Here is a 121,896-nt window from a genome sequence, read left to right on the forward strand (position 1 = left end):
GATACTGCATTTATTACCTGGTATGTGGACAGAGGGGCAGTTGTAGAAATATTCAGAAAAGAGGTTGGCATTAAGTGTGGCACTCATGAGAATAATCTTCAAGTCTGGTCTCTGCACAATCAGGTCTTTGAGCACCAACAGAAGGAAGTCACTGAAAAACACAGAAACAGACCAGAAGAGCATGAATGCACACTCTCTGCACTGTACTGTATATGAGTGATCTGCCTCGCCTCACCTCTCCTCCGTGCGCTCGTGCACCTCATCCACAATGACGTGTGTGACGCCTTTCAGGTCTGCCTCACCCTCAAGTCTCCTCAGTAACACACCTGTGGTGCAGTACAGCAGTCTGGTGGCAGACGTCTGAGAGAAAAGAGAGGTCAAGAGAATTAAATTTGTATTTGAATTCCAGCCATTTGGAACCTATGACTAAAAGCTGGCAGATTAAAATCTATATACTACATGTATGTATTGAATGTGCCCATACCCTGACACTCTCCAGGCGGATCTGGTAACCCACAGAGTTTCCCAGACACTCTGCACGCTCCTGAGCCACTCTCTGAGCCACAGAGATGGCAGAAATGCGGCGTGGTTGGGTACAGATGATGTTGGCCACCTGCCCTGCTGGACCACTTAATGAGGCGTCCAGAATGAACTGAGGGATCTGAGTGGTCTTTCCACACCTGCAGAGGAAAAAAATAAATAGAATCATACAGGTAGTGAGAAGCAGGCACGTTTTGTATTTCCCCTGTTTGAGTCTTTATGAATGCCAATACTTGGTGTTTCTCTGCGTGACCCACCCTGTCATCCCGCTGATCACCAGCACCTGACACCGCTCCAACAAGTCTAGGATGTTCTCTTTTTCTTGCCAAGCCGGCAGGTTCTTCCTCTGCTCCAGCATGGACCTGAAGCGCCTGGATGACTGGGTGAAGAGACGGATGAGAGAACAGCAATTCATCACAATACATACATGAAAGGAGGAAAGGAGGTAGAGGTGGAGAAGACATTATTTCTCTTGGTCACTTCTCTTTTACCTTTTTCCTCATGAACTCGCGGCACAGCTTGCCGTTCTCTTGCAGCAGGTTGTCTATCTTCAGGTTGTGCTTATTCACCATCTTCTTCCTCAGATTGACGTAGCTCTCGCTCTCAACTGGAACAGCCTCATCTTCTTCATCTTCGTCCCTCTCATCCAGTTCCTCTGCCTCACACGTGTCTTTCACTTTAAAGACAGGGGTGACTGATTCAATACAGAGCCTCATAAATAAAATTCTATGCCGTATTTAATGAAAACAGGCGATAAATAAGTCGTACAGTAAATAATCTTTTTGACTTACAATCTATGGGTCTCTGGTTACTGGGTGGAGCAGGTCTTCTGCTGTTAGTGTGATTACTACTGCTAGCACTACTACTCCTGCTTTCCTCTAAGACACTGCTCCTCACACTCTTACTCTTTGCTATGGCAAGAGAGGGTGGAGGTGCCACCACAACAGAGGGCGGTGTGCTGTATTTGTGATGACTGACAGCCAGCAGTTCCTTCATGGTAGCTTCATCCTCACACAAGGTGATCAGGGTGTAAACAACAGGTTCGCTGCTCTTTGCTGCTGCGAGCGCCTCTCCAAATAATCTCTCAGTCACGCTGAGCCTTCCTGCAGCTGTGACAGACTCATCGTTGGTGCTGAAGGCGACTAATGGTGCCTGAAATGGGTAACGGTTTCCCTTGGGGAAACGGACCTCTAGTTCATACTCGGGAGGAGAATAGCTGCTGAATCCTGGCTGGCTTGGGCCCTTCAGGTCTGGAGAAGCAGCCCCAGACCTCCCTTTGGTGGGAAGCTGGTGTTTAAACTTGCATTTGTCCCCAAAGCGGCAGCCTTGGCCTTTCATGTAGAATCTGCAGATGTCACGGGCATTAACCGATCCCCCACCACTTCGACTCCCAGCTTGCCCACCATTCTTTCCATTGTTGTCTGCGAGGAATGGGAGGTCCAGGGTTACTGTCCAGACTGCATTAGCAATGCGCTCACTGAAGCGGTCACCATAGATAGCAGCTAGAGCCAGAGCTTCCTCCTGCCTCTGGCTCAGACACTCATCCATGGGCACTCCCTCAAGGCCTTCAGGGGAAACTGCTTTCTGGCCGTAGTGCTCGCTGAAAACCTGGTGGAGGAGCTGTTCCAAAGTGGACCCGAATTCCCCTCCACCAGACTCCAGTGCTAGCTTACTGCGCTCCCTGTCAAACCCATACCTACAGAGAGGGGGGGGGGAGAAGATAAATGTACAGGTTCTGGACAGCAGTTAAAAAAAAAAACTTGACACTTTTCAAACAAAAGCAGGATGACGGTCGATACCTCCAACATTTAAAAATCTGAAATAAATCTGGACATCACCTGCAGAGTTTTCCTATGGCAAATAAGGAGATGACAGGTTCAGGGGGAGGTCGTTCATCGTCAGACTCTGGCTCATACGATGGGCTGTCTGCACTCTCCACTGGCTCATCATTAGTGGCCCAAAACTGGCCTTCCTCACGGTGATCCAACTCATCATATTCCTCCTCCTCTCCCCCTGTGTAATCTGAACCAGATTCACTGAGGAAGAGAGGGTATCATAAGTTCATGGGGACACACAGTGGGGAAAAAAACGCATCACTTTATGAGAAAAAATAACCATTTCTAGTCTTCAGATTAGCCCCTCTCAATAGATAAAGGCATGTAGCCTATACCAAGTATATTTACAAAAACACGCTTACTCATAGGGCTCGTCACAGTCCTGGTTCTGCAGCTCCCGCAGCAGCTCCTTAAGTTGTTCTTGGTTCTCATTAGTCATGAAGATCCTTTGCAGGGGCATGGAGCTCGCCTCCGGCCTGATGCCATCACCAGACTTTGTACATGTTCTGATCCTCCCCAGGGAGCTTGGGAGAGCTCTGCCACTGCTTTTCCCATCGCTCCTGCTATCCCTGTCTCGATCCCGACCTCCCCTGCCTCCCCTCCCTCTACCTCCATCCCTGCCACCGGCGCGGCCACCGCCGCCTCGTCCTTTGCCAGGTCTGGAGACAGACGGGAAACACAGACGGGAACAAGACAGATGAGGATGAAATTGAGGACATGGCGATCAGCTTTAATTAATTCATTTGCTATGACTTTATACCTGGAACGAGAGGGTCCAAAATCAAGGCTGAAATCATCACCGTCGTCCCATCGTCCAGCTCCCCCTTTCCTACTTCCACCTCCACCTCCACCTCCGCCGCCACCTCCACCTCCACCTCCTCTTGGCTTGTTAAATTTCCCCCCTCCTCTGTTGGGCTTCCCACCTCTTCTCCTTGCATTCATGTCTCTATGAAAACATTCATGAGCAGTTTGATCATACATAATATATATATATTATATGTATATGTATATATATATATATATATATATACATAAAAGGAGCCCAGCTTCAAAGTATCACCTCCAACACGCTACAGATTCACGGCTGTCACACCAAAGTGTACTCACCTTCAATCAGTGTCCTCTCATAGCAGCCAACAATCTGTGAAGAGAGGGATAAGATGTTTTGGTTATGTAAATCTTCTCAGCCCTGGCAGGGAACAATAGTCCTGGATATACCAGAGAGAGCTGCTGGTTGCGGACCCGGGCAGAGCAGACTACTGTACATCCACTGCAGTCGCACATAGCTGTGGGGTGGCTCGTCGTGGCACTTCAGTTCAAGTGCGAGCAATGAGGTGGTGGCTGACACGCAGCGCTGGTGGCTACAATTATGCAATCACACTGAGCACGCAGACCAACAACCCAACAAGAGCGATGACCATTTAACTTCACGCCCGGCTGGCTGACAGTGCCTTTTATTAGCAAGTTACAAAAGAGCTGGATTAAGCTCCTATTAGAAATAACGTGGTGTTGTTGTGCCGCTACTGATACGACTGTCAGTTACAAGTATCAAGCTTGAGCTAGCTAACAAGCTAGCAGGCTCACTCCTCACTTTTGATTTAACAAGCTAGCGTTAGCTCAGCTAAGAGGGGCTTCCTCACAAGTCAGGTCGAGAGGTTAAATGCTAAGAACGCCATAAAAATACATTGCGCTAAATTATAACCGATAAAAAATAAAAAGTTATTGCAAAACTTTACTTTCATAACAAGTAGAAACAAACCTGAGGCAGCTGTGTAAACCACCGGTAGCCCGCATCTCTTTCATTGGTCGAAACTCAGGGTTCAAAGTTTCTTTTCCGGTGTCCGGTAACGTTTGAGCGAGGAAACGAACAACACTTTGTACGTGTATTATTTAAAAAGCAATTTTTGGAAGTTGTAGGGTTAAATTAAATGTGACACATGTTGAGTGAAACTACGTTTTTTTAAATTAAAAAAGTAAATGTAAAAAAAAAAAAAGTACCTTTTGAAGCTAGGGCTGCAAATCCGTAACCATGGTAACGTCAGTTTACGTCGAGCCGTTAGTACAACGCAGACGGCGGAGAGCTTATTTTAGAGCAGTCAGGACTGGTTATATTTAGGGCAAATGAGTGAACAAAATAGAGTACATGTCGTTTGTGTCATTTTCACAACTTTTAAATTAGTTGTCTGACTTTTCACATTGCAGAAATTGGCCGGTGAACAGCGTTTGTTGTCGGTTCTCACAGCCATCTGCCAGCTGGGGGAAGCTGTCACGGATGATGTCTGGTGGGGTGTGATTGTGAAGATTTGATCTCTAACACTCCAGCACACACAGACACACACACACACACACACATCTCCTCCTGTTTTTCCTTACAGCTATATGATAATGTCATTTTCACTGTCAGACAAGGTAAATATGTCTGTGTCTTTGCAGGGGAAGGACCCATCAAGGTGTCCTACGTTTTCCCAAATGGAGACAGATATGGTGAGTGGTAACTAGTGATGATACAGGTATACATTTACATTACACAGGCCTGTGTCAGCTTCTCTTCCATCCACAGAGGGGGAGTGCAGCAAGTCTGCATCTGGAGCAATGGTGAGGAGCGGCACTGGGAAACACACCTCAGCAAATGGGATCATATACACTGGAGAGTGGCACGAGGACATGGTATATTCCACTTTTCTGACGTTTGTGACTGTCACCAGGATGGTGGTATCTTTTCTGTGGTTAGTCACGCTTGTTCTGTGTCTCCTTCCGTCCTTCTCCCAGATGCAGGGCAGGGGGACCCTGCAGCATCCCTCTGGAGCAGTATATGAAGGAGAATTCAAAGACAACATGTACCACGGCACAGGAACATACACCTTCCCAGATGGCTCTACTTACAAAGGCCATTTTCACAAGAACAGGTAAAAAGCAGTGCAGTTTTGGCCACTTACTGTGTTCTTCCTTTAATGGTTAAGCCTAAAAGGAGTTTTCACATGATTAAACTGTAGTTTAGGACTATTTTATCACCAGACTTTCAGAGTTTCAGGGTTTGGAGCTGTTAGTCAGACATGGAATAGGCATTTTTCACAATTTTTAATCACTTATTGAGAAACTAATTTTGCTGGTATTGCTCCCAGTTTTATTTACCCAGAATATTCAAATCTTTCTTGTTGCACATTTACATCAAATGTAAGATTTTATACCTCTTAACTGATGCGTGTTCCTAGGATGGAAGGAGAAGGGGCATTCACTAACACACAAGGACTGGTTTGGACGGGAGAGTTTCATGGCAAAGCAGCACTGGGCCTGAGAATGCAGCACAACATTTAGGCAGTGTATAAAACACATTAAACTAAGGATGAGGATTTCCCCCCTCAGGGCACTGTATTCTCCAGAATTCCTTATTTACACGTGATAAATTTACCGCTCAGATAAACCTGTGTTTCTGCTCAAAACCTCTGAGATCAGTCATCCATGTGTTTCTGTGTATCGGTGGTTAAATATCCATGAAATCAGTGAGTCATGTCTCCTGCTCTGAGTCACTCTCTCAGCTCTGTCTCCTGCTTTACTGGTCGTGGTGCTCCGACACAGCAAGTGTCTCTTTATGTGAGCTTCATTTCACTCTAAGAATTATTTATGACTCAAATAAAATTTAAAAAACACCCGAATAAAACTCCCTGGTTAGACTTTATCTCGACTCTAAGTGGGTGAAGGACGAGCACAAAGCAGTTTTACATCATTACACCGCCAGCCAATCACAGAGGGGCATGTGGTCACATCCCCATCCACAACAGCTGTAGCCAAATGGTTGGAACATTGGCCTGAGGAGGTGTGTGATGTGATGTGAGTGTGTGGTCAGTTTGACCTTCAGTGTTAAAGTGTGTGTGTGTGTGTGTGTGTGTGTGTGTGTGTGTGTGTGTGTGTGTGTGTGTGTGTGTTTGTGTGTGTGTGTGAACCAGCTCTCCACCCGCTGTAAGCCTGCACAGCCCCGTCATCAGCTAATGAACAAACACCTCACAAACAATCGCAACTGTTCAACATAGTTTAATAAGCAACTCTGATATTGTAATTTGTCATTCTGTTTAATAATGCCTCTATGGATCTGTAATTGCACATACCCCTGAACAAATTCAGTATTGAGTATTTATCTATACTATACAAATATGGAAATGTGTGTAACAAAAACACATATATACTGTAATAACATCCATACAATGCTGAACACTCCTGGTAATATACTGTACCGGATACAAGAAAACGGCAATTTTCATTGATTGTACAATTTTCAGGTAGAAAATAACATTTCTGTATTGCAAACCTTTAGTGGTGATTTGAATGAAAAACCTTAAACGTCATCATGGAGGCAACAACAGTGAAATAACGATAGAAAATGGCACTCAAATTTGGCACAAGATACAAAAAATACATCTGAACTTGAAATGCAACCGACATAAATACTAAACTCACGATGAGTTATTGTGACAGTGTACAGCCTATGCAGTAAATGTCTAGTGCTTCAGGTGTTATTTTAGTAGAAGAATGTGATGATAAGTGTGTATTCATCACTACAGGTAATGAGCTAGATGATGGGAAGGAAGCTTTTAAAACTGTTGCAATATATTATCTCCATAAACCTGAGAATCTATAAAGTATATAATAATATTTTTTAAAGATTTCACCTTCCTGAAGAAGAAAAAATAAATAAAATCCCTTGCAATGAAGAACACTGTGACTTTAAGATTAAAAAAGTACACTTCTAATTGTGCATTATTAGACAAAAAAGCCATTCCAAATACCATATTAAAGTGTGAACAGGTACTCAAAACAAAACAGTGGCCATGCACATTTCCACAGAGAAGCACAAGACTGAGTGTTCTATACAAAGATAATACAGGACGGCTCTGGACCCCTCTGAGGTGATCGATTACATCTGAACAGTGATATGATAAAAAAAAAACGGGACCATGCTTAGTCTTCTGTGCTTGTCTGTGTGCTTCAGTAGTAGAGACATTTCCAGGAAAACACCTCCGAGCTCTCAGCTCTGGTGGTAGGTAGTCGCAGGTGGAGGAACGATAAAGGTACGAACTAGAAAAGACAGCACCATTTTTTGTGAGCGTTCTTCGGCGCGAGCTCAGCGGTTTACGTACAGTGTTGTGCTGCTGTCGGGCAGATGGAGAGCGAGTCAGCGGGTTGTGGACATGAATAAATCCTAGATGGCATCAGTGATTACAGATCTGACTGTGTGAGGTCAAAGACACTGACACTTTCTGGAATAACAAGGATTCTGTTAGAAGATTAATTTTGTTTTAAAAGAGAACAAATGAGTAACTACTAGCTTTTTTGTGCTCTAAAAACCATCTTCTATACTTTTTTCTTTCTGCACATACATACTCATAACATCATGAACAAACCATACACTTACAGCTGGTATATTTCTTTTTTTTTTTGGAGGAAACAGCTCCAAACTTCTACATTTGCACTATCAAAATGACCCTGTGGTTTGCTTCCAAAAGGCCTTTTTTTCTAAAAAATACATAAGAAAAACTTTCAAATCCGTCACCGACAAACTACAACCCATCAGGCTCTGAGACAAAATAATAAAAAAGGCATAAACTGATTAGAAATCATTTAAATTTACATCCTCTTTCAAAAAAATCATGTATCATAAAATGTTTAAGCACGCACATTGATATAAATAAACATCACTAAGGAGTCGAAAAAGCACCAACATCTTATAAAGGGGGATTTATGTTGTTGTGTAACATGGGGGGGGCAGTATAACTGGCCAAAACAGTCTCCTGCTACAGTGATACCAGATGTTTCTTATGAACTGCTACCTCTGTTCTTGCCTGTCACATCCACAGTAGTTCACAGTAGTCATAGGCACATGTTAGTGCGTGCATGTGTGTGTGTGTGTGTGTGTGTGTGTGTGTGTGTGGCGAGCTCACAGTCAGCTTTGCTCCATCTCCTCCCATCGCTGCATGGCCCTGGAGGTGACCTCTCTTTCCTCCCTTCTCTCTGCACCTTAAAACCGCTGCCGCAGGCTCGTATGTGACCTCTACACTCCCCTCCTCCTCCTCCTCCTCCTCCACCCCTCTCCCTTCCACTCCATCACGGATTCTGTAGCAGCCCCTCCCACTGGATCGGCTGGGAGAACACCTCCCTCTCCAGCCACATCTCGTAGCTGTAGTGGAAGTCCTCGGGCAGCTCCACGCGCTGGCCCAGCACGCTCTGCAGGCAGTTATCCACGGGCGTGAAGTCCCCGTTCTTGTTCTTGTCGTAGCGGCGGCTGTTAAACTTCTCGATGCTCTCGCGCAGGGCGCACTCCTCCGCCTGGAAGTCCCAGGGCCGCGCATCGATATCTGGGACGAGAGGAAAAGAGCATCTGTTCAATCTGCGCTTCACTCATATGTTGGTTAGTTCCATGATATTTAATCTTTCTTTCTTCCTCCATCCACTCCCTCTAACGCTCATGGTGACAGATCACTTGCTCTCCCCCGAGGGACCGTGACCCTGAAAAGCCCCCCCCCCCCGCCATATCTGTTGCTATGGCAACACTGTTGGAGCACTGTATTTCACACAATCACACAATAACCGTACATACAGACACATAAATACACACCCAACATTAATTTTACGATCAGCCTTTATGAACCTGACATGTTCACACAGCTTTGGGTGGATGTACTCTTTATAGCCTTTGTTGTATTAATCAGCTGTGTGAGAGGCTCGGAGCAGGACTGCTGGGACTAATTATCACCATGACCACTTCATTTATGGATATCCCAGAGGCTAAATTGAGCTACGGCTCCAGGAGACTGACAAATAAAGGCCAGAATGTGTCTGAGCACTGCAGATGATCCCTAAATATATCGTGAGATATAATGTTCCTGCCAACTATAAAAGTCTTTGACACTATTTTTTCTTGAAGCTGCATTTGATTCAATCACCATATAAGCATTTAATTTGTAAGACACAGTGGCAGCCTGGTGCTGATCTGACTCATGTTGGATGTGAGCCATCGGTTCTTTAGCAGCTCAACTTAACTCAAAGCGATCAGTTTAAACAGATCCTGAATCTGGTTCGGCAGACTGCCCTTTACCGTTTCCATAGGCCCAGTCGTCATTAAGCCTGTGGCGGACTTTCTGGTAGATGGCCGACATGGTCTTCATGTTGCTCTTCCTCCACTGGCGGCCCAGGTACTTGGTCTGGATCTTAAGCAGCTTGAGGACGTAGAGCTGCATCATGGCCTGTTTGACCTTCAGAGCTCTCTTCAGGATGGGAGCGGACTTGAACACCACCAGCATCTGGTCAGGGAATAAAGAGGGGAGCGTGTCCGGTTTATCAGAGGCAGCCATGGCCCGAACAAGTGCTTTGCAGCCCTAACTCTTCACACTGACCTTGGCCTGGATCTGAGTAAAAATAACCTACTAGTGGTTAGTCAGAGGCTTTTGTGCCAGGTCACAGTGTAACCATTTATGTCCTGCCGGGTCCCAGATGCTGAGGGTCGACCTGGTCACGTGTTTAATGCTCACCATGGTCCTCGAGTGTTTCCACTTGGTCAGCTTGTTCAGGATTCTCAGCAGGTTGATACAAGAGAACAGGTTCCTCCAGCAGAACTGGTTGTTGTCTCCTGCTTCCTGAAAACACACACACACACATAAAGTGAGGTCACGACGACATTTGGAGGACCACACTCACACAGTAAGGATCAACCAGGTGTTTTTGACTCACCAAGCTCTCAGCTGTGAGCTCAGGCATCTCGTGGACCACGCAGTGGGGAAAGTCCAGCACACAGATACTGCAATGAAAACACACAAGAAGCTACACTTTTATACAGCCCAGTAGATTTGTCAGTCTGAACAGACCGGCTCGATCCGGTCACCTGCAGAGCAGATCTCCTGTCACCTAATTTGTAGCTTAATGTTTAGTTTTTTTCCCTCACACCTGAGTTTCCTGTGACTGCATTGCTGCTGTGAAGCCATCTGTGCCACCTCCTGAAAGTCCGCTGATGTACATCCGTGAAATATAAGAGTCACAGCCGTAATACAGAATACTTGGTCACCTGTTTTGTCCTGTTACACCAGAAGGAGTTTCTGACTTTTGCTATGAGGATTTTTAAACTACTTTGCTTCAGTTTGATATTTTGTGCAGAGCGTTATCAGCGTGAACCGGAGTACTGGTTTTAGTGCGAGAGGAAAGGATCCTACCTGTTTTTGGCACTGATATAGGACATGATGTTCTGGTTGAAGAACTTGAGGATGAGTGGGATACAGTTGGCAAACACCAGGTGCTGGGAGACAATCTCGAAACTGCAGAGGATAGAAGAGGCGGCAGCGTGGAAGAGTTAGAGAGTTTCACAGTCTGGAAAAAGAGCAACAACTAAAAAACTATAACTCTTCATTTGATTTGTTAAAAGCCTGATTTTATCCTTCGGCCTTATATTTAAAAACTTATTTCATAGTAATAAAGCATGTTTTCCATGTTGTAAAAGATACAGTAAAGGGCTGACAGATGATAATGTCAATGAGACAAACCCTGGAATAGAAAATCCATATCTCTAGAGAGAACAGAAGAGAAAAAATAATCCTTTAGCCAATAATCCTGTATCATTGATGAGTTTCCTGTGTGGGGAAAAGGTCAAGAACCAGGGGATTTTTATCCTCATGTGGCCGCTATATAAATCCTTCACCTCATCCAAGAAGCTTTACAAAGATTAAAAACAGGAATGATTCTGCTGCTGAAACAATCATGAGCTCATATTTCAGTATTTTATTGACGGCATTTGTTTAAAATATATTTCACCTTGTTTTCTTCATGTAATGATTCCTCATTAACTAATTCACCCTTCAAATCAGCTGTTATAATGCAGTGTTTGTGTGGTGGTTGGTTGCATTCTGGTAACATTTTCTAAGTGTAATCTCCTTATTTGGCAGCAGAGGGCGCTACCGCTTTAATGAAGAGCAGCTGATTGAATCAGTGGAGTAATGTCCCCTCCTAGCAACATAAAATATCCCCATACCTCTGAACCAAAGTGCTACTGATAGCAGAAATAAAACAAGATATTGAGTCAGACCAAACTCCCTTCAAAAAACAGCAGATTTTAGACCAGATTTTCTCTTTAAATCTTTCTGTTTTCTGTCTTTGTTGAGATAACCAGAGCTCCAACCGCGAGTCTATCAGGCTGATGCAGGTTGTGAGGTGTGAGGGTGAGGGGGTGGAGGTCCAACAGTAGGGGGGAGGGGGAGGAGGATGAAAGGAGGAAAGTAATGGCACGCTTGACCGGATAATCGAATGGAGGGTGGCGCAGGTAGCACTGGGGGAGGTGCAGGGATATTAGTGTATGTGTGCGCTGAGGGGGGAGGAGAGATGGATAAAGAGAAGAAAAACGAAAGAAGAGAGAAATATGGTAATGTGAGAACTGAAGGAGTACAATGTGTGTGTGAGTGTGTGTGTGTGTGACCTGATAGATATGGTTGAGCTTGAAGTGCTTGAGGAGCAGCAGCAGCAGAGCAGAGATGGCCTTGACGATGATTTCCTTGTGGCGGTTCACGTCAATTCCCAGCTTCATGCTTTGAAGGACTGTAATACTGGAGGACACACACACACACACACACACACACACACACACACACACACACACACACTAACTGTAAGACCTTCACATCTGCGATAATACAGCTTTGTCTCAACAGGAGAAAAACATAAGCATTAAGAGACAGACTGTTCACTCCCCTTTGAAAACAAGCAGATATTCTGATTATTGTGTTCATGTTATATCTGAGGTTTTTCCAGCTGGTGTGCAATGTCAAACCAAGCTGAAAAAACTAGGAGTTTCAGCCATGAAAATGTCAGACAGGGTTGTGTTTTTTTTATTCTTTTGCGAAACAGGAAAACTGTCTTTCAGTTCGCTGGCTGAGCGTCAGCCGGTCTAAAACTGGGCTCTCCTGCAGACTACAAACAACCCACTGTGAGTGTATTTCTGATATTATTCCACCAGCCAAGAAAAATGCTATAAAAAGCAGACTTTTCTTGCCCATGTTTTTATACAAATATAGAGAAGAAAAGTGGATTTCTGGAGTTGTGTAGCTCTATATGTCTGCAGTTGCATGAAGAAATTATATTAGCATCAGTATTTCCACAACACTTACGGCATCTCCTCAGGCAGCACATCAGCCAGGATGTTGATAGAGTCGGTTTTGGCTTTGGAGGTGGGAGCAGCGGCCAGCAGCAGCTTCAGGAGGGCGATCTGACACAGAGCACAAGGAGAAACATTACACTCAGACACAGTCTGAAACATAACATATAGCAGAACATGATGTTTCATGAGCTACTCACCACATACTGGGAAAGGTTAGGAAGCATGCCCAGGTACAGCATCTCTGCAGGTGTCTCCTCCACCTCCTCCTCACCCTGCTCAGCAAAGGAGTCAGCATTTAAATATATATATATCACATTTATCTAATTGTTGAAGTTAAGTTGAAGTGTGACAATAAAAAACATTTCAGACCAGAGTCAGTGGACACTGCTGCAGCTCCTCTTCCCTCTTGATCTGGACTTCAGCAATAGACACATATTTGTGCTGGAGGAGAGAGACAGCACAAATGTCTGTTAATTATCATGGCTAACTGATAACCAGAGGGATGTTCCTCTGTGTCTCGACACCTCTCAGTCTGTTTACACAGCAGCTATGGATTTTTAAGCAGGATGCCAATGTCATGGGATCCAGCAGCGAGGGAGTATTGATTAGGAGACAATAATGAGCCAAAGAGGAAAAAGAGGAAGGAGAAGGACACTTGGAAATGGGAATCTGTGTGTTAGTCCTCCTCCACTCACCTGTTTAAGAGTCTTGACGCTCTCGTGGATGGGTCTGGGCAAGCCCACCAAGGTCTCTGTGTCACTGTAAAGCAAAGAGCAGTTACAGCAGACTGAGAGAAGAATAAGATTAAAAAACAATATCTTATGGTGTCTGATGAAATACCCACTTTCCCAGAGTGAAGCCGATGAACTTGTTTCTACTGGTTTCCAGGAAGTGCTCGATGTCTTTCTCCCTGTGAATGCAGAGACAGTCAGATTTTAGATTCATCCTGAGCACCCTGTATCCCAACGGGCGCCTAAACAGCTGTTTTTAAAGGGAGCACTTGTGTGTGTGTGTGTGTGTGTGTGTGTGTGGTGTGTGTGTGTGTGTGTGCACAGACCTGCACAAACGCACACATTAGCTTTCTAAAATCTCATCAGTCACACTGTGCTGCCGCTCTCTGTTCGTAGGGTTCAGAACCTCCCACTGATCGGCACTTAATCAGCCCTGCGTGTTGCAGCACTCTGATCCAGAGACAGAGTAATGAACACACTTAATGATAAGGTTCGCTCAAGGAGAGACCTAATATAGGTTTGTGTCGTCTCTCAGATGCATAATTCATGTCCCCAAAGCAGCAGAGGCGCCCTGGAGACACCCAGGCTACTGTCTGGAAAACACAGATGGAGAGCATATTGCTGGATGATAGCGAGGAGAGAAAACTGAGATTTAATATTTAGTTTAAACTCCTCAAATGGTGGCACAGAATCAGGGTGGGAAGCTGACACCAGCTGCCAGCCAAATGGTGTGAAGTCCTGACTGTGGGTGGGAAGTTTTCTCTACTATAGGAGTCAAAATGGCGGACGGGCAACCATCATTTGGAGGATTTATTCTGTGTAAAAGCACAGGTGCTGATAAGCTGATAAAACGTGTGCTGGGGATCATTTTAAACAGCTAAAGTAATGAACACTTGTATTATTTTCATAGAAAGGTCTCACATAAGCTGCTTATAACACTTCTTTTCTGACTTTAAGGATTTGTATGGATATCATTAGTGAAATTTATCCTGATTTATGCGTGATAATAAAACTGTAAGATGGCACTTTAAAGCATCTTTTCAAACACTGGAAGCAGACATACAGCTGCAGCTTCTAATTGTTAAAAAAGCCCAAATATATTTTAGCAGTATTTTATAGTTAACAGGTGTTTATTTCAGTCTAAAAACGAATCAAAAGCTGATCCATTAACCTGACTTTAGGGGCCCAGGGGAGGCCCTTGGGGAAGTTGACCCTCTCAGTTGGAGGTCTCAGAGGAGGCGGTGGAGGCGGAGGCTGGATGATGACATCACGGTCCAGGGGATCCACCTCGCCCTCGATGCCGCTGTCCGTGTCCTCGGGGTCCTCCTCCTCGTCGCGGGCGTCGTCGTTCTTGAAGGGGTCCCGCTCGTTGTACGTGTCCAGGCTGTCCTGTTTGACCAGGGGCTGGGACAGAGACAGAGAGAGGGACAGGTGGTTAGAATCAGACTGAGTGACTAACCCATCCTATATTATTACGTTTTCATAAAAATAAGCAGCAAAGTTGTAAAAATTGTCTAGACCCAAATCCACCCCACACCCTTTAGTCTTTAACAAGCTAACTCATGCTGTTAGCTTACAATAAATAAACTGATTAAGAGCTTAAACGTACTTCTGGACAAAAGAGCAAGGAAAGCAGTATGTTAAGAGTTAAAGTCACGGAAGTTTAAATGTCACTATACTGATGCTCAGAAAATGCTATGTCCTAATTTTGGCAAACTAAAGGAGTGAACTGATTTTATTTTATTTACTGGTGTCTACATCTAGTTCTCTGTTGAGTTTTTCATTGCATTATTTAAACATTATAGGATGTGAAGACGGTAGCAGGAATAATGTAAAGCAGACACAGATGTAAAAAGCTACAGTTAAAGTGCAGGTAGACTCTAAGTATTCCAGGTGACACTGATGTTTCTTTAATCACAATGTGTAAAAGGAAAAAAACACACACTTAATCTGGCAGTTTCAACTGAGACTTGTACCAGTTGGATCCATACAATAGCAAATTTACACTTAATGCACAACCCAGGAGAGTTTCTTGCAGACAAAGCATTACAGAAAGCTGCTGACAGGGCTATTTCTGTTGTATCACATATTGGCCACAGTGGAAACATACTGTGTACAGCCTAAGAAATCATAAAAGCAGTAAGGTTTGTGGTGTGAAGGAATCCCAAAAGACTGGCACAAAAAAAAAGGAAACACTGGCCTCATTTTTTAAATGATGATTTGACTTTTCGGGGAAACTTTTTGGAAGAAAGTAAGATGAGAGGAAAAGATTTCACTCATATCTGTCAGTTACAGGCTTTGCATGCTCATGTTTTTAGTGATCATGTCGGACTAGATTTTGCAAAACAAAGATCAGTCAGGTGCAGATTGTACTCGACCGGCCAGTGGACAGTTAAGCATAAAAACTGGAAAAAGGCTAGCTGTTTTCTTCCTCTTTTAGGTCTTAATGCTAAACTAAACTAATTGTCCCCTTGTCAGAGCCTCATACAGCTTCATATTATCAACCAACCGGCACCTCTAAAGCATATAGAGGTGCTGGTTGGTGGATTTTTTAAGCTAAGCTAAGCTAAGCTAACTAGCTGCAGGCTCCACGCAGACATGAGTAGTATCAATCCTCTCATCTTGTCAAAGTCCCGTCATGGTACCAAAGTACCATACTGTCAAAATATAATGTCACATTTTCCTAAAATAAGATGGAAAGACGACTTTCCACAGCAACTGCAAGCAACATTTCTGATTCAACTTACCACACGTTTGCACTTCAAAAGATACAGGCAGAAAATGCAAGCAAGACCCAGTAAGACTTAAAACTTTATACTGAGATCTTATCGACAAACAATCTGTTTTCAGTTCAAGCTCGTAACACACTTTCAAACACATACACACACAGTATCTGAGTTCAAACAAGTCTCTAATGAATGACTGTGGCAATAGTGCAAGCATCAGGCATGAGTCAGCGTTCTGGACATTAGTTGAGCTGGTGCAGTCGATGTATGGTGCGCCATTGGTAGTACTAATGCTGGACTATGTGAGGAGTACAGTGGGTGTATGGTGGAGAGGAGGGAGGGAGAGGAGGAGGAGGAGGAGGAGGAGGAGGAGAAACCGTGTCGTGAGCCATTCTCTATGGAGAAGCCATTCTCTGCTATGTGGGAGGTAAAGCTAGTGTGTATCTATCAGGGTTAGGGGGCAACTGCTTTCAATGACATCCATTTACGAGAGAGGTCAAGTGAAACCTAAATTACAGAAGTCAAATTATGTTCACAGTGATCTCAGTTCACCTCCTCAATGAATGCATTTTAATGAAATTGACCCCTAGTCCAGAGTCTACGGTGCAAGGTGATTTTTGAGGCCAAACCCAGGAGCAATGTGATGAAAACTACGGGGGAGATGCTGCTACTGTGGATGCCTGAAGTGACTGTCGTTATGGGGCAAGTGGAAAGTGACCGCTCCAGCGTCAATGACAACAGCCAGCAAGTCAGCCCTGTCTCTCAAACCCCACCCCTGAACTGAGCAGGCCACAGTGGAGGAGGAGGAGGAGGAGGAGAGAGGAGGAAGAAAGAGGGCAGGGAGAGGATGTGGTGTTAGTGGATGAAGCACAGAAAGGAAGATGGAAAGTGGGAGGAAGAGGACGAAATAGAGAAATAGAGGAAGAGAACGTGGAAGAGCAGAGGAGGACATGAGGGTAAAAATAAGATTTGTAAAAAGTGGTATGAAAAAGGAAGATAAAGCAAAGAGAAAGATGGGAGAGACAGAAAGGAAAGTGGAGGAGAAAATGGAGAACAAATATGCAGGTGGAGTGTTAGGCTGAACCAAAACCACTCAACAGCATTAAACATTGAGTTTCAGATCCATTCATTTCTAGACGCTGATCAGATTTAAATCAGCATGTGAAAAGGGAAAAATATCTGACGTGTTAAATAGTTCTGGTGCATCCCAACCCCAGGTTTGGACGAGGTGAGGGAAGAAAAGGAGAGGAGAGAGAGAAGAGGAAGGAGGAGGAGGAGGAGGAGGAGGAGGAGGAGGAGAGGCAGGGATGTGGGAGAGGAAAGTGCAAAAAAGTCCAGCTCAATGCAGAGAGAAAATGCAGAAGGAAAAGTGGGAATTTGTGGGTAAAGACCTGCTTCTTGGGAAAGGGACTGTCTCCTTCCAAGCTATCAACAAAGGCACTCTGTGGGGACACAAGGAAGAGGGGCAATGAGAAACCACAGGGCAATTAGAGAGAGAGACAGAGAGAGACAGAGAGAGACAGAGAGAGAGAGCCTGTCCAGTCAGAGCTCTACGACAAACAAAAGGGGGGCTGGGATTCCCGAGTCCGTCCCAGCACCGAGATCATCTGTGGTCTCTGATGATGTTGGCACTGAAGCATGTTGGAAAACCCGACCCAGCAAAGAGTTAGAGGATGAGTTACAGAGGGAATTCTTTAGATCCACTTTACTAGAAACAGATGAAGCTGTTCAACAATAAAAATGAGTCTGAGTTAGCATTTATGATGCCATGCTAGTAACACAGGTCAGTTATACTGTAGAGTTAAAAGGTTTTGCCCTCTGTGTTACATGTGTTTTAATGAATGCATATTAAAATGTTGCATTTGTGTCTCTTTGTCTGAATATGTTGAAATTAAATGAGAGAGATATATTTTATCCGCATCACCCTCAGCGTGTGGTTGTGTTTGCGTGTGAAAGACGGCGGGAGGCGGGGGCTGTACCCTGCGGCTGCGACGGCCCCTCTTCTGCTGCTGCTGCTGCTCGATGAGCTCCATGGCGGAGGCCGGGGGCGAGGCCGCCCTCATGGCCCGGACCACCTTGATGCTGTCCTCCGGCAGCGGAGGCAGGTTGAGGCGCTCCCGGCCCCGCACCTTCATCTCCTGGAGCTCCTCGAAACCCCCCAGGGTGAACTGGACAGGGGCAGAAACAGCACAGTGGATACAGGCGTATGGAGAGGGAGTCAGAAATGGACAGTAAATAAAAGTCAATATATCGTGTAGAATAAACAGTGTGTTAAAACCAGGCACGACAGCAAATCCTGACGACGTCCCATATGTTGTAAAATAAATACATAAAAAGAATAATGATGGAAAACAAGCAGAAGCTGCTGCAGAAACGCTCTGGTTGTGATGCACTGACCAGTATCGTCTTCCAGAGCAGCAGGAGCACTTTCTTCATGGGGAAGTGTGGAGCGTTCATGCTGCAGAACTTGGTTACCATGGTGAAGAGGAGGAGGGCGAAGGGCTCTCCGTTGTACAGAGGTGAACCTGAGGGGACAAAGGTCACAGCCGGTGTTTCTGGAATGAAGATATATGAGTAGAACGTAAACGTGAATGAAGGAGACACACACCTAACTCATTCTTGAAGGCCTCTCTGGCTGCTGTCCACTCAGGCCGGTCATCCTCTGTTTGAACTCTAATGGTCTCCACCATTAGGTACATGATGCTCAGTAACACTCTGAAAGGACGAGAGGAACACACACACAACTCTTTTAACGCGTTTAACTGGTGCCCTATTCTACAATCATGGACATACACAAGGAACACTAGTTTAATGGAAGAGATAGTGAGCAACAATGAATGATAATTGGAAGTAGCACTTGTTTTATGCAGTCAGGTTGTGCCTATAAAAACAGGGGGAAATGATTCCTGGGCTCTGCCAGATAATGCCTCATAATGCACCATCCGTTCACAATCACCTGATGGACGTCAGGTGGTGTTTTGTGCATTAAAGGCTTTGTTCACTCGACAAAGCTTTTCACTTTGCTCAAAATAACTCTAATGGTTTTCAATTTTTTTCTGGCAGCAATTAGGTGCAAAGCTACTCCTCTAGCCTGTAATTATTCGTAAGTGTTCATCTGGGGAATGCACAGACGGAGCGTTTGTGTACGCACGACAAAAACGAGTGTGTGTAAGGGAGCCTGTTTTGTTCAAAAATCAATTCCATTTAGCAGAAGCAGAGACTGAGAATGAATGTGAGGGAGAGGGACAAAGGAGCTCATTAAAATTTGAAGGTTAGGTGTGTGTGTGTGTGTGTGTGTGTGTGTGTGTGTGTGTGTGTGTGTGTGTGGTCAGATGACAGGAGGCTACTTACAGGCTTCCTTCCTATGTGAAGCAGAGAAGTTCCTCACCTGAGCTCTGTGCTGTCTGCAAGAGAGATGGCAGGCTTCCTCACTGCACTGCTGCACGCCTGGCTGTTACTGCACACACACACACACACACACACACACACACACACACACACACACACAGTGTAGTAAACAATGACATTTTTTAGTGGTTTATTTAAAAATGTGACACCGAGCAGGTGAAGAAAACAAACACAACCAGACTCTCATTTTCAGCGTGATGCCTTTTTCATGCTTTGTGTAAAACCAGCGATGACCCGCAAAACACCGTGTGTGTGTGTGTGTGTGTGTGTATTTGCCTGATTGGCTTGGCTTACACTGCTTTGCTGCACAGCCTGGTGATAGGACAGACTGTGCCCATGATGCCTCAGAGCGGCTTATGTAACAACAAAGAAGTGCCGGATCCCAACTGAGGCAGCAACACCAGCAGCAACAAAGCTGACTGGAAGGAGGCGCTGCGGCACCGCGTCCTCCACCGATCGGGTTTGAAGTGAGGATCACAGGCGGCGTCTTTCTTGTATCCCTGCATTTCACTTTCTCTCTCTTTGTGTATGTTTCTAACATCACAAACCTCCTCTCCTCTCATTTGCCTGAGCCCCGTCTTGCTCTAAAAAGGAGGTGGAGGATTTGGGAGGGAAGAAGGTATCAGAGAGAATTTTGATCGTGTAACAAGAATTGCTCTTTTGGGGCTTGAACCTGTGACCTCTCTGTGACATGAAACCCCCTGCCTTTTGAATGAAAGACGTCCAGACAGGAAGGAAAATTAATTTCTCAAAGAGTCATAACAGCGTTTACTGCAGGCCCTCACCCAACGAGGAAACACATTTAAAAAAAGATGAAATCCAAGGTGAACGTGACACTGAAGCACTGTTGATGGTGTTGAGTAAAGAAAAGCTTTTACTGACTCATACAGAACCCACTCACTCTATCTCCATGCTGAGCAGCTCCAGCAGTGCTGTGAAGATGCCCATGTCGTAGAGCAGAAAGACGTTGTGCCTGGACCAGTGGAGCACATCCACCTCTGTGTCACACTCATCAAACACTCCTGGGGAAAAGGTGTGTGTTGGGATAGGACAAAAAGAGTGTGTTTTTAGGTGGTTGATATTTGTCATGTTTCAAAATTGTTCCAGTAAAAAGTGTGTAATGATAAATTCCATGTAGTTGTGGTATTGTGCACGCTGACTCACAGCGCTGTAAAGTGTTGGATCTACGTACCCTGAGCCAGGTAGAGGATGGCTCGGGCCACCTTCAGCCGCTTGTCTCTGTCCGTCACCTCCAGCGAGTCCAGCAGCCTCATCACATACGCCCTCTGCTCGTCCACCGCCAGCTCGATCCACCTCCTGCCCCGAGCTGCAGAGACCACACAGCGTTCAGCTTCTTCTCTGACCTTACTGTAGTTATTATCACTTTGTATTTGTTACCATCTGGTTTTAATACATTATTAAAGGCACGGACTGTAATGTAAAACGTAAAACTGATAACTGTAAATCAGTTTTAGTCGAACTGTTTCACCTGGTGTAATTAAAAACACCAGGTGTAAACACAGAGGCATGATCATTGATTATCTGGATACTGATCACATTTTAATACCAGGTGTAATAGAGGTGTCACAGTAATCATGTGTGTGTAAATAGATTCAGTTGTGTCATGAAGAGACACAAACATTATATACACAAAAAAGGAAGATTATTAGCACTAGCACAAACTTGCTCTCAGGTAAAGTAGATCTCAAACTACTACAGAAAAGAACTAAATGAAATGCAGGACTTCTCTGAAGAGGATTCAAGCCTATTTTTTAAGTCTGCTATTCTTAGACTCTTCATTTGATTAAGTGGACAGTAATGGGCGTTAAGCAGTGTAACATCATCATGATCAGTGGAGCACTGATCTTCTACTTAAGATACTTTCACTGTCGACTTGAGTCAGGAAATAAAAATGCTTTCTAATTTCAGCACCGTCCCGAAATGTTCTTTTCTACAGAAATCTTAAATTAGAAATGTTGTGATAATCACTGTAATTTCTGTGAGTGAGTGAGTGAGTGGGGATTTATGAGCAGCGGTGACGAGCAAACTGTCAGTTGCCGTGAAATACACACACACTCAGACAAAGAGTACAAGTCAAACAGGAAAACCACCCTTTGAACGAACATCGAGCGCTTGCTGAACGTAAACTCAGACGCTCTAATGAAAAGCCTGTGATGAGAGGCAGCTCTGCGCTCTATCTCTGTAAAACAGCAGCCAGAGACGCTCTCATCTAATCCTGCTATTCATTACCACTCAGCTTGGAGAGGACGTGTCAGATAAAGGAGGACGGAGCTCATCTCACGCTTTCGCTCGTCCAAATGGAAAGATGCTCTTTTGTCTTCGATGTGTGCCACAGAAACTTGAGGCCTTTGTGGCTTTTTGCTTATTCTCAGAGCGGACTGTGTTTTTCTAGACACAATGATTTGTCCTTTGTTCCCCCAAAAGATTGACCTTGTGCTAAATGACTAAATATTCATTATGTTCACAAGAAAAAAAGATTTGACACAATAATAAACATGATCATTCCTGCATCAGATATTTTGTTGTAGCATATCAAGTAAAGAAAGACTGAATTAAACTGACAATAACACCAAGGTCCACGATGGAAGAACCGCTTTGTTCTTAGTAACCGAACATTAAACGCATCGTTGGGACGGGGCCCTCCCATCTGTATCTGTGGGGACATTCATTCTTTGAACGGCTTCAAAGAGCAGAGCTTTGATGTGCCTGGTCACCCTCGCCTCACACCGGTCGGCTTAAAAAAAAAAAAACACCAAAGAGCAACTCTGGCTTGTGTTGTACGTCTGAGGTGAGAAAACTGAGCTGAACGCAGCTTCTACAGTGAAGTTTCACTGTAAAAATATAAGAGGGAGTTAAGATAAGACGAGATAAGATAATGTGTGCACCATGTTGAGAGAGCAAAGCATTACTGAGTGGGAACATTTAACCTTCAACATTTCACTTAAGGACGCCGTTATCAAGCAGGGAACTGGACCCAGTAGCAACACAAATGGACTCAGTCTCGTTATGTCAGTCAACAGGAGTCACACGGTCTCTGTGATAAACGACGGCACCAGTCTGCTGTGGCAGAGAGTGTGTTATTTGTGAACCTGTTCTGTGTTTACTCTCTTCTCCTGTGACACAGCTGGGACCCAACAGGTAATCTGAACACATTATGGGATGTGCAGAGACCATAAACACACACACTCACTCACACACACACACACACTCCATACCATGGCTCCTGAAGTCCTCCTCAAAGTAGTCTCTGTTCAGGGCAAACTCCGGCTCCTCTGTGTAACTGTAGAGCTCTGTGAACAGAATAAAATAAAAGCCACGTTGACTAGTTAATTGACAAACTGAATGAGAAACTATTTGATTTAATCGTTTAAAGTCATTTATCAAAGCGAAAACTTTTCTTAGGATTTTTATGTTTTATGGATCAGCACATCGACGGACAGATAAATCGATGCTGAACAGAACAGAACAGAAATGAGAGAGGAGACATACAGACTCTTGCAGATAAAGTGTGCTACTCTTCAAAAAACAAACAAAAACAAACTCTGAGCTCCTGTCTCCTCAGCGTGGGTCTGATCTGTCTCTTGCACAGCCGGAGAATTCGTCACGCTATCGTTCATCTCCTCCTGTTCCGAGAGCGGTCGTCTTTCCTCGACCCCGCGGAGCTGTTGCTAGAAAAGCTGCTGTGACTGTCTGTCTGCTTGTGTGTGTGTGTTTGCAAATGTGACTAACACTCTTGGCAAAATGAACTGCCGCTTGCCATCTACCAGGAGGACAATCATTCCGACTTTAAATCACTGCTGTTCCTCATCTGCAGGCTACAGTGCTGGAGATGAATCTGAATTATACACTTGATATAAACTGTTGTACTAAAGCACAATCAGAAACAACCTTTATATTCATTATGCACATTTTGACATTCATAAACCAATCTGCAAGTCGCATATCAGGTGTTCCCAGATTAACAGATGCATGTATAATCACAGTGTTTGTGATTACTCACAACATCAGTCATGCAGTGTGTCCTATGTTGAACATGTCAGGACCAGAACATGTTGTTCTGCTCCTTTCAGAGTGTGTCAGCTGACTGTCGTGTTTTTGGTGAATAACACTGTAACGTGAACCAGCTGAGGAAAACCTGAGGAATGCAGATGCAGAATTATTTTTCCAATCAATAGCACATTGTAATCTGTGCGCCGAGTAGAAACCAGAGAATTCTGTGGGTGAAATCTTGTGTCACGCATAACAGCCGTTCAGAATTTTTAGCTGCAAGTCAGACTCAGTTTGTTTCTAAGTGTGTTCAGAAGTGGAGCTGTGCAGAAAAATACATGCAAATAAAAAGATTTATAACATTTTTCTTGTGCGTTTGGAAGGTGGTCAGTCTCACCTGAGAGCTCAGCAGTGAGCGTGTCCGTGTCTCCATACTCAAACTCCAGGTTGGGAGACTCCATGGAGCTCTGTGAATGAGAAACACATACATGAGCGTACATTATAGTATGACACTGAACTCAGCCACCCACATGTAAACAGACACTCAAACATACTGTAGGCTATTCACGCTTTGCGACACCTACCACTACTCTGTGCTCCATTTGCAGCCACACACTTCAGCTCCACACATCACCCACGCACACACACTCCTCAGGCTCGTTCACAGTTTTGCCTCGTCGTGTGTGTTTTCCAGTTATGATTGGCTGTTGGATCTCCAGGCAGCGCTCATTAGGCATTTACATTTTTTCCTATCCAGAGCTCCTCTCAGTTACAGGTGCTCTCTATGGATGCCGCTTCAATCATGGTGATCAAACTCCATAACAAAGTACTCCATCCAGCTGCACCAGTGGAGCAATAAACTGAAGCACCATGGGAGGACATAAGGAAAGAGAGGGGCTCAGGAGTCAACATGGCCCCTGCTCCGGAGCAGATTAGCCGCTGTATCCAGGCAAGGGTCTCTCTTGGCTCCGACTTTAGCCTAACCTTGTGATTAGCACGTGCCCACGAGACAGACTGCACACATTACAGTCCCCGTGAACACGCTCACTACTGCATGCTGTTGTGCAAATTTGTATATTCAAAATATCAACTTTTAAGGAATGGAAAAAAGCTAGCGCAGTCATGCTAGCAACGTGGCTATGTTAGCTACCTGTCACTGTGGGCAGGTTAGCAGTACTCTGCCTGAGTACACCCTCACAGCCTTTTATTAGCTTAATGAACAAGTGCACACACTCAGTCACACACACATCTTTCACTGACATTCCCCAGCCCTTCACCCTAACTCTAACTCTAACCCTAAACCCGAGTCTTAAACTCAAGGGGTCCAGCGTTTTAGTCCCCTCAAGTCCCCCCCGCAAGTGTGGTGGGTTTGGACCTGATGAATGCAGTAAAACAAGCACACCCACACAAACACACACATACACACACACACACACACACTTCGGTGAGACGTGCTTGCAGACAAGCTCACACTGAAGTTCCCATTCTCAGAGCTGTGAAAGAAACACTTCCCTCAGATGTAGGGGAACAGAGAGTTCACTTATAATCACATTTCACAATTACAATAAAGCTATACAATAGTTAGCTTAAGGCCTTGATCAGTACCTGGGACAGTAGTAAGAAGATCAGCCTGGTGACTGGAATATTCTTGGTTTTTATCTCTTCATCTTTTGGGTGTGAGGTGTGAACTGGTGAAATGATTAAAGATTCATCTCGTGTTAATGAGAATTAAAGAACACCGCTGGCAGCACTGGCGAGCTCCAAGCCTCAGAGTGTTAGATGTGTTTAACCCTGTGAAAACTGCCCCGAGGGAAACAGCCCAGAACTGTAAATAAGGATGTGCTCTGAGTCAGCTATCCTGGTTAAATAACTGCCGTGTGCTGTCATGTTACTGTCTCCTATAAATACCTGCTGCAACCAAGTCAGCATGAACCGAAATACACAGGACGTCAGCCGGCGGTTTGTTTATGACGCCGAGCCAAAGTAATGTGATTTGATGTCATTACTGCACTTGTAATCCAGGAAATGAAAACCACTTGGGAGCGCAGATGAGTCAACAAAATTACCCACAACTCTGCGTGCGGGAGGAGAAAGCCCGTGGGACCAGGTGCTGCACTTTCTTAGTGGAGTTGTAAACATGTAAACACGTCACTGCTCGACATTAATCAAGCTGCAAGGGGCCAATTAATCCATGTTCATTATAATTAAAAATAAACTCACTGCAAAATGTAAAATCCAACTTTTTTGATTCTGTGCAACCAATGCCAATAAAACATCAGTACTGTAATTGAACAATAAGCTCTATCAAAGGGCTGCTTTTATCAAGTGAACTCTGCTGCTGTGTTTTCCCATGATAAACAACCTCAGACAGCAGCTATTACAGACTTGTCGGCTGATATCATCACTGCTGCAGGCAGCTATTCCAACACAAACATTCATCCACTGCTGCCACTGCACAGTCCCGCCCCATTCATCCTGCAGCCTGCTGGTTCATTCAGTGTGTAGGAAAGTAGGGCTAAAGAACGACAGTGTTTTTCATTCATAACTAATGTGTTCAGTATTTGTTTGGAATAACAAATTGGTGACAAAATGGATTATAAAAGATCCCCTTTTACAGTTTCTCCAAGTCCAAGAGAACGTCTTCAAGACCACTGAAATTAAATAGGTCAGATCTCTTATCTCCTGGAGCATCTTTTCTAATTCACTCTCAACCTCATTTTTCAAAACTTATTTATTTTCTATCTTTTAACACTTATGGACGACCCTGACTCATTTCCAATCACTTGTTTTCAGACGGAGTTTTCTACAGTCTGAGGAAATAACCCTGGCATGCTAACCAGTTAGCCCCATCCTATCTCATGATACCACTTTCTGATAGTGAGTCACTGTAGCGTCCAGTCTGCGCTCAGTCCAACATGAGAGGATGAAGAAGTAGCACTGCTCAGAGGGCATATTAACAGCTGCTAATGCTAATGCCATCCATCCATTATTTTGAACCATTCACAAATCAGAAAAACTGCCCATCACAATTTATTGGAGCCCAGGTTCACATCTTCAAACAACAATCAATCTGCAGCAATAAAAGACCTGTCGTTTGAGAAGCTGGAACCAACACATTTTCTGTTTTTATGCAACAACCTAAAGGATTCACTGAGTATCAAAACATTTTCTGTCATTCAACTCATCAGGTAATCAATTAATCGTTTCTGCACTAATGACACAGAACATTTGAGAAGCTGGAAGCAGGGAATGTTTGACAGTTTTGCTTGATAAACAATTTAACCAATTAACCAATTATGTGTCATTCAGTCACTGATTAATTGAATAAGTTGCTTTAACCATCAGGGGTTTAACAGAGAGCCCACTGTCGCCGGGGGACACTGAAGTGACCGTTCTTACCAAACCCAACTGAGACGTCTCTTAAATCCCCGGGAGCATCAACACAGACAGCCCTGTCTCTCCCTCTGTCTCCTCCCAATCCGACTCACCTTCTCTCCCTCCCTCCAGTCTCCCTCTCTGCCCGCCAGCTGATAACGAAAGCCGTCCTCGCTCCAAACTGGCACGGCCTCTGTGCCCGCACACTCTGCACCACATCAGTGTGCAAACACTGGGCACAATGTCAGTGCGGATCACCCCCACTCCAACCGACATATGGCACACAGACAGCAGATGACCGCTCTGCCCGAGCACAAATGACGGACAATTTACATACACCACTGAACCAGATTTGAGGTTAACTTCACCCAACGGACTGAGTGACAGAGTGCAGCGAGGCCAGGAAGCATCAACACCAACACATGGCTTTAACATTAAGTGCTTCATTCAGCCAATCACAAACACCAACCCCCCCTCTCCAGAATGCTGTGAGATGAATATGCTCCAGTTCCCTCAAAAACATTCAACATGCTCATACAAAAGGTGGAGGGTGTTCATGGGCTGGATTTTATCCCTGAATGCCAGCTTTGTCTGGTGGATCTGGTCTGAGAAACCAAGGAATGGAAACCCATCTTTTTGTAATGTTTTCAATGTTTTTCTTACAGGTCCATGTTTCCTAAGGCGACTCCAAACACTCCAGTAACATTTGTAAACTTGATCTGTGGCTTTTGGCCAATAACATGTCAGAAGATCTGTGGTTCTGTCTGTTCAACAGCAGCTCACAAGCAGAAAACCCTCACATTTAAAAAGCTGAGAAATAATTTCTGCTCAATAAACGACTCAGATGATATACTGAACTGTTTCCAGTTCGTTTTCTTTCAGTCAGCTGATCCAGTCAGCTGACGTATTGTCAGTCAGATGTTTTAAAAAGGCCATAAATCAGAATCTAAATATGATTATTAGCGGCAATATTTAAGTTTGGATTGTTGGTCAGATAAAACAAGCTGCTGGAATAAGTTGTTAGGCTCTGAAGTTCAGTACTTTCTCTTTTTTCACTTTAGTTACAGCTGATCAATATCACTTTATATTCATTCTTTAAGAATCACTTTACTCTGTATGCTGTTTAAAATGATGACAAATGTCCATCATGTTCCCACTTCCTGATTTAATTTGACCAGCAAACTCATTTCTAATGATAGGAAATGATCCATCTTTACCTTCAAGTCTTAACCAGGAAATGTTTCTCATTATTAGGCTACTTTATCATTTATTAGATCATCAGCGTTGAAACTGATCTGATTTTAATCAACTAATCGAATAAATAAAGGACACAATCCAATGTCAGCGATGAGGAGAAACCATAGGAGAAGAATGCATGAATATTAAATGAATATGATATTCAGATTTTGTAGTGGTGGTGTGGTCCTGACAGCAGCAGTCACATTTCACCACCTGCAGTCTCCACGCTGAGCACCAGCACCAGGATTACTGCTGGGTTATTTATAGGAGCCGGTTGCCAAAATAACACCTCGGTGTCTGCCTGCCTGCCCGCCCGCATGTGAGCATGCTTTGGAGCCAAGACAGCGACTCACCGCATGGAAAGGACATTCATCTGGAATGAAAGCTCCCCAGCAACAACAACACACACACCAACACACACATCTCCAGCGCGCTCCTGTACCATGTAAGCTGTCGTAACGGACTGTGCACAAACGCCTCGCGCATTTACCTCCGACTCCTTCTGCTGATCCTTGAACACATCTTTCCCTCTCGGCCTCTGTCTGTCGCCGTTATCGTTAAGGTTATTAATGATAGGTACCTCCATGTCCTCCGCCTGCATCTTTCACGGTTTGGCGGTGGCTCACTTCCTCCTCCGCGGGTAGTGCATACCGGTCCGGTGGAGAGCTGAGACTGCACCGCACCAGGAGGAGCACCGACTCCGGGAGCCCAAGTTGAGGATCTCCTCCACCCCCAACCCCGTTAGTCTGTTTGATTCGCTATCCCCGTGCGCCCCGAGAGGGCGGGGTTAGAGAGAGTCCTCATGACAGCGGAGAGGAGCATCAGCTGACCAAACCAGAGTAAAACGTGGTGGTGTAGCGGGGTCAGTGTGTTCATGTAGAGGGCTGAAGATGCACTTCATAACAAAATAAGGAAGTTTCATGTGAAGCCCTCCCATTAATTAAATGGCGGACTCCGCCACTCACAGTGAAAACTACAGACAGCTAATTACAGAATGTAAATACACTGAATGTCTGCTGCTGGAAAAACAGTCTTTTACTCCTTTATCCTGAAAATCTTAAGGATTATAAAGCATCACAACAACATTAGATAAGATATGTGTCGTCTATGAAGCCTCTTCAGACGACCATCTTTGATTAAAATGCTTGCAAAATGTTTTTGAAGAATAAAAACATCACAGAGTACTCCTGAGTTTGCACCAACCTCACTGCCCCCACATTAACACATAAACAAACCTCCAGTATTCATGTACCTGCATCATAACTTGCCCGACTCCTCCTGTTTAAATGTTACATGGAGGTGGAGGTGCCCCCTCCCTCCTGCAGCCACTTCACCTCCTGTCACCCTCCCCTTCACTGGGGTGAAGTGAATTATTGATATGTGGAGGTGGGGGCTCGTGTGTTGGCTGCCACACACACAAAAACCCCCTGACTGTGAAAACCACTTAAGATGACATGATTGGATTGTACAGCTGAATGTGGGCGTGAGCTTCTGGTGGAACGTGACCACATGGCAGGACAGCAGGGAAGGTGTGAGGGGTGGGGCAAGTTCATGATTAAATAATTATTCACTGGTTGATTCGAGTCTGACAAAGCTGTAAATCAATAAAGCATAACTGATATTCAGTGGATGAACTGCAGCAGTTCTCCAGGAGATGACTAGTGATTCTACTTATTTTGTACACTACAAAATAATAATAAAGGGGTTTGGAAGAAAAGAGTTTTAAAGGAGTATTCCAATAAAATAGAATTAAAAAAAACACCTAAAAAGTTGAGGAAGAAATCCAGACACGAAGTCCCAGGAGAGGTCAAGCTTCAAAATCACTGGATCTAACAATTCTCATAATACCACTTATTTTTCCTCTTGTTAGATTATTTCTCATGTAAAATTAGTTAAATAATCCTGGTGTCATCATCAGGGTCACAGTCTTCTCCTTAGGATGGTTTGTTCAGATCTAAAAATCTAAAAATGATCTTGAACTAAAGCCTGCAGAAATTCTTTTGGCAACTTTTTTTTTGGTGAAAATGTTCCTTTAAATTTAGTGTTTAAAAGCTACAGTCAGGTGCACTTAACCTTGATTTACAGGAACATAAACCTCTATGTTTCAGTGTCAGTCGTCGTAAACAACAGGACATCTTTAACTGCTCGTCGTCTCCTGTGATGCAGATCTGTGTGTCAGGGATAAATAAAGGCTCGGAGCCAGCTGAACTCTGTTGATGTCAGAGACGTCCCTGTCTGACGGCTCAGATGAGCTCAGTGCAGCTCTGACAGACCTCAGCAGCTGCACACATGGGCTCCCCTTCCCCCATCACACACGAACACGACGACACAAATCGGTCCACTACGACAACAGACGCACACCAAACATTTCTATAGAGAGAGAGCAGATGATTAATCGTTGAAAAGGAAAATCAAGGCCAAGCACACGAACTGGTTACAATTTTTACATCTTTATTCATTAAGGTTACAGAATTTTTTAATTATTGCTCATCATCTACCATTATCACTTGCAATATTTAAACATAGGGTTTTTTTTCTTTATTAGACAACTTAAACATGTTTGAGTTCATTTTGCCAGTTTGCACTGTATGAGGATTTACAACAATAAATAAAGGAGTCGATTCTTCTTTTACCGTCCTATACTTTTAAAGGTTGTCATATCTGTATATAGTATGTATATACATATATGATGCTGGTGTCTTCCCCCGCCCACCCTCGTGTTGGTCAGCTTACGACTGAAAACAAAACAAAACAAAAAGTTTCTCTCCCTAACGCACAGGCTAGGATCCTGAGGCAGCTGTTATCGAAGCGACCATGGCCTACGAGAAAGGATGTGTACAAACACATGAAGACATTTAGACACACACACACACACACACACACTCATACATCAGCTACAATCACCTCAGCTCTCTCTCACGAGGTCATATACTCTTTAACACACATTCACGTGTACAAAAAGAGGGAAAAAATAAGACTTGAGACAACAGGCTTAAGAGCTACACTGACAACAGCTCACACTACTTTAAGAGGGGGGATTCTCAACAGCACAAGGACACAGAGAAACGCACCAACATTGGCAGGGGACAGCGTGACATTGAGGTCATATGGGCTGTGACACAGTATCAGATCTTGTTATTTCATGGCGGCAAACAGGTGTGCAGGAGATTTATCTGAGAGGCTCCCTCACAACTTAAAAATGTCAATTTCTTTAGACTTTAATTAGTTTTTTTTTTAAAGGAATAGTTTGAGATTTTGGGAGCTTAGCATTGTCAGCTGATTGACAGATACAGGCTAGCTGTTTCCCTTGATTTCCAGTCTTTATGCTAAGCTAAGAGTGGTATCAATGCTCTCAACTCACAACAACCTTAAAATGTCAGAAACGTCTATTCCTTTAGCTGTGGTTGTTAATGATTATTTACAGTGATGATTTTACTCATGAAATGTGTTGGTATATTTGTACTTGAATGCAAAGTTTTGATTTGACTGGTAAACAAAGCTTTTTGTGCTATTTCCACCTGTTCAAAAGATGTGAAGTGATTAAATGTGTACCCATTGTACAGTACAGTAAATTCAGACCTGGATATTAAGCTACCGTGTGTGTGTGTTTAAGTATTTCTGTGAGAATAGAGCCGGGCAGAGTTCTCCCAGCAGGCTGTGGCAGAGACTCTGATTGGTTCAGGTGCAGTCGGGAGCCGGTGGCGGCGGGGGTGGACTCGGCTGTCAGGTGAAATGACTGTCAGGATTTTCTGATTTCTACCGTCAGGGTCAGCTGGGGACGACGGTGCAGCTCGTTACAGCGAAATGATCCGAGCCTTTCGGGTGCGGGGAAGAAGAAACTAAAATACATCAGGGAGAGCGAGCCAAGTTTGGAGATCTTTTTAAAAAATCCCTTTACAGGCAAATGCACCATGAGTCTGCAGAGAAACTAAATGGAAAGAAAATAAATCAAGGTGGAGCTCAGATCCTGGATTTGATTTTTAAGCTGAACCCCTTGACTGTATCTGTGAGTACCAAAGACTTGTGTTGTGTATGGTTAAGTACAGTAAATCTAAACAGCACCATACTTTTCAAAGAAGACCTGATTGAAGAAATCTGCTGAAGTACCGGACTGGCAACAACTTGCTGCACATTTGGTATCTATGAAAGATTTTCTGTCACAGTATTAAAAATGAGGGTTTAAGTACATTTATTACACTTATCATTTGAACATTTAATTTTATCTTTATGACATATGTTGATTTGTGTCCAAAAGTTATGATATTAGACGGCGCGGGAGAGAAAAAGATAGAAAAATCGTAGTTTCTATATAAATATCTAAATATACAGTATACCCCTTGTAATGATCTGACAACCTGCCATGCTTCTAATACAGTATAGTCATTCTTGGTAAAGGAAAAGTCAGCTCTCACTAGCTTGAAATACTTTTCATTACTTCAACACTGGCGTCGTGCGAGCAGCTGGAAGCTGAGAGAGAAGCAGCCAATGAGATGGTTTCACTGTGGGTTTGAGTGACAGGTGGGAAGAACCGGCCACCGTCCAGTCATACTCAGAAAGACAAAAAAAAAAAGTTACGACAAACTACAGGCTGATCCGAAGGGACAGAACGCGCAATAAAAAATGTTTAAAAACAAATAACAACACTGAATCTCAATCAAACAATCAAATAAAAGACATGATATGATTGGACCCTGAGATCCCACCTAACTCCTTCCCATTAGTTCTAACCCCGCCCTCGCAAATATTACACAAGAGAAAACAAAAAATAATCACGAGTAGAAAAGAAAAGACGACGACAACAACAACAAAAAAAAGGACAGGAAAAAATGTCCGTCACTAAATCTTCAAAGGTCATCTTCATTCACACAGATTTTTTTTAATCAAGTTTTTTTTATATAGTATATATCTTTTTAGCGTCAATAATTTCATCTTTAATAGTTAAACAATAAAAGATCTGGCAATGGAGAAGAGAGGATGGAGGGTTTACATACAACTCGACACACGAATGAGCGTCTAAAGAGAACGAGATAACGATGGTGTGATGACGAGCGGAAGGGGAAGTAAAACATCTCCCGCGAGAAGACGTCAGGGAGCTAGCTAGTGGCGAATGGCAGGAGCAGCTCCACAGAGTTAATGTTATTATTATTATTATTATTGTTGTTGAAGCGTGAATAAATAAACCGACTGCCATACGCGTGTTGGAAACCCACACCCCTCCTCCCCCCTCCTCCTTCAGGCTCGGTCAGAGCTCCACCCCCTCCCTCATGAATATAAAGCAGGTGTGTTGACTTTTCTCTCCTCCTCCTCCTCCTCCTCTGTAAGTGTGTGTGATTCATGGAGTATTGGTATTTCCACAGTCCAACCCCAACACTGGTTTAATACCTTTAAGACAAAGAGAGACAAGTTTCAGTTTCAGCTTGTGATCATTTGGGCTGAAAAACAAGTTTCTACATGGATGAATCTGGCTCCTTATCTCCTCTGAAACCTGCTGTGTTTCTGCCTTTTCAAACTACAAGAGCTGATCACAGAATCAAATGTTTAAGACTGAACTAGAGGGAAGAAGACGTCACCTCAGGCTGGCATGAGGCACTCAAAAATGATCTCTTTAACCACTTCAAATACAATCCAAACTAAGTTTTCATACCTATAGTAGTTTGGCTTAAAGGGTCCGTTCTTGTTCAGGCCCAGGTACTTGGCCTGCTCGTCAGTCAGCTCTGTGAGATGTGCGTCGAATGTAGGCAGATGTAGGCTGGCCACATACTCATCTGCAGGACAGGAGAGAGGAACGACATGTTAACATTCACCAGGCGTCTGCAGCTGGTTCATCATTCCAAATGAGAAGAGGAAGCAGAGTCGCAGCGAGATTTACCACCCCTCCATCTCTTCCCTCCTCTGCGATGACTACTGTCCTCCATCTTCATCTTTTCCTCATCTCAGCCTCTCTCTGCATGCCTTCGTTCTCTCTCTCTATCATCTCTCTGTCACTGTGTGTGTGTGCAGCAGTCACTGGCAGGGTGACCTACATTTGGCTGCCTGTTTTTTTTTTTTCTTTACAGTGTTGTGTGTGCTGCTCTCACACACTGAAGGAAAAGCTAAGAATTGTGACGGGCAGAGCTGCAGACACTCTGTGGGCTGTACACACACATATGCACACAGGACTCACTCTGCTGTGAATGATTTGCTTTCCAGGGAGACGACTCTGGACTGAACAGATGAGACTGACTGTGTTGTCGATGGAGATAAATGCAATATGCCTGCAGGCTCTCTGCTGGGGGCAAAAACAACCTCCCTGTAATCACTTCCTTGCTTGGTGGCTACTTAAGAACCAAACAAGGTTATTGTTCATCTCCGTGGCCTGACAGCTTTCTGTGTTTGTGTTATCTCAGAGGGATTCATACACTCTTTTGTGTGTTTTTGTATTCTGATAGTAGGAGTCTTCAAGTTTTCTCCCAGTTAACACATTTTAACTCAAGTAAATCTTACCCATCTTCTTGGGCAGCAGGTAAACATCCTGTTTGTAGCGTCCCTCTGGGGCATTGTACAGCTCTATCAGAGCCAGAGCCTGGGCAGAAACACATCCAAGTGTTACTCACACACAACTTTAACAACTTTAACTTGGACAAAAACAAAACCAGCCGTGTACGGGATTGTAAAGGAGACAGAAACTGGTTTACCTGGGTCGTGGCGGTGATGGAGAGCACAAAAGTGGGCACAGTGGAACAGCTGAGGTTCAGCAGACGACCCTGGAGGGGGAAGAAAAAGCAGCAACACCCACAGGTTTTTAACTTGACACAAATATAAGGTAAAGGAGATGCTGTCTGCTGGGGATGAATCCAACATCTGACTTTGATCAGTTTATTTTCCCTCCATCTTTGTGACTGTGGTGCATCGTCTTAAACTAACAGACATGATGTTAAAAATATATTTGTTTTTCTCCTCAGTGTTTAACAGGCTGCTGTCTGACATGCTGCATTGCAGAGTGAATGTGGTAGATCCCAAATGTTGCAGAGGAGGAGGAACAGGAGGAGGAGGAGGAGGAGGAGGAGCAGGTCGTATTGTTGCTGTTGTAAGATGAAAACCTTTACTGTGTCCCATCACTCCCATTGAAGCTGTAGTTTCTTTAGTGTCTTTGTTGTGCTGTGTTGACCCCGTGCTGCACACAAAGAGCCTCTACAGCTCAGACTGTCTCATCTGTCAAAACCTGTCTCTCTTTCTCTCTTAGGTTTAACAATGGAGCCAAGTACAGCTCACAAATTTGTATAAATAAATGCATGAGTGTATGATATTACATTATGAAAAAAGGTTATGAAACAAAGATCTACTATTTAAAAATGAAATAAACTTTAAAGAAATTCTGTCTCAGATATATGAATGATGATAAGTCTTTTAAATAAGTGACATTTTTGGAACAAAACTCTGTTTTGGATCAGGACTGTGTGGAGCACAGTGTGATCCGGAGGGAGGTGAGGTGAGGTGAGGATGGAGGAGCAGATCTACTGATGTGGCTGAGACCTGCCGCAGATCAAACAGCAGCACAGACGCAGGCAGGCAGGTTGTCTGTCTGGCCCTGTCAGGCTGATCTCATTCTGTCACGGCTTGTAACACACACACACACACACACACACACGCCTGGACATCTATAATGTGTTGAAGGAGGAGGTGTGCATGCATACGCCCCCAAAATGTTTCTACACCCCGGTTTGTTGAGGAATTTTAATGGAGTTCAGTGAGATGTTTATTAAATGTGACGGGGTGTGACTCTGGTGTCTCAATTTTGTGTGTGTTTGAGTGTGTGTACCTCGGCCAGCAGCACTATCCTCTTGCCGTCAGGCCAGATGACGTGGTCCACCTGAGAGCGCACCCTCTCCCAGGTCAGCTCAGGAGTCCGCAGGCTCGCCTGCAGGGTGAGGACAACAATCATCAACAATTCATCCCCTCTTCCACTTCTCATATCTGTCACAGACTGTCACTGATCTTTTATTGTGGGCCAAAAGTTGACTAATGCTCGGTCTTCTCCAGAGCTGAAGAACGTTGAGAGTTGAGTCTGAACAACGTCCTTCATCCACCACTCTCTGATTTCCTCTGGTGTTTCTTCTATTTGGAGCACTTCTCATCTGCTGCACTCACTGTATAAGGGCAGGAGTTAAAACCCTAAAACATCACTCCCTGTTTAGAAGGGCTCATATAACAATGACATCAAGCAGTGGCATCATAATCAATATCTAAAACTCATTTGTCAGCCACAGAGCCCAGAGGTTCAAAAAGCTCGTCTAGCTCTGACCACTGTAGCTGTAGTAGTTATGGATCGAGCCTTTTCGCTACAGCCCCCACTAACTCAGGCTAAGCTGTCAGTTACCATGACAACGTGGAACAATCACTGGACAAGGTCAGGCTTCGGCGACAGGAGCGCGTTCAACATGTTGATGGGAGCTGCAGCGTCGTAGCTTCTTCCATCACGTCTGTCGGTTTGTTCTGTTACCTCTGACCTCAAATGGCAGAACTTGCTCTAAAACGACTTTGAACTAACGTGTGACCTTTATACTTTTGAATAAAAAGGCGCGTTAAGGATTTACTGGTAACTGACCACATCGATCTCGGTGTTGGAGTGTCCCATGTTGCAGACAATGCAGCCGTTCTTCATGCGGTCGAGGTACTCTCTCACCACCACATTCTTGTTGCCTGATGGAGGGAGAGAGACGGTAACATTTTTGTTAAGGTTAAGCTATATTTGTGAATGCCAGCAGGACAGTGAAGCCCAGTTAGGTTCAGAAAGGCTCAGCAGGAGATCTGTGGGCTGACTCTGTATCCATTCCATTAACTGCTCCCATTTGTTTTTCACCTTCATCACTGTGTCTGTGATTTATGTGAAGTGGCTGCTGTAACACTGTAACTTCCCTGTGGGATTAAAAACTCTCTCACATCTGACTTAATTATTTCTTATCTCTGTACTTAGGCACAGTTAATTAAGTCTGAAAATGTAATCTAGTTTGAGTGCTCCACCTGTCTGTGTAATGCCTTTTTACAGATCTGTACACGTCTGTAAAACAACTTTTTATCTGACATTTGATCAACAGCTCTTCATTTATTTTTATATGTATCACACGTTACACTATTGACACTGGAAACATGCCAATCTGGCTGTTGCTAATGTTATTTATATGTGGAATTTCATCCTGATATTTATGATTATCACTGTTTTTAATATCAACTGATAACTCATTTTTTGCTGCGTCTATTGAAGGCCATTTCTGCCAGTCTTTTCTTGGAATATTTCATGAAAGCTTCTCTCTGTTTTGAGATACTAAGTCATTACTTTGAGGAATCATCGTCTATAATGACTAACAGATCTTTTTTTAATCAAATTAGTGATCTCACTGCAGCACCATTATTAATTTACCAGGGATCCAAGAAGCTTTCTGAATTTTGTTGCAAGGGCTGTAACGAGTTGACCTTAATGACGTGACCTTATTAGAGCGAATGCTTGTCCTGTTTTGTTTATTTCACAGCACTTTGTAACTCCATTAGCAGAAACCTGACTCAAATGCCATGAGTCTATCCTTATTATTCTCTTATTATCTTCCCTGTTCGGTTCCGTTTCTCGTGGTAAAAGCCCGTCTGCTGCTTCAGGCCTGCCAGCAGCGTTAGGTAATGAAGCAGAGAGACGAGTAATTCTCTGCTCCAAATAAGTGTTCAGGACGAGTCCCTGGCTGCTGAGCTGAGACCATGATTAGTTCACTGCTGCAGACTGATGACAATGACTGAATATCTGTCCAGTCCTCCTGAATGAGCAGCGACAGAATAGTAGGACTCACTGTTTTCTGCACATAATGTAAGCTGGTATTCTCCCTGTGTTTATTTATGCACTGTTAGTTGTGGATTATGTCCCAACACAAAAGCCAACAGGACAAATCCCTGTACAGCTGCTGTGAGGCGATTAGTCAGCAATCCAGAGACTATGATGCAGAATTACTGAATTTTAACCAAGAGACAGAGACAGAGGTTGAACCAGACCTGTGCAGGTGATGACGATGTCCACTTGTCTGATGACCTCGTTCAGCTTCACCAGCCTGAAGCCGTCCATGCTGCGATTGGGAGACAGACAAAAAGGAGCGTTAAACTAACGCAATGTCAACACCAGCAGTGAGGCAGGAGAAACCGAACGAGTGGAGTCTTACCAGGCCTGCAAGGCACAGATGGGGTCGATCTCTGTGACGTAGACGATGGAGCCCATTGCTTTCAGGGCAGCGCAGCAGCCTTTTCCAACCTGAGGAAGATAAGGATGGGATATTAACATACAACAACAGGAGACAACGTGACGTCATGTCACATGCTGAAGCTGTCAGCGCTCGTGTTGTGTCTAAAATCTGCGAGTGCATGTGGGGATCAGGTGGATTTAAATTTACCTCTGGTAAAACAAGTGACACTGCCACTGTTTGGGCTTTGATTTAAGCTGGAGTAAGCCATCCTTATATCCTCACAACAATTAAACTACAAGTGCTTCACATGCTTATTCATCTGAACACTCAGAGGACAGCAAACTGTGTTCCCTGGTAGTGCATAACATAATCTAAAGCTTGATTTATCGAGTAGTTGATCAACAAAAACTTAATGGGCAACTATTTCAATCATCAGTCAATCTAAGTTATCTCCAGCTACAGTCACGAGGATGTTCTATGTGCACAAATGTCTCTAGTGGCCTGTTCTGTATTAATGAAGTTCAAGACCACCTCCTGAATACTAAATTGTGTGACATTTGCTAAATATCCTCAGGGAACAAGAGAATCTTTCTCGACTTTAAACCTACATCTGAATCTCTCCATTTTTAACAAGTGGATTTATTATAGTTTTAATGTGATTTCACATTAGAGAGGACACAAATCTAACATTTTAGTCCTTCGGAAAACAAGCACTGTGTGTGAGGCTGTGTGAGTGTGTCGGCCTCACCTCTCCGTATCCACACACCACCACCTGTTTCCCCCCGAACATGACATCGGTGGTTCTCTTCAGGCTAAGGACAGAAACACGATTATTCAGACTGTGTGGAGCAGAGAGGAGGTGGGTGTAATTGCCCTGCAACAATAAATGTACAAATAACAAACATGTTTCTTTTCTTTTTTTTAAACTGAGGTTAAACAGGAAACTGTTTCATACCCGTCTAAGATGGACTCCCTGCAGCAGTAGAGGTTGTCAAACTTCTGCTTGGTCACGGAGTCGTTGACGTTCATGGCTGGGACACACAGCTTCCCTGCCTTTGACAGTTGGTACAACCTACACGTTAAACACAAACAAAAGAGATTTGTTTATTATTTATCACTTATGTATTTGTATTCATTTGCTATTAACCAACATTACATATGCTTTACACTAAGTTTCATCTCCGAACAGAATCATGCTGCAGTTGTGTAATCACAGCTGATGGAGATCATGTTCACCACTAGATGGTGATGTTACCACATCAGAAACTGAGTGTGTGTAAGTGTGTATGTGTTAGTGTGCCATTTAAAATAATGAGAAGTGGTTTTATCCATTAAGTCCTGTAAAATTTTAGGCTTTTACGAGAACCACAAGGTCGAGGACGGAGGTTTGCTGCGAGTCCTACCTGTGCACGCCGGTGACGCTCTCCTCTACGATGCCCTTGATCTTCTTGAACATGTTGGGGTATTTTTTATAAATCCAGTGAGTCAGGTCTCCACCGTCATCCAAGATCTGACAGAGACACAGACGAGCAGAGGGGAAGAGAGAGAAAAACTGAGAGAGCAAATAAAAGACAGACCAAACCCTCATCCTTCCTGTACCTCAACCGACAGCAGTGAGTAACCAACGGTCTGGTAAAAACAGTGGATGTATTGGGACTGAAGGATTGAAACAAGATAGAAGATTATGTTCTGATGGTTTAGTAGGCTTTATTTAGAATGTAGGTGTGCTACCATGTTGGGTTGCCATCCTTCCACGTTGACACAGCGATCGATGCACCACCAGAAGTCGTCCTCTGACTCACCCTTCCATGCAAATACACTGAAACCTACAAAGAGACGGGAAACATTTTATATAGAGAGTGTGAAACTGAAAAATCAGGCAGAGGTGGGGAACAAGTGAAAGAGAGTTTGAATATTTAAAGGGTGAAAGAGAAGGAGAGAAGAAAAGGGAACAGGTGTGCACACACAGCAACTCCCAAGAGTCTCACCTCCCTCTGCCAGGGCAGCTGCCACTTCATTCTGGGTGGAGTAGATGTTGCAGGCTGCCCATCTGCACTGAGCCCCCAAAGCTGACAGAGTCTCCATCAGCACCTGAGGACGGAGAGGAGAGGACGGGGTCAAGTTTGGCTTTTTGTTGCAGCTGCTGAAGTTAACTGTGTTGAGTCTTTTGCGTTTCCTACTCACAGCAGTCTGGGCAGTGATGTGGGTGCAGCCCACCACCTTGGCACCGGCGAGGGGTTTCTCCCCCTGGGCTCGCTTCCTCAGGGCCATCAGAGCTGGCATCTCTGAAACAGGAGAATGAAACACACACACACACACACACACACACACACACACACAGGCATAAGTGGATACAGGAATCAGCTGCATGGGAAGGAATTCCCATCATTTAATCCTGCTAATGCTTCATCACTAATCCATCGACTCATCCAGCTGAAGGAGTTACTGATGCTCAGAATGTATTGTGTGTGTGTGTGTGTGTGTGTGTGTGTGTGTGTGTGTGGCCTGCAGGGTTCAGCTGAGGCTCTCTGTATGTTCTGTGAAGTAATTAGGGAATGATGTGAAAATAATGTGTTGGGTTTTAAATGGTGTTCTCACTTGTGGCAGGGGACATATGGCTTCCCTGCAGTGTGGAAAGCAGCAGCACACACACACATGGACACACACACACACACACACACACACACACACACACACACAGTAAAGGCACCTTTTGGTACAGGCCCTTTGCTTTACCTTGCTCAGCGATCTCGATCTCTCTGCGTCCGAAGTCGGCCTGTTTGATGTTCTTGATGCAGAAGTCTCCGTTGCCCTTGGAGTTCTTCTGCTGTTTGTCCCGAGGAGACGTCTCATCGTCAGAACTGTCTGTGTACGACGCCGCTGTAAGAAAAACACACACACACACACACACACAAAGGTATCGTCAGTATGTCACACACACATAAAAGTCCTGCTACAATAAGGCTGCAACTAATCATTATTGACATTATTAATTCATCATTTTGTCAACAAAAATAGTGAAAAACACCTGCTAAAATTTCCCACAACCCAAGACGACGTCCTCAAATGTCTTTTTATTTTCAACCAGCAGTCCAGAACCAAAAGATATTCAGTTTAGAAGAATGCATCAAATCCTCATATTTTAGAAGCTGGAACCAGCAAATATTGCATTTGCATAAAAAGATTTTGGAGAATTGTTGTCATCTTCTGTCCACTGACGAATCCATTAATCAAGCTCTAAGGTTTGTATAAACATAATTTTACGTTCTTTTATCCAGAGCTCCTAGGTTTCAAAGTGCTGAACAAACTCAATGTGCCTTTGGTTTTGAATACTGCCTGTGCTTTTCCCAACCCTTCAATTTGACTTTGGTCGGCCACGGTTTCTGCACAGCACCGAGTTTAATTGATTATGAAGCTGTCTGAAAAACCATTTCCTCCAACAGAGAAACTCCAGCCTCTTTCCAGTGTGGGAGCGCAGTAGAAAATAAACACAGCACAAATGTGTTTTAACACTTACACTGTCACATGTCATAGAGAGGTATCAGTGCAGCTCTGGGATATAAACAGTAGTTAGTGTCCACAGCAAACAGCAGCACGCTCACTGAGGACAGGACTCTGTGTCTGTGCACTTACTACTCAGGTGTGGCTCTTCCTGTGCACAGCCGGTACACAATGCCAGTGTCACTCCTACCACCTTTTCAAAATGCATGCAGACCAGTACCAGATAAGACTGGATACCGCTGGCTGTACAGATACGAAATGACATGACTGATGTGTCTAACTACATAAAACCGTTTCTTACATTAAGGAGAGATTATTATTAAAACTTAAACAAAATCTATACCTAAGTAGACTTGGGGAAAATACTACTGGTGTGTTCTCTGTACTGTGGGAACCATCGGAGAAATAAGACACACTCTGCTGAGGGAATTATGGGGGAAGACAAGGAATCAGCAGCGAGGGATCAGGGAAAAAAGTAAGAGCATAAAACAGAGAGTTCAAAAGGAGATTGACAGCCCTCAGATTATAATGGCTGCTGTTAATAGTTCAACATAAGAAGCCAACAGCACAGTGAAAAAATGAGCTTGTCAAATCACTGAGTGAAATAAATGCAGACTAAGTGCTCTCATCACTGTGGTAATATCTCAGGGAAAAAAAGCCCAGATCATTATTTTAGTAATGATCTGACAGCCTCAGGCTAGAGACAGAGGGAGGTTCTTGGGAAGTAGAGTGATTTAGTCCTGTGCCGGCTGCAGGAGGGAGGTGAATAAGCGCTGAGGTGAAAGGCAAAAAAGCACAGGGAAGTGGAGAGAATGAGGAAAAGAGAGCACAAGATTTAGTGACGGGAAACTGGAACATTTCCGACTCTCGCCTTAGAAAGGGACTCTACATCAACACAGTGTGCCAGTTTTGATCTTAGGGCTGCAAACCAAATATTGTTCCCATTTTGGCTGCTTTTTCCTCCTGAAAGAAAAAAAAACAGAAGGTCCTTCTCTCAGCTGACCCTGATTGGTGTCGCTTGCCGACAAAAACACGCGGCAGCCTGCAAATGTGCCGGTGGGGAGTCACAGGACCCAAATGTTTCAGCTTTTCTCCGTAACTGCACCGAATACTGAGTAGAGTTTTTTAGCACCCTTGACCTGAGGGACCTATTATGACTGTCCACTAATACTGACTGAATTTGTCCATCTGTCTGTCCGCCATAATAGCAACGCTGCCCAAGTAGTATCACACACACACACACACAGATTAATTCATCATGTTAATGGTGTCATTCGAAGACCTGTGGCCTGTGAATGACCCTGACACACAGCAGGAAGTCAAACAGCCTCTAAACATGAAGCAGCTTAAGTAGTATGTAAACATTTAGGGAAGCTCTGCTGCTTTTAGACAAGTGATGGAGAGAAGGGAGGGCCAGAGGTTAGAGGAGAGAGCAGAGAGGGGGCAGAAAAGGAGAGCAGGATTATTGCATCTTGATGCTGCTCCACTTCTCAGTGCTAAAACCAGAACTTTTCTCAGGTCTTTTCCTCGTTTTAAACGAACAGATGATGTTTGGCTTATATTAGCCGCAGATAAACTTGTGAATATATTCTGGCACAAAACTGAAGACTGTCTATTTTGTCTTCCACCATCAACAATGAAAAACCTGTTCTAATGATCATATAGTTACCAAACTGCTGTTTAAAGACGGGCTAGAAAATTAGTTTTTGTTCCTTTAAGCAAAGAAACAGTCTAGCAGTTTCATCCATTCATCAGGCTTTATGCTAAGCTAAGCTAAGCTAAGCTAAGTTTAACTGTTGAACTGCTCCTTTAAGGCCGTGCTGTGGGTTCCCTTGAGCTGCTTCAGTGGCCAGGGGATGTACCGGGTAAAGAAGGCTGTATGGTTGCTATGGAAACACATTTTTGAGCAGTTTCTCCTAAAGACACTTTTATCATTTTTCTGTGTGAGCATCTGACGTCTCTACAGAACCACTTGGCAGGTGAATCTATTTTTTTTTTTTTTTGGCGTTAGATAACGTAACCACAACCACACCCAATACCTCCCAGCCCCCCCCTCCACCCCCTCCTCCAGTGACCCACCAGCAGTTAATCCTCTAACACAGAGCCCACAGTTTCACATGAACTGCAGCGTCAGGAGTGTGAGAACAAGAGCCGGGGAGAGGCAGAGGTGGTCAGACAGGAGACAGAAGTGGAACACTTCCTATATCTATGGTGTGCAGTGGAAACATGTCACATCCACTGGTATGTCTGATAAGCAGCAGGGGATTGGATGATAGGAGGAGTGTGTGTGTGTTTACCTGAGCTGTAGCTGTCTGTGGAGGACTGGGAGATGGAGCGGGACAGAGAGCGCCGGCCGATCTTGGAGGGACGCTTGTTGAACTCCTGTTTCTGGTCGGCAAACTGGATCTGCTTGTGAAGAGAGAGAGAGAGCGGGGGGGGGGCAGAGATCAGAGATCAGAACTCCATCGGGATTTTTCAAGCCACCACTTCCTCTGTGGAAACGACCACCGATCAGTTTCTTCAGCACGCACACACTGTGGTAACCCATCAACTAAGGTTAAGATGACACTTGAAATTCAATGGCCAACTATTAAAATCAAACTCTCACTTTATCTTTAATCTCTCCTGGTCAGGTCATGCTTGTGTAAGGACATAGTATTTATAAAAAATGTTTTAGAGATAAGAAAGAACAGATTAAAAAGGCAGAACAAGTATACTTCAGTCTCCAGGGAAGGGGACCAGCGTTGAATTCACTCAGATAAAAAGAAGACAATGAGGTTATTATCAACCAGCGACAAGGCCACACAAGGTACAACAGTTCATCGGGTGGGAGGTGTTTGGCCACACACTGCAGTCAGGCCACTAAACTGACCGTGATTCTATCGCTTTGTTAATCTTTCCACTATTACACCAGAGTCGATAGCCTGGAGCATCATAATTCATGTGCTGATAATAATACAGAGTGTGAATGGCTGACTTATTCCTGCAATAAAACCTCACGACAAGGAGCGAAACATGCTTGGTGGGGGTGTGCGCGCTTTGAGGCATGAAAACAACATGAACCTCTCTGTTCATTTCATCTGCCTGGAGAGGAGAAAAGTTGTTGAATAACGCCCACCAATCAGCAAATCATTCTGTCAAGATGGAAAGCGAGAGATTCTGCCAATGCGGCAGCCTTCTGATGGAGGTGGTGAAAAGCTTTAAAGATTTGATTAGGGAAAAAAAAAAGGAGGCGAACATGTGTCACGCCTCGTCCTTGGGTACAAGGTTTTTTATCAAAGAGACATTACAAAACAATCCTGACATTCAGACTCATCCTCCGTGTGGTTGTGTGTGTGTGTGTGTGTGTGGGTGTCTTCATTCACGAATTCATTCTCAAAATGTGCGAGGCGCAGGGTAAATGACACTGGGCAGAGCTGCTGTCCAATCAGAAAGAAGATAAAGACGACATTATAACCAGACACACGACATCAACATTATACGCCTTTTTCTCATTTCTGTATCTTGCATCTTAGCCATTTCTTAAACAGTGCCTGTTAGTAAATAGACATGCAGTGATCCGTAATGACTTAGTACAACAATCAAAAATATTACAAAGAAACCAGCAAAGGTACATTTTCCTGATACTGAAATTGTTCAAATCGAATGCAAACACATTTGCTGTTTGCTTTGTTTCACTTCTAATATCAGGTGACTGTTGAGTTCTCGACCTGCTGATACTGATGTCAGAGCATCACCTCCCCACAAAACCAGACCAACCCGCCCTGTCCTCTCTCCTTACCTTTTTCACACAGGGCTGACTGCCTTCCCCATCCTTTTTCTTCTTCAGCATTGCCACATGTGGGTGTGGTGTATGCACGTGTGTGTGTGTGTGTGATTCAAGACCTTGTGTGCACCGATGGGGACCTCGTCCTTCAAGGTCTGATCATTTCATAGGCTACACCTCCTCTCCCCTCTGCCTCTGTTTGGCCTCCGCTTTTTCTTGCAATCCAGCCCAAACTGGTCCGACCATGCGCCGGGACAAACACAATGCAATGAATTGTTTCCCCCGTCCTTTCTTTTTTTCTCTCTCTCTCCCCTCCACCTCCCCCTCTCTCTCCTACCTCTGTATTCTTGTTTAATTGTTGATTGTTTGAGAGATTGGGGTTCCTGAATCGTTGGTATCAAAACCAAAGCTTTACCCCAGCTGACCCGAGATGGTTACAAAGTGTAGCGTTCGGACCGGTCGTGGAAAAAGTGATGGAAAACTACTGAGAGGAATCAATCGTTTTACAACCGCGTGCCTTTAATAAGGAGAAGCTATGAAGGAAGGATCAGTACTGACGTTTTAAAAAATAAGACGATCTGCAGCTCTTCAGAGGATCCACGGGGGTCCTGAAGATGTCTAAATATGTTGCTCAAAAACTAGGGTGGGACTCTATGGAGTTAATCAAATGCACCCCAAACTGGAGCACAAAAGAACAACTTGTTATCTGAATGACTTTCTATCCAAAATCAGCAAAGAAAGTAAAAATACTGGAAGATAAAACAGGCCCTCAAATGTATGATTTTCGTGCAAGAGCAAACTACAGAGAAGCTGTTCACCACTTAGGAGGGCATCTGATGTTGCTAATAACCCTGACCCCCATAACAGGCTTTAATAGGTCTATTGGATGGAGGCTAGATGACGGGCTTTAGGAGCTCAGAGTTGCACTAAAGGATTGAGGGTCATTTTGGGAGCTCAGGAGGAGGGGATCGAGGGGCTTTACGAGATGTTTTTTGGGACAAGATTACTGCAGGTTAGCTCAGGCCTGGGAACAGGGGCTGCTGCCACAGAGAACGACACAGTGGTTCGCTTATTTCTGCAAGAGCGAGCGAGCGGAGGGCAGAAAGGTAGCCCATTCTGCTCTGCTTTCTCAAAGTTCAGTTCCGTATACATAACGTACTAATCACACAAGCTCTCATGTCAGCGAGCGTTTTGATTCTTATTCTGTAGCTGGTCCAAGCCAAAGAAAAAACAGACTCTCCAGGATTATCATCGTTGTATATTTTCCACTGTATATGAGCAACAGAACAGATGCAGTGTCAGTACCTCTGGCAAATGAAAACAGCCACATTTTCTGTCATAAATCTGTATTTCAACTTGCTGTAATGAGACTTCACGATTAAATTTAAGGCAGTGAATGAGCTGATGCTCTTATCCACAGCCGGTTACAATACCCCGCCAGCCAAATGCTGGTCAGCTGTTCCTGCAGCTTACTACCCTGCACTGTGGCTGTATTTATGAATGAAGTCTGTGGCATTATCAGCTCTCACATTCTGATATGATTTTAAAAAAGGTAATTATTAGACATGCATTCATCAAAACCTGGATGGCCTGAGGTAAAACAATGAGCATGACTTACAGTAACCTGACGTGACAGAGGCTCAGAGAAGCATATGACTGTAGAGCTTATGTAAGACAGGCACTAATAGAGACAACAACACTCTGCTCATGTACCAGTGCATTAGAGTGCTACCTAGGAATAAGTCTACATGACTCAGCAACACATAAAAAGGTCATTTTCCAAAACACTGGCAGGAAGCTATTTTGGAAAAAATCATTATGTGGCGTTTGTTCGTTCGTTCTGTTTAAAATTTAGAGAGCGTGGTTTTGATCATGATGTCAACCAAGAGCCTCTTGATATTTACAGCATAACATTATCTCTTATTTTAAGTAGAAAACACAGAGACAAGTAGCGTGAGAGACAAAAACCGCACTGGGATAAACACATGAATCATCATCATCATATCAACTGTTCACTTATCTGTCGATCAAACTTTTCTCACCTCTGTGACATTTACAGTTTTCCACCTTGTCTCCTTCTGTCTAACCTTGCGCTGCATTATGGATGGTGACTGATTGGGAGGCTAATGACATGTGAATAATGAATGTTAACTCAATACTGGGACACATGGGAGCTCACCCGGGACTGCCACCTTCCACTCACCTGTGTCCATGTGTGTGTGTCTGTGTGTGTGTAAACAGGGTTGCAGGGAACCAAGAGAAGGAGTCAGTACTGAAATAAAAAAAAACAGATATAGTAGTGACCAGGATCCACCAGTAACACCACAGAACAGAGGGTATGTGGGATACTGGGAGTGAAGCCAGGTGTAGGCAGTCCCCCTGAGGTGCACTGTGCCGGTTAGCGAGGATGACTTGGACAGAATGTTCACACTTGTTTTTACGCTAGTGGCCCCAGTACAGCTGCAAGTACACAACGCTCCTCATGTTGCTAAGCAACTATTGCATATCTGTCTCCGGCATGGTGGTCTTTAGTGTGCTCCCACAAACACAGACCAGACAACTGACAAATTTATATTTAGGTGAAACTGCTAAAAGGAAACCGTTCAACAAGTGACATGTTTATATAAAATCAGAAGCGTAATAAATTCACACCCTCAGTGTGTGGCATGACGTGGTCTTTCAATAAGGAGGTCTAGTCTTCAGTAATATCAGTGGGATATTTCATCTACATGAGGATCATGATGCTGCCAAGCTATTTTTATGCTAGCTAGAAGACAAAAATAAAAGAGAGGTGAAGGTGGAGGTCTGAGCTTAACCCATGATAATTTCTGGTTGGTTTGCTCTAACTCTGTGGTAAGACACTGTGTTTCAGGACAGGGCAGGGGACCTCTAGGCTGAGCACAATCAACAACTTAGCTGTACGCCATGGGATCTGCAGCGCAGAGCGGGGAGAACGTCTGAGCCGGCCCGGTGAACAAACAGAAGCCCCTCTGGGCGAGAGAAAAGGAAAACAAACAAGCACAGATGTACTGTAGCAGCGAATGGGATGAGATAGGATACTGTACGGTTTACTCTCATTTATTGCAGAGGCAGCTCATTCTGCTGACCTGATGACTTCCTCTGCTAACCTCATCACACATTGATTACCTTTGACTAAATGAAACCGTAGAGACTTTCATGGGGAAACGAGGACAGAGGTGCTGATTAACACAACAAGGGCCAAACCTCTGTGTGTGTGTGTGTATGTGTGTCCATTGTTTAGACATCGTCTAATGAGGTAATTACAGAAGATGAGATATCGGTCCTGATCTTTTAAAGCCTCATCTCAGCAGATGACACTGACCGGTCACTCGGCTGTAATTTATCAAAGATGCGTATCACAATGTCAGAAAATACGCTCACCACAAACACAAATACCCAGCATTACCTTGGTGTGCTTAGATTCTCTGCTCCTCTTCATCATCCTCAGACCCACCAGGGTACACACTCTCCTCATGATGCTTCCTTTTAAGCCTAATTCAATCAGGACATCCAATTTCAAATTCTCAAGGACATAAATGCTTCAGAGCCTGCAACCAAATGTTCGGAAAATCTAAAACATGAAAAATGTCTGCCTGCCTGTACAGACTGTCCCCTCACTCAGAAGAAGGCAGGACAAAATATTAACTACAGACGCTGTAGCAAAAACAATGCAAGGAGGGTGGATTTTGTTACAGGTAGGCTTGTGTTTGTGTATGAAACTTGAATCTCGTATGACAAAGAGGTGGCGGGGCAGCCTTTACGTCAGACCTACCTGAAAAAACAGCAGTGTGGAGTGGTAAATAAAATGTTTCATGGTCAAAACAGGTGGTAAAAGGTAAAATAGCAGTCCCTTTTTTATTCCACAAAGTGGATGGGTAAAATAATCCTTTATTTTTTCCCCCAATTGAATAAATTCTCAACAAATATCTGCACAGACCAATGGATATATTAAGTGCAAAATACCAAGCTCCCTCTGCCTGTCAGCTGCACTCAATAAGCCTCTGGCCTGACTCCAAAAGAGATTCCATCCCCTAAAAATTAATGTTTAGCTAAAATGTTTCCAACTCCTGAAATAGTCAGAGTACTCTGCTATCCCGACTTTCAAGATAATGGGACCACGACTGCAGCAGAGCTCAAGTTTGACGTCCTTGGTGACGTCGCTCACGGGTGAACCAGCAGGAAACCTCACTAACAAAACACATCTATAACTACGTTCACGTAGGACTGACATCAGCCGCATTTCTCTGGCTTGTGTTTAACCAGGGACAGTTGTATGAACAATCCTGCTCTTTTCTCAGCAAAATCTACCACATACCCACATAGTTATACAAACAACACCTGATAACTGACCAGTCATTTAACACTGAGCAATAGGCAGTCTTGTCTGGGAGTAAGGTTTAGTGGACGTGTATTGAGGGCAAAATTGTTGATAATTTCTGGATTCAAATGAGTAAATAGTAATAGCATTTTGTTTTGATTTAAAGCTGAGATTCATGGATGCTGGATGCTTTTTTCCTATCGCTGCACAGCCAACATTAGCATTAAATGTTAGCCAAATATTTCAGAAATAAAAAGATGCTTCATCAAGATGCTGCAGTTCGATGCGACACTGTGTATTTATTATGTGTGTATTCAGCTGCAGCTATAAAGATAAAAGCTGGTGTTGGTGTCACAGCTGTGTTGTCTACCGGGTTTCCACGTGTCCCATTTGAAAATTCCCTCCTTAAAGGTTTTCCTCTAATGACATGAACATTTTAGTTAATCAAAATTAAGTGTTATAAAACTGCACCAAGTATGTATCCCTGCACAAAAGCTTTTCATGTGCTTACACAGCTTGCCTTTTTGAAGTCGTTCCAGAGCAGAAGAGATTCATCTTCTGTATGTTTCCAGACCTGTGTAGGAAGGAACTCGATCCTAATCAAACACAATGGGGTCATGGGATGGAGCAGAGACCCCTGCAGCAACACAACACTGGGCCTCCTGAGCTGTCAGCTGGGTCTGAGGTCCTCTCTTTATGTGAGCCTCACTGTTAACATCTGTCAACACTCTCACTACATTTTATTGCAATAAATGTAAAATCTGAATTCAAACTATGATGAAAACCTGTTTGAAAGCTTCCATAAAAAAGAAACTGTGGGAAAAGATGGCATCATGTATGTTTTTTGTTCATTGGCCACAGGGGTTCAATTCTGCCACCTGCTGCGTCACTAACCTACATGAATGCTGCACAGGCCTGAAGCCTCAGGGCGTATAGTAACTGGTTCACAGACTGCCATGTTTACTGAGCTGAGAAACCTTAAGGGAAAAACAGAGAGCAGTGGGGTTACAGAATCACTCAGCCAAGATTGCTGCTGACAGGCTGTAATGTTCAATAAAGAAAATTGAAATTTGATGATGTTCATCAAGGCAAAATAGCCAGCTCACTTCAGCTTCATCGCACTGCTCTGTTCAGCTCAGCTCCCTGCAATTCACCCTCACCCTGAACTGGTCAACAAGTTAGAATTTTTTATTATTTTTTTGCTCGATCTACATGTTTCTGATTCATTTCTTTGTTTACGTTGCGCTCCATGCTAAATGACCGTACAAGCAGGGGGCTGAAAAGACTGAAAGAGTGATTCCTCCTGTCTCTCAGGGGACAGGATATGCAAGCTCTCCCATCTGGTGCCAAATAACATTACATAAAAACCCCTCAAATTGCACTCATGTGCAGATATTTGCATGCAGTGTCGTGTTCAACGGCAGTTTGTGTTTTTGAGCCTTTACTCCCCAGCACAACAGGAACCGGGGGGGGGGGGTTGTCTCTGGTGAACTGAGGACAACAGAGATGAGTAAGAAAGGAACAGAAGCATCAATACAACCCTGTCTCTCATCATTAAATCAGATTTAAAAACACTCAGTTGTATAACGTCTTTAATTACAGCCCTGTAGAGACAAATTACTGACCAAATAACCAAAGACAGTTGCCTATGATTTTTAGATCTCTAAATCAGGGAGCTGAGACAAATGAACGTGGGCCAGGTCATCCAACCCCTCCTCCATCACACACCAAAGAGCCATTGTCCACAGGGAGAAAACTGAATGTGGATGTTTTGTGTTTGTGTCAGAGACACTGAGCCCCCATGTGCAGTGAAATGGAGTCTCGTCTGAATGACATCCGATTGTGTGTGTGTTCCCCTGAATGAGGAGACGCTGCCAACAGCTGTGATTTTCTGATGCATTTCATAATGTCAGTATAAAGCCTTTTTTTCTGTTGAACTCAATCTGAACACGGACGGCTGCCAGGACAGGAAAAATACAGCACATTGTTGTTTTTCTTCTGTGCAAAGTTTCTCCAAGGTCATGAGATGATGCCATGTCATGTAGAGCTGCTGGGGTGCTGATATTCACAGCACAAATACAAATACTCATCTAACACTGAGTAGGATTTACAGGAACTACGGGGGCTATGACTTCACTGCTTTTGGGACAGGATGATGGGAGACTAGTTACAGTCTGGAAATCTACCTGACTCAGAGGAAGAAAGATGCAACAGAGGCAAACCAGGCTGCGCAGGCGGAGACCTGACGCAATGTTCTCTGTGAGGAAACCCACAGGGAGGATAAGGGAGGAAGTCTTCTCCATCAGGGCCAGTGGGAAGCTGCTCTCCTCTGGGACGATGGGATCCGACCTTCGTGGCTGGAAACACAACCTGAGCTCCAGCCAAGGAACACACACTGAACTTATGTATGCACCAGGACTGGAACTATTTTGTGGATTAATAATTATCATGACAGATCATCCTTATGTTACAGCCTTTCGACCACAGGGCAGACAGCAGCAGAGAATGTGCTAATGTGCTTAGAGGTCCTCCGTGCTCTTTTGAGTGATCATCACTGGGAATTTGGGGGAATGACAGTCAAAACTTTTCACATATTCAGCGATTAAAGTGCAGATTTCATGTAAAATAGGCAGAGACTGAAAAAAAAGCAGACAGTGTCTGTAGCCACAGTTTGCAAGATTAGCATTTGGTTCTTTAGCGGTCTGTTTACCTTTAAAATAGCCTACGTTCTACAGCTCACGTTTTCATGCAGCTGTCGGAGTCACGGTGTCACACACCCCTCCCCTCGTTTCTTTCCTCCCCCTTCAGATCTACACTGATCTCACACGTGGTCTCTCTGGGATCCAATGATGGAAATCATGGTGGAAAAAAGAAAAATGTCCTGAAAAGATACACAAGTGCTTTTTCCAAGAATGAACCAGACCATAAACAGTCAGCTGCACTGGACCAAAACTAAACACAAAGTACTGGTGACCCATTTCAGTGTTAACTGAAAACAAAAGTTGCTACTACAGTATTTTAAGTGTTGTATCAACACCTGCTCTGTTCTGGGAAGCTAGTGCTGGCCAGAAAATCTCACATTACCAGAGACACAGAGTCTGTACCGGTGATGGATGGATGATAGTGTTGGCAAAGCAGCTCGAGTCGGTCAGACTTGAGATAGGCTTTCCATCCAGACATTTGGACAGCTAAGTTCCTGATAGAAAAACTCTGCAACCACTGCCAGCTTTCGCCAGTATATGGCCAGTGGTTGGCTTTAATGCTCCAGCTTTCTTTCCCCCATAGTGCCTGGCTGTGGTATCAGGCCAAGTTTCCATGCGTTGATAGCAGTATAATAGCTGATGATGACTAAACAAAGTTAAAAGGAGAACACACACACAGAGAAGATCAGACAGAGCTAAGTGCAAGGATGAGTACTTTCAAATCAAAGTGCCAATGGGCTTTTAATAGCTTTATGTTTGGATGTCGTCTGCCAAAAGGCCTGGAAAAGTGAGTGATGGCATAAAAAAAGACTCAGTGCAGGGAGAGGAAAAGAGGAGCATGTCCTGCTAACAGCTTAACGCTACAAACAAATGTCTGGAAATATCCTCAAAGCTAAATCCTGAAAGTGCTTCTACCAGACTGTCCCCAATCTGGGAGTAATTTAGGAAGAAAAAAAAAATCAGGCCTATAACTCCACAGAGTCCTCTGACAGAGAGGTAAAAAGAATAAGAAGCATGTCTGACTGCCAGAAACTGTCAAAGTAAAATGATCATGCACATAAAATACTCTGACCTTTACCAATTTTTGGTCTGAATTCACTGTGTTAAATAGATGAGGTGTTTGATTCACTCAGTGCTAACAGTATAATTCTATATGATTATACTGTGTTGCTGAGACAGCTCAGAGCAAATGTCTTGTTTATGTTCACTTAATCACTTAACACTTGTCATTAATTTACAATGCATTCATTTGCATCTGAAAATTGCACTACAGGGGGACTTTAATCAGATTTAATTTTGTTCTTTTGGCTCAATTATTTTCAGAATGATCAATATATCATTTTGGAATAAATCTCCTCCTGATCACACACACCAGTCAGAACACACACAGGCTTGTTGGCAGTCACAACAAAGTGTCTCCGTCCAATTCAGTCCATCAAATATTCCCCCAGAGCACAAATAAATATTAGCAAGGCGTCACTCACAATCACAAGGTTAGCACAAAGCACTGGCAGCAAAGAGCAGTTCAGACACCTTGATGGGAACAGCATAATGCTGTGACATCTTGTTACCTGTTCATTTGGCCTTGGCTCTTACAGCACCGGAAGCCCTTTTGTTCAGCAGTCTTTTAGGCCTTACGTGAGAGGCTGCTGGACAAAGCAACGGATGTCTTGTTTTTCAGATCTCCCACGCTCTGCACTCTGTGAAGGACGTGCACTTATTCATGCTTTCTTTTCTCTGCATTTTAGTTTTTCCCCTTCTCCCTTCCTTCTTTCCAACAGCCGCCATCTCTCTTCCTTATACAACATGCAGACTGGAGAGTAGACCACAGTTTGTTATGTGCATGTTTTTAAGAAGCTCTTGGACGGCACATCAAAGAGCTGTGGACATGTTTCTCAGTGTTTTCAACTGCTATTCCTGGATTACTATTGTGTTTGTGAAGAAGAAAACTCAAAATAGATGTAGCAGACAGAGAGGTGCCTATATTTTTCTCCTTCTGTCTCTCTCCCTGTGGCTTTCTACCACTACTCCGCACCGTCGCACCCTTTTCACAGCTTCCCTGCATCTGTAATTGAAGCTAGATCAAAAACACAAGCTAGGCCTGGGATACGGTGCCCTCTGATTCAACTCACACGGCGTCAACGTCTGTGCTGTATACTCCCTCAGACTGGTAACAAGAGAAACAGATATTTACTATGACAGTGGTGACAGGTTTCTCTGCAGCCGATTGACACACTGGCTGACAATCAAGCCTGTTTCCGTTATTGTCGAGTGTAGGGCAGTCTGTCACGCCCCGGGCCACGCTCGCCCCCAGATGACTACTGGCTTCAGTTAGCAGCAGATTGTGGTTTCTGTTCTGTGTGACACTTTTAGAACTTGAGAACACTTAGAAAGATACACAACCGGTGGTCTCAACCTCTATGACGTTATATTAATGAAACAAGTCCTATAAGAGCATCTCCATAAATCCAGAATCAACCTATCAAAAATGTATGCTTTTAGTGTTTCTCTGTTCACTTTAGATATCGACTTATTCTCCTGTTCATTTCTGTGTTAGCGAGAAGTGAGCACTGGTCTCTAATGTGAGTAGAAACGCTATTAAAACAACTATCAGGTGATGTGAGCTGCAGAAAAATGCCTAGATTTAATCTCTAGCTTGTTACTCTAATACATAAGTCTGTATTCTACTCAGACTTTCACAATAATTTCAGTTTAAGCGTACCAATTTATCAGTTTACAGTCTGTTGAGCTTTAACTGGCTGCCAGTGTCATCATCACCCCTGTGTTCACCTTATGGCAGACTACTGCCCAGTTTTGCACGTCACTGGCACTCTCTGAGTCAAGAGTCAAGTTACAGTCTGACGCATTACACACACATGCAAGAAGCAGAGTCACTTTTGCTTTCTAGATGAGAAACTGCTTTGTCAGAGAGAATTTAGAGGCAAAAGGGAGCTCCTGCACAGCATAAAGACAAAGTGCAGCAGTCTGTTGAGACTCTGATGTTTCTGAGCTCATAAATATGCAGCTCAGATTCAAAACACCACGCAACAGTAGCCATTTTGAAACAAATCTGGCGTATAGCTATCAGGGCGGCAACAACAGCTTCTGGAGAGACCAAGACCTGAAGTCAAAGCACAGGAAGGACCAGGCACTCAAAACCAGGCTCTGGCAGAGAGGCCTGGCTTTTAGTGAAACAGCTCTGTGGTTGTTCAGCTCTGGCGCAGCACACAGAGGCTGAGGTGGACTCACAGAGAGGAGCACATAAAAGAAGGAAAGACAACAACACACATGTGCATCTTCACAAGAGTATGAAAAGATTACTGATGTATGGCTGCATGTGACGCTCAGGAGGAGAGCTGGGACATATGTGTGACCTTGACATGCCATTTCCATAGTGTCAATATGGTGCCATGTCGCTCCAAGGGATATGAGCTACAACAGGCTGCTAGCATGTCTGTGCTGAAAGAGAGAAACAGGAGACAGACAGAAAATAAGGTAGCGTGCGAGTATAAGAACAGCTACAATACATAATCCTGAAAGGGATTGTTGTGGCTCAATTGCCCACCTCTCATCCAATAGCAGAGGATTGCTGACCGCTCTGACCAATGGAAGGATGAGAGGGAAGGAGCGTGAGGTGGTGAGCGTGAGTGCGTGAGTGCATGTGTGGGTACCAGAGCGCAGCGTGCTGCCCTGAGGGTGGCTGTGATGTAAGAATGGCTCCTGCTGATTTATATACACGGACAAGTGCTCTGACTGTAAATAATGGCACACATACACAGTCACGAGTCAAGTGTGCTCACACTCACCCATTACCAGGCATACACTTGGCAGTTACTGAGCCCACATGCAATTACCAGTGACCCAACACGTGTCCCACACATTTTTACTACAAACAAAGAATGTCAACTTCACCGTAGCAGAGCAGGAAAAGTCAGGGCATCACCAGAGAAACTGCACACAAATGTAAGGACAATCCATCAAGTAGTTCATCCTCAGAGCTATAAGAAAGGTGTGTTTTTACTGGGATTATCCATTAATATTGCTACTTGACTGCAAGACGCTGCAGCCCTGGATGACTGCAGTGCAGCTATAAAACTATGGAAACTATGCAGGGCCATCCAATGTGAACAGTGCCCACTAGAACAATCCCTGTCCTGCTGATATGGTCTGATAATCATTGTAAAAGCCAGGGACACTGTTACTTAGAAGGAGAACAGGCAATGAATGATGGGGCTTAGTGACAGATTATAACCCTAGCTGCTCCTTAACAGAGACAGGGAGGGGAGGGGAGGAGAACAGCCGCCGCACTCAGGACTTTCCCTCATGTTTTCTTCTCTTTCACATACCTTTTCCTTCTTATCTGCCTCTGAATGGAGGAAGAGTGCCAACACTGCAGGCTTCACATGTTGTTCAAGGACAAGTCAAAGCTTTCACTGGGCTTTTCTTATTTTAATTAACTGAAATGTTCAATTTGGACAGCGTCCATGAAATCTTGTTGATAAATTGTAGGCTATTTGAATATTTGAATTTCCAGATTTATTTCATAATTTCACACAGCCAAGTTGGTGAGAGGTATATGTTTTTCCTCTACAAGGCAAATTAAAATTCTTTCTAATTATTATATTATCCTCAGCTAGTCTAATTACAGTGTTTATCTCCCTCTCTCTATCTCACACACACACACACACACACACTTAGTTGTGTAACAGGGTCTTGCTTCCCATGTAGACCAAAATAGGGCACGGTTTAGAGCCCCAAGGCTTAGTGATCCCATCCAACGACAGCGGTCAAATAACCTGCATTCACAGCAAACTGATCAGCGTTACTATTGATCAGATCGTTTAAAAATCTATTGTTTGCTACTCAGAGGAAACAAATTATGGCATAAAGCAGATGACATCTGACCCAGTGATGGATCAACAATACCACAGCTTTTACACAAATTAAACAGCAAGCTCTATCTGCTGTATGTATCCATGTCCATCCACTCATCTGTTTACCCAATGCAATCATCCATCTCCATCAGGACGTGCTTCTCAGCGTATCAGTCACTTTTTCTACCACTCCAGCTCTGGAGAGGCAATAAATCCTTTCACTGGATTAAAAAAAACTAATGGATTGTTAATGTCTGTCATTAAGTTAAATGAACCCATGAATAGTCCATAAGCATAAAAGCAAAACCAAAACAAATCTAAACAACAAAAGTCTCAAAAATTAAGTGGTCCATCTCTGGAATTGTATGTTTGGGTTTTTTTTCTTCCCTCCTCTTGAATTGCCAAAAATAGCCGTCACTCCTTGTGGGGAAGGTATAATTACATCAAAGGCACACAGACGGGGGTGGCGCTGGTCTATTTTTGAATAAACCCATTATGAGGTCAATGATCTATGTTTAATTAGGAGTGTGAAGCAATTCTTCATTAGTTATTAGGTTGGATTTTGATTTTTTTTAATCCTCAACAAAAGCTTTACATCACTGATGCAACAACAAAAGGAAATTCATGATGCTGCTCTAAATATTATCTTTATATTAATGATGGATTAAATAACTCAGAGTGATGGGACAGGTTTCACTTGTAGTGATGGGCACAACTGTGCAGTAATCCTCAGTGTTTTAGTGACTTTCAGCTCCTTGTTTTGGTTTTACAGCCCACAAATTTCTGGTTCTGGTTTACTTTAAATGCTCTTTTTTTGCATCATTTCCAGCAGCAGTTTCCAGCAAAAAAACACTCTGATAAACCCACTGTGTGATTATTCCCACAACCAGCAGGTGAACATAAAGGGGCATTTAGCAGCTTAAGAGCTAGATATTTCACTTGGTTAGATGAGGCCAAGCCAGAGGTAAAGGAGACCGAGTACTGGACTTGTATTGAGACTGTATAGATGGCAGTGTTTCAGGCCAAGTTTCTCATGTGTCGCTTCTTTGCTGACACAGATATTTGTGTTTAAGGTAAACTGCACATCACCGATCTGTTTTGGAATATGGATGTTTTTGTCCATGTCACAGCACTGAGGAGTTTCAGCCTCAGCTGCTATCGTCTCTGTCTGCCAGGGGTTGGTGGTTTGGCCTGACTAATAGGAAGCAGGGCAGACAGATGGGTGTGTGGGGGTTCATTTCAGGTTTTGTGAGGGCCCTTTTGTGAGGCAGCACTTTTTGAGCACAATGTTGGCCCTTTGTTCGCATGCAGTGCTCGAGTATGGAGCTGCATTCCTCGTCATGCTGCATAGCAAGTTCGGTGTTAATGTCCAGTGCTGTCCACTGATCCTCAGGCTAGTGGGCACATGCACACACACACACATCAACTGGGGTTGGTGCTCACTCACTTGTTCAGTTGTAACTAAACCAAGGAGAGGTTTAAAATGTCACACTATACTGGTTTCTTATGAGCACACAGGTTCCAGGAAGAGTGAGTGCTCTCCCTTTCCCTTCATTCACTGTTCCAAGAACCTGAGGCTTGTAAAACAGCTCTTGATGGAAGGATGTGTAACTCAATGAGCTGTACACGCTCAGTTATAGCAAGCTGCAATGACGAGGCAGGAAATGAGTTTCAACTGGGGAGCCGCAGATGTAGATATGTGTGGGTGGTACGCTCAGGAGCAGAGGAGCACAGACACGGATACCAGCCAATACCAGCCTAAAAACAGAGCAACCACATCAGAGATCAAACACCAGAACCCAAGAGACACATACCAGAAACCAGGGCTGAGCTTACTTCATTGTCTGTCTTGGGATAAGTGTTATGGCTCCAGTATACTGAGTGTGAAAATTGAATTTGGCGTGTTTAGTGCACTCAGTATTCACTGGCACTGACTGGAAAGTCGGGTAAGACAGCTGACGTCCTACAGTTGTCAGCTTAATTTGGAAACAATATATAGGTGAGGGAAACATGCAGTTTAACAGCAGAAGCTGACAGAAATCATGAACAGAGGCTGGCAGGTTGAGTACAGGTGTTCTGCATGTTTTCAGTGCCACAGAGGACAGCCACACAAAAACACCTAACGTCACTGTAACCCTGATCAGCTATTGTTTGGAAATGTCATTAAAGGTCCGCCATGATCATCACAAGAGCTACTGGCCAACAGACAAATGTCACTGACATTTATGAAATTGCATTAACATTTGAACGGTTTGATTTCAATAGAATTAACTACAGCTAATATAATAGTTTCGATTGATATTGACTCGACTTTTTACATTTCAGCCAGGCAGGGCACAGCTAAACACACTCACACACATTAGTCATGTGTGTGAGTGTATAGCTGTAATAAAATAGTTACACAAAGGCAGCCATATAAAATTCAATAGAACAACCGTGCATCAATTATGCAGCTGATCATATTCAGTCTTTGTTGATACCGTGTTAGAAAGGTGGTCCCTTATTCAGCCGACAGAAGTGACTGCAACAAATACGGTGTTAAACAAGAGAAAATTGCTATTTTCACTCAATCAGCTCAGTCACACACAGCCCTGAGGCAACGTAGCTGCTAGAACATCCCGTCTGGACAGTGATGAAGAGATCACTATCTGGCAACCTGCGGGTGACAGAAACTCAAACTGGTGTAAAGTACCAACAGTCCGTTTCCTGAGTCGGCCGCGGTGCCACGGATGAAGATGGTTAGGGAGGTGTGATCTCACACATGCCTTTGCTGTGTGGTGTTGAGATTTATGCTGCGAGAGGGCAGACGGCGATCACACCGCACAGGAACACAATGAGACTGAGAGAAAGCTACGCACGGGCACAACAAAATAATAAAAACAACAGAGGAAGTGGTGTCCTGCAGTGGCTGTAGTTTGTCACTCAGACAGGAGCGAGTGCTGAGTTTTGGTTTATTTTAAGTCGTCTGTTGATCTACTTTATGAAGGGTACACAGTATTGTCGACTAGGCTGACATTAGCCAACAAAAAGGAGATGAAGCAAAAATGTTGTTGTGTTGTGGTGTGGTAATTCGAGGAAGAGCAGGGTGAGAGAACCAAAGAAAGATCAGATAAATCAGGGTTTTTGGTTTTTTTTTTTTTAAAGCAGTAAACCCTCTTTCATGGGTGGCAGAGGCAGCTAAGACGTGCCACATTACACAACAGCACCACTGGGTTCCTATAAGCATTTATTTTGAGACTCATTCCTTCTTCTGCCGCCTGCTCTGCAGCAAAACTAAAGCATCACAGCAGCAGAAGTAACTACAATAACAGATGCATGGGACAGATAATTAACCTTAAAAAACAGCAGTTATAGCCTGTAATCCAGTATCTTCGGTGTTTAACGTGTGTAATAGGGATGTCAATTTTCAGCTTCTTCTTAAATCCGTCATAAGACACAGTAAGTTTTATACGATGCATGACTGCTCACAGGTCAGCACAGCGCAGGTATCCACCGGTATTCACTAAATGCTGCCCTGCTAACTTTGAGCATTACTCTTTCCCTGTATTCTTGATCGATCAAGCTTTTACCTGTGACTAACTGATAATCATTTAATCATTAACATCCAAGGTATGTGTTCAAGCAAACATGTAAAAACCTCCATCTACTCGCTGCCCCTGTTTCTCATTATAGCCCTAACCAAGCGTGCAAGTGCGTCACACGCAGGCCTGGCTGAGGTTCTCCTCAAAGCCTCATGATTGGGTTTTCTCTGTCTCTGTGCTCAGGCCTGACACTCTGCCACCTGTTTATTAAGACTGGCCTTCTGCCTCTTTTCCCACATCTTGTTCTTCTCACTCCCCGAGCCGTGGTCTGTCCATCATCTTCCCCGCTTCCCCAGTGACCTCTGGCAATGGTCAAACTTACTTTGTGTCCTCCGTGATGACTCAATAACCAATGAAAGCTCTTGTCAGCGCAAGAATCAGCACAGCAATGTTTAATCTGATACAGTGCTGCAGAGAGCTAAGAGAGAGAGCAGTGGCTTTAAGGCGAACTCCTGTCACTGTGTTTCCAAAACAATATGAATGTTACTCTTAAAAAGAGAAGCCCTCCTCAAGCCGAGCGTGTTTAAAGATATAAACTGTTCACTGCTGTGAACGACTCGTTAAAAAAGGGCACATTTCATCTACACAAGTGTGGTTAGATATTTCTTTTAGCTTTTAAAAGAGGTTGAAGACTGAGTGACTACTGGGTTTGTAACCAAAGCTCCCTTTCTTTTCCTCTCTCCTTTTCACGGCATTTCTCAAAATTCACACCACGGTGCCACATCCCCCCCCCCCGTCAACACACACACAGCAAAAGCGATGCATGAACGCGTGTTTGTATGTCTTAAAAGACACTCTCTATTTCGTCTAATGTGTTAAAGACAGGCGATAAACTCGACATGAAAATTACATTTGGTGTGTTTTTATGCTGCTGCTGAATCCAGCGCGGCTCACTGTGAGTCCAGATGTGTTTGTTTAATGCTTTATGTTTCTACTGACCCTCCATCCACATTCAGATTGCATTTTGTCGACCGGCTCAATCACGGAGCTGACTCACAAATGAGAGGGTGTAGAGGAAGGAAAAAGACGTGTCCTCCATTGTAGCCAAGGACAGCCACAGACTGATAAAGATGTTCAATGACCCTGCATGAAGATGACAATGCTGACAGGCCACAGTGCAGAGACGTCTGTTAGTTATTCATTAACCAACCACTTTTAGGTCCAGTGGGTTCATCTATTAGCCTGCCACACTGACACCACTAGAACAGGTCATCTCAATATGAGAGATCTATCGGTGTTGACTTTTACAGAGCAAAAAGGCACAATTAAAAGTAGTGAACATGCAGGATTCGATTTTCACATACAGAACCTCGTCTTCCACAGGGTTCGCTTCCCAAGCAGAGCGGCAGCTACAGGTCACTGTAAGCCTGTTAACCAGTGAGCACTACCAGGAACACCAGCTTAGTGGGTGATATAACATTACATCACTGAGGGATGAGCTTGCTAACACACTGTTCTCTGGAGTCATTCAAAAATATCACTGTCCAGTCATTGCCAAACGTCAACAGTCAGTGGAGAATTGTTTAAGTTAGCGCTGTGGTGGCTTACGAGGCAGCTAACAGGTTAATCACCTGCGTCGAGTAAGGCGTCAGTGTAGGCAATTACTTGTCACAGCTTTGGCCAATAGCCACAAACAGCGGTCATGCTAGCAGCTACGCCTGGTGTTTGCAGGGGTCTTTGCTCGCTCCCTTCCCTCCCAACTGGAGGTATAACCCTGGACTTCTCAAGAAACTGGAGATACGCGTTGAAACTCGTCGCTGATTCAAAACACTCACATCTGGGGCCACCTACAACAGAGCTGGCCTTTTAATCCCTTCGTGTGGTGACATGATAAAGGCACGGATTAAAAGCTAGCCAGTCATCCAGTCAGTCAGTCAGTCATCATCAGCCCCAGTGCTTCGCTTTACCCTTTTACTGCACTGGTGCAAGCAGAATTCAGCAGATGCTCAAGGCCAGGCTGTGGTCGTATATCTATAATGCAGCGTGCTGTGGGACCCACTATGCCTCGTGATCTATAAATAGGCTGCAGGCAACCTTCTGTCCCAGTGGATTTACACTAAAGTGGTTGATCAGACAAATGCAGTGACAACAGAGTATTTACATTATTATAATGAAATGGATGGATCTCTACCCCAATGTATTTAGTGTCTATTATATATTTCTCAGGCTTACTGGTTGAAAAATTATATACATGTTGACCCTTAAAACCCAGCGATGACCCCTCTTTGGTTAAACTGCAGCTTCTCTTTACATAACTGTGATCTCTTTAAATTAAAATGGATAAAAAATTAAAAACACACGATAAAAGCATCATAAAATGATCACTGTTTGGATCAGATAATGGAGATATATTATGGAGCCTACAGCCTCCACAAACTACAACCACAATATTATGTATTTGTAAAAGACAGCTAGCCTTCAAGAGTCATGAAATGTACAGATTGAAAAACTTTGATGCTACATAAAGGAACATTTTGTCTGACTACCAAGAGACTACTTTTATTCCACTAAATGATAAATGTCTGATTGTGATAAATGAAACAAATTAACTCTGTACCATGGTCCTGTATGCAAACTTGGTCTCTTCAATAATCCAGATGTGGCTGTTGTTGTCCGGGGGATCCGGCTTTGGGCCGGCGGCACCGTGTAGCTCACCCTGTGGACCCAGTGCCTCCAGCTGCTGCTTCACTTCCGTAAGCCTGCTCGCTGTGACAGTCTGAGGTACGCAAAGCCATCTGCTCTGTGCTGCTGTCCGTGCGCTGTCCATTCTCGTACTGTACTACAGCTAATGCCCTTTGGGTCTTCTAGTGGGGTTCGTTAGGGGTTGTCTAACAGGATAGGATCATTATCTGGGCGTAGTGGGTGTTGAGTGTACCCTGTCCAACTTGTTCTGTCTCCACAGATTTCACCCTTTTCTGAAGCTGACAACCCCCCCACCATCTCAATGGTTTGCAGTGAAAACACATTAAACTAGTATCCATGCAATGACGCCAAAGGCGGAGCACAACCTGTCCAGCACGCAACTTAACCCATCTTAATATCGAAACTTTCATCATTGAGTTTGTTCAGAGCATGTGCCCAGAGGAAGCCGATGAATCAGAGCAAGTTTCACCATACACAAATCTAAAATCAATCCCTGAATCTGACCACCACTGATAAAGTGCACAGCAGTGACCACAAGCTATAAATCAATGTCAACTGTTAATAATAACTGGGATCAGAAGAACAGAGCTGGCAGCCTCCTCAAAGGCCTCCTTATCAAAAAACTGCTCGTTCCTTGAACATTGCCCCTAATATCCACTTCTGTTCCTAATCAAGACTTTGCCAGACTCGGAAAGAGGGAGATAAGATGCATTTAGGGCACAACCACAGCGAGGCAGTTTTGGGCTCCTGTGCTCGCCAAGGAAAAAAAAACACTGCCAAGTCAGTCTGACCTCTGAATTAAGCCACAAGGGCAGGAACTCCCTTCGCTGAAGTATCAATCCTAGGGTGCTCTGGAGGCTAAATCAGGCTTGAGAAAACTAGGTGATTGGAGCGCCCGGGGTCACGGATTATTGACTCGTGTTATGTCTGAGTTAGATCACACCTCACACTGCATCAGTCAGACTTAACTTACAGAGGCATGTACTTTAAGCTGTGGACTGGTATATCCTCAGTGTTCTACCCTGAGGTCAAGCAAGAAGTAAAGATCATATGACCTGTCAAGCAAATGCAATAAGGGAAAAGAGGCTGTCAACTACACACCAGCTATAATAACATGTTTTCAGGATTAACATAGTGTATATCGGTCAAGTAGCTACGCTTTAAGCTCTTTCTGAAAACCAACACACATAAATCATTTGCTGCAATAAACCACCACGTGTCCCCAAACTGGAAGTCACTGAATTGTCTATTTTCTGCTGTTGACCGAGCAAAAACATTAAGGCAAGACCGCTAGCAGTTAAGACAGCAACTCGTGCTTTTGTGACTTAATTTAACAGCATTTATGTTCGGTACTTTGTGTAGGGTGTGTCATTAGTTTTGTTGCGTAATGTCATTATAAATCAAACATCCAGAAAACCAACAAAAATAAGTGTGAGCTATGCTTTAGAAAGCCACTGGCAAAGTCTCTTGCCTGTTAAAAACTTGTGACAACAGTTGGATACTCGTATCCAGCTAACGTTACTGAGAAGATTTAGCTATGTCAGCTTAAATTAAATGGGTACACCCTTTTAAAAAGGTGTTTAGTTCTTATTACACCCTGCACAGTGTTATTAGCACCGAAAACCATTACTTAAAGCGTTAACTGACCCAGCTGAATCAGCTTTGGGACCAGCTAGCCTGTTAGCATCGTCACACAATGCCAGCTTTCCCAGGGAGCTTTCATTGCGGCGAGGTGCTTAGTGGTGCTCCAATAACAGCGAGGATATACTGTGGTAGATATGGAGAGAAATGTTGTTTTCCTCACCTTCTTCATCCGCGGTGCTTCGGCAACGGTACCGTCACGGTTGACAAAAGCCTCCCCGCCGTTCTGCTGCGGGTCCGACCGCTTCATAGCTGACGCCTGCGGCATCTTCGCGGGGTTCGGGGTGAGCAAGCCCAGGCTGCCTTCCCCGGCTTTCGCGGAGGGCTCCGCTGTGGGGGACGCAGCGGCAGAGGAACCGGCCTCGTGCGGGTCGTTCCTGCCGAGGCTCTTGCCCTCCGACGTCGGCGTCATCGGAGAGTCGGCCGGTAAGTCTTTGCCGGTGGGGACGTCTTTGAGTTCGACCTCTGCCATTTTCGCTGCCACAACCTGGACTGACATCGCTGCAGTTTCACAAAGTCCTTTTTCCAACACAGATAGCGAGTCAAGCGGATGTGAACGGAGGAGCGACGGTGGCCGAAATGCATTGTGGTCCTCGTAGTTCCTCTAAGTATCTCAAACCCATTCCTCCAGAGACCACCCCCAATACAAATGATGGACACACGAGTGACATTTTAACACTGTTGTAACAACATGTAGAAAACAATATAACCGCTAAAATATGCATATTATCTCACTTAAAAAGAAGCCCCATTGACACTTGGACTACATTACCCAGCAGGCAAAGCTGCACTGTGAAATTCATTATGGGGAATGAAGTTTGTAATAAAAAAGGACAACACTGAACTACAAAACAAACGCGATTTATGCCAGATAATGCTGTCTGTTCATAAAGCAATCACGTATTATGGTCTTCTTAAATCAGACACGGAGATTTCACTTATTATATTCTTAACTCTCACTCTTATATATGAGAATTTAAAACAGCAGGATGAACTTACATTACTTCTAATATTACACGTTATGAAGGGCATGCTGCTACATCACACATTGCCCAGCAAAGCAATTTGTCCTCAAACAATGTTGGCACACAGTTATTGTAATAAAACTTAAAATTCAGTCAGTTTTGTTCTCAAACCTCAAGGCATACACTGGACGTGGCTGCACAACGCACTGCATCACATTACAGTGCTCATGCGTTGGATATGCAGTATGTCATTAGAGAAAATGGGACCAGGAGTAAGGTCAAACTGTGTGTAGAAAAAAAAAAAGAACTACACTGCCACCAAGTGGATGTCCACAATATTAAAAAAAATACCATTAGGTGGAGGGAAATGATCAAGCTTCAGCAGTTTGTTTTAAAAATCTCTAGATTTTATTCTTATGTCTCAGATGACATTTGTAAAATAGCGATATTGAAAACAAGCAAACATGTAGAAAGTTTGAAATTTAACGAGTGGCTGTGCGACAAGTCAGAGCTCTTCTGTAAAAGACATTATATCCAGAGTGAATACTTTGGTGATTCAGAGGCTTTTCATTTGTTCTCCATCACATATCAAAAGAATTAACACTGTACAGTTATGTGTGGCACTGCATCCTGGTAATATGGAAAAGTTAGAAACCACAGAATCCTCAAAATATCTATTATTTGAGTATTGCTGCATTTTGCACAGGTCCATTTCTTTTGCTGGTAAATTCAAGCACATGCCAGAGGAGGAAAAAAGAAAAAAAAAACTGCATACTAGCAGCAAAACGTAATTGAAGCCAAAGAAATACACATCAAGTCCACTCACATTGTATTTACATTCAAACTGAATGGGTCTGAGCCCTTTGCCACCCACTAACTGTGAGGTATATTATTTACAAGGCTGCCATGCTGGCACATTCTCAATACAAAATCAGAAATCCAAATAATGTTAAAAATACAGCTCTGCATTGGATCATAAGCACGCTGTGGTGTAACAGACGTGTGTTCTTAAAATGTCAATGATTACACAGCATGCTGCCCGTTTGTAGATTAAAACTGTGAAAAAGTGAAGTGCTGTTTCTAAAGGGCAGTCCTTAAATTGAGGTGATATTCCGACCAGTGTAGACGGCGAGAGGAGAAAGAAATATCATCCACTCGCAGCTTTTTGTTGCTTCTAAATTACAATGCTTCAGTCTTCAAATATCCACAGGATATTCACACCAGAGAGGCCAAGATTTACTCTCCTGAAGAAAATATGAAAAGCAATTTCATTATCCCACAGAAGGCTAGCAAGGTCACACCAATCATTTCAATCAAAATGCAGTCTGCTCTTTCATGTGTGACCTTTAGTTGAAAATTAATCAATATTTCATAATTCTCTCTAATGGCATATATTTGTGCCAAAGATTATATTGGGCTAGCTGGCTATTTATAGGGTTTTAGTGGTGGAAGCACTCACCCCAGCATCCCTGACTCCTTGGTCTTAATGACAAAGAGAAACATGAGGATCGTGTGGAACAGGTTGTTCCTGCCCTGTAACAGAAATCGAAATGAGTTCACGTCATTACAGTCAAAGTGTGGTCGTAAAGCAAGACATCCTTAACTGTTAATGAATGAGATGTCTGTTCTAAAGCCCTGGATTTACAGCAGATACATTCTGCATGAGGGAATAACTGAATTTGAACCTCTAATGGAGAGAAACAATTTAACAGACAACAAAAAATAACTTCAGTGTAGGTCAGAAAAAGTACAGAAAAATATTAACATGAAACATAAAGCAATGATTTTTGAGAACACTGGGTGTTTTGGCTGTCACCTTGGGCAGACTGTAGATGTGTCCCTGATAGATGAGCTGGTAGTGAGGGGGGGTGGTGCTGCTTTGGTGGATGCAGAAGAGGTTCTCCTTGGTTACATCTATGAAACAGTGTGAGAAGGGCACAAGCACTGAAACACCACGAGGAAGTGAAGCATGATGAAAAGAATGTAGATGCAGTGTTTTTAAAATGAGAGGCATACAACGGAAATCACAAGCCTTTTATTATTTTCCTTCCTGTGTGACCGGCCAGTGTGTGTGTGTGTGTGTGTGTGTGTGTGTGTGTGTGTGTATTTACCAGGTTTGTCTGGGGTGTGGCTGAAGTGCTGGGAGGTGAAAGTCTTCCCGTCTGGGTACTTTGGGTGTGGGGGCAGTCTAGAGTCCAAATACGTGCAAAACACATGCATGAGGATCTGAGGAAACAGACACAGACAGTGACCTGACGGTGGGGGCTAAAAGTATTAGGCAGTATTAGGTATTTGGCTGGTGAGGAAAACCAGCCAGACTGCTGATGTAACCGGACTGCAGCACTGACCCTGCTGTCAAAAGACTCAAAGACCACGGCCAGTTTCATAGTGTTGAAACAATCTCTAAATGGACACATTAGCATGTATTTAAGAAGTGAAACAAGTGATTATGTTGATTAATCCCAACCTACAGAACCTGTTTCCCACTGATACTTGTATTAGCATCTGTTTTCCCTCCAGTTCTTGTCCTTTTGTGGACAAGAACAACAAAAGCCCTTTTAAAGACAAGAATGTAACACTGCTACAACTGAGATATATCAATATGAATAGAATAAAATGCATCTCATATTCCTGGATCTTGAATAGAAAAAAACATGATATAAATCTTAAAGGAGTCCAACAACATTTAGAATAATGAGTTTCATTCTGTGCCTTCAATAGAGATACTGAACTCTCTATGAAAATACAGAGCAATTAATCACATAGCTGATCAACAGAAAATTAATCTGCAACAAATTTGATAATTAATTTATCATTTAAGTCATTATTTAAGTAGACACATCATAAATTCACTGGTTTCAGTTTCTCAGATGTGAATATTTTTTGATAGTAAGCTGAATATTTGGGGATATTTCACAGTATACTGACACATTATAGCCCAAACAATCAATTAATCAAGGAAATAATCTATAGATGAAGCGATAACTAGTTGTTGCACTAATAACATTATGGATCAAACTTGGATTTAGACGTGTAGGGACTGTTCTGACATGGTAAGTAGCTGCACGACAACCTCTACGTGTGTTTGTGTGAAGACTCACAGCACAGTCAGTGGGGAGGTCTGTGTCCCACTTCCTGTTCTTCAGATCACCACCCCTGTTCCAGCGGAAGGAGCTCATGCAGCCGCTGTGAGCGAGCTCTGACGGGACAGAGCACAGACAACACATCAAACACACATGTACACATTAAGAGCAGGGACTTCAGGCACACATCAACACACACACACACACACCACACACACAGTAAGTGGTCTTTACAGATGAAGCTACCTTTTATGCGGTCCACCAGATATTCCTGGTTGGGTGTGATGTCCAGGTACTGGACAATAGAGTTCATGGTGGGGATGGATGATGCTTTCATCACTGCTGCCTGCTTTAGGCTGCTAATACTGGCCTCTGGTGGAGGAAAAGGGAAAAAACTTTAGACTCCAATAAAATAAATGTAAATAAAAAAACACTTTATATTGAAATTGCAATGATGAATGATTAATACAGCAAATCCAGAATGAGACATTTTTTCGTTCTTTCCTGCTGTGAAAAGTCCATAGTAAACACCCTATGTTTGATGTCTGAGAATATACACAAAACCACTAAAAGCAAAATACTGTTTAAGACAGTAGATTTGCAATGATTCACACACTCTGCAGCTGGTTTACCTCCAATCTGCAGCTCAGGGCAGCCCATCCTCCTGAGCTGGCTGTTGACAGAGTCTATTTCCCTGACCAGGGGGACCAAGATGGTGTCACTTATCCACTGCAAAAGAAACAAATATTTCCTTACTTAGGTCAAATTCATGTGCCATTTCATGTAAAAAAAAAAACAACTTCATTTTCAACTTTAAATAAACAAAGTTGTTTCAGCTTGCGGCTCTGTATTTGAACACTCACATTCCTAAGCTTGGCTGTCCAGCTATCAATGCGGTCCACTACAGGGCGACTGGTTGTGATTCTGGCCCAGACCTACAAAACAGGAAGGGGAAAAGATACAATTTCATGCTAAACATACATTCCACTCTGATACAAAGCAGGATTTTTATAAGGGCGTAACATGATACCATACAACGCTAATTTACAGACCTCCTCTGCAGCCTGTTTGGAGCCCAGATCTGTCTCATCCTTGTGGGCAGATGGGGCCTGAGAGCGGCAGGCAGGCTGGTACAGGAACTTCCTCAGGCTCTGAGCATAATCCCCCACAGAGCGGTTGTAGTTCCAAAATGTCGGGCTGTGGTTCGGAGACACAGACTCTGGACTCCCTACAAAGGGCATCAGTTAATCGCTGAATGAAAGAGGTTTCATTTCATTATGCAACCCACATCCATGTGTGGAAAATTTAATTCAGATTGAGATAACAGCTGCTAAATCATCTTAGAGAACTGACTGTCTGCAGCATCTTGTTGCTTCTTGTCTGCCTGACTCAAATAAACCGGTGAATCTGGGTAAACAATTACTAGCAGCAGAGTTCCTACAACACTGACGTATTGTACCTAGTTGGCTGCGGTGACTCTTCTCCTCCTCTGTGCGGAGGAACCTCTCCAGGCTTTTCAGATCCTCCATGTAGTCCTCCTTACTTCCTGGGGAGTTGAACACTGAGGGAGAGGTGCGGTATCGAGCCCTCAAGCTGGAACCCTCTGCTGGCCCGATGCTGCTAGGGTAGGGAGAGGAACCAGGGGAGGGACTGTAGTTCAACACCTAAGACAGAAATAACACAATATAGAGTTATTAAAATTTACTTCCAATTTTTCCAGCACAGTATATAAGGGCTTTGATGAATGTACCTTTCCAAAGGGGGAGAAAGGCCCCCCTGCACTGTTTGGGGTGGATGGATTGCTGAGAGGAGGACTGTACCCAGGCACGCAGCTGGGGGAGAACTTGGGGCTGGTGGTGGCGGGTCGAGAGGGGCTGAAACTCAGCACGCTCTGGCCCTGCAGGGGAGATGACTGGGCTGGAGCTGGGGTCTCCTTTTTTTCTGGCTTCTGGGGAGGAGAGGCCTGAATACCTGCGAGAGGGACAGACAACAACAACTGTACTTATTGAGAGTATTTACAGACATGGTTATGTATGTGAATGATTAAACGAGAGGAGTAAAAAAATAAAAGTCTACAAGCAAAAAAAGCCAAGCCTCACTTGTGTTCCTCAGCCCCAGGAGGAGGTGCTGCTCAGGGGACACAGCAATGGTGGATGGAGCCATAGTGTATTTGAAATATTTCCAGAAGTCAAAAAGAGCATTGAGGCTAAAGAGAGAGGCTAGCACCAGCTCTGTGAAGGAGGACAGAAAAAAGAGGACACACTCAGAATAAAGGGATCTGTGACAAAGTATAAATACTTGGATGTCTGTTTGTGTGGAATCTAATATCACACTTGCATTTTTAGATCAAATCTACCATTTACATTTGTGTGAAGCTGTAAATAAATTTAGGTCTGACTGTGTGAGTCATAGTTTATCACGCATTTGTGCATTTACAACTTTTACTTTAAGACATTTTATGACTTTATAACACTTATGAATAAACAGAGGTGTGGTGGGACCTCACCGATATACCAGATAGGCCAGTAGGTGATGTTATAGTATCGGCTCAGCAACTTCCCAGACCTATCAGGAAAAATAAAAAACATACAGATACCATCACACTGAGCACTAGAAGAGGAGAGGTGGAGGGAAAGTAGATGCTTGTGTTAGCAAGAGAGCACTCTGCTGAGCTTGTAGCAACTTACATTTCAGTGTAAATCATGCCAGCTAAGGACACGTTGAGCACAGCCCAGGCCAGGACCACCTGTCGAGCCTGCTCCTCTCTCCTCATCCTCAGCGCACTGTCTATCATACTGGGCATCCCCCCCTTCGGTGGGGTCAACATGATTTCACCACTGTTCAGGCTAAGACAAGGAAAACACAGAGAGACCAAACGCTACACTGAACGACAGCTTAAAAAGTCGTCCTACATTACAACTCACAAAATGTGTGTTACGGAACAAGTAACTATTCTTTAGCTCGACATTAAGTAAGACTGAGAGGCATGACAAGTGTGCTTAACTTACGGCTAGCTTAGCTAAACGGTTAGCTAAAATTAGCTAGCTAACAGTGTAGAGTTTGCAGAGAGCGTGTGGTTCAGTTCAGATTTCTTCTTCTGATATATAACAAAAAACACAGTACTGTTTACTAAGAGGGGACAAACAAAGTGCAAACAGAAGGCGTAAGAATTGGAAATAATTCCTACCACGCTGAAGTGAATGACAACCGCGGCGCTGCATAATTTGTATTTAACCGGAAGCTACATTTTCTACTTCCGGTAGCAGTAAACGCTGCATTAGTAAAAAGTAAATATATTTAACATCTTTTTAAAGCAACAAAGTCTAACCGCGATATATTAAAAATGCACATTATTACCTTATTATTATACCAATTTTCAGATTAATATTTTACATTTTACACATGATAAGGTGTTGGTGGTTTCATTTAAGTAACTTTTTGAAGCCCAACAAGTGGAAATCATCCGATATTTCACTTTTGTTTGTTTCCTTTGTCTTGTTTTTTCATCTTTATTACCCCATCAATAATTTTTATCCTCAGATAATCTTATCCAGGGTTATGTATCTTCTGACCTTTTGGAGGAACCACTGGACTGAGCTTAGGGAAGTATATGTAAAGTAGTTAAGACTGGCTACAACTCAACCCCCTACGATAGTGAAAAGCTACAATCAGTCACAATCGAATAATGTCATACATAGTAATGCACTACATCACTCAGAGGAGGCAGGGGTTGAAGTGAGATATTTACATTGTCATGTGGGGGCGCTATCTCCCTGTTTAATAATTAGTCAGTTCTGATCACCAGACCACAAACATTACATGGTAAAAGCCAGCGTAAACACAAAAAATGAAAAGTTTTAATGTAAAGTTATCATTTATACTTTCTGTCATGACTATCAGTCAACATAAAACAGCTATAACAGTTCATGTATTAAAACATTATGCAAAGGAAAGGATGTAGCTATGACATTATTTCAACATGTAGTCAACATTCACACAAGGATTGTCACAATAATACCCAGATTCCTTCATTCACCTCCTCTCACACAGACAACTTCAATTTAAAAAATCCTGTTTTTAATAAATAAAGAGTAAAAGCACAGGCCATGTAGCAGTTATACATGGTCAGAACTACAATGCAAGAATATGGCATCAGGTTAATGTGCAACTACAAATTAATATCAGGCTTTCACTCCATGTTATTTGAGTGAGTCAAGAAAAATCTGATTAAGGAATAACAATGAATGAATGATAGCTTATATGAATCCCATCAACCAATAATATTGCACAGGCCTGAGTTAAATGAAAAATAGTTTTATAGTAATACAGTCAGATCTTTATCAGCTGGCTTATACTATGATAACATTATTTTAGCGGCACTGTTATGCTTGTGACAAACTAGAACAAAAACAGATTTTTAAATGTTAATTATGTAAAATGTGGCAATTAAAATTTACTGATTATGCAAGATGTTGCAGTTTAAATGTGTAGTAACTGATATTTGGCAAAAACTAGAGGTAAATGTCAGTATTGTACTAAAGTAAATAAATAAACAAGACATCTCAAGAGGCACAGTGTTGTCAATGGGGGGGTGACAGGGACTTTTCAGAGTTATATCCTCCAACATCTAAACCACAGTCTTCATTATTAGCTGAGTCAACCAGTCTCTCTCCTCCTCCTCTCCCTCCCCTGCTGTCATCCTCCTCTTCCTCCTCCTCTTCCTCATCGTCCTCATCTACATCCTGCTCCTTGCGGGACCCTTTTTCCGTCTTGGGCCCTTTACATATCTTGAGGTGCCGGGTGAGGTGGTATTTGGTGAGGAAAGCTTTGTGGCATTTCTCGCAGACAAAGTCTCTGCGGCCCTCGTGAGAGTTCATGTGCTTCTTCAGGTGGTTGGTCTTGAGGAAGTGTTTGTTGCACTTTGGGCACTGAATCCGGCGCTCGCTGTCGGTGGAAAAAGGGAAAGAATGTCAAGAGGAAACATCAGTTATCAGAGACATTACATTCAGTGCAAAACAGGTGTTCAATGCATTAGTCTGATGCCTTACAAAACAGCTGTTTACTTCCACATATTTATCTAGAATACAATAAATAAGTTTCATACTGAGTGTGAGAGAACATGTGCTGTTTCAGGTCATGTTTCCTGATGAACGCCCGGTCACAGAGGTCACACTTGAGCTTCTCTGCACCGGTGTGGATAAGCATGTGCGACGCCACGTGGGATTTCTGCGTGAATGACTTCTCACAAACCGTGCATCTGTAGTTCTTCTGACCTGTGAGTGGGAGAGGGAGTTTCACAGGTTTAACAGGTTGCTAAAAGACATGTTGTCAGAACTTCAGACCACTCCTTATACTTCCCCGTACGTACCTGTGTGGATCTTTAGGTGCATCCTGAGGTTGCTGGGATCACTGAAGGCCTTGCTGCAGTATTCACACTTGTGAGGTTTCATCCCCACGTGCCCCATGAAGTGCACGTTGAGCTTAGTGGATGTAATGAAAGCCCGGGAACACATGCTGCACTTGAATTTCTTCTCTCGCACATGACCCTGACCTTTCGCTCTTGAGGAAACGTCATTAGAGTTTCTATCACCGCTGCTGCTGTTGTTGTCATTGTTTGTTTGTCCTGCAGCGTGGGCGTGGCAGGGCCACGGCGAGGAGGAGGAGCTCGAGGTCCCGTTGGTCAGCTTCTCCTCCTGGTGAGTGTGTTGCGGTTGCTGTGATTGTTGCTCTTGTTGCTGCTGCTGCTGTTGCTGCTGCTGTTGTTGTTGCTGTGACTGCTGCTGCTGTTGTTGCTGAGCGTGGTCCTGCTGTGACGGACTGTGGCTGTGCGGAGGTTGGTTATGGCTGTGGTTGCTGTTATGGCTGCTAAGATGAGACTTGAGCTCAGAGAAGGACGAGCACTCTTTGCCACACTGGCAGATCTGGCCCTCAGGCACCTGAGGAACACCTGGGGAGACAGAGAAGGTGGTAGAAATGGTCAGTTTATGGATAAGCATGTCTGAGGTGAGGGTTCTTTAAAATCAAAACTACAGATCTTTACTCATCTGTCACCTCACCCATCATCCTGCAGTAGTCTCTGCTGTAAAAGAAGAGCAGCTCCTGGTCAGGGTGGATCTCTGTGGTTGTACAGAAGAACAATTTACCATTGGCAGGGTACGCTACCAGGTTCTGCTCCTCACGAGTCCTAAAGAGACACAGCAAATAAAGAAGTGATTATTGACTTATTGGCTACATAAATCCAGAGTTAAACTTACACCACACAGAATTCGATATTTTACAAAAGCACTGCTGCTACTCTGCACCATACCTCGCCTTGCGGACAAACATCATCCAGTTGCATTCATTCTCATCTGTCGTCACGATGTAGAACTCCAGCACATTGTTGTGATACATCTGCAACAGAAACACAGTGGCTCATTAGCTTCATCAACTTAACATAGTTTTGCACTGACAACGACAATCGCAGTCCAACCGAAGCCAGAGCGCAGACCTTCCATACTTGAGGTGTGTCCTTTTCTGGCCAGTCAGAGAGATCCACGTTGCTACAATGCTGCCCAACCATTGGTCCAAAGCAGGTCCTCGGAGGAATGACATCCCGTGCAAAAACTCCTACAGTGAGCACATTTTGACAGTAGTTTAAGAAACTTTGTTAAAGTTCTCAGAAAGTGTCCAAATAAAATCATGTTTGTGAAATCTTACCAAGTGGTTCATCAGCCACTGAGATGCGCAGGCACAGTGGACGTGGCAGAGAGAGGCGAGCCCGGCTTTGGATGGGTGCGTCAGGGATGAAGGTGACTGGGCCATGCTCTGGGCAGTCTGAGGTATATGAGCGCTCGCACAGTGTGCACCCTAACAGACGACAAACCCAGCACACAATTTACTACAGGTGAGAATCAAATCTCAAAAACAAACACGATTTCCAGTTAGGAGAAATCTGAAGAGCTAAAATATAAACTCACAAATAGTGTAGGCAGTGACCATGTTCTCCTTGTTGGAGGTAGAATCCTCGAGCTGCAAGGTGGAGTTCACCAGCACCAGGTTGTTTTCTGGCCCCAGTGACACCTCTGCAGTGATGGGGGACACGTTTACTGCCTCCAGCCCCATCCCAGAGTGTCCATGCAGGGGCACCGGCTCCAGCTGGCCCTGACTGGCCATGGAGCTGGTGAGCACCACACTGACGACTCCTGAGTTCAACTCCCCATTCGAGTGGAGCTGCTCCCCAAGTCCCCCAGCTCCTCCTCCCCCGCCGTTTCCCACTCGTCCTCCCATATGATCTGGCTCCATCACCACTGGTAGTTCAAGCACAGGGGGCCCGTGGAGGGGCATCACCCCGCCAGACGAGTCCACCCCGGTGAGGCCTTCATGTGGCTGAGGTTGCCTTCCCCCGCCAAGCTGCTGCTGGGTGTCCGACACCGCCACCACCCCGACTCCATCCATGGTGGCCAGCTCCTCTCCCATCCTATCAGGGGACATGGGGCTGCTGACACGCGACTCCATGGCCAATCCTGTAGAGTCCAGTTCATGAGCACCGGTCTGGTGGAGGTCCCCCTGCCCACTGACCTGTCTGGAGTCCATGGGCACCAGTCCCTGCTCCAGTGGGCCACCAGGGCCACTGTAGGGGTCCAGACCTGAGGGATTGTTGCTGGCCACAGAGAGGGTCCCATCCATGTTAAGGCTGCTGGGATGAATGTACTGAGGTGGTGGACGGTCCGCCAGGTAAGACAATATACCTACAGAGAGAAGAGAGTGGGAATGTGCTGAAGCTGAATTAAACTTTCAACAGAAATGATTTATATATCTCACACACAGACCAGTACCACACCTGGCAATATGTGTCGGAAGTAGCTGCTCTCCAGGTGGGGGTACGGAGGAGGTGGCAGGGAGTAGTTCCTCTCCGGCAGGCCGCACATCACTCCTCTGTCACTCAGCGGACCCATGGGGAGCATCAGTGAGAGGGCAGAAGGGAGGGAGCCCAGGGAGGGACCCAGGCTGGGGATGGCCATTGGCATGCCTAAATAAACCAGAATTCCCATGAACAAACAATCAGGGGCTGGACACTCGTGTGCAGAATGCAAAAACTGGAACAAATTACAAGTGTTTCAGTCTTTTTGTGTTTCCTGGCTTGAAGAAAACAAGTCGGGTGATGCCTTCCATACCTGGGGTAGGGATGGGGTTGTGTGTGGGGGAGGTGGGCAGCCCCAGGTGACTGGCACTCACTGAGGGCACACTGAGCTGGTCCATGCCCACAGGACTCAGGTTCATGTCATTCATCCTGGAGAAAAACATCATCACAGAAAACGTCAACTTTGGCTCTGACATCTTGTGACTAATATAGAAGATTATTGTCGATACAGGAAATGGTGAATCCTCAGTATAAAACATAGAAAGAAACAAACATACGCAGTGTGAGCCACGTTAGCTTATCTTACCTGAATTCAACAACTGATGCCCATCAGTGACCGTGTCCTGCTGAAGGATGCTTCCACACTTCTCTCCCTGTAAAAATAAAAGACCTGGTGTGAAAACAACTTAAGACACCTTTCATAAATCTCACACAGCCCGTGTTCAAACAGACAAAAACAACCGTGAAGTTGAAAACGACTGGTTAGCAACTAGTTAGCGAAACCTCAGCCAGTTTTATCACACTGCTAACGTTAGCCTTGCTAACATACGCCTCCATATATCGTTAAAACAGAGGACAGTCAGGGGTTTGAGCCCGGAAAAATAACACATATTCCTCGTCGCAGTGGAAGGGAAGGCTTCACTGCAACAATATTGATTATTTGAACGGAAAAGAGCCTTAAAAACAACAACATACCAGCACAATAGCGCCCTGAACGGGGCCATGACAGCCTTAACGTCCCGCTGCGCATGCGCGGTGGTAAGTTAGCGTGAAGTATTTTGGACTGATCCCAAGTCAGTTTCTGTGTCCAACTCACAGAAGCTCCTCGGGTTGCTCTCAGTTCAAATAATATAAATGTTACTTCTTTGAGTTAAAGTATTGAAACTCAAAATTGAAACCTGGTGTTTGTAACGTAGAGTCTTGACCTGAGGAGTTGAGCCTCCACGGGTTCATTTGATGGTTAGCCATGACGATCAGGACTATAAAACCACAGTCACACTTTATCAGTGATATAATGTGAAATGGAAACAATGTGAGGCATCTGCCTCTGGGCTCAGACACAAATAACAAATGATTCCACTAATGATTAAAAAGAAATTCTCATTTCCATGTGTGATTTTTTGTTACTACTACTGAACTGGGATCACATCTGCCACCCTCAGATTTATAGTCTGTCCTTATGCGTAATCATTCATATGTAAATTTAATACACGAGTCACGAGTTACTCCGTTTATCTACCAGTGGGCTTTTCATGGTGAGGATTTCTTCACCGTTGTAGCGGAAGGAAGAAAACGTTACGTGAACAGTCTTATCTTGATGAGAGAGCTTCACGGTTGCATCCCCGCCCCGGATCACACCCACCCTGTCTGCAGCCTCAAAACCCCACAAAAACAAGCTGTCACTGACAATGTCCTGATCGAAGACAGGCGATTTATTTTTAAAGGTCACAATTTGGATATCTGGTGATCATAAAGTGCGGGGATATAAGAGGAAACTCTGTCACAGAACACGAGATGATTGTGAGGACACTCTGACAGGGTGAGCTGAAATGATTTGGTTCCGAATCAGTTGCACATTACTGCTCTAACGTTAGTGTAACATCCCTATACCTTTTTCTTTTTTTTTTTAGAAAGATGTCTTACAGCAAGGAGTTGATGGAGCATATTCCCTACGTCCCTCCGCTGGCTCTCCGCGGCATCTCCATGGACAACAGCGGAGCGCACTACAAGGATGCGCTTCGACTCGGGCTGCCCTTCCACCTGGACGCCGCATACCTCGACCCCGTGCACGGCCAGATGTTACCCTACAGGCGGCTCTCCTATTTCCCCTTTCACGGACCTCTCGGCGTGTGCGATTATTCCTTCGAGCCCGCGTTCATCCGGAAAAGGAACGAAAGGGAGCGACACCGGGTGCGCTGCGTAAACGAGGGTTACGCGCGGCTCAGGGAGCACCTCCCGCAGGAGTTTGAGGACAAGCGGCTTAGCAAAGTGGAGACTCTGCGGGCGGCTATTGACTACATCAAACACCTGCAGAGCCTGCTGGACTTGAACGTGTCCGGGGTGGAGAGAGGGTCGCTTGGAGACGCGCGTAACCGTGCGCCGCTGCCGCAGAGGACGGAGTGCAGCAGTGATGGAGAGTCCAAAACTGGCCTCAGCGACAGTGGAGAGACTGTTTACTAGCTTCTCGCCTCATCTCTCTGTCTCGCGCTCTCTGTGACACGTTGTATGTTGACTATACAACACCTGGTTATAGGACAAAATACAAGAAAAAAACAGTGGAAAACGACCGTAAGTTTTTACAGTTAAGATGTGACACGAATGAAATCTGCTGTAAGAGAGTAAAACCAGCTGACTCTGTTTAAACTGTCTGACTTTATTCTATCAGTGTGTGCACGGAGCATTAACACTGTTTGTTTACATGTAGAAAGCTATAAGAAAAACTGCCATCAGAGAAAACGCTTATTTTCAGGTGGATATTAAAGGATCTGAGCATGAAACTTGGTTCTTGATCTTTCCAAACGCTCTCTGAGGTCATTAAAATGATGTTTACATTTGAGATTACATAGAAATTTAGCTGATTGTGATGATCATCAAGAAGTCAGTGACTCCTGATGTTTATTGACCACTGCATTAACAATGCAGTGGTCAATAAACAAAAGGGACATTTGACAAGTTAAGCATTTCATAGCATCATGAACACTGAAAGTGAATTCAGTGTACAAAGAAAGCCATTGTTGTATTGTGTTAAAATCCTGCACAAACTTATTATTATTATTATCTACAGCAAATTAAAGCAAAGAGGCTTTTTAATAATCAGAATCAGTTCTCTACACCAGACATAAATCAATGAGAAATATTTAATACTGTGTTTGTAACCTTTACTTGCTGCTTATTCTCTTAGATCCTCTGAATGCACTGGTCCTAATGTGACATGTGGGGTCATATGTGAGTGTTTCATTGACACCAAATGATTGAGGGACTCAGAGGTTCATGGCGTTGGTCTAAACTTTTCTAATGCTCCTACATTGCTGCTGTAAAGTCAGAAAACCTGCTGTAATCGAGAGAACATGACTTTGAATGTTGCTACAGTTTCTCTCTGTGCCACTACAAGTCTTTTCCCCTTTGACAGTTACGCCCCTGGTTTTCCTGCTATGACTGATCAAAATGTTGTCAGTGAACAAGGTCTATTCTGTCTAAAATCTTTTAGTTGTGAGTAATGGAAGTGAATATTATATTACAGTATTACAGGCTTAACTGGTTCCTAAAGCACAGAAATGACACTTCAAATCACCAGAAGTGTCTATCAAAGTTTCTCTCGCTGGTTTTAGTTACCTGAGTGCTCATCAAAGACCACCTACTTACTGTACTATCTCAGAGTCCTCAGGAAGTTTTTCTCCCCTAATAGCTTAGGAATGCATTCATCAAAGAGCCCTCACTCTGGCAAAAGAGGAGCCCCCAGAAACACCTAATTTCCATCCTATTTGCGTGTTTATGTTTCCCACCTCCGCTGACCTGCACGGAAACGCCCCACGTTTTCTGATTCAGTAATAACAAAACCACAAATCTGAAACATGATATTGTATACAAGTAGAAGGGACATGGGGAGACCAGCAGAGTGCAGTTCAAGTGAACCGTGTTCATATGGAAGAACAGCATTGACAGCCATGAGGGCATGACGGGCCCTCAACAAAAGGTGTTTGGCTGTGCAGTTTGTGAATTAGACCCAATAATTAGCCAAAGTGCTGGTACCCTGGGCTTGATGGTTCAGTGGCACTCTGAAGATAGAGAACATGCAGCTACTTAAATGAAAGCCTCTGCCATAATGGATGTTTTCTTTCCCCTGATGCACACAGGCTGATTCTAATCGGATTCCTGCACAGATTCCTTGCAGGCATTGCTCTATTTTCCTGGAAAAGTTGTTGCTAATGCATGCATGTGATTTAAACCAGAAGACAGAAAGAAAAGTTTATAGCTCTGGGGAATTATATGGGTTGCAATTTAATTTCATCTTATTTTTGGAATTATGTCACATGTGTTAACCTCCAGCACTGTTGATTTTGTGAATCTGCTGCAACATCTGCAACAACAACAACAAAAAAAAAACTGCACAAAACTGTTTTGTCTTAAACCATCAGATACAACAAAATGCCCACATACTGCACGATGTCTTATCTCAGTTCTGTTTACCTTCTCCCATAATGACTCCACGTTTCTGGCCAGGTACTGAAGCTCGGACCAACAACAGCATCTCCTCCAAACAGACGGGCACAGACACAGGGCCACCATCGGCCCTGGAGTAAACACACACTTGTGGACAATGAGAGCACCATCACTTTGTAAGAACAGGCACACAAAACAAGGTTATGATTAAGGATATGAAGCATGGAAAATGAAAAGAAGTCAAAGGTAAAAAAGTCAAGTGGAATTAAAAAAACCTTCATTGCTTTGCTGGAGTGTGTGTGAAGAATAAGGAGATCAGGGAACACCTCTCTCTAGGTTCAAGAGATTTGGCTTCTATATTAAGTCTACTAATGTTTTGTGCAGTGCAGGAGAGGGAAAAAATTCCTGCAAACATGCACGATGACTGGGCTAGATAAAGTTTATCAGATGAAGGAAGCTCAGTGCGGGACCACCGGGAAAGGTTGCTACTACTTGTTGAGACAGAGAGCCCTCATGCAGAGACGGAAACGGAAGAAACGGGAGTTACCTGGGCTGCAGAAGAATACTGAAGACACCGAAGTCTCTACTGCCTCAGAGATTTGAATTCGCTTTAAAAGCACGTCACATTTATGTTGATACTGAATTTGAACTGAATTAATTTTGTGGTTGGTCAAGATGGAGCTAATTTTAACTGCTTTAAGTAAGTAAGTAAGTTTAATAAACTGATCTTTTGAGAGCAAACGTTTAATTTGAAAAGTAAATAGTATCTACAGCTGTGGAAAAGTGCAGGTATAAAGAGTAGTAGAAGTATAAACTAGCATAAATGGGAAATCCATCAAAATTACTTTACATCAACCGAGTAAGATATTTATCTTATGTAGAGAATAAACTGTATTTACAAACTCATAACTTTATTTTCTTGGTAATGTGAGTTATAATTATAATATTAAGTTAAATCATGGGGTAAAATGACAGCAGGGTTTGATAAAGTCAGTTAGTGATAATGCTAATGCCAGTAACAGCAACTCGTCAGTCAAGATTTTCAACAGAGGCCGGTTCACAGACCAGGAAAACCACAATCAACACAAAGCATCATTAACTGTAATTTATTAATTTAAATACATATTTACAAGTAGTGTGTGTGCAGGTCAGTCAGACCTGCAGCTCGTCAAGCTGTTCGAGGAGAGCGTCTTTCTCCAGTTCTAACATGGAGATCTGACGGTTTTTGTCACTCACCTCCTGTCAAAGAAGAAAAGTGAACCAAGAGAAGCATGGTCACATCATTCATGCAAGAGCATCATCTGATTAGAAAACCTGTCTAAAACATCTGGACAAAAACAGACACTCCAACATAACGACGGCAGAGATGAAAACAGAATATGAATTTAAAGTTGTTTGTTGTTTTGAAGCCTTTAAAGTTGTGTATGAACAAGTCAAATAAGTAACCAGAGAACACACCTGTTGTGTTTGTCCTTACCTGAGTCAGTACTGAGTTGTGCCACCGGAGGTCGCTGTCTGCCACTGTTTCGAGCAGAGAGGGGTCGCTCCTGCTCATGACATTGGGCTCGCTCATCACAGAGCCCAGAGAGCCGTTCACCCGCTGGATCCGGGACCTGAGGAGGGAGGGCGGGACCTGGAGAGAAAGAGAGGAGTCAGGGTGATGACGACAGGTGAGAGGTCGTGGTTTTATCTAGAGGTCTCCACGAGAAGATGATATTCATTCATGTCCTGGGCTGAAACCAGGTCTGATGCAGTTTTAAAGCCCAGTCTGACTTCATGATCTCAGGTAACTGTTGGGTGTATGGGAGTAGAAATGCTAAAGCTCGTAACCAATCAGTTTGTAGATACCTGGAGGATGTTTATATTTGCAGCCCAAACTGAAACATAAGTCACTGAGGCCCTCTCCCCAGCAGTGATCTGTACCTCTGCTGCACCTTCCTGACAGGAACCAAACACACTGTTGGTCTCGATGTCGTCCTGCCGGGCTCTGTTCTCCTCCAGCCGCTGCAGGTACCAGAGGCGAGTCCTCTCCAGAATCTCCAGGCCAGACCACAGAGCGTCCTTCTCCTTCTCTAGGTCCTTCATGCGTTTAATCTTAAACAAAAGGAACACAGCTACATCAGGTACAAAAACCTGGATTTTTACTTCATTTCCTCTCATTTCCTATCTAGTAAAGAGCCCAGAAAAAATAATCAGAACTGCTGAGACAGTTTGATTATGTACATGTGTGTTTATGTGTGTATTCTGATGGGGGGGCCCGGCCTGCAGCCTGATGTACAGCAACGCGATCAGCACCGCGCTGCCTGTTGTCTTCCAGAGGCCCCAAGGCTTTTGTGTATCAGCGGAGCCAATCTACAGAGCAGCAGGAGGCCTGTAGCTCTATTGTCTACACTCAGCTGGATTACATGCACTTTAAATGGGCTCACACAGAGATAACAAGTGCTCCAGCAGCCAGGGAATTGTAATACGTGGTGGCGATGATGCACCTTTGGTATCACGAGGTCAGGACATCACTGGTGAATGATTAATATCAGCTGCATTGGATTAATACTGTTTTCCATTAGAGGGATTTTTCTGTGTTAACATTATATGTCTGCTATAATATATAACTGTTTGGTTTTTGTCAGTCATAGATTTACAGTCGGTGGAAACTTGGTTATATTGAGCCTTTAACAGGAAACTGTGAGGAACAAACTTGACATGTGGGAATGTGTCACTGGGATGACGGCAGCCACGCTACCTCCAAAACAACACGGAGCAAAGACGGAAAACCTGAGTGAAAACAGAATGACTCTGCAAGTATTTTTAGTTAAATATACAGCATGAACTGTTCCTCTGGAGTTCTATGAATAAAAATATTGATAAAATCATTCAAGGTGAGTTTAGCACTTTTAATATCCAGTCAGACAAGTCTTGTTTTATCAGAAGACACAGAAATGCTGTTTGTGCAGGGCCATCTATCACCAAAGCACTGCGAACACATGATGATGATTTAACAGGCTCGTTCCAGTCATTTTAGATCAGATGTATTAAAAATGTGGCCTCGCTTTGAGGCCAACGGAAAGCAAATAATTCAGTAAATTCCCAGCAGTTTATTCCTGGCAGTGTAGAAAAGGCTATAAATATAATCTACAGAGTAGACAATTAAAGAGTAAATATTAAAAACCTCCATTTTAAAAAAAAGAAATTTGGAGTTTGGTGCATTGTGACAAATCATGATTAGTTAGTTGATGAAGTGATAAGTCAATTAAAGTAACGTTTTTGATGATCAATGTGATGATGTGTTGCTTGATTATCTTGGACTGCAGGTCAGAGAATAAACCACATCTGGAGACGTCACCTCGGACTCTCGTTGTTTTCTGACATTTTTTACACAATGAACTGGAAGTAACTGAGTATTTAGCCCTGATCAACACATGGCCCTGTCTTTCTGCTGTCTGTGCACTTTGGCACTCCTTCTTTACCAGCTTGTACTTGCTTGTACTTGTACATGTCACACATATAAGTACATGTGTAGAATTGCATTGAATGTTGTCATGCAGCACTAATCTATCACAGAAATGTGCGTTACTGTCTCCGTCTCTGCAGTTTCTTTTCAGTATCAGTTCACAGTGATACTTTAGTTCAAATGGCTCGTAATCAACACTCCACATTCCAGAAGAGCAGAAAAGGTCACGTAAATAAATCTGCCACACTGGGGACAATTACACAGAAGTGAGAAACAGTAAATACAGGGAAACACGAGTGCACACGGTGGCTGATAAGAATCAGTCACACACTCATTCTCATAACACAACAAAGATGCAGTGAGACGCAAGTGATAAAAATCAAAACCACACTCATGTCACACACCACACACACACCATCATCTCCCTCCTCACCCATAAGTAGAAGCGGAGTGCGTCCAGGCTGTAGAGGCTGGTCCTGAGCGGGATGATAACCACAGTGTAGGAGCCAGAGCCGGAGGGACGGCAGGCCATGGAGAGGAGATCAGTCACTGACAGCTACTACTGCCCCATAAAGCTGGCTGCACAACAAACAACAAATCACAGCTCGCCAGCAGCTGACTCTGAATAACACCACAGAGAGAGAGAGAGAGAGAGAGAGAGAGAGAGAGAGAGAGAGAGAGAGAGAGAGAGAGAAGGCAGGAGTGGAAAAAAAGCAGCATGATACACAGCATGGTGCCCCTGGGGCGAGGTTATGAAAAATTCCACATGTTACTGCCATGACTGGTTAATCGACATACAGTTACACACACACACACACACACAGAGAAAGAGAGAGAGAGAGATGGGGGGGAGGGTGAAGTTTAGGATCAAATATGAGAGAAAACAGTGAGTGAGATAAAGCAGGAAATGTGAAAGTGAATCTGTGGATGGGAGATTTGAGAGGAGGATGGGGTGTGATCAGACCAGCTCCTGTTGGCTAAACAATACAATTCATCCTCAACCTGATTTAAAGAAACACAGGAGGAAAACCACCTCAGGTTCACAAGCTTTGAACGGGTTTTTCTAAGAGATCATGTCATCCCTCAACTGAACTGGAAGCTTGACATTCCTGTGTAGGTGAATGAAAAGAGAGAGCATGTGATTATTTTCTCCTTCAGGTTTCAGGTGCGCTCTCTGTCCCAACATGTTCCCTGGAATGTGACATAACCTGGGGACGAGAGATCAAGCACATCAGAGGTGTGGAGTGCGTGCCAGCGGACGTTAGAGCACAGGTTAACACAGTGAACGGGCTGGTGCAGTTTTGTTTGGGATGGATGCGCAGGGTGGAGCGCTCATGGATTTCAACCGGAGCTCCATCGACGTTAACGTCGTTACTATCAGCGCTCAGCTGTTCAGCTGGTCAGTGCCAGCACAGAAAATCAGTGGCACATGTTTTTTATTTCTGCCCCAGGCCTGACTGGCTGTTAGAGCCTGTGGATGGATGGAAACCCACAGTAACACTGCTGCAATCAGTTTAGCCCTCTGTGATTTATAAGGATTCCAAACTGGGAGTTTCATCATGTGAAAAACATAAATCCCACTTTGAAGTGTCAAAGATAAAAGTCCTCATCATGCAGAAAAAATGCCACTGTGACTTATATCAGTGCTGTGCAGAATATTTTCACTGTTGCTGCCTAACGTGGAGTTAGTTTGAATTATTTCAGTCCAGTGTTATCCAAGCTGGGGTCAGGTCCCTATAAAGGGCTCTAAGATAACTCTGAGTGGTCATGAGGTTATAAATCCATCAGGAAAGAAGTTTAAATTCATATTTTGGACTTTTACTGTTTAGGACCTGGTGCAATGATTTGTTTGCTCTGTAAACATTCCTCTTTTTGCAACTGAATGTAACAAGAGGGCGTCACAACCAAACAAACAAAGACTGGAACCACTGGCTTAATAATGAATAATGTATTTTATATAATAAGCTCATCATGTGTGTTTTTAATGAGAAATGTTGATTTGAAAAGTAACTGGAGCTGTTAAATAAATGTATATCTCATCTCTAAGAAGAGATTTCCTTTATGGTGACACAAGTAAGCAGAGATTTTGGAAGTGAGCAGTACTGGGGTCAGAATATCTCGGCCTCTGCTGCATCACTTTTCACCATTCTTCAGTCTCTTGTGAGTTTTAGTTTGCTGGATTATTCTGTTAAGCAGCTGAGGCTGTACACACACAGGACAGATAATGTTCTGATTGTTCAGAGGGTGTGGCAGATGTTTTAGCAGCCCTCCCTGTCTGACACTGTCAATACGGGGCCCTCCCATAGATGACTAGATTAACCACTGTACCACTGCATGGTAAAAACCACCACACATAAAGCAGTGAATTAACTTGAGACATGGCTGTACTGTATTTCCCAGCAGAAACTGTCCGTGGCTTTTCTTTATTTCCTGCTCTCTCACACTGACGGGCTTTAAAGCTGCAGTCCTGCTTGATCACCAGCAGAGGGAGCTGTAGGTGCACGCCACCTGCCGCAGCGGAGGATCATATTCAGAGCTGACATTTTGAGTCTCTTATGATTTTCTTATTAGAGCCTGAAGCTGTAGCTTTCACAAAACACCAGATGGCACCACACAGTAAAAATCCAGAGCACTGAGACTTCCTCAAAAGTATGTCAACTATTTCCAGGCTCTCTGCACCCTCTGCTGTGATGTACTGTGTTGTTATTCTTGCTTGCATAAGAAGCGATATGCTCCAATAATGATGTTTCTTGTCCTGTAATTTCTCCAACCTGCAAATCATGGAAAAATACTACGACCTACACTTCAGTTACAGAGGATTCAACCAGATACGAAGACTAAAAAATCACTTTTCCCTGTGGACACTACAGGCTGTATTTCTGTAGTATTTTACACAGGTCCCAAGCTGAGGCCAGCACAGGCCAGCACGCCTCTGTGCTCCGGCATCCCTGAGAAGGAGCCTGAGGGGAACCCATGACCCTGTGTTATATCATGAGACATGTGACTGTCATGTCAGACTCAGTTAGCCTACAGTGCTAACTGAGTCTGATTGTGTATTTTAAGTTGACTGTAGCTGCTTAAAGATTATTTTCTAGGAGCTGACGCGCAGGTAAAGAGAGGTGTAAAGGTGTCAAACACATTTAAACTTGTGCACACTTCATATGTAAAGTAACTTATCTCACTTTACAGATGCCCACACACTCAGAAGTCTCACTCGCCTTTTCTCTGTTATCACAAAGATGCACCGAGTAAGATCATAAGTTTCCTCTGTGGCCCCCTGAGAAGGAACTCGTGCAAACAGTGTAAATATATTCATATAGGCTACATTTCACACACACTCTTCACTCACACACTTATATACACATATAAACACATACTGCAGTAACCCATTTCCCCCTGTGCTGAGTCTTTTTAGTCACTTCTACTACTTTGTGGCTGGGAGTGGGCCCCGTAGTTGCTTCCTGTGTCACTCCTTCATACTCATACACACTTTGACATACATGCACACATTCGCTCCGTCGCTGTCACTACTACTTTCCTGCATAGTTTTGGAAACGACTCAAGGATGCAGCTCATTTTGTGTATGTTTTCTTTTTTTTTCCGTGTTCAGCTCTGAGCTGAGGAGGCAGAACTGAAACACCACTTCAGGCCGAAGCAGCCGGGCACTCCCTTCGCTTCTCCAGCCCACGCCAGCACCGGCCACTCAAGGCTCACTGTTCCAGATCATAGCTCACAGGAATCTTATCCAGACATGCAACAACCCTCCCCACCCCCACCCCTCGGACACACACTCACTTCCATTAGGAATGAATGAACTGCATCTCTCGCTTGTCTCTCCAGGGGCCTCATTAGAGACCGACACTCACCTCCTTGTCCTCAGACCTAAATCTACACACTGGATTGAAAAACAAATCTCACAGCAGAAACGAGTGGTTTTAAGATAAAAACTCAGAAATTCATTCGTTTTTTTAAAGTGATTTTTATGTAAAAGCAGCTGAAATCAGAAGTGGGACAGCAGATTTATCAACAAATGTAGACGTCATAGATTTGTTTTCTTTGCCCAAATAAAGTTCCATTCAAATAGGGACAATAGAGAGTCTACAGCTTTGTCTGGAAAAATTAACAATATGTATATTTTTCAGACTTTTCCCTAAGGCCCCTAAGAAATCCCTCTTTAAAGAGTTTGGAGCCCATGGTTCTAACTGGCCAGTGGAATTTCTTTCAACTTTCATCCAGTGTGAAATGAGATGATTTTTCCAACCTTAAAGCTACTTAAAGAATAAGGCTGCTCATCAAAAAAATCCTTTTCCACCTTATCTGTGGCACTGGTTCCTACTGAAGCTCGTAAATATACATTTCCATAAAAATGTCTGTAAAAAGCAGGCACTCCAGTTTTTAGTAAACATTTGTTGGGTGCTATTTTTAGCGGTGGATGAATACACATTAGGTGCTCTAGTGAGTATTTCCAGCAACAGGACTGTGTTTGTGGGAGAGTTTTTTGAACAACAATGGAGCTCTGTAGCACAGAGCAATGAGCCACTGTGTAACTTTGGATACACAAGCAATCTTGTTAGAAGGATACTTGTTAGTCTCTACCTCCTCAGTTCCCAACTTTTCACGGGGATTTTGGCGCCAATAAGCAGACTGTAGAATATCAGCAGAGCTAAATACACTGAGATCTTAACACAGAGGCGAGTCAGGACTCCATCTAGGGACAGCTCAGCAGTGTTCAGTCTGGAGCTTTAGTCATCTCTGTGGTATCCTTCACATCACATACTGACCAGACTGGTAAACAGGCACGTGCTGTGTGCAGCTTACTGTCGTCACATGGCCTCAGGGCACCGCACTTCAAATTTTCCATTTCACTGCTTCGTTAGAGCCTCCAGTTTTCCCAGTTGAACTAATCATGCACTTAAAAAGTCAAGGAAGACTTTCCTCAGTAAGACACAGGACATTTGTTTTTATCTCTCTCTCCTTATATTCTTTCTCTCAACAGGTTCAAACAAAGCACACTGCTGCAGCTGGTCCTGTTACCATACCATGGGCCCCCCCACACAGAGGCTCCAAATACCCCCCCGAAACTTAGAGGCCTCTTCTTTCCTCCTCTCTTCTACCATCTCTATCTTCCTTCCCTTTTCAAAGAGTTGGTCTCAGCATCTGGATATACTGCAGCCTCACTGATCACTATCAAAATGTAGACTCATACTTGATCTTTTTATGATACATTCTGCTCCAATCCAATGACATTTTCTAATGACGCTCTAATCCATCACTTTTAATCGAATCATAAAAAGTGGAGGGACAGATAAGACTGGCTGCCAGTCATGCAGATCTCCATCTGATGGTCACAGGTGCTGAACCGAACACATGAATGATCAGATTTCTCCTTGTAAATAACCAGTTTAATAAAATAAACTCTGCTCTGCATTCTTACAATTTAAAGCAAGAACATTAACATTATTGGTTACAGGCCAGGTAACACACACACACACTCACTCCCTCATTTATTTGCCCCCTCATCCAGCCAGTCACGCACACACATCCAAACTCACAAATATATTCCATGTCCTCTCCTTCGCTTTCCCTCGCTCGCTCACAAATACACATATTGTCACGCTCACGCACACCCCAACACTACACGGCTCGGGCCAGATGGAAAGCAGATGTCGCCCCAGATGTAGATAAGGGGTGAAAACACATCAGCTGAAGTGCACCACCTTTTCACCTCAGCTGCATGGAGCAGACACAGATAGCCCTCCTGGAGTTGGGAATGGCATATACAGTGTATTTGTCAGAGAGTTAAGTTTGTTTGTATCATTTCCACTTGCTGATATTATGTTGCAATGAAAAATAAGTGTATATATGATTAGGGGAGAGAAGGTTTTGTTTGAAAGCAGCATTTTATGCGCACTGTGGGGAAAATGTTGCATTTTTAAATGGGAAGAAACATATTTTTGCTTGATTTCAACATAATGGTTCATCTTTCTTCGTCTTGCTGTGACTTTGTCTCCAGCTTTGACATTGAGCTAGTCTCAAAGTCACTCCAGAGCAAAACAAGTCCCTCTCAGACACATACACAGGGGACAAAAACAAAGGATCAATTTACACCTACCTCGCACCGCCCTCCAACTCCTCCCTCCCCCTCCTCCTCTCCTCTCCACACGCCCACAAACACACTCTGCAAAAACAATATTCTACAGAGCACAATGTTATCACCTCAAACCACAGGCTGCTACGACGAGAACAAGACGTGCTTTAAATGTACAGGTGAACGCACAGAGGCGACACACACAGATACACACTCCTACAGACCACCACTTCTTAAAGAAAATAAATCTTTATGTTACACCACAACCCCCCCAAGGCAAGCCCCTGAGGACCCCCCCCCAAAAGCAAACACAGTGAGTCAGGGTCTCCTCGGGCACATTTCATCTTAAACCCATTCACCCTGACATGTAAGCTCCCCTGGTGAAGCCCTGACAATATCCAGCTGCCAGCGAGCGGCCTCGCTCTCCCTGCACCCCAAATGTCTGCAGACCCTCCCCAAACTAGCACACACACACACACACACACACACACACACATCCATGTATGAAATCAGAGCACAGCTCACTCCTCCACCCCCCCCAACAACCCCACCTGTGGCCTCCACAGCTGTGCGAACGCTCCCATGGAAACACACCTCCCACTTACGTACTTGTGTGTGACTTCATTTTTGGGTTCACTGCCTTTTTTATTCCTCTGTGTATTTTCAATACCCCCCCCCCCCTTCACAAAGTGCAAAGTTCCAAATATAGTCCTCACCCCTGGGATCATTTGTTGTGTTCAGCGATAAGAAAAAGCCATATAATATATGATAATAATAAGTTACTCCTTGTCTGGTATTTATATCCCACTGGATGATTTACAAGTCAGAAGTTGTCAACAACAACAACACAACGTTTTTGGAAGCATCAGAGCCAAATACAAATGTGTACAAATGTGAAATTGTGAAAGTGGTTATTGATCTTTTCATAAAAAGAGAGCAAAGTGTTTTTGCCAAACATTTCAAGCTTTTCCCTTTAGATTATTACAACTGTAGGTCAGTTCATTTTCCATACTCTAACTGTATATATTGCAGCCTCTGCACTGTTATGGCCAACAGGTATCCTTCACTTCTGTTGTGTCTGACATGTTTTTGGTCAGATCTCTATCTACTCATTGACTGTTTGCATATACACATGTGTGTATGTGCATGTCAGCACCTATGGATGAGGTGATAAGTAGATATAAATCAGCACATGGCCGTTTCTCCCCCCCTCCCCTCCTCTGTTTTACATGCTTTAATTTAATTGAATTCTTTGCCACTTCCTGTACCATGTTTCTACGTGAAGTCTGTCTTCTCGCTCACTGCTCACAATTTGTTGTGGTACATCAGGAAATTATAATTGACGTAAACAATCTACAGTCTGTGGTGAGCCCCTTCTCAGTATTTGCTTCCGCAACTGAGGGGCAGAAGGATGTGGAAAGCCCCATACTGCACCTGTGAACCAACAACTTCCTCTCCTCTGTTTTTTTCACACTGCTCTCTCTATCACAGCAACCTCCTCACCAGAGAGACTTCCTGTTGAATTGAGACTGCCATATGGTGCACACCGAACATCCTCTCGGTGTTTCGCTAAAGAGCATCCTCAGCACTACACTCTCAGGTTTATGGTTTTGGTTTAGCCGATGACCTTTGACCTGCAGCTCTCTGAAACCGCTTTCTCATCCGAAGTGAAACCAAATAGCATTTTAATCTGAAAACAACACAGTGATGCAGGAAGCAACACTGAAAATATTAAATGGTCAGAATGTAGACTCAAAGAAAAGCAGTATTTCACTTATAGCACAGCATCATTATATAGCATATTTCTTTTTACCAAATCTTTTAGATTATGTAAACATGACAAGAGTCATTAGACTGACAAGTGATAGCTACAACCCTGAAAAATAAATAGTGAGCCTAAAGAAGTTTTGGGAAATCTGCTTATTCAATGTAAATTTTAAGTTGGATTAACGTAATATAACTCTTGTCTGAGTCAAGCTAGCTGTTATTTCCTCCCGTTTTCAGTCTTTATGCTAAGCTAAGCTAACAGCTGCTATAGTTGGCCTTAAAGAAATTCTTTGTGTTGCAGGTTTTCTTTATAAACTTTCTTCACAGAAGTAGGTGAAATGAATTATTTTATTTTCTGAGAATCATCCTTTGACAAAGAGCTGTTAAGATATATTTGTATTATTCTCTTTCTAATCTGATAAATTTCCCCCAAATACCATTACGTTACAAATCACTTCCACATGATTAACACTCAAACCACATACAATTGTAAAAGACTGCCTGCAGCTATAGGATATGTGCAGGGTTAGCTTCCTAATGGGCTCTCTGTCGTGCCCTTTGTTTTTCTTTATTCTACAATGAATCAGTAACATTTGAATGAAAAGAGGCGAATCATTTTTAATCCAAGCACAAGACCCACCGTGACAGTTCCCCAGCACATCGTCTTCTGACCCGAGTCACATTGTACTGTGTGACTGTTGTTTTACAAGCACGCTAATGTATTCAAAGGGCAGTGACCGTGGAGGGGAGACAATGGGCTTAATGACTGCATAACCAACTGTAACATACAGCACAGGATTAAGGGTGGAGAGGGGGGGTACACACCAAAACACACACACACAGCACTGTGGACAACAAGAAGAGGATTAGGAATTTAACGTAGAACAATAAATACAGGTCAGACAGCTGACAAAACAGGAGAGATCATGCTGCTGAGGCCTCATTGTCTTCTGTCAAATATGATAGATTAGTAGGGCATTAGGGAACTGGAGCACAACCCTAATTTAACTATTAAGTTTCATGAGGGGATACCTAAAATAACTCTGCATTTAAGGGTTTGTGCTTTGTGTCAATGGAGGAGCAGGTCATCCAGCAACTGTCATCACATCTTTCTGTGTTTTTTTAGGGACTGTATGAAAATTACTTGGAAGGGAAGTGGGGTCAGAACTCTCAACTCTTCCTCCCAAACTCAATAACTTTCATATGGTTCTTTACCGTTCAGAATCCAAGTAAACTAAGTCCAAAATTGAAAATTATTGTTTGTTTTTTTGCATTTGAGGAAACTTTTATTTGCTTTGAGCCTCGTGCTGAACTGCCTTGAACTTTTGCCAAACCCCCCCACACATGTGAAAATACTGTTTTCCAACCAAGAAACATTCCATAGTGGCGACGTAATTACCTCAGTCGTCACACACTGCACACACAAACAATGACCGCTCCACGGTCGCCGCTACCTGCTTTGCATCTCATAAACTGCAGCAGAAACGTTGCTTGTGCTCGCAGTGTCGGAGCTGAGAAAACATGACTTGAATGAGATCGTCCAGGCACAGACGAGGGTGTAAAAATAGCAAGTGCATGTCTAAAACCTGAAATAACCTGAGAGGGGCGTTGGTCAGCTAGCAGAGGGCCTCTCAGATGACTCTTATGTTATGTCACTGAAAAGCTATGCAGCAATAAGACTTCTCCCTGTAACAGAGAGGCGGTGTAATAATAGGAAAGACAAGAACTTATATTTCACAATTTATAATAGGGAGGGAGAACCAACAGTGTGTCATAATATTTAAGGAAAAAAGAAATGTTATCACGACCTGTGTAGGAAGGGAGCCGGGAGGCAAGTGACGTAGTAAGGAAGAGCTACTGAGCAGTCGTTCAAGGACGGAAAATAAAGACAAACAAGAGTTTGAGGGAAAAATACATAAAAGAAAGGAGTGAAATTTAACACTGATGCTCACTGAGTGCACTTTAGGGAGACAAATTCCTCCCTCATCACTTCAGATTTTATCATTATCTTAATTGATCTGCTCATTAGTCTCCACTAATTGATTAATCATTGAAGTTTCATTGAAAACACTCATCTTGATTTCTGAATGTCCAGAGTCTAAATGCCAAAGATATTCAGTTTATTACTGAGCATGTAAGGGCCTGACACTGGGATGTGTTCTTCTTCTTAAATCATCTAACATGTTGGTGATTAATTATCTGTCAGTTAATTAATCCTTTCTGTCCTGTTCATCATTAGACATCAGACCAGTGCTTTCTAATCCGAGGTACATCAAACCAGAAAAAGTTCTAAATGTGAAATTCTCATGTGCCTTTGTTTTCAACACAGCTTCATCTGAATGTGATTTATTTTTGTAACGTGGGTCAATTAAGAAACGGTTTCAGATAGAAAGAGAAATGTCAGTGTTTCTTCCTCACTTCTCTTAGTGACTGAATGCCCACAGCCATGCGCTCACTCTTTACTACTTTATAAACCTTAATATATAACCAAATGGGGATGTGGTAAATCTGCAGAAGTCAAAATGGAGTTGGCTTTCCCGCTCACGTTGCAGCTCAACGTGACTTGAGGATGTGGGCGCGGTGCCAAAACAAAACGTGATGCAAGCACTACACGAGAATGTGTGTCACATTTGAGCGAGAAGGGGAAATGGCCGCCATTGCCAAGATATTTGACCTACTTCTGATCGCTCTGAGGAAGAAGTGAAGCACAAGGGGCGCAGCGGAGTGAAGGAGCAACAGGTTTGGAGCAGGAGCGCGCAGAGAGAAGCAGAGGATTTCAGCGTAATTCATGAAAACAGGGTAAGAAACTACTTATTAATGCAATTCACATTTTAGAAACATGCAGTGTAACAGCTTTAAATGCATTTCTATGACTTTGTTCCTTCTCGTGCATCTTGGTTGTTTTGCTGAGCGCAGCTGCAGCTTGTGCTGCGTTTAATTGTCATTAGAATTTACGATCTCGTTGTTTATCCTTTGGCTGAGCTCCAACAATGACTGTTTTGGTGGAAACCACGTGACTGACTCCTCTAGTAGGACGTCCCCTCTCGTCTTTTGAGTCCATAACAAACAAGTCGCAGATAAGGGGACGAGAACAACCCTCCCGTGGGTCGGGTCTACTAAAACTCCTCAACGTGACACTGTTTATTTCCACGGGGGCTGTCGGGGACTTTCATTCCTCTGTCACTGGATGAATTGTGCGTCGTTTGTGGACGAAACGCTCAAACAGCTAAACTCCGTTTTTGAAAACTTTGAGATTCAGACGCTGATGGTAAGAGGAAAATACTTTTTTTTTTTTTTTAAACTTGTCACTGGTTATAGTATTTTTTATTTGCTCACATATTTTCTGAAGTCGCTTGTTTGGGTTTAGTTTCAGGGGATTTTCATCGCTTTGCTGCGCATCGATAAATCGGTTCTAAGAGTTGATGCCGGTGAAGATGTCAGCGGACTCTTGCTGTTGTTTGTGATGTGAAAGTGAACATTGTGTGGCTGTTGTGTGTGTAATACAGTAGTAATGTATGTTGTCAGGCTGCGGACTGTTTGTATGCCGCATCTCATTGACCCACATCCTCAATGAGTGAAACTGCGTCACCAAGTTTTTGCTCCAGACTTTACGCGTTTTATGAATCGTTAAGTTAAACTTCCTCGTGCTGTTTTATCAATCATTGCTCGGTGGTTTTTAGGGTTGCATTAGTAGTTTGTGCATTTCTAACTGTAGTGTTTTTTTTTTGGGAGAGTTTGGGTAAAATGTTGCGGGGTTTTCACTCGGTGTTTTTCTGGAAGAGGGGACCCCGACCACTGTGGAAACCCGACCTGCTTACCGCGCCCACTTCATTCTCGACGCAAACAACTTTCACTCGGAGTCTTGAGCAGCCCTGTCGGTGAAAGAGAGCAATTGTGGTTTTGGTTTTAATGTTTTATGTTGTCCCAGTAAGTCTCGTTGATATTTATCCAACTGCGAAGGAAATCTAAACGAGGAAATAGAAGCTGAATCTATAATTAATAGAGATTAGACCAAAGTACGCACTCAGGAAAATGTTTGAATTGGTCGCCTGCTGCGGTTTCCAACACATGGGCTGTAACAGTTTATATGGGGAGACAGACATCGTAAAATTCTGAGTTATTTGACTTGTGAAAGTGCTCTTTCTAACTATACATTATCTGTGTGTCAAACAATTGCACAACACAGTAAATCCCCCTCCTCCCCCTCCAGCCTCTGGCCTCTTATTTCTGACTTCAGGCTGATGTGGTGCCATGTTGGTATCTCACTGCACATCTCTCCTTTCTGCGTTTTAACCGGTAAAACCTTACAGATGACTCAGTCATCTACAGAGTAATCCACCTCATGAAGTAAATATAATATATATGTAGCTGAGAGTTTGTCTTGGATCCTGTTATTTGACTAAATACACTCATCTGGGGATGATGATTATTATTTTCATACAGTTTTTCTGTAAACTAGATTTTGGTACATGGCTGGATTAATCCTGGATTAATTAATGAGCTATGCCTGACCCCACCCCCTTTAAGATCCCACCCACCTGTCCTCACTAAGTAACTTTAAAACTGGATCACATGTAAATGTGTTTAGATAAATGCAACGTGAAATCCTAACGTTTATTTAAATATTAGTTATTAAGGTTACGTTCTAACACAAGACAAATGATAACAGCACCTCACCAGTTTAGTTTGTATCGTCTGTTAGTGATGTAGTCTTTACATTACATTAGTAGTAGGGCCATATATCTCTGTAGTAGTTACTGCCCATCCCAGAAAGCTCCTCTCAGTTTTTACTGCCTGCACACAGCTGATAAAGCACTGAGCCGTCAGCTTAGTCGAGTCAAACAGAGGCAGCAGTGGATGTGCTTGTTCCCCACCTGCATGTAAAATGTTGTCTGGCTCTGACTCTATGGAGATAATGCTTGTTGTGAAGGGAGAAAAAAAATCAACCACCAGTGTGGAAAAGTATCAAAATTCAACAGTATCAGTCTAATTAAATGTGTCAGATGGAGAATGCCCAAAACATTCCTCACAAGTGGCCGACACAGGCCTTCTCTCTGCGTGACCTGCTGACCTCTACTGTCGACCTTTGACTGGCAGACACCAGAGCAGGTGGAGGATCGGGTTTGTGCTGACACGGCAGGGCAGCGAATGTTGGTGGAGATTTATTTGGTGTTGGTTCAGTTACCTGTTGCTGTAGTAATTACTCAGCGAGTCAGGGCACACGTGGATTTGATCACATAAAACACAAAGACGCCCAAGAGGGCAGGTAATGTGTTTGGAGGGGGGGGTGAGCATTTAATAGCTTGTATGAGTGTGTGTGTAAAACCACAGATCACACCTCATTGAAACTCTGCAGGTCTGACAGAGCCAGCACTCAACCTCTGCCCTTCCTCTAACACCGTGTGTGTTTGTTCTCTGATAGGGACATGGCCATGGCCTCTCCATCAGCATCAATCGCAGGACCAGCTACGGTATCTGAGCTCTCCCGCCTGGGGGGCATCGAGGCCTTGAATCTGAAGGTGGGACCGGCGCGGCGGAACCTCTTCGGGCCCGTGGACCACCAGCAGCTGCAGCAGGACTTCCAGAGGCTTCTCTGCATGAGCGTGGAGGTGGCCAACAAGCGGTGGAACTTCGATTTCCAGACCGACGTGCCGGGGGAGGGCGCCAACATCGAGTGGGAGGAGCTCAAGTGCCAGGACGTGCCGGCGTTTTACCGCAGCTGCATGGTGAGGCCGGCAGCGCGGAGTCCTGGCGTCGCAGGGATGGCGAAGAGCACGTGGCGGACGTCGTCTTCATCAGGCGAGGGTTCCCCGATGTCCAGCAGCTCATCCGGGTCTGGGTCTGGCGATGAGTACCTTGAGGTGACTACCAGGGGGTGCTACAGGATTCAACGGTCAGGGAAACGCAGACAGTCCGCCATCACAGGTCAGTCCACGGAATATCTTGGTTAAAAAAATAATCTTTTTGGAAATCCTCTTATTCGTATTCTTGCACAGTTAGATGAGAATATTGACACCACTCGTCTTTTTTCCCCTCCACAGATTTCTTCAAGGTGAAGAAGAGGAGGCTTCTGCATTACAAAGCCTCTTCCAGGCAGTAGGAAAGCACAACAAGACCCAGTGGAGGATCACCAAGTGGTCCACATCCCCTCCACACGTCACCTCACATAGATATGTCTCATATCATATGTATATATGTAGCAATTTGTAACTGACTGTCCACAAGCTCGTACAGCTTGGGCTTAAAAAACTCCTCTGACACCACATACCTTTAGTTCTCAGCACAAGGAAGCTACAGTTTTCCTAGTTAACCAAGCTCGGACGCTAGAAACGGTTTTTGTGGATAAATAGAAATATTATATATATATACTGTATATATTCTATATACTGTTTTCCTCAGTTGACTATACTGTGAAATCATTTTGAATGCACTCTTTCAGGAAATACCAGAAAACGGGCTTTAGTTCTGCGAGGGTAATTTTCTTCTGAACGGGCCTCTGATAGTGTTCGACCTCAGTCCTCGACCTTTTTCTTTTCTCCCTCTCGCTAAAAGTCATGGGAGGTTTCGATTAGATGAGTTTCTATTCCTGGCCTCGCATCTCACTTAGCCTTTAGTCCGAAAAAAGCTGGAGGTGAATCAGGGGTCAAAACCTCACCCGGGGTTCAAAAATTTTAGCAGCATGGCTGTGATTAGCACCAGGGTTAAAGGTCAACGGTGGAGGTTTAGCAATGAGGTAAAGTGACTTAATTTTTTTGAATAATAATAGAAATGTTCCATGTTTGACTATTTATTTATTATTCACGATGCTAGATCATCGTCTAAATAAAATAAAGATTTTAAAAAAGCAATGTGTAAAGCGAGGTAAGATAAGGTGTTAGTGGAAACCTGTGCCATTGCCCCCAAATTATGCCTTCGACTATAAGTCATTATGGCTGATATACACTCCACCGTTGCCACTTAAAAGTATTGGCCATATATATTTTACACCATCACAACATAGCAAAAGACGTACTAACTGCAAACTATCTTCTGTTTTTGCTTTGTATTATTTGCATAATGGGGTTGTAAAAATCAAATTTTTGGCGACAGACCAGAACATACCTTATTTAGCTGTATGTTTTTATCAGCTTTATGCTTTTAATAATGTAGCATTTTCTACTCTTTGTCTTCATGTGACGTCCACCTTCTGGTTTTCAACACGCCTCTTTTCTCCATGAAGGGAACGTAGTGTTTAATCACTGTGCTGCAGCTCAGAGGAATCAAAACTTTTGGTTCTGCTTTTAGATAATTTTTTTCATATGAAGACTTGAGCTGCGTCACATTATCTGTCGCCGTGCAGTTTTCTAAGCTTTGTGTACACATGCATTATAAGTGTTTGTGTGTCTGTGTGTGAATGAGTCCGTGTGGTTTCATCTTGAGGCTTTCACCAGTTGTAAAAGTTGTGGCAGCTGAGGCAGTTGAACCAAAGAGAAATTGCAGTGCCAATTAGTAGCTTACTGTTTGAGTGATCAGTTATGGGTCGTAGAAAGTGTCAGACTCATATCAAGTGAAAACACACTAAAAAAGACAACACCACTGTGTTTTTAAACCAAGTTTTCTAGTATGGTGTGATCCATAACTGCTCAGCCAAACAGGATGTGCCCACTTCTCTCTCCCTATCTACAGTCATTCTAGTTTGCATTTGGATAAAAAGCCATAACCTGAATTAATCCAGTCTTTCTACCTCATCAAGTGAGTCAGTAACTCAAACAAGTTACATACAAAAAAAAAAAAAAGAAGAAGAAAAAAAATTCAAAACAAAACCAATGTAGCTCAGGTTGTTTACGTCTGCAGGCACGAAAGAGAGACCGAGAGACCGAAGCAATTATTGTGTTGTGGTAAAAGCTGTCGAGGTTCAGCGCTCCGTGTAGAGTTTCACATCAGGTAAAAGAGTCAGTGTGTCAGAGCGGGGCCCTGCTTCATGCAGAGGAAACTCCGCTCCCTCAGGAGGGGGGAGGAGAGGGGGGAGGAGGGGGGAGCCAGGCAGCTTTTGTTGTCTCTCACTGCCTCACTTTGCTTTGACAGCTTTCCCAGAAACAGACAGAGCGGAGGAATAGCGGTGATGTGGGGGAAGGACGAGGGAAAAGCGACAAATCTTAAATGGAAAGGGGGGGGGGGGGTGTCAGAGCCCGTCTGGATCAAAGGATCGCTCCGGCCAGACGAGTGGCCCGAGATTCAGACAAGCCTTTGTCTGCCCCCTTAAAAGTCTCTCAGTCTCTCTTTCATGAACCACTCGCCTCAGTCTCTGCGAAGAATCGGCATGAAAGCAGTCGTTCATGATCACGTTAACATAATGTTGGGTTTTTTCACGGCTCCACACAGATTTAAAAATAGCCCACATGGCTGTTTAAGATTATTTTAAATTCGTCAGGATTTCATGTTTTTCTATCAGTTTATCTGTGTGTGTGTGTGTGTGTGTGTGTGTGAGACAGTGTGTGTGTGCACCTATCTCCTCAGTGTGTTAAAGACAAAACTTTCAAAGTTCTATATTAACTTATTTTGAGTTTATATCGTTTTACAGGGAAGTGATTAGAAATTCCCAGGGTTTTTTTTTTTGCTATAACTAACTAATTGTGTTATTTCTGAAACTATATCTTTGCACTACTTTAAACATTGTTGACAAGAGAACTATTTTTTTAAGGTAATCTTTAAAAAAAACAAAACATTATAACATCATTAAGAAACTGAGGCACAGATTAGGAATTTCTTGACCATTAAACCTTTTTCCTGCCTTCACACTGTTGGACGTCAATTCTAACATGCTCACTGGTTTCTTAAAGGTTTTCTTTTTAATCTTCCTCGAGTCTGACGGCAGGAAAAACAACAACAAAAAAAACCTAAAATGTCAGAGTCAAGACAGATCCTGTCGGTGTCTCACTGTGCCTGAGCAAACTTTGCTTTCCTAATTCACCTGTCGCAGCTATCTCAAAGTGTAGCGTTTTTGTATATGCATGAATGTATGATAATCTTTGTATACCATTTGTAATAATTTTATTGTAATTTAATACTGATATATGTATCCTTGCAACATGTAAGAAGTGTAATTGTATGGGATCAGGATCATATCCTCTTTGATAGTTATATTTGTATAGAAAATGTTCAGAGATTCCATTGATGGGTTGTTGGTGCACTGTTGCCTTTCATAATGTTGATTTCATATAGTGTGCTCAAAATAATAAAATGATGAATGAGAATTGATAAAACCACAAAACACTGGTCTGGAGTTTGTTTCAGCTGTCTCAAGTTATCAGGGGGAAAGGTCTATAGCGCCACTTGGTGGTGTTGATGCAACACTGCACAGATGACCAAAGAAGAAGTCGCTTTCATATTCTAGCATGCAATAATAACTCATCATAAATCATCTTATAAGATATAATTAAATCAAGTTTAGTTTCCAATCAAACCAAAAGAATTTTACCTGAAATATCTGTGATTTGCAAAATGTAATTTGCATTTATTTATAACAACAATTGCATTTACATTGGTTAAAACCTGAAACATTCACACAGATAAAAATAAAACAATTAAATAAACTCCACAGATACATTTAAATTCTATTACATTTTGCTTTGTGAGTTCAGAGGCTCATGTCTCATTTAAACTCCATGGTGTTAGGGAACGTGTAGTTAGGAACCTGTCTCATACCAATGATGATGATAAAAATACGCCCTGATATCAATCTTCCTGATGTTGGTTCATGTACCTGCACACCAGGGTGCAAACTATCTGTAGTGTCTACTGATGACAGTCGGTGGAAAAATCACCAGTTTCAGTCTTTCCTACTGATTTTAACCAACACTATTTCACCTTCCTTCGTGTCTCGTTACGCACACAAACAGTCCAAATGTAAACTAGCAAACAGCTGATGCTGTTTGATCATTTTCCCACACGATCTATCAGTGAATCTCACATGAAAAGAGGCAGTTAAAACATTAGTATTGATCACCAGCCTTTCTCTCCTGCACTGTCAGTTTTCACTCATAAGAAACACTACACTGTAACACAGTGTGTTTCTCTCAGTGTGTGTGTGTGAGGGTTTTCATGGGGATCTCTTGCGACTTAAGACACTTTTAAGTATAAGAAACATTCCACTGAACGGGAAGTGAAAAAGGAATGATAAGCAAATATCAAACGTGACTGAAACGAACAGAGAATGGAGAGAACCGGTCCCCGTGATGAAAAGGCGTTACAGTATGATTCTTAACCCTGATTACACTGAACTGTTCACAGGACAAATCAAGTGGCTGCCTCTGAAAACCCTGTGAAAATCAAAGTGGTTCGCTAAAATCTTTAAGACTTTGTCTAATCACTGTAAGAATCCTAGAGTGCAATATTCATTATTTCAACTTAAAAACTAAATATCATACATATCTACAGAAGCTGACAATACGTGTCTACATTACATTTATTATTCACATTCCTGAGGCGACTCTGAGCCTCAAATTGTCGTAAAAGGCCTGATCTTAAAATTAAAAACCCCTGGTTTAAAATTCAAATCCATTCAACTTGACTCAAGTACATGTACATGTAAAATATTTACATCCATTTAAACCCATAAATATATACACTAGTACACTCTGTGATGGCCCTGCGAAGCCTGAATTCACAGACTGGTCACATCCTCGCATCTACACCTCAGTGTTGTGCTCAACATATACGGTCTGCTCACGTGGGTGATAATAGACATACACTGGTGGTTGTGGGTGTGAAACTCTAGGCCACCGTAACCATCCCGGACTGTGAGAAATCCACCAAAAAAAAAAAAAACACATCCCACAACTCACCTAACAGGAGCTGATTCTGAGCAGACCTGCTGTGCTGTCACTGATAAAGAGCAGAGAGGTCACGTCCCAGGCAGATGTGGAGGTTTTTCACAGCTGGCGTCGCAGCGCTCGTCTGTCTCTCCACATGGCACGCAGTTCTTTGAGGAGCAAGGGCGCGATGAAGACGATGCTGCCCCCTGTCTGTAACAAAGAAAAACAAAAGATGACCGGATTGGCAATTTAAAGAGTCGTATTTAAAAAACGTCTCTAAGACGGGCCTTCCTCACAAAGTGTCCCTGTATATGGTATAAATTACACCTGCGCTTCTCCTACTGTCAAAACGTCCCCTGAGAAAAAGGCCTGTTGTAATTTTAGGACAATCATCTCACCATGACGACGAAGAAGTAGAAGACACACATCCAGCCCAGCTTGCTCTCAATCAGGGACACCAGGTACTGGAGGGTGATGGGAGACAGAAATGCACAGATTAAACAGCAATCAAATCTCACAGTGCAAGCTAGCAATGCTATTACATGAAAATACAAACGACTATATTCCTTTCATTAGTTCTCTTTTTTACAGACTCGAATGGTGTGAATGACAAGATGCTCCATGTTTTTCAGTAGCTGAGAGCAGGGAATAAAGCACCTTAATGAAATCTCCTTAACATGTGATGTTTTCCTGCTGTTTTTTTCTTGATGATTATTTTTGTTTACCTGTCCCCCAGCAGCTCCGATACTCCCAGTTCCATCCACTATACCAGTAACAGTAGCCAGAGCCTCCTGGCTGCCCCTCAGAGCCTCCTGTCTCCCCAGGTCGGCAGATATGGCGGAGCTGATCATATTGGACGGACCGCCGATGAAGAAGCCAGTGACTGCCAACAGCACAGCGTTTATCAACTGGTCGTTCGGGGAGTCTGAGGGGGAGAGAGACAGAATCGTTACCGGTGAACTGCGTCTTCAGAACAAGCTGTTTGATTATGTGCATGTACTCACGGCTGTATCCCACCAGCGCTCCCATCGCCAGTGCCAAGCTGACTGCCAACACCGGGGCTCTCTTGCCCATGAAGTCAGAGATCAGACCCTGAACTGTTCCTCCTGTCACCAACAAACCAGATGACAGAGCCAAACTGAGAATTAAGCAACTGCAAAGATGTTTAGTGATTCTAAAACAACATGTGCAGGAGCTTGAGTAGAAAATCCACGAACTGGAGCTGGAACTTGGTAATGTTTGACATTTTTGCTTGAAAATGCCTGAAAGAATTGACTGAAAGCTGCAGATTATTTGTCTGCCCATCAATTAATTGTCTCTTCATCTCAGCTCTAATTCATTTCCAGCCTTGCTACGCTGAAAGCCAAACAAAAGCTCTGGCTTCATGTAAATAAAATGTCAATGTTGTATGTTAAACTGATTAAAATGAAGGATGAGAACAGTACAGATATCTGAGCGGCAGTGAGCCTGTTACTTACCGATGATTCCTCCGACGTCGTACCACACAGACAGGCGGTCGGCCTCGGCCTCCTTCCAGCCGTAGTTGTTGCTCAGGTAGAAAGGAAGCCAGAAGAAGAAGGAGTAGTTGACCAGCTTCAGACATGCGTAGGCCAAGGAGTACTGCAGTTCAAACAGACACATGGTGTGAAGATTGTGTAATGTGCTTGTATCATGTGGAGAAATGCTTGTTCCAGACTCACAGGCAGCACGCCGGGCAGACAGAAGGCCTGGAGGAAGCCGATGGCTTGAGGTGGCTCGGCCAGGGGTTCGTCTGGCTGCTGGACCGACTGGTACCGTCTGGCGTGGACCTCCACCTCCACCTCCACCTCGTCCTCCTCGTCGCTCATCAGAGGCCTGTGGCTGTCTGTGTCCGTCTCCACCGGGCCGAGTCCTGTCTCGGACTCTGAACTCAAACCTGACACCCATGCAGGTAAAGGTAATACAAACACAGAATGAGAGTTCCCCAGTGTAAGTATGACACACACTCATAGCATATTACATGGAATCTACTTTACATAACGTAGAGATGCACCTAAATACATTCACTTATTTTCTAGTAGTTCTTACCGACTTCTTTAGGGGAGGTGAGCAGGCCGAAGAACACCACCACCCCGCCACAAAACTGCACCACTGAGGTCACCAGGAAGGCGTACTGCACACACCAACACGTTACATCACGTTAGCATTTAGCTGCTGATAATATTATGGTAAAAGGCATCAGAAAAGTGTGTATGTGTGTGTGTGTTACCTCGTATCCATACTTGAGCACACTAGAAGCTAAAAAGGCTCCCAGGATGTTACCTACAGAGGCACAAGCACTCCACAGGCCGAACACGAAGCCTCGCCTGGAAAACAACATCATGACGTTCAATTATTAAGAGTCATAAATATTCTTCTTTAAACACCTTGGGTTCTATTTTCAGATATTGTTTCATAAAAACACTTGAAATACACAACTTCCTATATTTTATGGAAAGCAGCTTCACAGACAGCTCAGCTATTTTTACATTCAGCAAATTATGTTTGCAAGTTCAGCCGCTGTGGAAAACTGAGTCTAAATGGAGGCTATGTTTTGGCAGCAGCACCGGTGAATGGGTGTCTTTGTGCAAGTGTGTGTGTGGGTGTGTGTGGGTGTGTATCATAAAGCTCAACTTGACTAAATATTTCTGGGGCTGCACAGACGCTGGCAGCTTTGATCCAAACATTTTACACTGGTAATACTCGAAGCAGTGTTGGATAAAAGCAGGATTTATACACAGAGGATCGTCACACACACCCCGTCTTGCCGAACCAGTTGCCCATGACGGCCACCACGCACGGCCAGACGGCCGACTGCAGCAGCCCGTTCAGCACCCAGAGGGCACAGTACAGATAGATGTTGTAGATGTGGAGCCATTCTGTCAGAGTGCCAAACACAAACTCCTGCAAGCACATTCACAGGAAACAGCATTGGTGACACAGTTTACCTGATCTTTATTATTATTATTTGATGTAAAGGATTTAATCTTCATAATGTTGGAGCTTAGAAATCTAACTTTATAAATATTGGCAAGATCCATATTTTTAAAAATGTGTTTTATATTAATGCAAGATGTGACAATGTCCTGATAGATACCATTTTTTCCCACTTGCTGAGTATTTTATTTAAGAATTTAATTTATTTATATATAGAAACTTTAATAAAGTCAGACTGCTATTTTTATTTTTGCCATTGCTTTAAATCAACACCATGAAGAATTCATTACTGAATAGTGACAAAAGTGTGATCACAGGAGGGCACAAATTAGATACATAATACAACCTGTGGTCTGTGTGCTTACCACTGCGGCAGAGCCACACAGGCCGAAGCAGAGCACATAGCGAAGGTTTACTCTGTCCCCGATCACACCGCTTAAATACAGGCCCTGTGTGGACGCAAACAAGAAAACACGTCCATGATAAAAGAAAACTAACAGCCTTGATTTCCCTCAAAATTAAAAGGGGTGATGTACTTCACACTGTGTCCCCGCAACAAAAGCAATAAGCCTCAGTAGTGTTATGAGGTGCTGCATTTTTCAGCTGTTAGAGGCCAACATTCCTGAATAAATATAAGCCACAGGAATCCGACTTTATTCCCAGTCCTGCTTGGCAAACTGTGAATGCGTGCCACCGTCACCCACGGCCACTTCTGCCAATTTCTGTGGCAGATGCTGCTGCTCTCAGAGGCTCATTAAGCACAGAAAAACACGTTCCTTACTCACCACGGCATACGAAAAGAGAAAGATGGAGTCCAGAGCTCCCAGGAACAGAGTGGCCTGCTTTTCATCTTCAAACAGACGATTGTCCTGCCATGTCTGGGACAGTCAGAGAAAACACAGTTAATTATGTGCAGTTTAGCTGTAACAGGGATTTAAATGTCAAGGGACCATTTTATAATACTTTCCCAGAGACCGGATAGTAGAAGTTTTGTTGTCCATCTTTGATTGCCAAAATAATACTCAACTAAATAACAGTAAAATAAATATCATCCTAATTTTCCTCCATAATCTTGGTAAGTGATCACAGTGGTAAGGCTAGCCAACATTCAGCCTCTACAGTTCCAGGACTGTTTAGCCTTTAATCATGTTTTTATTGAACTGCAGCATGTGTGGGAGAAACATCTGTTCTGTTCTGCTCCGCTGGTGCTCCGTACCTCGCCAGGAGAGAAAGCGGGTGCACTGTCATTCTGGATTGACGGCGTCCACTGGGCTGAGATGCTCACTTTCACATTACTGAATGTCTTGCGCGACGCATGCAGCAACACATAGCTGGAGGGAAAAGAAAAGTAAATGCAAAAGGTATCTGACAGAGATTTATTTAAAGGCATCCATGAAGAAACAGGTAAAAGTTCATACTTCAGTGCTTAGTTGTTAAATATACTGGAACTATTAAACGCTAATGGTTTGTAAAATGGTACATTTACAGAATTTTACCACAACATACAAAATAGTCCTTTAAAAGTTCTTGTTGGTTGGCTCATTTTTCTTTTGCAGGTGGTTAAAATCCAGAGTAGTAGCAGTTTAAATCTGCTGAAAGAATTTACAGGAAACGCTGGACGTCACCCATTGTTATCTAAAAAACAGGAAATGGAAAAAATCCAATACAAACCCAACTTTTGTGCTGAGCTGCAGAGTTCACTGTGTGCTGCTTAACCTGCTGCAGACCACACTTTGCTTTGCTCCTGATAACGTGTGCTCACGACTGTGGTGACATGGGCACAGACGTGTGATATGACAACTCCCTATTAATGATTAACAAAGTGACGGAGTGTGGGCCTAAGTAAAGAAGCATATGACTGAAGTTTACTTGAGGGTCATAAACTTGTTTAACATCACTGCACATTCTCAAACTCAAAATTATATCATTTCTTCATAGGGTTTGATAAATATATATATATATATATATATATATATATAAAGCTTTGTAGTGAACTAAGACTGATGGTTTTGTCCAACTAGATAATCTCCACACCTTCCCAGGCTGTGACTGCAGAGAGCCTGAATGTTGGAAATCAACACACATAGTTCATGCTATCTTGACAGTGTCTGACCTTTGTTAACCTTGCCCCAGAGACCTTTCACCTAAATTAACAGCTCACATACATTCAGCGTGTTTCCACACCAGCTACATTGATATTTCCTTTTCACTTTGCATCCTCTTCTGCAACTCCACTCGTTTGGACGTTGATAAATTTACCCTGAGGACATGGAGCAGTGTCACGGGGTCATCTAGAAACCCATAACTACATTTACAGTGTCACACAGTTTACCTAAAGAAGGTGAGGAGGAAGGCAACCAGATGATGATGGGTGTACTGTGACAGGTAGCCACAGCACGAGGGAGGCATCACAGGGGCGGCCGGAGGGAGGAAGAGGAGGTGTAGGACGAGGAAGGAGGTGGTGTTGGTGGAGGTCTTCGGGGGGAAACAGCGGTGGGATAGGGAGGGGGGTTCAGCTACAGTCTCATCACTAGAGCAACAACAGAAGGAGGAAGCCAATGTTAAGTCAATTAACTGCACTAATGGTTATCGTTGATTCGATTCCTGGACTATGACAGTGCTTTCTTGTTCATAGCATCCACCCCACTAGATGTAAAAGACGACCATTAATACATGCATCTTGTCTGAATGCTGAGGTGTGCTCTGCCAGCTGCAGGTATCAATGGGCCCAGTGTGACGACTGACTGCCTCCACTCCACCTCCCCCACCAGCCCATTCAGCTTTATGTTGTTTACTCAGGACTCAGCTAACTAGGAGGTCACGATGCATAAACCCCCTTTTTCTGTCTCAGTTGTTTCAACTTCAACCTCATTCCCCCAAATTTAACATCTGTAAACCTCAGAGTCTGGAACTGTGTGAGGGGTATGAAAAACTGGCACAGTGACTGAAACGAATGTTACACTGACAAACTGTATTTAATGTGGATCTCTTATGTCATCTTCATACTGTCTAATAAGATCTGTGTGTAAAATGTAATCTAATCAAATAAAACTTAATCTCCTCCTCTTCTGTCATATGTTCTTTTCCAACTGCTCCTGTAACTCTCAGTGCTGCTGATCCTTAGTACCACAACTCTGTATTCCAGTTTCACAGACCTGTCTGTGTTGCAACACATTACACAAATGGGAAATGGATGGTTTCACTTTTAAAATCAATACAGACAATAAATGTTTTCTTGAAAAGAGCAAACCTGCTTCTCTTCATCTAAGACACACGGATATGAAAGTACAGTGTCCTTGATAAAACCTTTCAGTGTGACTGTTACTCCACCCAGGACGTCCTGGTACCTGCCAAGCAACGTTCCCTGTATCTGGTTGTGTATCTGGCTTGAATTAACTGCAATAAAACCCTTTCAGGCATGTGACTGTGTCCTTTCTGCAACAAGAAGAGCTGGTGATACATTTTTAAACATGTGTCTAATCAGGAGAGTCTTAAAATCATATAATTAACAAGATAACATCTAGAGATAGACAGTAAAGTTCTTAAAATTCTTTAACGGTGTCATACAGTGACATAGACTGACTAGTCACACTTTGTCTGTGTGTATTTAGCAAATCACAACACTGTGTTGCCAGGTTGTTACCTGCCAAAGTGCAGGTTGAGCAAATTCCCTGAAGGCAGCATTTGTTTGATGGCAGTTTGCGGACACATTAACTGCGACTTAGGGCTGTAATACGATACACAGTGAGTGCACCACAGCACACTGAAAGGGAAAATATAGACAGGACGTCCCGTTCAAAGGACGCCATCAATTTTCTGTAGATTACACAACAGTTTGTCCCTCTCGTGTAATCACTGTGTTGAGACTTTTGCGTTTTTAAGATGATTTATTCGCACGTACGTTGATATGGGCGCCGCGTTTTCTTTACTACACGCGGTATCCACATATCTGTTCAGTCAGTTGAATTTATTTTCGCTGGCATTTGGTCCTAAGAGGAAGAAATTGCTACTTTAGTTTCTGCACATCTCTGCCTGACTGTGCGACAAGGCACATAACGCTGTATGCTGATAGAGCCTCTATCTACTCTGCCACTTCCGGGTCTGTTACAAAGAAAACGCAAAGTAAACGTCTACGAACAGACAGCTGAGAGTTACCCTTTAAAACTCCAATAAATTATGAAACAAAACGAAGCGTTTTCTTACCTTTCAGCTCGGTTTATCGATAGCTAGCTTGTTCTCAGTGCGGCGACACTCTGTGTTTACTGTGGATTCATGTGTCACGGACGTCACTGGCCGCAGAGCGCGGCGGCGCACTGCTGCCACCAGCAGGACAGGGGTGGAATTACACGCGTAAAAGCACAGCTGGGGCCTGGGGGACAGCTGTTCAGCTTTCACCTGTTACTGCACCACTTGTCGGGTAAAGCTAGTCTATCATTGGCTGCAGGGACATTTCTACATAGTTTAAAATAATGCACCGCCAAAAATCTTCAATTCACTGTCTGACACTGCAAAAGGGACCCAGCACTGAAGTTGGTTGGCACTTTCGGCACATTCTGGTAAGTCAGTATCAGATATGAGCAGTTAGTTTGCTAAGTATTCGTGTGTTTAAACTGTTTAAATATAAGGGGCGTTGTACATTATTCCAAAAGGCTGGATGTTGTTTCAAATTTCCGCAGTGGTTAAATTTTCTAGCATTACAAGAAATCATAGAACATCAGCTAAGTTTCCAGTACTTTGTAGCCTCCATGTGCTCATGTTAGTTTGCCACATACACAAGAAATATGTGCAGTGAAGTGAGCTGTACTCTTAAGGTTGCACGAAAAGAATTGTATGAGAAATAAAGAAATATATACATAAAAATGTGACAAAAAATTTTAAAAACGCAAAATGCACAAAACAAGAGGAAATAAATAAATGAATAAAATACATTACAGTTAAATAGGATGCTGTGCTGATTTTAGAAACAGTAATGTATTAATTATATGGTCACCTCTTAACCACATGATTTAATCTGTATAATGGCAGCAAGAAAAAAAAACCTTTTCTCTTTTTTCCTCACTTTTTGGTTTGCACATCTCATTGGAATTGGAGTGAATTTTGGTAAGGCAGTGAGTGGGCTGAAATGCTTCATGAGCAACTGTAGCTCAGAGGCAGCTGTGATGTGAATTCCAGTGAAGTTAAGATTTGGAGAGAAATAACGTAACACCATGACGTCTGCCCCTGGTGTGTTACTCGGAAAGATTATGGAATCAAAGTTGTCTCAGAGACATTCATTCTTTGAACGTGTTTGAAGGCGCTTTGAAGGTTCATTACAACAGTTTTGAGGGAGATGACCAGCAGATAGAGACTTACATAAAGAGAAACAGGGAGAGAGAGAGAGAGAGAGGGAGAGAGAGAGGGAGGAAGTCATATTCAGGGTGAGTGGAGGAGAGAGAGTGAATGAAAGTTGAAGTTTGGAGAAGAGCCTGGGAGAGGAGTGCATGTACAGTAGTCTGAGGTGAGACTCTTATGTCTCTGTTCTCGCTCAATGAAACATCTGAAGACTCACCTCAAGACTTAAATCAAGTTAGAAAACTTATCTGGACATACAGCACCACCGCTGTGGTTTGGATGTTATTCCAATGGATACTGTAATAGCAACGTCTCTGGCAATATGCTCCCATTTAACCAGTGAGCACATGGAAACTGTACAACAGAAGGAGGTAAGTGACAGATTTAACTTTGTATATTTAATATATGTAATGTGATGCATACACAGGGATTTCAACAGGCTGTGTTGTTTCATATTTTCATTGATTTGTTGTTGCCTAAAGAGCTCAAACTGGTACTGTGCAGAATAAAACTATAGAATAATGTGATTCATTACGACTTAATTGAGGCATGTGTTTTCTGCTCAGCCACTTTATTAACTGTAACAATAAACTGCAGCCGCTCAGGCATCTTTTCATCATTTGTGCAGATCTGGAGGACTTGGTATAATTAAGTATCCCATGAGTTTCCCAGCTAATCAGCTACATGCCGTCATGCACAGTCCTTTAGACAACATATCAACTAAACAAATGATCACACCAGATCCAGATCTGGGAAATTATGAAGCGCTATCTTAGAGGTCACTGAACTTTGAGACATTCGCCTTAGAGAAGTGAAAATATGAGAGAGGAGAACAGAACATTTTTGCTGCTGTGAGGGGTCAAAGGTCGGTCTCCTGTGCAAAGAAAACAGCAGAATAAGGATGAAACAAAAATATACAAAAGGAATGGAAAGTGGAGAGAAGAATGATTCAATCACTGACAGTCTCTAATAACTGTTGAAATGTTGGTTTGTGTGATAAACTGCTTCAGAGAGTTGCTGTCATGTTTTTCCTTGAGTCTGCCCAGCTGGACCCTGAATACTGTACATTACCAGCTGAGTGGAAATGGTGGCACTGCAATACAATGTCAGTCTCACCAAGGATCTCAATCTTATATTGCTCTATACTACTACTGTATAGTAGTATAAAGATTCTCGTACTAAGTGACTGTATTTTCAAAATCTAACTACTCTGTTGCTCCTAAGGGAAAAGGTTTGTCTTTTTTTGTCTTGCAAATTATCATAATTTCTTATCTGTTTTAAGTAAAATGTGTAATAAGTAAGGGATAGGCAGTTTCATTGAAAAAGCCTGGGAGTAACTGTCAACTGGAGCCAAGCCAGACAGGATGTCAATAAAAATGTTAATATCCTATAATGACTGACTCAAGATGCTTCTCTCTGCCCCCTTCTTTCAGGTGTACAGTGATCATGGAGGCCACTGAGAGAATGAAAACAAAACAAGACTGCATCTACTCCACTGTCAACAGGTTTGTATCAGAACAGGTTTATCAGCTACAGATTCTCCCTTTTAGAACAGGGACAAATTCCTCCAGAGCCTGAGAAATAAGTAACAGGGTTTAGGTTGCCCTTTACTCCTCACATCCATTAAGCAAATGTCAGAAAAGGTCTTTCAACCTAGGGCTTCCCATTTCCTCCCGTTTATTTATTAAAACATAACAGTTTGATGAAATGGGCCCCCGTCCAAGTATGTGTTTATTTAGCGAGGCTGATGAGAAGAAGATGCTCGGTCATAGGCTTGTCCTCTGGCATTTACTCTTACTCTGAATTTTCCCACTGTCGCCAGAAAAAGACTGAGTGTCCCCTAACTGGCAGTCATTGACCGTACTGGGAAGTTCAGGAAACTCTAGTGGCAGTCCATTGCTTAGCCATTTGTTAGCACATTATTGCATTTCCTGACTGAATTTAGGTGATCACTGATACAACTGTCGTTTAGAAAGATGTGTTTTACTGAGGAATTCTGTGGTTCTCAGCCTTCTAGTGTCCACAGCTCTATCAGAAATGTGTGCATTTAAGTTATTTTGAAAGAGGATGTGACGTAATACCTTTACTTTTGTAAAAGTAGATGTTTACAATTGACAACGTTGGTTTGGTCAAGTTTGTATTTATACTACTACCACTTACACTGGACTGCTGCTCCACCACCTTTAGGTATTTCAAGTGTTTTTTACGTTTAGCTAAAGATTTCAACTGCATCCATAACTTCTAGTGTTTACTTTATCAGGTTATCCATTTCTTTTAGCTTAAACTGCTTAGCATTTGAGTTAAATAGCTTATCCTTAGCTATTTCAACTGAAAAAAATGAAAAAGTTAAAGTGTTTTTTCTTTGTGTGCTCAGGCTAAAGAAGGGCTATCTTGGTGGGAGTTGTGGTTTCCATACTGCTTCACTGGAAAACAAGGAAGCTGGGCAAAGAAGAGAGGTTGCACCTAAACTTCCCTTCACCCCATTAGACAACCTGTGCAATCAGAGGGAAGAATCGCCCATGATGGCTCACAGGAGACCAAACTTTGACCCTCATGGCAATGAGAGCACTCTCTTAATAGGAAACAAGCTCCCAAAATCCAATGGAGGCAACATTAAGGACAAAATTTCTCTGTGGGAGGGAAAGGAGCCCACCCATTCACCCATTACCTCAGGTTCTTCGGGCCAGTGCACTACTGTAAAAAGGACAGAATCACTGACCAAAAGCAACAATAAAACTACTGATGAGCTGAGTGCAGAGAGTTGCAGGAGAGTAACCCATAAAGAAAAGGAAAATCTCGGGACAGAGACAGTAGGAAAACTGGGGGATTCAAGGCCTTGTTCGCCTGTTGAAACTGGGAAACAGCTGAGAGGGACACTAAAGAGCAGTAAGCCCATTGAAAACAGAAAAGAAGAGGATTGTAAAAGAGTGGTTCACAAAGAAAAGCAAGACCATGAGAAGGAGAATGTAGAAAAGCCTGGAGATTCAAGGCCGTGTTCACCTACGGTGGCCATGCAGCAGCAGGTGGGGATTCTGAGGAAAAGCAATGACAAGAAAGCAGCAGAACAAACCAGCCAGGAGAAGAGAGCAGTATTCACTCTCTTTAAAAAGCTGGAGGCTATGGGGGAGAATCATGGGAAAACGCCTCCAGAGCTTGGAAATTACTTCAGCCCACCGAGTAAGGACAAACAGGTAGAGGTGAAGAGGAAAGAATCTGAAGATATCAGTCAGAGTGATTCAGTACAGTCCTCTGGAGCCAAGGGAGGGAAGCAGCACCAGGAGAACGTCTACACAGAGCCAGCAACGATCCCGATCAACCCGGTCCCCAAACCCAGACGTACCTTCCAGCATCCAGCTGTTGCCCCCATGGGGAAGAGTCAGAGGCAAGGGAGAGGACAGAGGAATCTCCCTCCACTGCCCTCCTACTCCTCAAGACCTTCCTCAAAACTTCCGCCTGGTGTCCACGGGAGACCCAGGGGCGAGAGAGTTCGAGACAGCATCAGCAGGTACAGATGTAATAACCAGAGCTAAACCAATGTTAGACTGTGAAGGTTAGTCAGTTAGTCCACATTGAGTTCTCATACAAATAACGTCATGTCACGCATTATTATAATTTGTACTGCTCTGTTCACGATGACAGGAAATCCTTTGAGTTCGAAGACCTTGCAGAGTCCACAAGCCCGCTGTTGTCTCGTTCGCTATCTCAGGAACATCACTATGAAGACATCCTGGGTCAGACACCTCTATTATCCTTCACTGATATCCTTTTGTTAATCTGTGCCAAGGATAATGTATGAAATCCACCACCAAGCTTTCAGAATCCCCCTGGTCATTTTAATGTACCAAAACAAAAACTGGACAAATGCTAAAAAACATCAATTGAACATTTCATTTCACTTGTCCTGCAGATTCACCCAAGGAGAATCCATATGAGGACATAGAGTTGGAGAGTCAGTGCTCCCAGCAGTCCCTGCCCTCTTCTCCTGGAGCTGATACTGCCAAGGTCCCTGCAATAGAAACTAAACATAACGCTCAACACTTCTGATGTAGGGATTAAAAGATTAAAAAAATAGCTTTCTGTTCACAGGCCTCGAGGCCTGGCTTCTTCAGGCAGAATTCGGGAAGGAGTTTTAAGCTGCTAGACCTGCGGAGAACCAACCAGCAGTCCCACAGTGCCAGCAGTGGGGGCATTTCATCTCCACCCCAGCTCAGCCGTCCCTCCACCCCAACTAGTCCTGAACAGACTTCCTGGCTGCCCGGGGATCCCTATAGCCGCACCTGCCGCAGGATACCAACGGTCTGTGTTTGGATGTTAGGCCCCTGGATGATGAACATAATGTCACATGTTGGAGAGATTGTTTCTTTTTATTCAAACAGAACATTTTTATGATCTCAGATTGAGCACAGATCCCTTTTTTTTTACTGCCAAGACATTGTTTGATAGATCTTTAATCCAATTTATAGATCAAAGTCAGCTTTTCTTTTAGTCCAGTATGGCTGCCAGGTTCCAGTGTAGCTGCCAAGTATTATTAATGGGTGTTTTGTTCTCATCCTTGAGAAAAGACATGATGCTGTCGTATTTCCTCAGATTGAGTCAGAGCTTTTTCATTCAACAGGTTGTGCTGAAAATCAACAGCGTCTTTGAAGCTCGAATCAGAAAGAAACATCTTCGACGGATCTACCATTATGCTGAGACAAGCTCAGGAAGAGGTGATGCTGGTGAACTGTTGGCCTTCTTTATTCTAATGTATTTTCTAATGCCTGTAATATTAATGTGCCCTTATGAAATCTGACTTTTGTTTACAGTAACAGATGAGAACAGTGACTCTGAGAGTGAAGTTGAAGAAAGAGCAAAAGGTAGGCTATATCATCAGAGTTTTTTGACCTGAAGAATGTCCCTTCATTTTTTGGATTTGACTGATTTAATTGCACTGTACCTTACTTCCTCTCTCAGCTCACCGTCAGCGCCTCTCGTCAGTTAAGTCCATACTGAGCCAGCCAAGCCAGGCCCAGGTCCACTACAATGGTACCAGTAACAGAAACAGCTCTCTGGAACAGGAGCGCCACCAGCGCAAACTTTTTGAATACTTCCTGGTCGTGTCGCTGCAGAAATCGAAGACTGGTGCCCACTATCTGCCGGAGGTCACACAGCAGTTCCCCCCTAAGGTCAGTAGCAAAGGAGCCCTTGAATCATGTATGATTTTTGTGGTATTTTTGTGGGCCAGATGTCTGAAAATAGCAATGGACATTTTGCACACACAGGCAGGCAAAAGTTCATCCTTAGTTGAAACTGCAAGCTTCAGTTTGTCCATAAAAACAAAGTTCTTCCCAGTAATTAAAAATAAATATGCTCATTTATAATGATGGATTTGTTATGTTGCAGTTGGAGCGAAGCTTCAAGTTCATGAGGGAGACGGAGGATCAGCTGAGGATCATTCCTCAGTTCTGTTTCCCTGATGCTAAAGACTGGGAGTCCGTAGAGAGCTACCCGAGGTGAGGCTGTGAAATGAACTTCACACTGTTTATGAGATTCCACATAAATTTCAGCCAATTTAATGGTCAAAATAATTTTAAACACTCCCCCCAGAGCCATTTCTCTCCCTTAGCAACTCCATATGATTGGCATTAAAAGGTTCAACTAGAAAACTTGCTGTATAACTCACAATAGACATGGCTGCTGACGTGGGCTGATGATTTAAAGATACAGTGGGAAAGTCCCTTTAAACTGTGCACAAAAATAATAAATGTCAGTCATTACACTTTGAATGTATCCAATTATCTGTGTGTATTTTTCATGTGTACGAGGAAAATATATATTAATCACATGTTTATTTGTGTGTTTGCTGTGGGCCATCCCTCATAGTGAGATGTTCTCCTTTGTTTTGACTGGAGAGGACGGGAGCAGGAGGTTTGGATACTGCCGGCGTTTACTGGTAAATAGAAATGAACAGAATAAATAAGTGTGCTTGCTACTGGACAGGAAGTGGCTAAATACCACGATGACGGCTGAGTAAATAAGCGTGCCAAAATAGTCGACATGCCTGTGGGAAAATGGCCCATCTCAGAGTCTGGGAGGAAGTGTGTGAGACTGGGAAAGTGTGTATGTGTGTATTTGGTATGTGTTTGTGTGTGTTTGTTCGTTGCTATGCATTTCTGTGAGTGTGTTTCAGTGCCCCTGATGCATTTGAAGTTGTGTGTGGCCAGAAATAAACTCATGAGTTAAGAATTATATTTCTTCTGTCATGTGAAAACCTTGAAAATTGAATTTTATATTTTTATTTTCACAATCAAGACAAGTTTTTCTCACTGTACTAAAAGTTAACATTTTGGAGAGACAAGTTTTCACTCAGCAGCAGCAAGAACACTTTCCTCTTTTCTTTTCAGCCCAGTGGAAAAGGCAAACGTCTACCAGAGGTCTATTGTATCGTCAGTCACCTTGGCTGTTTCAACTTGTTCTCCAAGGTAAATCACTCCCATTGGTTTCCTATGATAATATTAGTGGCATAAACATAATTTATAAGGTGTGTATTTGTGTATATGTGTGCACTGAAGGTGTTGGATGAGGTGGAGAGGCGGAGGGCTCTGTCTCCAGCCTTGGTACAACCCTTCATGAGAGCCATCATGGAGGCCCAGTTTCCAGCTCCAGGCAGAACCATCACCATCAAAACTTTCCTCCCTGGCTCAGGCACTGAGGTGAGTGACACAAAATATTCTGCTTGTTGAAATTAAGAACATAAGGTGCGCTAAAAGAAACTATCCGTCAGAGTTTCAAGTTACTACTTGTCACCATTTACCTTCGTATATTTATGTCTTTCATCTGTCCCGTTTCCCAGATGATGGAGCTCTGCCGACCCTCTGACTCCCGCCTGGAGCATGTGGACTTTGAATGTCTCTTCTCCTGTTTGAGCCTGCGGCTGCTGCTCCGGGTGTTCGGCTCTCTGCTGCTTGAGCGAAGGGTCATCTTCACTGCCGACAAACTCAGGTTGAAAAATATGACGTTGCACTGAACATCACTTCTCCTAGTGTTTATGTAATAATGGGAACAGCAGACATTGGGTGAAAGCACTGGGGATGTTTTCATTATGAAGTTATAAGAAGTGTGGGTGGTCCAGACCCACATTTTTAAATAAAGTTAAGGCAGCCCCCAGTTTTATTCAGGGAACATACCAGAGAGATATTTTGAGGCCTGGCTGTTGAGTTGTTGTTGTGCTGGGGTCAGTTTGTTTATTCTGCAGGAGAGAGCCAGTGGGAGTCAGAAAGCATGGTCACAGTAGTAGAGGACAAGAATTCAAAGTTGACTGACGTAAATGAAAGAAGTATGCAGCCTTGCTTTTCTCTATGGGAAATGTTGTTACCTTAGGGAGTAACCAGCAAGTTTTGACTGTATTTTAGATTATACTGCCCTCATGTGGCAAGAATGAGCAAGTCATTCTGCATCTGTGGCTGTGCCTTTTCCTTTGTCCAACTCTGCTTTCCTTCTCTTTTCATGTTTGCCTCTTCCTCTAGCTTCTCTTTACCATCCCACATTCGGGAAAAAACTTTTAAAGTTTGAAGTTAATATCTAAAATTCCTCCTCTCATGACCGTCTTTTCTCCTTGTCATTCTTCTTGTAGTACTCTCTCCCAGTGCTGCCATGCGGTGGTGGCACTACTTTATCCCTTCGTATGGCAGCACACTTACATCCCTGTGCTGCCCTCGGCGATGCTCGACATCGTCTGCACCCCGACCCCGTTCATCGTCGGCCTGCTGTCCAGCTCCCTGCCCCAGCTCAATGAACTGCCCCTGGAGGAGGTCAGAGAGGCACTAATTCTTGAGTTATCTTACTTATTTACAACTACTAGTAGACTTTTCACATCAGTACACCAGTGAAAAAATGTGCGTTACAATAATTTAGGCTTTGTTTGTGCAGGTTCTGGTTGTGGATCTAGGAAACAGTCGATTTCTCAGACAGGTAGGTCATTCATTGAAGCATGTTTGTCTGTTTGATCTCTGTGGATGTGGAAGGAATTATTGCATTTCTTTTTACATTTCTACATCAAACCTTGTAGTTGGATGACGAGGACTCCATCCTACCCCCCAAGCTTCAATCAGCCCTGGAGAATGTTCTAGAGAGGAGAAGAGAGCTTGCTAATGAGAGAGGGGGAGACACACCCAGTGGTGAGTCCTAACAAGGAATTAGACCACAACAATCTATGAAAATTTGTACTTACCACTCTTTAATTTCTTGCATCTTGCAGCTGTATTTTTGAATATATGCTACCACTTCCTCTTTTCAGACTCTGGACATCTCAGCACCGTTGTGTCCGAGGCCTTTGTCCGTTTCTTCGTGGAGCTGGTAGGCCACTACCCTCTCTTCATCATCGGCGAACGGGAAGACGGCTACTCCTCCTCGTCCTCCTCCCCGGTCCCCTGCTCCTTCCAGTGGGAGGGTTTCCGTAAAGCGATCCCATCTAAGACCGTGCGGCGCTTCCTGGAGGTCTTCATGGAGACCCAGATGTTTGGTTGGTTCATCCAGGAGAGGGAACTCCACAGGCAGGCACTGAGAGGTACAGAGGCACAGCAGCAAGCTCAGGTTCAGATGCTGGGAGTTGATCCAGTGGTTCATGATTCTTTCTCTTTTCTCAGGACTGTTTGAAGTGAGGGTGCAGGAGTACCTAGACTCAATCCATGAGAACGAACATCGAAGGGTTAACAGGTTTCTCAAAGGTTTGGGTAAGGATGTCCCTGAGCTATTCTCAGCCAGAATTTATTTTGTTCATGTGAAACGAGCTCTGTACACATGATCCACTGATCTGCTGGAAGCTCATTCTTGTTTTTTCTCCATTATTCCAGGAAACAAAATGAAATTTCTCTCCAAGAAATAATGCAGCTATAATTGCAAAAAAGCACAGAAGCACCGAAACAAGAAAAGACTTCAAGGACTGCAGAAATCTGACAAAAGAAATTCTCATTTGAGTGCTTTTACAGAGACACTTATCGAAGCCATCCTCATCTGTGTCAATGAGTGACACTTAGGGTTTTGTTCTAGAACTCAAGTGTGGCTGTTGTGAATCACAAATTGTTCCAACCAAAGGAAAATGCTGCTGTATTTCACATAAAGGAAGGAGCTGGGAACAGAAATATTCCTGAGGTTTGTGGTTGGTTCTTTTTTTATATGATACTCTTCAGACAACAGCATTCATAAATCACAGCTAGCACAGTGTACAACGTTAAAATCATGTTGGTGTTAAGATTATTGCTGTAGGCTACATATGGCTGATAGTTAATTAAAGGGAAAACCTGAATAAATTAGTGAAGAAAACATATTGAATCCAGATGCTTCTATACAGGGCACAAGATGCCACTGAATGGTGGCATTGTGAATCATGTCACCGTTTGTATGCACTGTATATGTACACGTATAAACTGACTTGAATGTTCATGGTTGTGGTATTTTCTACAGCCACCAGGGGGCAGTAGTATATTTTCTCTGATTATATGAGCTTGATAGTGACAGTGACAAATCAATGACACCAACCTGTTCTCCTGCTCTTTAATGTTTCTGTTTTCTTTTACTCATAACAGTGACAACATCACAAATCCTTTGACTCTGACAAGTGAATAAATATTCTTTGTTTGCTGTTTTGAAGTGCTGAGTTATTGTCTTGATGTTATCATGATTGATCTCCTCAGGTCTCATGTAATCATTGCACTGGATGTTAGTTTGATGTCATTTAGTAAACTTCCCCTCCGTCCTCCAGTTTGCAGGTTATGAATGATAAGATTATTTTATGGTAAATACATAATGTATCCAATAACACAGCGTTACATTATGAGTTTCTTTTACACAGTGGAAAATCCTGAGGGACAAATCAAAGCCAAGAGAACTGTGTTGACTCAGCATTTGTGTGCCAGTTTTACAGAGTGAGTAATCCACATACCACCAATTTGCTAACCATTCACTGCTGTGTTTG

At 43.5% G+C, this 121,896-nt stretch overlaps 11 protein-coding genes across 17 annotated transcripts in view; 4 read left to right on the forward strand and 7 right to left on the reverse strand.

The window, feature by feature from the left end:
* The window catches only part of dhx57 (DEAH (Asp-Glu-Ala-Asp/His) box polypeptide 57), a 9,411-nt gene extending 5,218 nt beyond the window's left edge, over nt 1-4,193 (reverse strand). The window contains exons 1-11 of one of the 3 annotated variants that reach the window (XM_051077543.1): nt 4,135-4,193; nt 3,483-3,516; nt 3,136-3,321; nt 2,738-3,034; nt 2,379-2,576; nt 1,332-2,236; nt 1,032-1,216; nt 798-919; nt 485-680; nt 236-360; nt 18-151 (exon numbers count right to left, since the gene is read on the reverse strand). In XM_051077543.1, the coding sequence (XP_050933500.1) occupies nt 18-151; nt 236-360; nt 485-680; nt 798-919; nt 1,032-1,216; nt 1,332-2,236; nt 2,379-2,576; nt 2,738-3,034; nt 3,136-3,317 (2,344 nt within the window). In that variant the 5' untranslated portion in view covers nt 3,318-3,321; nt 3,483-3,516; nt 4,135-4,193. Of the gene's footprint in view, nt 1-17; nt 152-235; nt 361-484; nt 681-797; nt 920-1,031; nt 1,217-1,331; nt 2,237-2,378; nt 2,577-2,737; nt 3,035-3,135; nt 3,322-3,482; nt 3,723-4,134 lie in introns of those variants that run through there. The other 2 variants (XM_051077544.1, XM_018687514.2) reach the window with 2 other exon arrangements.
* On the forward strand, nt 4,163-6,047 carry morn2 (MORN repeat containing 2). Its single transcript, XM_018687519.2, has 6 exons — nt 4,163-4,252; nt 4,578-4,657; nt 4,809-4,859; nt 4,936-5,042; nt 5,145-5,281; nt 5,588-6,047. The coding sequence occupies exons 2-6, from the start codon at nt 4,648-4,650 to the stop codon at nt 5,688-5,690; spliced, it is 408 nt and encodes a 135-aa protein (XP_018543035.1). The 5' UTR covers nt 4,163-4,252; nt 4,578-4,647; the 3' UTR covers nt 5,691-6,047.
* Nucleotides 6,048-7,792: 1,745 nt separating this feature from the next.
* Nucleotides 7,793-28,824, reverse strand: strip2 (striatin interacting protein 2). Of its 2 annotated transcripts, XM_018687506.2 has the most exons (22): nt 28,479-28,824; nt 23,772-23,841; nt 22,603-22,677; nt 20,559-20,693; nt 20,268-20,388; nt 19,347-19,415; nt 18,567-18,673; nt 18,356-18,483; nt 17,938-18,126; nt 17,350-17,400; nt 14,404-14,636; nt 13,346-13,411; nt 13,197-13,260; nt 12,871-12,942; nt 12,699-12,773; nt 12,512-12,609; nt 11,824-11,950; nt 10,571-10,671; nt 10,095-10,161; nt 9,896-10,000; nt 9,463-9,667; nt 7,793-8,722 (listed from the first exon to the last, which is right to left on the reverse strand). In XM_018687506.2, the coding sequence occupies exons 1-22, from the start codon at nt 28,587-28,589 to the stop codon at nt 8,472-8,474; spliced, it is 2,520 nt and encodes an 839-aa protein (XP_018543022.1). In that variant the 5' UTR covers nt 28,590-28,824; the 3' UTR covers nt 7,793-8,471. The 2 variants fall into 2 exon arrangements, with proteins under 2 accessions (XP_018543022.1, XP_018543024.1); XM_018687508.2 differs by lacking the exon at nt 17,350-17,400 and having other exon boundaries at nt 28,479-28,823.
* Nucleotides 28,825-30,422: 1,598 nt separating this feature from the next.
* ahcyl2b (adenosylhomocysteinase like 2b) lies at nt 30,423-65,804 on the reverse strand. Its single transcript, XM_018687504.2, has 17 exons — nt 65,395-65,804; nt 43,983-44,091; nt 40,921-41,064; nt 40,369-40,469; nt 40,173-40,275; nt 39,916-40,010; nt 39,588-39,694; nt 39,140-39,256; nt 38,933-38,996; nt 38,164-38,252; nt 38,000-38,070; nt 36,573-36,667; nt 35,787-35,885; nt 34,663-34,731; nt 34,472-34,550; nt 33,633-33,753; nt 30,423-33,370 (listed from the first exon to the last, which is right to left on the reverse strand). Exons 1-17 carry the CDS (start codon nt 65,728-65,730, stop codon nt 33,364-33,366), a joined length of 1,806 nt encoding a protein of 601 aa, XP_018543020.1. The 5' UTR covers nt 65,731-65,804; the 3' UTR covers nt 30,423-33,363.
* A 777-nt stretch (nt 65,805-66,581) lies between these two features.
* Nucleotides 66,582-72,526, reverse strand: tmem209 (transmembrane protein 209). The gene is made up of 15 exons (XM_018687534.2): nt 72,467-72,526; nt 71,967-72,125; nt 71,786-71,844; nt 71,379-71,510; nt 71,030-71,250; nt 70,739-70,943; nt 70,332-70,507; nt 70,143-70,214; nt 69,912-70,008; nt 69,526-69,651; nt 69,298-69,395; nt 68,308-68,422; nt 68,013-68,110; nt 67,656-67,729; nt 66,582-67,440 (listed from the first exon to the last, which is right to left on the reverse strand). Exons 2-15 carry the CDS (start codon nt 72,104-72,106, stop codon nt 67,386-67,388), a joined length of 1,668 nt encoding a protein of 555 aa, XP_018543050.1. The 5' UTR covers nt 72,107-72,125; nt 72,467-72,526; the 3' UTR covers nt 66,582-67,385.
* A 588-nt stretch (nt 72,527-73,114) lies between these two features.
* On the reverse strand, nt 73,115-82,519 carry prdm4 (PR domain containing 4). Of its 3 annotated transcripts, none has more exons than XM_051077653.1 (12): nt 81,590-82,519; nt 77,709-77,775; nt 77,436-77,551; nt 77,102-77,290; nt 76,239-77,009; nt 75,979-76,128; nt 75,770-75,888; nt 75,587-75,672; nt 75,336-75,463; nt 74,648-75,226; nt 74,384-74,552; nt 73,115-74,223 (listed from the first exon to the last, which is right to left on the reverse strand). In XM_051077653.1, the coding sequence occupies exons 3-12, from the start codon at nt 77,548-77,550 to the stop codon at nt 73,860-73,862; spliced, it is 2,670 nt and encodes an 889-aa protein (XP_050933610.1). In that variant the 5' UTR covers nt 77,551; nt 77,709-77,775; nt 81,590-82,519; the 3' UTR covers nt 73,115-73,859. The 3 variants fall into 3 exon arrangements, with proteins under 3 accessions (XP_050933610.1, XP_018543054.1, XP_018543053.1); XM_018687538.2 differs by lacking the exon at nt 81,590-82,519 and adding an exon at nt 78,098-78,199 and having other exon boundaries at nt 75,779-75,888; XM_018687537.2 differs by lacking the exon at nt 81,590-82,519 and adding an exon at nt 78,098-78,199.
* LOC108890582 (achaete-scute homolog 4) lies at nt 78,637-79,899 on the forward strand. The gene is made up of 2 exons (XM_018687488.2): nt 78,637-78,941; nt 79,033-79,899. Exon 2 carries the CDS (start codon nt 79,037-79,039, stop codon nt 79,580-79,582), a length of 546 nt encoding a protein of 181 aa, XP_018543004.1. The 5' UTR covers nt 78,637-78,941; nt 79,033-79,036; the 3' UTR covers nt 79,583-79,899.
* Nucleotides 82,520-82,652: 133 nt separating the features above from the next.
* Nucleotides 82,653-85,829, reverse strand: sapcd1 (suppressor APC domain containing 1). Its single transcript, XM_018687487.2, has 4 exons — nt 85,444-85,829; nt 83,486-83,656; nt 83,040-83,195; nt 82,653-82,801 (listed from the first exon to the last, which is right to left on the reverse strand). The coding sequence occupies exons 1-4, from the start codon at nt 85,540-85,542 to the stop codon at nt 82,715-82,717; spliced, it is 513 nt and encodes a 170-aa protein (XP_018543003.1). The 5' UTR covers nt 85,543-85,829; the 3' UTR covers nt 82,653-82,714.
* Nucleotides 85,830-95,497: 9,668 nt separating this feature from the next.
* cdkn1d (cyclin-dependent kinase inhibitor 1D) lies at nt 95,498-102,115 on the forward strand. 2 transcript variants are annotated; one of them, XM_018687530.2, is made up of 3 exons: nt 95,498-95,664; nt 98,288-98,790; nt 98,907-102,115. In XM_018687530.2, exons 1-3 carry the CDS (start codon nt 95,654-95,656, stop codon nt 98,963-98,965), a joined length of 573 nt encoding a protein of 190 aa, XP_018543046.1. In that variant the 5' UTR covers nt 95,498-95,653; the 3' UTR covers nt 98,966-102,115. The 2 variants fall into 2 exon arrangements, with proteins under 2 accessions (XP_018543046.1, XP_018543047.1); XM_018687531.2 differs by lacking the exon at nt 95,498-95,664 and adding an exon at nt 95,849-96,133.
* A 217-nt stretch (nt 102,116-102,332) lies between these two features.
* slc37a3 (solute carrier family 37 member 3) lies at nt 102,333-111,079 on the reverse strand. Its single transcript, XM_018687528.2, has 14 exons — nt 110,817-111,079; nt 108,946-109,143; nt 107,830-107,944; nt 107,399-107,491; nt 106,979-107,062; nt 106,435-106,580; nt 105,907-106,003; nt 105,726-105,810; nt 105,359-105,573; nt 105,137-105,278; nt 104,663-104,764; nt 104,384-104,583; nt 104,057-104,122; nt 102,333-103,868 (listed from the first exon to the last, which is right to left on the reverse strand). The coding sequence occupies exons 2-14, from the start codon at nt 109,020-109,022 to the stop codon at nt 103,776-103,778; spliced, it is 1,515 nt and encodes a 504-aa protein (XP_018543044.1). The 5' UTR covers nt 109,023-109,143; nt 110,817-111,079; the 3' UTR covers nt 102,333-103,775.
* Nucleotides 111,080-111,887: 808 nt separating this feature from the next.
* On the forward strand, nt 111,888-121,571 carry LOC108890607 (DENN domain-containing protein 2A). The gene is made up of 20 exons (XM_018687532.2): nt 111,888-112,315; nt 113,378-113,449; nt 114,319-115,449; nt 115,584-115,675; nt 115,852-115,946; nt 116,031-116,240; nt 116,560-116,653; nt 116,750-116,800; nt 116,898-117,109; nt 117,327-117,436; nt 117,807-117,876; nt 118,328-118,405; nt 118,496-118,636; nt 118,777-118,925; nt 119,557-119,734; nt 119,853-119,894; nt 119,992-120,100; nt 120,220-120,489; nt 120,569-120,655; nt 120,776-121,571. Exons 2-20 carry the CDS (start codon nt 113,391-113,393, stop codon nt 120,805-120,807), a joined length of 3,210 nt encoding a protein of 1,069 aa, XP_018543048.1. The 5' UTR covers nt 111,888-112,315; nt 113,378-113,390; the 3' UTR covers nt 120,808-121,571.
* The last annotated feature ends 325 nt before the right edge of the window (nt 121,572-121,896 follow it).

Source organism: Lates calcarifer, linkage group LG18 (genome assembly GCF_001640805.2).
Source record: "Lates calcarifer isolate ASB-BC8 linkage group LG18, TLL_Latcal_v3, whole genome shotgun sequence".
In the NCBI taxonomy this organism is placed as follows: domain Eukaryota; kingdom Metazoa; phylum Chordata; class Actinopteri; family Centropomidae; genus Lates; species Lates calcarifer.

Excerpts from the sequence above, each read along its gene's own strand:
- strip2 (XM_018687506.2), bottom strand. The coding sequence starts at position 28,589 with ATGCAGGCGGAGGACATGGAGGTACCTATCATTAATAACCTTAACGAT. Across the intron at positions 14,637-17,349 it reads GTCCCTTTCCCAAGAAGCAG|CCCCTGGTCAAACAGGACAG; the intron begins GTCTTTACCCAC and ends TCTCTGTCCCAG. Across the intron at positions 12,943-13,196 it reads GCGTCAAGACTCTTAAACAG|CACAAATATGTGTCTATTGC; the intron begins GTGAGTGGAGGA and ends TCTCTCCTCCAG.
- slc37a3 (XM_018687528.2), bottom strand. The coding sequence starts at position 109,022 with ATGCCTCCCTCGTGCTGTGGCTACCTGTCACAGTACACCCATCATCAT. Across the intron at positions 107,945-108,945 it reads TTCCTCCTCACCTTCTTTAG|CTATGTGTTGCTGCATGCGT; the intron begins GTAAACTGTGTG and ends TTTTCCCTCCAG. Across the intron at positions 103,869-104,056 it reads TCTACTTCTTCGTCGTCATG|ACAGGGGGCAGCATCGTCTT; the intron begins GTGAGATGATTG and ends TCTTTGTTACAG.
- LOC108890582 (XM_018687488.2), top strand. The coding sequence starts at position 79,037 with ATGTCTTACAGCAAGGAGTTGATGGAGCATATTCCCTACGTCCCTCCG.
- ahcyl2b (XM_018687504.2), bottom strand. The coding sequence starts at position 65,730 with ATGTCAGTCCAGGTTGTGGCAGCGAAAATGGCAGAGGTCGAACTCAAA. Across the intron at positions 38,253-38,932 it reads TGGTGTGTGGATACGGAGAG|GTTGGAAAAGGCTGCTGCGC; the intron begins GTGAGGCCGACA and ends TATCTTCCTCAG. Across the intron at positions 33,754-34,471 it reads CCTGCTGCCCAAGAAGATGG|ATGAGTATGTGGCCAGCCTA; the intron begins GTAAGATTTACT and ends CCTGTCCTGCAG.
- morn2 (XM_018687519.2), top strand. Across the intron at positions 4,860-4,935 it reads CCCAAATGGAGACAGATATG|AGGGGGAGTGCAGCAAGTCT; the intron begins GTGAGTGGTAAC and ends TTCCATCCACAG. Across the intron at positions 5,282-5,587 it reads GGCCATTTTCACAAGAACAG|GATGGAAGGAGAAGGGGCAT; the intron begins GTAAAAAGCAGT and ends GCGTGTTCCTAG.
- cdkn1d (XM_018687530.2), top strand. Across the intron at positions 98,791-98,906 it reads CAGACAGTCCGCCATCACAG|ATTTCTTCAAGGTGAAGAAG; the intron begins GTCAGTCCACGG and ends TCCCCTCCACAG.
- prdm4 (XM_051077653.1), bottom strand. The coding sequence starts at position 77,550 with ATGAATGACATGAACCTGAGTCCTGTGGGCATGGACCAGCTCAGTGTG. Across the intron at positions 77,010-77,101 it reads CTTCCGACACATATTGCCAG|GTATATTGTCTTACCTGGCG; the intron begins GTGTGGTACTGG and ends TTCTCTCTGTAG. Across the intron at positions 74,553-74,647 it reads GCACCTAAAGATCCACACAG|GTCAGAAGAACTACAGATGC; the intron begins GTACGTACGGGG and ends TCCCACTCACAG.
- tmem209 (XM_018687534.2), bottom strand. The coding sequence starts at position 72,106 with ATGTTGACCCCACCGAAGGGGGGGATGCCCAGTATGATAGACAGTGCG. Across the intron at positions 70,508-70,738 it reads GAGTCACCGCAGCCAACTAG|GGAGTCCAGAGTCTGTGTCT; the intron begins GTACAATACGTC and ends TGCCCTTTGTAG. Across the intron at positions 70,215-70,331 it reads CCAAACAGGCTGCAGAGGAG|GTCTGGGCCAGAATCACAAC; the intron begins GTCTGTAAATTA and ends CCTGTTTTGTAG.
- sapcd1 (XM_018687487.2), bottom strand. The coding sequence starts at position 85,542 with ATGGCCTGCCGTCCCTCCGGCTCTGGCTCCTACACTGTGGTTATCATC. Across the intron at positions 83,657-85,443 it reads CACTCCGCTTCTACTTATGG|ATTAAACGCATGAAGGACCT; the intron begins GTGAGGAGGGAG and ends CTTTTGTTTAAG. Across the intron at positions 82,802-83,039 it reads ACAACTCAGTACTGACTCAG|GAGGTGAGTGACAAAAACCG; the intron begins GTAAGGACAAAC and ends CTTCTTTGACAG.
- LOC108890607 (XM_018687532.2), top strand. The coding sequence starts at position 113,391 with ATGGAGGCCACTGAGAGAATGAAAACAAAACAAGACTGCATCTACTCC. Across the intron at positions 117,110-117,326 it reads CACAGCAGTTCCCCCCTAAG|TTGGAGCGAAGCTTCAAGTT; the intron begins GTCAGTAGCAAA and ends GTTATGTTGCAG. Across the intron at positions 119,735-119,852 it reads ATGAACTGCCCCTGGAGGAG|GTTCTGGTTGTGGATCTAGG; the intron begins GTCAGAGAGGCA and ends TTGTTTGTGCAG.